This window comes from Hyperolius riggenbachi, chromosome 6 (genome assembly GCF_040937935.1).
Source record: "Hyperolius riggenbachi isolate aHypRig1 chromosome 6, aHypRig1.pri, whole genome shotgun sequence".
Classification (NCBI taxonomy): Eukaryota; Metazoa; Chordata; class Amphibia; order Anura; family Hyperoliidae; genus Hyperolius; species Hyperolius riggenbachi.
In genome coordinates, this window is record NC_090651.1 from 34,887,324 (window position 1) to 34,997,905 (window position 110,582).

A 110,582-nucleotide genomic window follows, 5' to 3' on the forward strand; every position below is an offset into this window, starting at 1 on the left:
GCATCATATGTTGGTTCATTGCCAATATATATGCATACCAGCACGTTTATTATTTTCCTTGTATTCGTGTTACGTTGATACATCAGTGTCGCTGATATATACGTACACGAACTGTTTATTTCCTGTGTTCAGTCAGCCTTCCAGCACGTTTTGGTAGTTTGCGCGTATCGTGAGCACCCGTGCTGAGCTAGTATCCTGCTCCTGGTCCTGTTCGTGGATTGCGTTCATCTCTGCGAGGAGATAACGAATCCTTCTGAATCCTGTTCTGTTACCGTTTGTGGATTGCGTTCATCTCTGCGAAGAGATAACGAATCCTTCTGAATCCTGTTCTGTTACCGTTTGTGGATTGCGTTCATCTCTGCGAAGAGATAACGAATCCTTCTGAATCCTGTTCTGTTACCGTTTGTGGATTGCGTTCATCTCTGCGAAGAGATAGCGAATCCTTCTGAGTCCTGTTCCCTGTATTACTCCAGTCCTAGTCAGCGTTCCTGCTTATGTCATATATCGGTTCATTGCCGATATATACATATGTTAGTCAGACGTTACAAATAGTTTCATTGATAGCTGTAATTGTAATACGCTAGGAAATCATACTTATTGTATATTTGTCTGTGTTACGTTCATCTATCTTGATCCTGCTATTTCCTGACTATCCTGTCCTGTCTTTGTGAGGCACCGCTGCAAACGCATTGGCTGCCTCATTCCAGTCTGTCTTGTTTTGGACGCTTGCTGTCACTAAGTAGCCGCTAGCTAGCAAGCGTTCATTCTGTCTACCTGTCCTGATCTCCTCAGTTCTGGTTTATGCGCTCAGCGCTAATTTGCGCTGAGACGTTATAGCGAAAGTATTGTTTGTGGCTGTTGGATCTGCACCGGCTCTGTGCGCCACAATCTCCTATTGGAGTCAGTCCTCCCCTCCACTATACTAGGGATAGCCTGTTTCCTTGTGCTAGTGTGTGTACCTCTGAATGTCTCTGAATGTGCCAGGTTCCTGGCCAATCCCGATCTCCAAGCGACTCCTGTTTCAACCTGGGCACTCCAACTAAGTTATATTTTATTTAAAGGGGAATTATTTCAGTGGGCATTTGATGTTCTCAATCATTCTGATTTGAAAGAGAGACCGCTGGAATTTCTAGCGTTTGTGATCCATAACTGGTTGCGCATAGATCCATTGCCTTTTCCTCTAAATTAACTCCTGGCAGCAGGCCAATCAGCTTCTCCTTCAATTGCTTGCAAAAATGATCAGCAAGCAGAAAGTGTTACTGATAATTTTCCTGCAGCCTTGAATAAATCACCAAAAACAGCAGGGTCTAAGGCAAAACGCAAACGTTCTAAGAAACGTGTCCGATCTGCAGAGTCGTTATCCTTAGCGACTGAGACCTATAATGAGATTCTGCCATTAACAGATAATGAAATGCAATTGTCTTTCAGGGGAGTTAAATGGACTTATGAAACTACTAATGAACTTTCCTCCCTGGCTAGGGAAAATAAAGATTTTTGTTTAAAAGAATTATCTGAGTATGATTATGAGGAGATATTACAGAGTATTGAACAAATCAACTTATTTGTGAAGCAAGGAAAGTTTGCATACACTACAGTTCAGCACTTGCTACAGGTATTGGAGATTCTTAGGAATAAGGAATCTGCCAATCACCTGCTAATTAACCCAATATATGTCCCTGCCACAATCATATCTGCAAACAATGATCTGCCTGTTAAGTATGCTTGGAATCCTCCATTTGAGAAAGGAGAGATGGAAGCTCTGGTCAATGAATGGAAGAATGATTCAAGTTAATTTTGTCAATTTTACAGTGCAAAAAGTGAATTAGTATTGAATGCATGCATTAAGTCTGCCTATAACCTAATAAAAACTGGTGTGTGTGGGTATGACTTTGTGGCTCCATTTATTGATGTGTGGGAACTGATTTTGGATGATTTTTATGTGACTCCGAATTCGCAAATATGGCGTTCTGACCCGCCTGCTTCAGCACCTTTCGCTGATTCAGCAGGTGATTCGGAGCTCTTTTTGTGTGAAATTGAAGTTCCTGCAATTCCACCCTGTACCATGGATAACTCAGTGTTACTTCCCAGTAAAACAGAAGCCACTGATACTTTCTTAACCTTGCCCTGCACAAATTTCTCAGCAGAGAATCCAGAGGTCCTGCTGACTTCCGAGTCCAGTCTAGCCAGTACTCATGAGTCTTTGTTCAGTGAAACAGACACCAGAAAAATCTTGCCTGCCTCTGCAAACACTTCTGCAGAAATTACCTGTGTTAATAAAGTTCAACTCCTGTCTGATCCAGCAGATGCCAATAGATGCACTATATCAGTTTCCGAGTCCCAGCAATCCTGTCTAGAAACCTCAGAACCCCAGCATCTGAATTTTCCAATTTTACAAATGAATGGTGATTCAGATGCGCAAACATTGTGTCTTGATCTTCCTGTTTCTACACCTCGCTCTAGTTTCGTGAATAGCTCAGAGCATCTGCTATGTGAACCTGAAATCGCAGAATTATTACCTTGTTCAGAAAATGTTCCAGTAAATTTGCCCTGTATCGTGAATAGCTCAGAGCATCTGCTATGTGAACCTGAAATCGCAGAATTATTACCTTGTTCAGAAAATGTTCCAGTAAATTTGCCCTGTATCGTGAATAGCTCAGAGCATCTGCTATGTGAACCTGAAATCGCAGAATTATTACCTTGTTCAGAAAATGTTCCAGTAAATTTGCCCTGTACCATGAATTGTGCAGTAGATCTCTCCTATGAAGCTCAGGTCACAGAATCCTTATGCTGTCCAGCAGGTGCTTCCATGGTTTTGCCCTGCAATATGGACTGTTCAGTGATCCTGTCCAGTGAAGCTGTGGTCGCAGAGTCTTATGCTTCACCCAGTACTTTGGATACTTCAAACCCTCTAGCAGAGGAGTCTGAGGCACTGCTTACCTCAGTTGGTGTTGCAGTAATATTCACTTGTCTAGCAGCTGTTTTGGAATTACAGTCTGCTCTAATAAAACTTGATGAATTTCTGCCCAGCGAAGCAGAAGCCATTGAAATATTGTCCTCGTCAGCAAGTGTGTTAGATACCTTGCCCTGTGCACAGTCTGATTTAACCAATGTTGTTAAGTCCCTCTCCAGTGTTGTAACAGCCGAGGAACTCCAGCCCTGTCCTCTGAATGTTTCAAAAGTTTTGCCCTGTAACATGGATAATTCTGATTCTCTGGTCAAAATAATAGAAATCTCAGAATTTCAGTCCGGTCTAATGAGTGTTCCTGAAACCCAGCCCTGTATCCTGAAAGATTCTGGTTCTCTGGCCGCTGTGGCAGAGGTTCCAGAGTCCCCTTCCTGTCCAGGGAATTCCTCAGTTTTGCCTAGTCCAGTGGGGGCTGCTGCAATACTGACTTGTTCTGCAGCGCTTCATGAGCTCCAATCCAGTGTATTAGATGAGTCTCTGTCCAGTCCAGAGGTAGTTGTGGAGTCCCTATCTGGTTCAGTGCATACATCAGAAGATTTGTCCTGTCTTGTTAGTGCCCCTGAATCTGATTTGTTACTGACTTTGCTGGAATCAGCGACATCTAAGTCTGATCCTGCATTCTCGTGTAAAAGTCCAGTAGTTGCGAAGTCTAGTCATGATGATTTTTTTTTGGCCAGTCCTGGTTTTGGTCCTGTCTTGGCTGACCCTGAGGCTCACAGTTCCTTGACATGCCCAGAGGTTTCTCTTGTGCCAGTGTGCCCAGATGTTCTTTGTGTGCCAGAATGCCCAAGTGTGTCTAAGGTGTTAGCGTGCTCTGATGCTTCCTTAGTGGGAACATGTTCTGATGTTGCCAGTCTGCCTGCATGCCCAGAGATGGTTCTGGTCCCTGAAAGCCCTGATCTTGATGTTTGTCCTTGTGGCCCTGACTCGGGAATTGCCCTAGGTTCCATAGGGGTTCTTGATAGTTCTCCATGTGAGCCTAAGGGGCGTTCTGACCTATGGGGATCTCTTTGGAGCTTCAAGGTGTTCTGGGAGGTCTCTGAGAAAACTTGTCCTGGTGCCTTGGACTGGTTCAACAGTGGGTTTTGTGTTGGTAAAGACAGTCCCGGTGGGCATTGCAAAGGCTTTGGCGTTTTTGAACGGTTCCTGGAAGGCGGTGGGTATCGCTCAGGGAGTTTCGGAGGGCTTTCTTCTGGAAATCATGGTTCTGATGGGTGTCACACTGGGGCTTGTAGTACTGCTGGGCATGGTTCTGTAGGTTCTGGTTCTGATGGGTCCAGTCTTGTGGGGACTGATTCTGGAATTTGGTCTTGCCGGGCTGTCCCGGTCATCATGAATTATCAGTCAGACTGTTTTGTTGGGAATTTCAGTTTTGAAAAGCGTCTGGAATCCGCTTTTAAGGGCGGGGGTACTGTAATGATCGCTGCTGCAGCAGGTATTGCTGGAAGTAGTAGTGCTGCAGCTCAGGCAGTTCTGATCTCTTTCCATGCAAGCTGCATAGCTTTGTCTGCCTTTCCCTGCTGTCAGCTTGTGACTGATTATCATTCACCTGTGTGGGAATCTGCATGTCTGCTCCCATTGGATGACCTCAGTATAAAGATCTGCTTCCTGCAGGACTCCTCGGGTTTTCATAGCTTCAGTTTAAGCCTGTCTTGCTGTCGCTTCAGCCCCCGATCGTGTTTCTTGTTCTAAAGATACTTTGCTGGTCTTTGCATCATATGTTGGTTCATTGCCAATATATATGCATACCAGCACGTTTATTATTTTCCTTGTATTCGTGTTACGTTGATACATCAGTGTCGCTGATATATACGTACACGAACTGTTTATTTCCTGTGTTCAGTTAGTCAGCCTTCCAGCACGTTTTGGTAGTTTGCGCGTATCGTGAGCACCCGTGCTGAGCTAGTATCCTGCTCCTGGTCCTGTTCGTGGATTGCGTTCATCTCTGCGAGGAGATAACGAATCCTTCTGAATCCTGTTCTGTTACCGTTTGTGGATTGCGTTCATCTCTGCGAAGAGATAACGAATCCTTCTGAATCCTGTTCTGTTACTGTTTGTGGATTGCGTTCATCTCTGCGAGGAGATAACGAATCCTTCTGAATCCTGTTCTGTTACCGTTTGTGGATTGCGTTCATCTCTGCGAAGAGATAACGAATCCTTCTGAATCCTGTTCTGTTACTGTTTGTGGATTGCGTTCATCTCTGCGAAGAGATAACGAATCCTTCTGAATCCTGTTCTGTTACCGTTTGTGGATTGCGTTCATCTCTGCGAAGAGATAGCGAATCCTTCTGAGTCCTGTTCCCTGTATTACTCCAGTCCTAGTCAGCGTTCCTGCTTATGTCATATATCGGTTCATTGCCGATATATACATATGTTAGTCAGACGTTACAAATAGTTTCATTGATAGCTGTAATTGTAATACGCTAGGAAATCATACTTATTGTATATTTGTCTGTGTTACGTTCATCTACCTTGATCCTGCTATTTCCTGACTATCCTGTCCTGTCTTTGTGAGGCACGCCATCGCTGCAAACGCATTGGCTGCCTCATTCCAGTCTGTCTTGTTTTGGACGCTTGCTGTCACTAAGTAGCCGCTAGCTAGCAAGCGTTCATTCTGTCTACCTGTCCTGATCTCCTCAGTTCTGGTTTATGCGCTTAGCACTAATTTGCGCTGAGACGTTATAGCGAAAGTATTGTTTGTGGCTGTCGGATCTGCACCGGCTCTGTGCGCCACAATCTCCTATTGGAGTCAGTCCTCCCCTCCACTATACTAGGGATAGCCTGTTTCCTTGTGCTAGTGTGTGTACCTCCTCCACGCCAGCTCATGCGTTGCATGCTGACTGTGGAGAATACACCACCAAGCCTTACAGGGCAGGAGGAGGAGGAGAGGGGAGTGAAGTTTTCACAGGCTGAGGGCTGGAGATGCTATCAGCTTGCTTGTGTAATGACAAACAGAACATGGCTGCTCTCATTGTATCACAGGAAGAAGTAATCATATTCTGTTGAAGCTGTTTGCAGCTAGATTTGCTGTGTAAACTATCTAAACTTTAGATAAGATATATAAGGTACTGGTAAAAGATACTGGTTATAGTTAGTTTTTCATCTTGGATCCACTTTAATGCTGAATGGGGGGAGGAGTTGTACTTTTTTGGCTAGTTGCTCAAGCAACCAGCAAGCACATGCATCTGGCATCAGGCTGCCCCCGCCATTGCCGAATACTGGGAATTTGCTGTACTTTGATGGACCTGTAAGGTTTGATGGTTGTTATTTGGAGCTTAACATGGATACTTTTCTTGTAGTTTGGTGATTGCTATTTTCCATTGCAGCCATTACTTTGTTGGTACTTTTGCTCTTTGCTTCTTTTGCTCATATGATAGAATGATTGCGAAAAAGACGCAAAAGATTGGGGAATACATTAGTCATCATGGAAATTATCATATTCAAACTTCAAAAGAGGATTTTTTTCCAGTGTTAAAACTATAATTGATTACTAGACAATTTTTAAAAGCACCACATTTCCATAGAGCTGTACTATGTCACGTCAGTCACGTCACATGTAGACATCGTCGCACGCCACACCGCAGGAAAAGGCTGCCCCAACTGACGCAAGTTGGCCCGGCTGACGGGGGGAGGAGCAGACGACGCGAGCCAGGCAGCCGCAGCCATACTCAGCCAGCCTAGGCCTAAGCAAGCCAGAGCCAGCAGTATGAGTGCTGCCGCGCCGCCCGCCCGCCCGTGGTCACCATCACACAGACACAGCCAGAGCCTCTCTGAGAGGTGAGTGAGTGCCGCCGCCCGCCATGGTCACAGACAGCCAGAGGCAGCCAGCAGTGTGTGAGTGCCGCTGGGGAAATCTTCTGCCAATGAGATTGCATTTGTGGAGAAATCTTCTGCCAATGAGATTGCATTTGTGGGGAAATCTTCTGCCAATGAGATTGCATTTTTGGGGAAATCTTCTGCTAATAACATTGCATTTGTGTGGAAATCTTCTGCTAATGAGATTGCATTTGTGGGGAAATCTTCTGCTAATGAGATTGCATTTGTGGGGAAATCTTCTGCTAATGAGATTGCATTTGTGGGGAAATCTTCTGCCAATGAGATTGCATGTGTGGGGAAATCTGCTGCCAATGAGATTGCATTTTGTGGTCGGCCGGCCCTCCACCATGTGGACTATTGTGCACCACTGTCCTCGGTAAGATGTCCTCCTTTTCAGGGTGTGATGTCCTCCTTTTTGGGGTTCTGCAAGTGGCCACCCTAGCACAGGACCAAGAGCTAACACTGCGGTTAAGGGAGGGCCCCTCTGGCCCAGGAGGCCCCGGTGCGGTTGCAACCTCTGCATCCCCTATTGCTATGCCCCTGGCCCCCAGTATAAGTTAGCCAGGTAGATGCCCCCTAGCAGGTAGCCAGCCTGTCAGCGGACTGCCCATGTCTAGAAGTTTACAAGGGGTGTGTCTAAGACCAGTCCTGAGACACTTAACTGTCCTGCGAAAAAGAGCAGTCTCCTGGCCGATAGACTTATATCTGATCATTTGTAATGTTTCCGATAATTGTTATCATGGATCCAGTCTTGACAACTCAGAATTAACATTATAAAAAATGTATTACAAACAATATCTAGCTGTCTAGTAGCATTACTAAAAATCACAACTAAATGTTTACCCTCAGTTTGGAGTTGCCAAGTTGTTGTATTTCTGTGTCTGTAAATTCCGGTCATGACTGTTTTTGTGGGGAAGATATGATTGTTTTGAGGTTTTTGAGCAATCTTGGTTGCAACACAAAGTTTATGATTCACAAATCACATGAAAAAAACAGGCCAACAACAAAGAACAGCAGCTTTTGGGGAACTGAAAAGCTTCCCTCAGCAAGTCAGCCTCATAAAAATAATAAGTACACCACAGACCATTTTGGGGGGAAAAAATCTTGGTGAATTGCTTGAAAAGAGGAATGCTCGTTATATTAGATAATATAGCTGCCACGTTACATTGTGTGACATGTGTAGGTTCTCCCTGTGTCAGTGTGGATTTCTTCCTACACCCAAAAACATACTGTAAGTTAAAAGGAACCGAGGTGGGGATTTAAACTTAAAAAACAAAACAATTCTACCTGATCCGAGGGGGCTGGGCCGATCAGGTAGCCGCAATCCCCGCCGCTGCTCCAAAGGCCTGCAGTCTTTTACTTTCAGTTTTGTGACCCCCTGGGTACTCCACGGCACAGGGAGTAGCCGTGGAGCGGCAGAGCTGCCCAGTGGCAGCTGGGAAAGGTCTCCAGGAACGCCCCCTGTGGGTGTTTAGCAGGGATTATCTCTCCTCCCTTCCCCTCCAGATTGGTGACAAGCTGCATGTTGTTGATAATGTTTGGGGGGTGATAGCGTGGCGGGGGAGGGGGCAGAGATCGGCGGGGGCACAGAGGCACGTCCTGCAGCAGGGAACATGCCTCTCTGTCCCATCTGCCTCCTCCGCACAGCCTTGGGTACTCTTTAAAAATGGCCTTTGATGAACATATACCGTATTTTTCGGACCATAAGACGCTCCTGACCATAAGACGCACCTAGGTGTAGAGAACAAAAACCAGAGGAAAAATATAGACTAAACCTGGTGCATCCATGGTGAAGGAGCATCTTGTGGATTATGCCCCCTTTGTACCTCATGCCCCCTCCTACATGTTGTGTCTCCCTGTGTCCTCCTCTGTCCCCCTTGTGTCCTCCTGTGTCCCTCTTTGTCCTCCTTCTGTCCTCCTTTATGCTCCTATTGTGTCCTCCTCTATGCCCTCCAGTGATGTCAATCCTCTCACTACTCACTTCTTGCTCTAGTGCCCAGAATCTCCACCTGCTCATGTTGCATGTAATGACGCTGCCCATGAGGATATGCTGGGCACTAGATCGAGAAGGGGGCGGCGAGAAGATGGACAGCGAAGCCGGGAGGAGGCGAGAGAACGGTTACTGCTGCTTATATATGCACAGACTGGGACGGAGCACAGCACAGATGGGTCTAGCACACAGGATGGGAGGAGCACAGGCAGGGCCAGGCCGAGGCAGAGGTGAGAGAGGCTCCAGCCTCAGGGCGCAGTTTAGGAGGGGGAACACAACTCACTAAGCTATCATTCCTCTATTGTGTTTGAAGCACAGAGAAATAAGAAAATAGGATACATGGCAGTGGGTGTTTTTGGGCGCCCTGGGGCGCCTCTTAGTCTAATAGCAATCAGTGTGTGACGGCTGGGGTGGAAGGGATGGAGGGGCGCACTTTGGTGTCTCAGCCTTGGGTGCTGGAGGACCTTGTCCCGGCTCTGAACACAGGGACAGGGGGCTTTGGTGACAGTGGGGCTTGGGCGGAAATATGTTTAAGTCTGGCCCTACTGACAGTGTAGTGTCCGCTGTGGTCCAGGTGTAGCCCAGGTCAGATGTGTTACCTCCATAGGCTATATGGTGAACGCATCCGCCTGCCCGGCATTATCGCAGATGGCACAGGAGTGCAGCCCGCTTACCGCAACTGATCTGATGGACCTATTGCTGGCTGGCAAGTGTGAACGGCTACTGTATATAAAAAATAGGAGCCCTTCACTGTCAGTTTGGTGATCAGCAGAGAGGCCTAGTGCACACCAAAACCCGCTAGCAGATCCGCAAAATGCTAGCAGATTTTGAAACGCTTTTTCTTATTTTTCTGCAGCGTTTCAGCTAGAGTTTTGCGGTTTTGTGTAGCGGTTTTGGTATAGTAGATTTCATGAATTGTTACAGTAAAGCTGTTACTGAACAGCTACTGTAACAAAAAACGCCTGGCAAACCGCTCTGAAGTGCCGTTTTTTTTCAGAGCGGTTTGCGGTTTTCCTATACTTAACATTGAGGCAGGAACGCATCCGCAATCCAAAATCTGCAGCAGCCTGGGAGTATGCGTTTCTGCAAAACGCCTCCCGCTCTGGTGTGCACCAGCCCATTGAAATACATTACCCTAGCGGATCCGCACCCGCAAGCAGATCGCAAACAGCAGCGGAAACGCTCCGGTGTGCACTAGGCCAGAATGTCCATTTTCAGCACAAGTGGGAACTCAGCCAGGCATTAGGGCTACAATTGAGGTTCTTGTTCAAATATTTACCATTAGATTATCATTGTGTTAAGTATTCTGATTGTGTGTTCACTTTTAAATAGCTATTGTTTTTATTGAAATGCTGGTTGACTAATTCAATTATTCCCCCTCTGTGCTAACTGGAACTTTGCTGTAAAATGAAACCTAATCAGAACTGATTAGTAAAGGGCCGGCAGACGGTATCCTGTATGTGCCGGCTATACAAACTAATGCTGGGAATACACCATGAGATTGTTTTGGCAGATAGATGGTTCGATAGATAATTTCCAACATGTCCGATCTAATTTTCGACCATGTTTCTGATCGATTTCTCATAGAAGTGAATAGATCAACGATCGGAAAATCGATCAGACAGTAAATCTGCTGAAAAATCTCATTGTGTATTCCCAGCATTATGCCTGCCTGCTACACACAATACAATTTCTCATCACAAATCGACAGGTCGAAACAATCATTTCTGGCATGTCCATTCTGCTCTGGCTCGAGATAGAGATGATCGATTTTATGCAGTACTGATCTGAAAATGGATCCCTTTCTCCATTGGAAGCACATTGGACAATCTGGGAATTGTTGATTCATCCCATCGATCTGACGGGAAATTGCATCATGTGTCTCAGCCTTTCGGCTAGCCATACATTTTTCGATTTAGATAAAACATTGATCATAATCTGATCAGAGAGGGATCTACCTGATTGAAGCGTATGTGGATTTGGAGCGCCATGAAAATCTGGCGCAGGAACAATGCCGATAGTAGAATACTGGTAAATTTACAGATACGCTACTAATTAAAAACAATAATTATGCCAAATACTTCTGGCCTCTGCTACAGCGGCTGCAACAAAACATTTTTTTTCAAACATGTATATGCCAGAGGCTGGAAAATCGTGATCGCGTGCACTCCTGTGAACGTGCGCACAAGCACAGCAACCACTACACAACACTACACAAAGATTGCCGCCGAAAGGGCTAACATTTACGTCCTGTAGGTGTCAGCTAGTAAAACAATTATTTGCTCACCTGGTGTTATCACTAAAGCTCTTTTGCAGTTGTTTGTGGTGCGGTAAGCTCTGCGATTTGTCTGTCAGTGTGAAGCGAGCCTAACCCACCTGATCGACGTGTACACACGCCAGATGTTTTAAAGCACTTTATTCCACAAATTTAGGAATGTAATGTGATTTCTGCCATTAAGAGATTAAAGTGGTCTGAATCATACCATTCAAAAAAAATGTGTTTTCCTACTTTTTATTACTCATACAGTTATCATATTTGCTTCTGTGCACAAGTAATATTGTCTGTCTACAAATTACAAGTTTCCAACGTGTAGTTTACCTTTCCCTGAAAGCTGCCATTGCATTTTATTCCAGCTGCTTTTTACTATATATTAAAATCGTCTAGTGAGCTGATCTGAACTGTGTGTGTGCCTGAAGCAGAGACAGCTTCTGAGAGAGTGTTTTCAGTTGTTTACACGCAAATGTAACAACATTGGAATGTAAACAAAGATACTGTCATCTCCAGTCTGGATGTGGATTTCAAGCTGAATAGCCTTTCCATGGCAGGACAAGGTGGTGTGTTTAACTGTTTCAATGATGTTCTGCTACATTTTTTTTCTGGGATAGTAGCCTTAAAGCTGTAAGGAATATTTTAGAGGAAAGTAGAAATGCTGACTTTCAGACCACTTTAAAATACGACTGCGTAAAATACATAATTTTTGGTGGGACTTTTGCCATGGATCCCACTCCAACATGTCATGGTCCAGGTGTTTTAAGGCCCTTTAAACTTTTCCATCACTTTTGTGGCCAGAAACCGTCCCTATAGGTGTTACGATTCGCCTGGCCATTGAAGTCTATGGCGATTCACCGTATTCGCCTGTTCACGAACGCTTGTGGAAAACTTGCGTTCATGTTCATGAACCGAAAATTTGATGCTTGCTACATCACTAATCAGGGGACGCTTCATGTTCACAGTAATGTTGTCGCTGGCGAAAGTATATGCTAAATCAGGGCAACTGATTCAAACTGACCTTTATCAAAGGAAACTTGCTGTTATTGGGCAGTTAATCCTATTTAGATTGCTTTCCTGCTACAGTGTGCAGTCCAGAGGGTTTAGCTGCCGCTGTGCTCAGTGTGAGGATAAAGTCCACCTTCCTGATAAACTACCCACAGAAGACTTCACAGCCTGGAGGAGACGTGCCTGTGACTGGCTGCTTCCTTAAAGAGAATCTGTATTGTTAAAATCGCACAAAAGTAAACATACCAGTACGTTAGGGGACATCTACTATTACCCTCTGTCACAATTTCGCCGCTCCTCGCCGCATTAAAAGTGGTTAAAAACAGTTTTAAAAAGTTTGTTTATAAACAAACAAAATGGCCACCAAAACAGGAAGTAGGTTGATGTACAGTATGTCCACACATAGAAAATACATTCATACACAAGCAGGCTGTATACACCCTTCCTTTTGAATCTCAAGAGATCATTTGTGTGTTTCTTTCCCCCTGCAGCTATCTTCCACTGAAGTGTCAGGCTGTTTCTTCCTGCAGAGTGCAGACAGCTCTGCCTGTATGTAATTCCTCAGTATGTGAAAGCCCAGCCAGCTCAGAGGAGGATTTATCCAGCTTGTAAAAGATAAGAGAGAAGCTGCCCTAATCTAAATAATACACAGGCAGTGTGCAGAGAGGGGCCGGGAGGGGGGAGATACATCACAGAACCACAACACTGAAGAAATTGGCAGCCTTCCAGACACAGGCTGACAAGTCTGACAAGAGAGAGATAAGTTGATTTATTACAGAGATGGTGATAGTAGAACGTGCTGCAGTAAACCAGAACACATTAGAATAGCTTTTGGAACTTGTAGGATGATAAAAAACAGGATGTAATTTTTGTTACGTAGTCTCTTTAACTTATTTAATGTCCTAACTAGATGTGATGTGCCTGGATATACAGTGGTGTGAAAAACTATTTACCCCCTTCCTGATTTCTTATTCTTTTGCATGTTTGTCACACTTAAATGTTTCTGCTCATCAAAAACCGTTAACTATTAGTCAAAGATAACCTAATTGAACACAAAATGCAGTTTTAAATGATGGTTTTTATTATTTAGTGAGAAAAAAAAACTCCAAATCTACATGGCCCTGTGTGAAAAAGTGATTCCCCCCCCCCCCCCTTGTTAAAAAATAACTTAAAGGTGGTTTATCACACCTGAGTTCAATTTCTGTAGTCACCCCCAGGTCTGATTACTGCCACACCTGTTTCAATCAAGAAATCACTTAAATAGGAGCTATCTGACACAGAGAAGTAGACCAAAAGCACCTCAAAAGCTAGACATCATGCCAAGATCCAAAGAAATTCAGGAACAAATGAGAACAAAAGTACTTTAATTGAAATCTATCAGTCTGGTAAAGGTTATAAAGCCATTTCTAAAGCTTTGGGACTCCAGCGAACCACAGTGAGAGCCATTATCCACAAATGGCAAACACATGGAACAGTGATGAACCTTCCCAGGAGTGGCCGGCCAACCAAAATTACCCCAAGAGCGCAGAGAAAACTCATCCGAGAGGCCACAAAAGACTCCAGGACAACATCTAAAGAACTGCAGGCCTCACTTGCCTCAATTAACCACTTGCCGACCAGGGGATTTTTCAATGATCGGTGCTGCGTGGGCTCTTCAGCCCGCAGCACCGATCAGGAGTGCAGCAGGGCGATCAGACTACCCCCCTTCTTTCCCCACTAGGGGGATGTCCTGCTGGGGGGGTCTGATCGACGCCGGCTGCATTTGCTTAGCGCGGGGGGGGGGCTCTTCAAAGCCCCCCTCCGCAGCGTTCTCCGCCGTCTCGCCGCTGCCTCCCTCTCCCTCCCCCTGTGAGCTGCGCAGGACGGATTTTCGTCCTGCGCGTTGAAGGATAGGCTTCAGCCTATCATATGCCGGCGATCCCCGGCCAATCAGAGGCAGGGGATCGCCGATCTGCCTTACGGCGCTGCTGCGCAGCAGCGCCGTATGATGTAAACAGCGGGGATTTCTTCCCCGCCTGTTTACATTTTGCCAGCGAGCCGCGATCGGCGGCTCTCCGGCTGTTCACGGAGACACCCTCCGTGAACTGACATGGAAAGGCCGCTCCATGGTAACCCGCAGACGACCAGTTTACGCCAATCGGCGTAAGCTGGTCGTCAAGAGGTTAAGGTCAGTGTTCACGACTCCACCATAAGAAAGAGACTGGGCAAAAACGGCCTTCATGGAAGATATCCAAGGCGCAAACCACTTTTAAGCAAAAAGAACATTAAGGCTCATCTCAATTTTGCTAAAAAAAATCTCAATGAATGCCAAGACTTTTGGGAAAATACCTTGTGGACCGACGAGACAAAAGTTGAACTTTTTGGAAGGTGCGTGTCCTGTTACATCTGGCGTAGAAGTAACACAGCATTTCAGCAAAAGAACATCATACCAACAGTAAAATATGGTGGTGGTAGTGTGATGGTCTGGGGTTGTTTTGCTGCTTCAGGACCTGGAAGGCTTGCTGTGATAGATGGAACCATGAATTTTACTGTTTACCAAAAAATCCTGAAGGAGAATGTCCGGCCATCTGTTCGTCAACTCAAGCTGAAGCGATCTTGGGTGCTGCAGCAGGACAATGACCTATAACACACCAGCAAATCCACCTCTGAATGGCTGAAGAAAAACAAAATGAAGACTTTGGAGTGGCCTAGTCAAAGTCCTGACCTGAATCCTATTGAGATGTTGTGGCATAACCTTAAAAAGGTGGTTCATGCTAGAAAACCCTCAAATAAAGCTGAATTACAACAATTCTGCAAAGATGAGTGGGCCAAAATTCCTCCAGAGCGCTGTAAAAGACTCGTTGCAAGTTATCGCAAACGCTTGATTGCAGTTATTGCTGCTAAGGGTGGCCCAACCAGTTATTAGGTTCAGGGGGCAATTTCTTTTTCACACAGGGCCATGTAGGTTTTGAGGGTTTTTTTCTCACTAAATAATAAAAAACATCATTTAAAACTGCATTTTGTGTTCAATTAGGTTATCTTTAACTAATAGTTAACGGTTTTTGATGAGCAGAAAGATTTAAGTGTGACAAACATGCAAAAGGATAAGAAATCAGGAAGGGGGCAAATACTTTTTCACACCACTGTATGTATTTTGGCTGCGTATGAAGGTCCGTACACTTGCCTGACTAAGGTGGCTGTCTGGCCGATATCGGCCGCCTAAGCCGATAGTCAGGCATGCAGGGCAGGTTCTAGACTTTTTGCTGCCTGAGGCAAACTTGTGAGACTGCACCATCCCGAATTGGAATGATCGCACAGCACCTGACAATTTACTCTGCTTCATTTAATGTTCTCACATGACATTATGCAGCTCAAAACAATAGTACATTAGCTGGCTGTGAGTCTGTGACAACCAAACTGCTCACCCACAGCAACTCCATTCCTCCTCGGTCAGGACAGCAGTGCCACCTCCTCCCTTCTGCTGCACAAGTCATTTGAAACACTGCTGCTCTCCTGCCTCCCCCCTCCTCACTCGCTGTCAGACTCCTCACACAGCACAACAAGCTGCTGTTCCACAATGATGACCTCTTCTCCTTCTTCTCCTCCTACCAGGGGCGTAACTAGAAATCAATGCCCCCCCCCCCCCGCAAAGCTTTGGATGGGGCCCCCTCTCCCCCCAGAAAAACTGGGGGTAGAGCAGCACTGTACACAAGACCCTGCTGAACACTGAATAGGGATTGTCTACAAATCTTTGTCTGCAAAACTTTGTAAGATTCCTCATCAGTGGCTTAGCAGGTGCAGTCATTAGAACAGTTGTGCAGAGAGCAGAAGGTTTTTCTCTCCGTGCCTTTCAGGACGGGGAAAAGAAAACTTCTCCCTCACGGGGCCTCCTGCAGCTTCTGGGCCCCCTGCGGCTGCATCCCTTGCAGGGTTTATTGTTACGCCCCTGCCTCCTACTCTGACTGCATGCTGTAAGTGTAAATGCAAAGTACAAACATGCTGCCCCTGTAATCTCTGCACCTCATGCAAATGTTTCACCTTGCTTCATGAGAGAACCGGCATGTACAGAGGCCTCCCAACCCGCGAGCGATCCGCCCGGTGGATCAACTCACCCCCGTGACGGCCGATCACATTGCCTGCTCCGCTGCCCTGCCATGACGTCACACACCGCTCCGTCGTCCCTCCCCTCCCCCCACACTGCAACAGAACGCATCATCCGCAGGCCGGCCAGTGATGTTGCCCTAGGGGATCGGCTCCCAATATCCCCCAGGTAAGTAAAACTTTATTTTTAGATTAACTTCAGTTCCGCTTTAAATACTCCTAGGGATGGAGATGTCCTGATTGGGTGTGGCAGGGTGTTCCAAAGTGTAGGGGCAGCATGACAGAAAGCTCTGTCTCTGTCTTCAAGTTTTTGAAGCTATTGTCTGTCAGCATGTGGTTACCATCCAAGCATCAGCGGGTGTAAGGTTGTCAGCAGCAGGCAAAGAACTCTGAGATTAGGAGCTGCCTTGGCGTGATGTGACAGTGTCGCCGTGGTGACCTTTTGGATGAGGTGTAACCGATGAGTAATGTTTAACTTTGCAGTTGGCACATTTTTTTCTCTTGTTCCAGCCTGGCTTTGCCAGCAAGCGTGCATCTCTGAGAAACTCCAGAAAGTTATTTGCGCCAGAGTAGCTGGTCAGGATTAAAGGGCACGGCCTGTACACACGGCTGCGTTTGCGCTGCTTTTTTAAATCGCAAGGTCTTTTAAAAAATCATGAAAATCGTGATGACCTGTACACACCATAGCTCCCAACTGTCCCTCTTTTGGAGGGACAGTCCCTCTTTGGGAGCCCTGTCCCTCTGTCCCTCTTTCCCCCTCATTTGTCCCTCTTTCAGGACTTTGTCCCTCTTTCTATGTAAATATATATTTCTCTACTACAAAATGTGTTTGTTTGGCTCTAAACTTTATCCCCATCCTTTAAATTGATATATTACTAATTTTAAAAATGTTAAAAGGAAGGAATATGAACCAGGATAGAAAGGACCAGTGTGGTTTGAATTATACTGTAAAACAACATATTTTTCTTATGAAATCTTTATGGTATGCGTGACTAGGGGCATGACAGGGGCGTGGCTTAAGTGTCCCTCTTTTTCATCTCAAAAAGTTGGGAGGTATGACACACTGGTGCAATGCGTTGTTAGAAAACGCAGTTGCAGTGACTGCTGCACTCTTTAAGCTCTGCGTTTGAAAAAACTGCATACATGAAACATACAATGCATGCGATTTTCATTGCGTTTTTTAGGGAAACAATTCGGAAACCAGGAAAAGATAGCCTCAGCAAAATCAGAAGTGCATCGCAAGCGCACAAACATCACAAGTAGAAATTTGAAAAAACAGAATCGCATTGTGCTGCATTTGCGATTTTCAGTGTGTAAAGGCCTTAATTCAATAGGAGCACAACATATCTCATACAAAAAACACAGTGCCAGGTGATTTCTTTACAATTTCCCTGTTTTCAATCAGAGAAACGCAAAAAAGCACGAAATTGCACAGAACAACAACAACTTGTGCTACATTTTGGAAACATAAAACTGCAGTGCATTTGTTCTTGGCAACATGGCAATTGTACTCCAAACACAGCACAAAGGGCTCTATTCATAAAACCTTACCGCAAGTTTTCCGCTCAAAACAGCGGATTTTCCCGTCCATTTAGCAAAGTGGGCAATCATAAAAGCTGTTCCCGCATGAAAATCTACAATCCCCCAGCAGAGCGAGAAATTTCCGCCTTCTCCAGTGTTTTTCTAGATTTATCTAGAAAAAAGTAACAAAATGGCCATTCATAAAGTTTAGAGGAAGCGGTATGTGGACGGGAAATACCGCTTCGGGCCCTTTTCCACCAGCGCGTTTGCGCTGGCTGAATCGCAAAGTCGCAAACCGCTAGCGATTTTACAATCGCTAGGGTTTGCTTTTTAACATAGGAATCGCGGTAGGTCATTTCCACTACCGCGATTCGTTTTTTACCCGAACGCGAACGCGCGGCGGAGCGATATTTGCCGCGATTTTGCTATGCAGTGCATAGCATAGCAAAATCGCGGCCGCAAACGTCGGGGAATCGCCGGTTTTGCGATTCAGCAATCGCTAGCGTTCAGCGTGAACGCTAGCGACTGCAGGTGGAAAAGGGCCCTTCCTCTGATTTTGCGGATTACATACAAGTGAATGGGACAGACCTCCCAGAGAGAGCAGTGCACGGAGGGACTCTGCCGGCTGAAGTGTTTCCGCATGCCTTCCGACAGCTTACCGACAGCTTTCAGCGGGAGATCCCCGCTCTTGCATCGCAGCTGGCAAGATTTTTTTGAATGACCACCCAGAAGTGTAAAATACCGCTGCGGTATTTTCCCTCCAGGAGTTTTTTCGCCACAACTTTTTTATGAATAGAGCCCAAAGTGTAACGTTGTCATGGTTGCAAAGGAGAGCAATTTGAGTTCACTGGCAGTTTTGAAATTTGAAGCTGGTTGCAGGCTGAATTAAAAAGGTAACTTTTAATGGCATTAACTTGCAAAACAAACAAACAAACAAAAAGACCTTGACCATCATCTACATCACCTATCCTTATTATTAACAATGTTGTCACATAAGTTACATTTCCCCTTAAGAGCCTGACAGGAACTTGGTGGTGTCAGAACCTCCCCCTGTGTAATTAATCCTGGGACCTCCCAGAGCCTCAGAGGATGCCTGCCTGAGAAGTTAGTTACTCCAGAGTCCTGTTGCTGAATGCGGTGGTCAGAATGGTCTCTATGCTGCTGTGAGCTGTACCCCTGTTCCTAAAGGCTGGCTGCAGCCTCCCCTCTGTACTGAGGACCTGTCTCTCCTCCCAGAGACCACATGGACATCTCAATGAAGAGATTCAGCCCTCTTCCTCCCAGGTGAGTGCACATGGATTTTATTCCTTTTACAAATACTGGCTGACCACTACTTACAAACAGGTTCCCTTACGGGTGATTGCTTGTAATTGAAGTGTGTTAAGGTGCAAACACACCTTTGATGGATGTCACCTGAGGGGTACTAAGACCTGTTCCCCTTGGGCAACATCGCTGTGCCAGGCTGCATACATGTGTCAGCTGTGTAGCTAAAGATGTGTTGTGATGCTATTGGGCGGGGGGATGCACGGAGGGACGGCAAGCGGTGCATGCGGAATGTCACGTGTTGGATGGGTCAGCGGCGGAAGCAATTGGATCGGTGGGGGGATCGGCATTGCTGGGGGTGAGTAGATCCGCTAGTGGGAGCGCACGTGTGCTGCTGTACACACACCTGATTATTGGCTGAGCTTGTCATTATAGGCCCCCTCAGCCGACTTAACCTAAACCGAACTAAATTAAAAAAAAGTTTCACTTTCCTGGGGCTTCTGCCAGCCCCCTGCAGCGGCCGTGTGCCTGCGCTGTCCTGGAACGATCCTCTGGTCCCCCATAGTGGCTCAGTGTGCACTTGTGCGGCAGTGGCTGCATGAGTCCTCGATCACAATCCCATCACCCATGCTATGCAGAGTGAACTCAACTTGCCTAATCCCATCCAGTGACTGACTAAGCATTACCTTGTACTCATACTGTGCTGCCTGATCTGGTTTTCTTGCATTCCTGTATTGTCATATTGCTGTAGGTCACCCCCTAAATATTGCCTGTAACCTAAACTAATGTCCAGCGCTGCGTAATATGTTGGTGCTTTATAAATACAATAAATAAATCACTAGAAGCATCCTGCACATGTGCAGTACAAGATTTTCTTACACTGCGCATGCACAGGACGCTCCCAGTGGTGAGAGGTTGATCAAGTACGCGCCCATGCGCAGTGGCCATCCACTTGGCTGGGTCAGCGAAAATGAAACCCAGCCGCTGTGGGTGACCGGAGGATCGTTCCAGGACAGCATGGTATCAGGGGGCTGGTAGAAGCCCCAGGTAAGTGAAACGTCCTCCCCTTTTTTTTTTTTTTTTTTTTTTTTAAGTTTGAATTAGATTCACTTTAAAGCGGAACTGTAGATAGGTTGCAAACACACTTTCACTTACGTGGGGCTTCTGCAAGTCCCGTACCGGTCCTCCACGAGGCCTCCGTTCTCCCGACGCCAGCTACTTTCGGTTTCACCGCCGGGCCACTGCACCTGTGTGGCTCTGGCCATGGGTATCCTTTCTTTGCCTTTCCCCTCTGCAATAGCGATATTGCAGATGGGAACGTGAAGAAAAGATACACGTGGCAGGGCTGCGCTGGCCTTGACTTACAAGTCGAGGATCAGAGCAGCGGCAGGAGAACGGAGGCTCGTGGAGGACCAGCGCGGGAGAGGACGGCTACTGGGGGCTTGCAGAAGCTCCAGGTAAGTGAAACAGTGTGTTTGCAACCTATCTACAGTTCCGCTTTAAGTCAGGACCATGTACAGGCCTTTAAATGTGGTGAGGTCAATGATTTACTTTCGGACAACTCTGCTTTTCGACATCTAGTATAAACGATGTTTTTTGGTTGTTTCAAATGTGCTTTTAAAGTGATAACTAATTATAAAAGTTTATAAAATACAGAGTAACCAAGAAGCTCAGGGTGACCCAAACTACTAGGAATGTATAGGGGGATAAAAGGAACCAAAAAGCCCTCCTACTAAAAAAAAGCAAAGCTTGGTGTAATTGCCTTAAAACAGAAGGAAATTTGCAATAATTCAGTTATAAATGAACATTTGTGGTTACCCACAATGCACACCTACTAAATAAAAGGGATCATTTGCATATTGAGTAGGTGTGCATTGTGGGTAACCACAAATGTTCATTTATAACTGAATTATTGCAAATTTCCTTCTGTTTCAAGAAGGCAATTACACCAAGCTTTATAAAATACGGTAACCTTTAACAAAAATATGAGATAAAAGTATGTCTTTTTGTGCATGAAGAGCACTTAGTTTGTATCTCTGAAATGTTTGTAAGTATGGGAGCGTCTGTATGCTACATTTACGTAATGATAAAGTAATTTACTCACAAAATGACTTATAGGCCTCGTTTACGTTAGCCAACAAAGATAAAGACAGAGATGGCTGTGCGTTCGGAACTCGGTCTGTGTTGCCGCGAATAATGCTTCTGATCCCATTCACCGCGGTGAGGGTCTGCACCACATTTTGCAATGAATGCGTGCAGCAATGCGATATCGCCACACAATGCATGAAGTGAGAATGTCAGACAGCTCAGTCTATGCAAATCTGAGGTTTGCACACTATATATACCAGTGGTCCTCAAACGAATGCCCGCAGGTCGAATGTGGCCCCCTGAGGCTTTTTTACTGCCCCCCCCCCCCCCCCCACACACACAAAATGTATTATAGATAAGTGACGTCACACAGGGAAGGCGTGCACACAGGAGTTGGCTGATGCTTGACCTAAGTTGATCCGGCGGGCAGATTGCTTGTGGGGCGGCTGTCAGGGCCTCTGTACACATGCCTGACTATGGGCTGAGGCGGTCATTACTGGCTGACTATAGTCATGCGTATACAAGGCTTTATACCTCTAGATATCAGTTAATTGTTATGCAGAGACCATTGAGGTGAGCGCAATCATTAAACCAGTGTAAACAGTCTAGTTTCCCAGCTCAGGGGTCAGTGATAAACAATACATCATCAAAGGCTCACATCAGTCGCTGTAAAGGTGCCTCCACACCTGGCCTGTGGGTGACCTCGATGGGCCAGGCTGCACACATGCGTGTCAGCTCCGTGGCTGATGACGCTGTGTTGCTATGCGGAGGGATGACGAGTGGCGGGCTGCACACATGCGTGTCAGCTCCGTGGCTGATGACGCTGTGTTGCTATGCGGAGGGATGACGAGTGGCGCATGCATGATGTCACCCAGCGGGTGGGGAAGTGGCACAAAGAATGAGATCAGTGTCGCTGGGGTTGAGTAGATGCTCGCGGGTTGGGGGTTACCGGTCAACTGACTAGTTTGTTGCTATGGAAAAGGGGGGGGGGGAGGGACAACGGAGCGGTGTGTGTGTGATGTCATGCAGGGGGCGGGGGATCAGCGTCTTCAAAGAAGTTGCCCGTCGCTGGTTGGGGCCTCTGTAAACACACCTCTAAAGAGAAACTGTAACCAAGAATTGAACTTCATCCCAAATTCCCAATCAGTAGCTGATACCCCCTTTCCCATGAGAAATGGTTTCCTTTTCTCAAACGGATCATTGGGGGGGGGGGGGGGGGGGGGGGGGGGGGGGTTGCTAATGTGGTTAAACTCCTCCCACAGTGTGATCACAGGACCATGACAGTTTCCTTTCTGTTAACCTCATTGCATTGTGGGAAATGGCTGTTTACAGCTGGGTCCAACTGCCAAAAAAAACAAGCAGCATGTCCTTCCACTGACATCACCTGCCAGCAGTAAAAATGTCACCATGTGGCTAATGTCAGATTGTAAATCAGGGAGGGGAAAGATTTTACAATGACTAAATCATTCATAAATAATTATTGCAAAAATGAAGCACTTTATTACTTTACACCGGAGTTCCTCTTTAAGTCAGGCATTCGTACAAGGCTTAAACCAGATAGGATATCCTGGCTGATGGCTTCCTTGCAGGGTGAATGTAGACAGGCAGATGTCAGTTAAGCCACAGGGGTTGGGGACCAGGCTGAGTGAGACAGATAAGGGGTGGGGGAGTCAGCACAAGCTGCAAAGTGCATGGAGTTCATAGCATTAGCTGGCATAGCAAATAGATGCAGGGAATACAATGCAATCTGACCAGACAAGCAGCAGTTCAATGCAGTATTGTTGTTGTGGTTAGCTCACTTGCCTTGCAGCGCTGGCTCCTCGGTTTGAATCCTAGCCAGGGCCCTATCTGCATGGCGTTCCCGTATCTGCATGGGTTTCCTCCAGGCACTCCGGTTCCCTCCCGCATCCCAAAAACATACAGATAAGTTAATGGGCTTCTCCCTAAATTGGTCCTAAACTATGATACATACATAGACCTAAAATTATGGTAGGGATTAGATTGTGAGCTCCTCTGAGGAGTCAGTGACATGACTATATACCAGGGCTGTGGAGTCGGAGTCGGAGCAATTTTGGGTGCCTGGAGTCAGGGAAAAAATGCTCCGACTCCTAATGAATTTGTAACTGTAATTAAAATAGAAAATATGATAAAATGTTCTATTTCTCAGATAATAGTCATTAAAAATAATGTGTATATATACAGTAATAGCTGTGTTCAGTCCACAAAAATGAAATAAACCAATCAAAATGAGTTACTTGTGCTGCTTCAATAAAGCAGTCCCCGTATTTTTAAAGTCAGATATACATATCTGATTGTGACTGTATATATGATGTGTACACAGGAATGTCTTATATATACTAAATAACATCTATGCTGTAAGTATAAAGCCTGATGTGTAGCCGTGTCACTAATAGAGATGGTCAATGAGATGGAAATAATTCTGCGCTGATTCTGATTTATGCAAATGTATGCACTCCCTTTGCTGATGAAATCAAATAAATTGATATGTTAAAATTTGGTTTGGTGACTATGAATTAAAGGGTACCTGAGGCGAATTAAAAGAAAAGCTTTATACATACCTTGGGCTTCCTCCTGCCCCCTTCAGGCCAATCAGTCACCCGCTGTCCTTCTCCACCACCTGGATCTTCTGCTATGAGTCCAGGTAATTCAGCCAGTCAGAGCAGTCTGGCTATGTGCCGCTTCGCTTCCACAGCCAGGAGCATTCTGCACCTGCACAATAGTGCTGCGCAGGTGTAGTACGCTCCCGGCGGCGGAGTGTGTGCATGCGCACTACACCAGACTGGCTCAAGTACCTGGACTCATAGCAGAAGATCCAGGTGGTGGACGAGGACAGCGAGGGACTGATTAGCCTGAAGGGGGCTGGAGGAAGCCCCAGGTATGTATAAAACTTTAATTTCATTTGTCTCAGGTTTACTTTGTTGCACAGTAGTACTATACTCTACATATGCACTCCCCACAGAGCTGCAGGGAATCCACTAAGAATGTTGTGCACATTGAACACAGAGGTGTTGTCTATCACCCATAAACCTGGTTCAGATTGTGCATGAAGAATGTGTAATAGAGGAAGAATCCTATCATTCCCTTGCAGAGTACATCACTCTTACATGTACCCACAGTTACAATGCCTAGGGCCTAATAGATGTTCTTTGTTCCGGTCTGTACCTTTTTACAAGTACTCTTACCAAGGACTAGTTTTAGTCCTAAAGGGAATAAATATAGTAGTCTACATATCCTTCTCACTTCAGTTGTCTTGTAAAATTCCTAAGCGTTGGCAGTTAAGAGACGAATTTCATGTTACATACCGTACTTTCAATCAACAAGATTGTAATATGCAAATTAGAGGAGTCGGAGTCGGTGGAATCCTAAACCCGAGGAGACGGAGTCGGTGGATTTTTGGACCGACTCCACAGCCCTGCTATATACTCTGTCAGCGCTATATAAATACTAAATAATAATTTAGAGAATGCTGACCTTTTTATGCAGCGCTTTACAGAGTACATAGTCATGTTACTGACTCCTCAGAGGAGCTCACAATCTAATCCATAGCATAGTCCTTTGTCCATTGCAGTCCATTAAAGCAGACCTGAACTCAGAACTTCTTCTCTGCTCTAAAAGATAAGCAACAGCATAATAACCTTTAAAGAAAAACATTTCATTGTTACAGCTGATATAAATCTGCAGTGTGCCTACTTCCTGCTTTCATGGAAGCAGACATAGGGTTAACATTATGTGTTTAAAAATTAGCTGCTCTGCCGAGGCAGCCAGCTGACACAATTGAGATCAAATTACACTTGTGATTAGTCACATATGTGGGGGGATTAGACAGGCTTAACTCTCTCTAAATACATACAGGGTGCATTTCTCCATGTTTTCCCTGTGCCCTGTGCAAGGTTACTTACCTCAGTAGAGAGAAGCTTTTGGATAGTTTAGGCTTCTCACGTGCTCCCTGACCCCACTGGTCCGTATCTTGGGACCCTCTGAACATATTACATAACAGCTTGTTGAATATATGTTCATGTGGTCATGCTCCTGTCCGAGTACGGCCTGTGCCCTCCTAGTACCACAAAGCCACTCCTACCTGGCTTTTTTCCATTCTTCACAAATGAGCATCTCCATGCTACTGCGCAAGCGCGGGCCGTACTTGCACCTGTGCAGTGCTTCCATATGGTATTATACACGGGTGGGAGCGCGGTCGCGAAGAAGTGTCCTCAGAGGCGCTCACACTCTAATCCATACCATCAGGGCTGTGGAGTCGGGCAATTTTGGGTGCCTGGAGTCGGAGTCGGGAAAAAATGCTCCGACTCCTAATGAATTTGTAACTGTAATTAGAAAATATGATAAAATGTTCTATTTCTCAGATAAGTCATTAAAAATAATGTGTATATATACAGTAATAGCTGTATATATGAAATAATCCAATCAAAATTAGTTACTTGTGCTGCTTCAATAAAGCAGTCCCCGTATTTTTAAGGTCAGATATACATATCTGATTGTGACTGCATATATGATGTGTACACAGGAATCTCTTATATATACTAAATAACATCTATGCTGTAAGGGCTGGAACCCACAGGAGCGCTTTTAGCAGCGTTTTGGCAGCACTGCGATACGCTAGCAGTTTGCCAAAACGCTGTGCTAATGTTAATGGATGGGGCAACTTCCACAGGAGCGTTTGCGTTTCTCAGAAACGCAAACGCAGGACCTGCAGCATTTTGGGAGCGCTAGCGCTTCAATGTAAAGTATTGAAACGCTAGTGGAAACGCTCAGCAAAACCTAAACTGAGCGGTTCTGCTAGCGTTTTGCGGTGCAGCGCAATGTAATAAAATGAAAAATTATTCACACGACCAATCAGGATAAAACCGCAAACCGCAAAACGCTACGCACCCGCTGGGCAAAAAAATACAATGTTGCAAAACGCGACCGCAAACGCGCATGAATCCGCTTGCAAACCGCTGTTACAAATTGCTAGCGGTTGCGTTTAGCGTTTGCGGTTTGCAGTGGGTTCCAGGCCTTAGAATAAAGCCTGATGTGTAGCTGTGTCACTAATAGAGATGGTCAACGAGATGGAAATAATTCTGCATTGCTGCTAATTTATGCAAATGTACGCACTCCCTTTGCTGATGAAATCAAATAATTTGATGTTAAAATTTGGTTTGGTGACTACAAATTAAATGGTAACTGAGACGGATGAAAAGTAAAGGTGTTTTTTTTTTTTTTTTTTATACATACCTGGGGCTTCCTCCAGCCCCCTTCAGGCTAATCAGTCCCTCGCTGTCCTCCACCACCCGGATCTTCTGCTATGAGTCCTGGTGATTCAGCCAGTCAGCGCTTTCCGGCTGCATGCCGCTCCCACAGCCAGGAACATTCTGCACCTGCGCAATAGTGCTGCACAGGTGTAGTATGCTCCTGGCGGCGGAGTGTGTGCATGCGCACTACGCCCGACTGGCTCAAGTACCTGGACTCATAGCAGAAGATCCAGGTGGTGGAGGAGGACAACGAGGGACTGATTAGCCTGAAGGCGGCTGGAGGAAGCCCCAGGTATGTATAAAACTTTAATTTCATCTGTCTCAGGTTTACTTTGTTACACAGTATTACTATACTCTACATATGCACTCCCCACAGAGCTGCAGGGAATCCACTGAGAATGCTGTGCACATTTTACACAGAGGTGTTGTCTGTTTACAATCTCCTCATTCCCTTGCAGAGTACCTGCACATCATTCTTACATGTACCCAGACTTACATTGCCTAGGGCCTGATAGATGTTCTTTGTTCCGGTTTGTACCTTTTACAAGTACTCTTACCAAGGACTAGTTTTAGTCCTAGTTTATTAGGGAATAAATATAGTAGTCTACATATCCTTCTCACTTCAGTTGTCTTGTAAAATTCCTAAGCGTTGGCAGTTAAGAGACGAATTTCATGTTACATACTTTTAATCAACAAAATTGTAATATGCAAATTAGAGGAGTCGGAGTCGGTGGAATCCTAAACTGAGGAGTCGGAGTCGGTGGATTTTTGGACCGACTCCACAGCCCTGCATACCATAGTCCTAGTTAAAGGATACCCGTGGTGACATGTGACATGAGATAGACAGTGCCTAGCACACTAATAACTGCTGTGTTCCTTTTTTTTTTTTTTTTTCTTTTTCTTTTTTCTCTGCCTGAAAGAGTTAAATATCGGGTATGTAAGTGGCTGACTCAGTTCTGACAGGAAGTGACTACAGTGTGCCCCTTACTGATAGGAAAGCAGGGAAGCTGGCCAGCATCATTGTTTAAGTACTTTTTAGGGAAAATCTTTATTTAAAAAAAAAAAAAATTACAAATAAGAAAAACAAAACATAAATAGTTACCGAAGGGTCTGAACTTTTTGAATATGCATGTCAAGAGAATATATTAATATAATTTTTAAAATTATAAGCTTGTAAATGGTGATGGACGCAGATTGAAAAAATGCACCTTTATTACCAAATAAAATATCGGCGCTAAAAATTGTGATAGGGACATAATTTAAAGGAGAACTGTAGTAAGAGGTATATGGAGGCTGCCATACTGATTTCCTTTTGAACAATACCAGTTGCCTGGCTAGCCTGCAGATCCTCTGCCTCTAATACTTTTAGCCATAGACCCTGAACAAATCAGATCAGGTGCAGCAGATCAGGTGTTTCTGACAGATCTGATAAGATTAGCTCAGCAGGGCTGCCGGGCAACTGGTATTGCTGAAAAGGAAATAAATATGGCAGCCTCCCTATACCTCACTACAGTTCTCCTCTAAACGGTGTAATAACGGGGGCAAATGGTCAAACAAAATACGTTTTAACTATGGTAGCATATATTAATTTCAAACTATAATGGCCAAAAACTGAGAAATTATGACTTTTTTTTTCCATTTCTCTTTCTTCCTGTTAAAATGGATTTAGAATAAAATAATTCTTAGCAAAATGTACCACCCAAAGAAAGCCTAATTAGTGGCAGAAAAAATTATATAGATTAATTCATTGTGAGAAGTAGTGATAAAGTTATTGGCGAATGAATGAGAGGTGAAAGTTGCTCGGATGCATTAAGGTGAACAACACTGTAGGCTGAAGTGGTTAATAAGTCATTTTTAGGAGAATGAGGATAGATACAATTGTTTTTCATTAGTTGATTTTTGCCTCGGGTGTCCTTTAAATCAGGGCTTTTCAATCTTTCCACTAATTGTACCACTTTTATCACCTGAAAATTTAGAAGTACCACCCGTGGGCCTGCGCAGTAGAGTGGACCCGATCAGGCTCGGCTGTTTCCACCAAAATCAAAGCGGAGAGCTGCGACGACGTATGCGAGTGTGCTGACAAGGAGATCTGTGGGCATCCTTTCGCTGGATCCCCTCTACTGTGGAGGAAGGTGGAAGCCTCTTTAGCCCCCGAGGTCCTCGCTGTGCTGCCCTGCAGAATAGTTCAGACCTCAGATCAGCAGTAACCCGACTGTCACTATGCACCGATTGCCTGGCTGTCTCTTCACCACTGATCTGAGGCCTGAAGTATGCCACAGGGCAACACAGCGAGGAGCAAACAAGGGGAGCTGAACTTTGTGGAGGCAAGGTGGGATGATAAGTGGCAGACAAACCTGGTGTGTACCACCTGGCCAACAGCAAAGTACCACTGGTGGTACGCGTACCACAGGTTGAAAAGCCCTGCTTTAAATGTCCTACCATATAATTACTACTACTAAGACTAGTATCTTTTTGTGGGGGGGGGGGGGGGCAGTAAGTTTGCCTGGTACGGGGCCTACAAATTTCTGAAGGCAGCCCTGACCCTCCCTCTACTGATGACTTACCACTCCACTGCCGAAAATCCCCCCCCCCCCCCCCCCCGCTGATGCCTAACCCTAACCTCCCCCCTGCCGATGCCTTTCCTTTATCACACCCCCAACAACACCTAGCGCTACCCCCGCTGCAAACCTGGCAAAAAAGGAAAAATACGCATGTGTAGTATGTAGCAGCGTGCATGCGCTGAACATCAAGTGCAAAATATTTCTGTACGCTGGCATGCCGCACCCCCTCTTACCAATGCTTGTAATGTTACTCAGCTGCCGGGGTTCTGAAATTGGAGGTGAGCAGACAGCTGGAGGTTGCAGAGGAGGGTATGAAAAACAGTGTTTCCCTAATGAAAACACACACCACACCTCTGACTTAGTGACGGTTTAGGCCTTGTGGAATTGTCTTATTGCGACATGTCAGATTCCGGAGGATCGGCTGTTAAACTTTAACCCTTGGTGTGCTGACAGTCATGTAATCAGTAAAGGGGATATCCTGTGTCACATGGTTGTGGTAAGGGGGGAGGCAGTTTCAGTAAGAGAGCCCCTTGTTTGTGGAGTGCGGTACAGCAGGAGGACGGCCGGAGGTTCCCAGAACTCACCTTTTACAGGTTGGGAAGTTTTTTGTTTAAAGGTAAACTGTTGCCACGTGTTCATGTCGTTCTCTATCTCCTACACCAGCCACGTGCTGGGGGAGGGGCAGAGGAAGCTAATCTATATGGCAAGACGTTCAGCCTACAGCGCTGTGTATGGCTGGAAGATGAGCTGTTTTTAGGAAAATCTATTCTTACTTTTACTAATAGGTAACCCGAGGTGAGAGGGATATGGAGGCTGCCATATTTATTACCTTGTAAACAATACCAGTTGCCTGGCAGCCCTGCTGATCTTCTGGCATAAGTAATGGCGGAGTCAAAACCCTGGAACAAGCATGTGGCTAATGCAGTAACACCTGAGTCAGAATACCTGATCTGCGGCATTCTTGTTCAGGGTCTATGGCTAAGGTATTAAGGTGGCCATACATGTAGTGTACATCCAAAGTTTTGCGGGGTGGCCCAGTGATTTTTAGCTGCGCCCCTGCGTCTGTGTGATGTCACATGCCAGCGTGCTATGCGCTGGCAGTGTGTATGCAGCAAATGGAAGAGAGGCAGAAGACGGACAGTCACCACGACACAGGACAGGTAATGTAGGCATGCACATTACAGCACGTATACATTACATGCATAAATACATACACATTACGGGAACAGTGCCGGGGGGTTCGCTGCTCATCCCGATAATGCTCGCTGTTACCACTGTGCGCCCAATCGAGCAGGTCGCCCGACATCTTGGAGCTTGTCCGACCAATGTATGCCCAAAATTGGTTGTATCATGGATTGGGCATGCACTTGGTGGCACCGATTTTTCATCCGATTCGATTGTAATACTTGAATCGGATGGTCGATCGGCCGCCAAGTCGCCTGATGCATGGAAACCTTTAGAGACACAGGATCAGGAGGACTTCCAGCCAACTGGTATTGTTAAAAATACAGCTGATAACCCCACCCCCTACCAAAAATGGTGTAATGAAAAATCGAATATAACAAAAGTACAAATGATGAGGTGCTAAAAAAAATTAAAAATGTATATCTAACACAGTAGTAATGGTGTAAGGACTTGTTAACACTCAGAACACAAATCGCGAATGCTGACGATTGGCAACACGCTGCAAAAGCGCCCTTAGCTCAGCCTATAGGTGACAATCGTTCAGTCGATCTGAATATCAGAACAATTCTTTGTCTGATCAGATTGCTTTTTCTTTTACGCTCTGCTGTTGGGCCAAACGATCAGTTCCAATCGATTGGTTGTTGGATTGCTCTGGAAATTGGATGGTTAAGGGGGGCCTTAAATCCTTTGGGAAGACTGGCAAATCTTGATTGCTTGAGATAGCATTTAACCTCCTGGGCGATACAATATCGCCAGGGGGCCGCGAATCGGCGCGGAGCGTCGGTGATCGGCGTTTACACGCAGCTAGCAAAGTGCTAGCTGCGTGTAACAAAAAAAAAATGTAAATCGGCCCACTAGGGCCTGAGAAATCCTCGGGATTATCTCCCAGGAGGTTAAGGTTAGCCAATTTGTTTCCTGTTATTTTTCTGGATTATGTTTTTAGTTCATTCCCTTTTTTTTATAACTGTCCCTGAACTGGCTGGGAAAATCCTCTGAAGGAGATTTTTTTTTTGTTTTGTTTTGTTTTGTTTTGTTGACAAAAGCTTGTTGTTAGGCTTAGATGTTAACCTTGTGACGACTGTGAGATTGTGAGAATGGGCTCTTGGGTGGGAAGAGGAGTTTAGGAACAGAAACCTGTTGGTGGTGGTGGTGTGTTTGTTTCTGTTTTTTATTTATGTTCCCTAACTGAAAAGTGAGTTTTTAGATTGCGCCTAAAAGAGTTAAGGTGGCCATACATCTGTAGATTTGGTGGCCAATCGACCCTCCAATTTGATAATTATCAAACCGGATGAAAATCGTTGCCGACCAAAGCATGCCCGATCGCCGATACCCATGTATCGCTCGGACATACTGGAAAATCTCGGGCTGATATGCTAGATCGATGCGCGGCATGCAATAATTGCGAATGAAAAACGCAACGGAAACCCCAGCCGCTTTTGATGGGTGGCTCTATTTTTTTTACAAATTTCTATTTGTGACTGGTTCTCTTTATTTTATACTCTACTACCTTAAAGATGCGTACACACGCACTACAGAAGCAAACGACGGGTCTGTCAGACCCACCCGCAGGGCGGACTTTCAGCAGACAGTGCGTGTGTGTGTGTGTACGCACTGTCGGTGGACTGAGCGGATCGTTCAGGAACAGCCTTATCAGTTTGCCAACTGTGCATACACACACACTACTGTCTGCTGAAAGTCCGCCCAGCGGGAGGGTCTGACGGACCCGTCGTTGGCTTCCATAGTGTGTGTGTGTGTGTGTGTGTGTGTGTGTGTGTGTGTGTGTACACACCTTTTTAAGTGTACCTGAGATGAAAGCCATCTCAGGTTCTATACTTACCTGGGGCTTCTTTAAGCCCCCTTGAGGCCGCTCAGTCCCTCGCCGTCTCCCCGGGTGGCTTCCACCCCCCCCCCCCCCCCCCACGCAATATGGCCCGAAAGCCTGGCAGAGTTGGACTTCATCGCTCATGTGCGGCCCAGCCACGCATGCTCCGGCGGCTGGGAGCGCTCTGCGCTTGCACAGTATTACGGTGCAGAACGCTTTCATCGTGGGGAACGTGTGCGGCCGGGCTGCGTGTGAGCGACAAAGCGCGTCTCTGCCAGGCTTTTGGGCAATATTGCGGAGACGGGAGCCACCCGGGGAGACGGCGAGGGATTGAGCGGCCTCAAGGGGGCTTAAAGAGGCCCCAGGTAAGTATGGTAACTGAAATGGCTTTCATCTCAGGTTCACTTTAAAGGGAGCTTAAACTGAGGCTATGGATTTTTCCTTTTTAAAATACTAGTTGCCTGACTCTCCTGTTGATCCTGTGTATTTCTAATGCTTTCAGCCACAGCCCTTGAACAAGCATGCAGATCAGGTGCTCTGACTGAGGTCAGACTGGATTAGCTGCATGCTTGTTTCAAGTGTGTGATTCAGCCACTACTGCAGCCAAAGAGATCAGGACTGCCAGGCAACTGGTATTGTTTAAAAGGCAGCAGCCATATCTCTCTGTTAAAGAGAAACTCCGACCAAGAATTGAACTTTATCCCAATCAGTAGCTGATACCCCCTTTTACATGAGAAATCTATTCCTTTTCACAAACAGACCATCAAGGGGCTCTGTATGGCTGATATTGTGGTGAAACCCCTCCCACAAGAAACAAGAAAAGTATGTACTCTTGGCAGTTTCCTGTCTGTGAACCTTGCTGCGTTGTGGGAGATAGCTGTTTCCAACTGCCAAAACATCATCATGCAGCAGCTACATCACCTGCCAACAGTAAAAATGTCAGAATGTAAATCAGGGATTTAAAAGATTTTACAATGGGCAAACACTGACTAAATAATTTATACATAATTATTGTAAAAATGAATCACTTTTCTTATTACATTTTCACTGGAGTTCCTCTTTAAGGTTCCCTTCAACCAGTGAGGAATCAGGCATTACAAATCTATATTTCTATAACGTACACAATCTGTCTTCTTCACCACTGGGGCGGCGGTGGTCTTAGAGGGTGGCTCTGTGTTTGCGGTGGTCTTAGAGGGCAGTGCTGTGTTTGCGGTGGTCTTAGAGGGTGGCGGCTGGAGCGGAGCCATGACAGGACACGGAGGGCACACTGCTGCCTTTCAGCTCCTCTTCCTGGACTATTTATAAAGCTCAGCCACACACACACCTATTCATTCAGCAATCTCTGCAGCACCAGAGCAAGGCTTGTATCAAAGCCCACAAATGCCGGACTGGATTTACACCATTATGACTTGCTTTCTTAAAGGGGACTAGTCCCAACTGTAGGCACAGATATCAATATACCAAGGTTTTTTTTTCCTTGTCAAATGAAGCTTTTGCTACAAAAAATGAGATCATCCTAGCCAAAGAGCTTAAGGAGACCTGAAGTGAGAGGGATATGGAGGCTGCCATATTTATTTCCCTTTAAACAATACCAGTTGCCTGGCAGCCCTGCTGATCCTCTGCCGGTACGTACACAACTGCCCCACTGATTGTGGGCATTATTTTTAAGTGTATTTCCACCCATTTTGTGGTTATTATTAGTATTTTTTTCTATTACACATATGTGATGTGTCAGGGAGATCTGAGCATTTGGCGTGATGTCACTACTTCAAAAAGGTTGGGAGTCACTGGTGTACAAGACATCTATTTCTGTCATAAGCACGGGTTATTGGGCTACCATGTGTGCTGCCACATGTCTTATCCAGAGCCTAGTTTCTCAACGTGTGGTACGTGTACCACAGGGGGTACTTCGGATGGTTCAGGGGGGTACTCGGGCTTGATATACTTAACCAAGAATAACAAATTTTATGTTTTAGAAAATGATACATCTTATTTAAACAACACCAAATTAGTATATTAGCTATTTCAAAGTAATAGTAAAAGCTTGGAAAAATGTTTAGAACCAATTATCATGTACTACGATAAAATATAAATTTGTCAAGGAGTACTTGTGATAATGTTTACTATGCTAGGGGGTACTTTGTGAGTATAGGGTTTTAAAAGGGGTACATACCAATAACATGTTGAGAAACCCTGATCTAGAGCCAGCAGGCAATCTCTCCTGTTGAAAGAGCCTGTTGTACATGGGAGGGGGCTGCTGCAGGTGGAATGGGGGTACTGTTGCAAATGGAATGGGGGAGGGGTGCAGTGCTGTAGTAGATGGGAGAAGGGGCTGCACATGGAATGGAAGGGGGGCTGCTGCTGTTGGGAGAGGGTGCAGCACATGGAATGGGAGGGGGCTGCTGCTCATGGGAGAGGGGGCAGCACATGGAATGGGAGGGGCACTGCTGTAGATGGGAGAAGGGACTGTACATGGAATTGGAGGGGGACTGCTGCTCATGGGAGAGGGGGCAGCACATTTAGTAGGAGGGGGGCTGCTGCTCATAGGAGAGGGGAGCTGCTATATACAGAAGGGCGGTTGCACTTAGAAAGGGGGCCAACCAAAACTTTAGCCTGGTGGAAAAACAAAAACAAGACTAGCTTGTAACAGAGAATCTGAGTCAGAGGTACAGGAAGCGTTACTCTGGTGGTATAAAAACATCGCTTTCGGTTTATTAATTTTGGAGGGACAGGCGGCTGGCATTTCTTTCAGCGCAAGCCTCGTATATCATTAACAGCCGCACACAGCAAAGCTTCACTGCCCGGAAGGCAAACATCCAGAATGTGCCGTTTCCGTGTTTGTTGAGAAACGGGCTCGGCGTATTTATCTAGACTTCAGGTGATCTCTGCACTGGATGTGTAAACTTGCTGTGCCAGCCCTTTGCTCCTCGGGGCTGTCAGTCCTCCTCCTTCCTGGTAGTGGCTGTCTTAGGTCTGGGCACGGCGGAGGGCATCTGCCAGCACCTGACCTCTCCATGACTTCTGTGTGCGGCTTCTGCCAGTTCTGTGACATAAGCAGCATTCCCGTCTTCTGCTCCTCCTGATGATCCTCTACGCACATTCCCATGGATGAACTGATTACGGTGTAAGTGCAGCAGCCAGTGGCTCTTATTTTTATTTTTTTCCTCCACTTTTTTATTTATGATGTTTTGTTGGTGCATTTTAAAGAACACATGAAGTGAGAGGGCTATGGAGGCTGCCTCGCATTCTCCTGGGATAGGGAGTATCCGCTAAGATTGGGATGAAGTTCAGTCCTTGGTTAAAGTTCCTCTTCAAACATTTCTACTCCAAGAACAGGATTATTATGCTAATCACGGTGCTCTTGCAATTGGCAAAAACGCATGCGCCTCGAAAATCGCATCAAACCACATGCAAGAAAGGCCCGAAAAGGACAACTGAATTGAGAAGAATATGGAGGCTGCCATATTTTATTTCTTTTTAAAGGAAACCAGAGACGGCGTATTAAAAAGATTAGTTACTCACTCCAGCCCCATGAGCCCGGATGCGTCCCACCAAAAGTAGCCCTATTAGCATGGGCATCCGCACATATGGCAAAATGGGGCAGACGCCACCCCCTGGCCAGCTGCTGCCCCCCCCCTAGCCACCCGAACCCAGAAGTATCAAGCTGCCAGTCAGAGACAGCTCTCAGGGGTACAGTCACTCTCCCTGGGTGGCTGGATGATCAGCGATAGTAGGCAGGGACGGGCGGGCGGCTGTGTTGCCATTTGCCAGCAGTAAATTTCTGTCACTGCCAGATCCGTAAATCATTGGACGGGCCGGCAGCTGTGGGCTGGGCATGTTTTCCTGCTCTGATTCTGAGCTAAGGGCCAATCAGAAGCTGCTGTTTCTGTGCTGGGCTACAACAATATGGCGCCGCACAGTTTCAGGGACAGAAGCAGCTCTCTCGGGGGTGACAGTTGAGGCAGCACACTGTACAGGACGGGAAAGCTGCCTACAGCAGCCAGTTGTCCAGGGAGGCTGAGTGATTGACAGGGCTTCCAGGGCTATTCAGCATCCCTGGCTCACCTTGCTGACACAGCTGAGGAGGTGAGAGGAGACTGCACAGCAGGGGGATCTTGATGTTAGCACAGCATGCTGGCTTTCCTGTACACGCCCCCCTCCTCTACTATCCTGCAATCTCAGAATCCCAGGGCTGAATGTAACACACTGGAGCCACACCACAGTCACACTCTCCTGCACTGGATGAGGCTACAAAACAGTCTTCAGGTACAACAGTGTGCTGCTGGACAAAAGGCCTTTTAAAAAAACTGGTGTGTGTTTGTATATATATATGTATGTGTTTTTGTGAATGCACATTGATATGGAGCTGTGTGTGCAGTATGTGTGGTGTGGGTGGTTTGTGAGGTGTGTGTCTGTGTGGTGTATGTGATGTGTGTGGTATTTGCGGTGTGCGGTATTTGCAGTGTGTATGGTGTAAGCAGTGTGTGTGTGTGTTTGCCTGAGTGAATGCACATTGATATGGAGCTATGTGTGCATTATTTGCAGTGTGTGGTGTGAGCAGTTTGTGCAGTGTGATGTGTGTTCTTTGTGTGGTATTTGCGGTGTAAGCGGTTTGTGGTATGTGGTGTGTTCAGTATGTTTGTGAGGTGTGTGGTGTATGTGATGTGTGTGGTATTTGCAGTGTGTATGGTGTAAGCAGTTTGTGCGCTGTGGTGTACAGTATGTGTTTGTGCAGTGTGTGTGGTGTATGTGATGTGTGTGGTATTTGCAGTGTGTATGGTGTAAGCAGTTTGTGCGCTGTGGTGTGCGGTATGTTTGGTTTGTGCAGTGCGTGTGGTGTATGTGATGTGTGTGGTATTTGCAGTGTATATGGTGTAAGCAGTTTGTGCGCTGTGGTGTGCGGTATGTTTGGTTTGTGCAGTGCGTGTGGTGTATGTGATGTGTGTGGTATTTGCAGTGTGTATGGTGTAAGCAGTTTGTGTGCTGTGGTGTGCGGTATGTGTTTGGTTTGTGCAGTGTGTGTGTGTGTGTGTGTGCTGCATTGCTGCCTGTGTAAAACATGTTTTTGGAATCCTCTGACTAGCACTGATCTGCTCTTCAGCCGTAGCTCGTCCTCAGCATATTTGGTTTTTGTTATATTTTTGGCCTTGCTACAGCGCTTGTGTAGCAGATTTGACATTTGCTCTTTTAGCCGCTGATGTAATGTAACTGATCATACTTTAATATTTACTGCAGAAAGGCATTATTGAGATCTAGTCAGTGTGGGAGGGAATGCTCCTGCTACTGCTCAGAATGCTCCTGCCAAATATTTATTGTGGGCATTATTTTTTTGTAGAAAAGGGGGCTTTATCTAACATTTTGCTGGGTGGGCCCACCTCCACCACTTCTAAGTTCCTGTATATTTGGCTCCACCCATGACCACGCCCATGTTCTGTTGCATGGCCACGCCCATTTTTTGGCTGTCCCCCCCACTTTTGCCTCCCCCTGGAAAAATTTCTGCGGACGCCCATGCCTATTAGTGGGAAGAAAAGGGGATAAAATTAATTTGGGTGGTAAGTTGTATGGGCGAGCAATAAAATGTTAAATCTGTGAAGTGCTGAATTGTAAAAAATGGCCTGGTCACTAGGGGGGTATAAACCTCTTGTCCTCAAGCGGTTAATGTTAGCTGCCATGGGCAGTAGTGCTGCCCAGAGTAAATTTTTTTTTTTTTTTTTTTTTTTTTTTTTTTTTGCACTTAACATTTTTTTATATTTGATCCAATACAGATGTATGCTTTGCACCTGATACAAAAAATATTAATTTGCCGCCTGATGTGATGACGCTGCATGCACCCGACACCAGGGGGCACACAATCTGCTGCAATCTTAATTTTAAAAAAATAAGATTCTATTTTTGTTAAAAAAAAAAAAAAATTCCCTATTTCTATCATTTCTCCCCCCTCCCCCCTTAAATTAGCCCTAGACAGCGATTCATACACTACACCACCCATACATAGGCATCAGCCTATGTATGGTATAAGGTTGTGAGCCGTTGGGAGAGACAGGTAAGAGACAGGGCTGTCCCCTGTACAGCGTTGCACTAGATCGCATCACTATACAAATGTTTATTGGCTTTTTCTATCTTTAATTCAGCCTGCCAGCTCTGATCGCGGCTGGCAGGCTGATTGCTTTGTTTAAAGCAGGGAACGCGAGCTTGACTGAGCGCTTGTTCCTTGCTAATCTCCCGAGGAGTGAGATGACGGCATTAGGCAGTCCCCAGAGAGCCACGCTCCCACTGCTGATCGTCGTAAGCAGGTTAAAGTTTTTTTTTTTTTTTTTATACAACAAAAAAAAAAATGTGAAAAAAAAAAATGTAGTCTCTAGTGTTACAGGCCGGCGCCCCAGTGCCCTCCACCACCATAGTGACTCATCTGCTATATTTATCCCTACCTCGCAATCTGCGCACCATTGCTTATTGTTACATCACTATTCTGTGTATCATTGCTTAATGCTGCAATGTCCCAGTGTAACAGTGTTTAAAGAGTAACTGTCTGGCATAAAATCAAAAATCAATTCTTTATTTTTATCTGGTAAACAAGTAATAAGGATGCTAATCAGGCAATCCAAAAGTTAAAATCACTATTACTTTTCTTGTTGATAAATTATCATTCCCCAGTTTACATGACTCTTAAGGTGGCCATACACTGGTCGATTTGCCATCAGATTCGACCAACAGATAGATCCCTCTCTGATCAGATTCGATCAGAGAGGGATCGTATGGCTACCTTTACTGCAAACAGATTGTGAACCGATTTCAGCCTGAAACCGATCACAATCTGTTGCGGTGGTACTGCTGCTGCTGCCCCCGCCCGCATACATTACCTGCTCCGCCAGCGCGACTGCAGTCTCCCGGTCACCGCTGCTCTGTCTGCGCTCTGGTCTCCAGGTCCGGCATGCCTCACTTCTTCTAGCCCGGCAGGAAGTTTAAACAGTAGAGGGCGCTCTACTGTTTAAACTTCCTGCCGGGCTAGAAGAAGTGAGGCATGCCGGACCTGGAGACCAGAGCGCAGACAGAGCAGCGGTGACCGGGAGACTGCAGTCGCGCCGGCGGAGCAGGTAATGTATGCGGGCTCTATTGCGTCGGTCGTCGGGCACTCGAACGCCGCTAGCGATGCGCTCTTTACCCGCGAGCGATCGGCGGTTATTTTCCGCACGGCACGATCGACGGGATCGGACGAAATAGATCGAAATTCGGCGTGTAGCGTGAACGATTGGCAGCAGATTCGATCCCAGTGATCGAATCTGCTGTCGAAACGGGCGCAAATCGGGCCAGTGTATGGCCAGCTTTATTTGGTATACAGAAAATTTGGTACACAAAAGAGAAGTTGCAGGGCATGCTGGGTTGTCTTTTTTTGCTTCCCTGCTTCCCCTCAGACTTAACTAATGCAGCCTGATTGGCTGAAGCCTCTTTCCCTCCTGGTTTCCCCTCCCACACCTGTTCCTCTGATTGGCCAAAATTTCTCAGGCTGAAACAATGCACTTTCTATAATGAAGGGCAGGCAAATTAGACAGAGGAGACTGGTGGATATTACATCAGGTCTGGCTTCAAAATGGCCACAGTAAATATGGAAACTGTCTAGAATAGGATTCTCTACTTTTCCTTTATAAAATTCACAGGAATCATAACATGGACAGTATAATACATATGTTATGTAAGTAGAGCAAGTATTTATCTACTTATACATTTGGTTTTTTTCCCCCTAAGATAGTATGGCTGACAGCTCCTCTTTAATGTGTTATGTCTCTCCTATCGTATTGTGTTGTGTAATACAGGTGCGGTTTAGTTGAAGGTCCTTTTGTTTTCTGTAACGGCAGTACCTGTTAGGTTCTTCTACTTGTCATTTTGCTGCTGTTTTGTCTGGGTAATGTACTGGTTAAAGAGGAACTCCAGTGAAAATAATGTAATAAAAAAAAAATGCAATAAAGATCTAACGAGCTTATAAATACAACCTTTTTGTGTGGTGCCGATCCTTCCAGGAATTGTTAAATGATTCAGTCAGTGTTTGCCCATTGTAAAATCTTTCCTCTCCCTGATTTTACATTCTGACATTTATCACATGGTGAAATTTTTACTGCTGGCAGGTTGAGTCAGTGGAAGGAGATGCTGCTTGTATTTTTTTAACAGTTGGAAACAGCATTTCCCACAATGCAACAAGGCTCCCACAGTGTGATGTCAGCACACTGTGGGAGGGGATTCACTACAAAATCAGCCATACAGAGCCCCCTGATGATCCATTTGAGAAAAGGAATAGAATTCTCCGGATCAGTGAATAATGGCGCACAGCGCCTATGCATAAAAATGGCCCCACATTAAAAGGATACACTTATCGCTATTTATCGTTAGTACTGCATAATAATGGCGAGCAGGGAAAAAAGAAGGCACACACGAACGTTATTTATCAATAGCCCCCTACATAAGCCAAACTGCAGACGTTATTTCACTGCAAAACGGTGAATGTATTTAACGTAACACTGTCAAGGTTAGAGTTAAGCACCACCGGGGGGGAGGGGGTTGGTTAGGGTTAGGCACCACCAGGGGGTTGGTTAGGGTTAGGCACCACCAGGGGGTTGGTTAGGGTTAGGCACCACCAGGGGGGTCTTAGGGTTAGGCACCACCAAAGGGGTCTTAGGGTTAGGGATAGGTAAAGGGAGGGTTCTGTGTGAGAGTAGGGTTAGGTAAAGTTACAGTACAATAGGCACCACCAGGGGGGTGGTTAGGGTTAGGCACCACCAAGATGGGTGGTTAGGCACCACCAAGGGGGGTGGTTAGGGTTAGGCACCACCAAGGGGGGTGGTTAGGGTTAGGCACCACCAAGGGGGGTGGTTAGGGTTAGGCACCACCAAGGGGGGTGGTTAGGGTTAGGCACCACCAAGGGGGGTGGTTAGGGTTAGGCACCACCAAGGGGGGTGGTTAGGGTTAGGCACCACCAAGGGGGGTGGTTAGGGTTAGGCACCACCAAGGGGGGTGGTTAGGGTTAGGCACCACCAAGGGGGGTGGTTAGGGTTAGGCACCACCAAGGGGGGTGGTTAGGGTTAGGCACCACCAAGGGGGGTGGTTAGGGTTAGGCACCACCAAGGGGGGTGGTTAGGGTTAGGCACCACCAAGGGGGGTGGTTAGGGTTGGGCACCACCAAGGGGGGTGGTTAGGGTTGGGCACCACCAAGGGGGGTGGTTAGGGTTGGGCACCACCAAGGGGGGTGGTTAGGGTTGGGCACCACCAAGGGGGTTGGTTAGGGTTGGGCACCACCAAGGGGGTTGGTTAGGGTTGGGCACCACCAAGGGGGGTTGGTTAGGGTTGGGCACCACCAAGGGGGGTTGGTTAGGGTTGGGCACCACCAAGGGGGGTTGGTTAGGGTAGGGCACCACCAAGGGGGGTTGGTTAGGGTTGGGCACCACCAAGGGGGGTTGGTTAGGGTTGGGCACCACCAAAGGGGGTGTTTAGGGTTAGGCACCACCAAGGGGGGTGGTTAGGGTTAGGCACCACCAAGGGGGGGTTTATGGGTTAGGGGTAGGTACAGAGAGGGTTCTGTGTGTTAACGCTAAATAACGATAAGGCTTTAACACTAAATAGCGATAAGCGGCAAACGGATTAGCGGCAACACCATTATTCTCAGGCGCCATTTTCAGATGTAAGCTATTTTTTGCTCATAACATAATAACATAGGTGAAAAAGCTTTGAATCCATGCCCTATGTGTCCATCCTCTGGCTCCCAATCAGGTGACTTGTATCTGTCATGTGATTGGAAGCTGGCGACTGGCAGCACACTTTGAAGCATGGAGGAGACCTGCAGCGCTGGAGCAGGTATGTAAGGTATGTATTACCCCCACACCCCCAGACGGCGGTTTCGCTGTATACCTCCGAATAGCGGGGATGTAAATATTTACCTCCCTGGCTCCAGCTCAGGCAGTATCGGCTCTCCGCTCTGAGATAGGCGAGAATAGCAGATCGCTGTCGGATCGCTCTACTGCGCAGGCGCAAGTCTCCTGCACCTGCATAGTAGAGCAGACCCAACAGAGATCAGCTATTTCCATCTAGTTCTGTACTGAGAGCCGCAACAGCGCTCCCGCTGGAGCCAGGGAAGGTAAATCTAACTTGTCGAGCCAGGATTACCGGAGACTTCGGGGGAGCCAGCGCTAGATTGGCTGCAGCTACAGGGGAGGGGGAAGCCTCATTGGGACCCCGAGGCTTCCCCCTACCGAGGTGAGTACCCCCCAGGGGAACTTTTTGTTGTTGTTGTTACAGGTTCTCTTTAACCAAGGATTGATCTTCATCCCAATCAGTAGCTGATACTCCCTTTCCCATTGGAAATCTTTACCTTTCTCTCCAATAGATCATCAGGGGGCTCTGTATGGCTGATACTGTGGTTAAACCCCTCCCACAGTGTGATATCATGACCATGGTCCTGACAGTTTGCGGTCTGTGAATGTCATTGCATTGTGGGAAAGAACGGCTTAGTCCCACTGCCAAGCAAGCTGTATCTCCCTCTGTGCATAGAACTCTCAGTACAGATCACCTGGCAGGACTAAAGATGTCACCACCCAGGAAAAAATTCAGAATGTAAATCGGGAAGAGGAAAGATTTTACAATGGGCAAACACTTACTAAATAATATGTAAATTAATATTGTAAAAAATAAGCAATATTATTAATTGTTTTCACTACAGTTCCTCTTTAACTGGTTAAGGTTCCAGGACGAAGATTCTACGTCCTTTCTAGTCCCCCTGTGTGTTCTAGGATGTAGAATCTACGTCCTGCATTAAATCCCGCTGTCTGCCGCACGTGCACATGCGTGCTCCCGCGCATGTACATGACCGTGCACGCTCATGCACAGTCACGTGAATGATTGTTGCTTTTAGCTAGCAACAATCATTCAATAATGTTAGAGGAAAAAAAAAAAGCCGTGAAAGTAATAAAAAAAAAAAAAGTGGCCCAATTTAAAGTGTTTTTTTTTGTTTTTGTTTTTTTTTTATGTTTAAATTCCCCATTAATATTTAACCCAAACGTAGCCTATTAACCCCTGCAGTACCTATGCCTGTTTATAAACGTTTAATGACTGCCGCCATTAGCGATCCGGTGCAATTGCTATGGTGAAAGTTTCAGGCCCCAATGCTCTACAGATGTAACGCTCTGCCGTTGCCTAGTGATGCATCTGTACAGCTCTATGCCCCCCGAACTGTCGCCCTAGCGAAAGCATTCGATCGCCACAGACGCGCAGACCGGGGATAACAGTCCGCCACATGCTCAGCTAGAAGTAAAATGTGGCATGTGGGGTATCATTTTAATCGGGACGGGCCAAATTATTTGTTTGTAAATGTTTTATAACTGTGGAACGTGTGATGTGGAAAAAAAAAAATGTCTGCATTTACGCCTCATTTTTCCCCATAAATGAACTATAAAACAAAATAGTTTTGGGAGAAAATATTACCCAAAGAAAGCCTAGATTGTACTGAAAAGAACAATATGTGTATAACTAAGATGGCATAGATTAGTGGTCCTCAAACTAAGGCCCGCGGGCCGAATGTGGCCCCCGGAGGCTTTTTTTTAGCGCCACCACGCCCCCCCCACAAACACACACGCACAAAATGTATTATAGATGCAGTCAGCTACAGATTGAAATATTGGTGGTCTGCATTTAGAATGAAGCCAGAAAGCAGTAATTCGCTGGTTTCTAATCAAATTCCACATCAGGTGTAATTCGCTGGTTTTCAATTAAATTCCACATCAGGTGACACTGCTGTCCAATTGGACTGCACGTTGTCACCTGGGTATGCTTCACTGTCTGGCCTGCAAAGACTTCTTACATCATTTTATGTATACTCCGGCCCCCCCAGCAGTCAGAAGTATGTTGACCCGGCTCCCGACCCAAAACGTTTGGGGACCCCTGGCATAGATAATTAAAAAGTTACTGCTGTATCAAAACGACACAGCTAAAGGGTTAAAGTTAAATTGTTAAACTAATATGGCTGTGTGTGTTTTCTCTGCAGGGTGTCCTCCATGGACCAGGCGGATATGGAGAGGGAGGGCCTGAAGCTAAAGGAAGATCTGAAGTTTTATTTTATGAGCCCGTGTGCCAAGTACCGAGCCCGGCGCCAAATACCCTGGAAACTTGCCCTGCAGGTTCTGAAGATTGTCATGGTGACCACACAGGTAAATGTTTTATACGGTGCGCAGGAATGTCAGCTGGTTCTGCAGACCTGGTTTTGCAGGAGAAACAGTAAGGCCTGGAACCCACTACAAAGCGCTAATCGCGATCGCTAATATTTTAATGAGCTTTTGTAAGCGATTTCAGGAGCGTTTTCTAGTGGTTTTTTTATTTTTTAAGTAAGCTTTTTGCCAGCGATTGTGTAGCGATTTTAATTCTGATTGGTCCTTTCAATTTTAATTTCTTTTACAGTGTTCAGTAATTTAAAAATGCTAGTAAATCGCTCTGTATAGCGATTCATGAGCGGTTACGCCAGCGTTTATATACAATACATTGCAGAAATGGTAACACCACCAAAATGCTGCATGTCCTGCGACAGCGATTTTGCTAATCGCAATCGCTCCAGTGGAATTTGGCCCATCCATTAACATTAGCTGAGCGTTTAGGAAAATGGCTAGCGTATTGAATCGCTCCCTAAACTCTCAAAAAAATCGCTGTAGTGGGTTCCAGTCTTCAAGCTGCATTATCCTGAATTATAAACTAGAAAACTATAGAATAATTAGGTTTTTCCTGAATGCTTGAAGCAGAGCACAAATGGAGATACCACAAAGACTAGAACATTCTAGTTAAAAAGTGCTAAGTTTGCATTCGAATGGGAAACCGCATACACATATATGCACATTTTTAATGCAAATTCACGTGCGCATTCACAAACAAAGTTTTCTTGCACATTTTTTTTTTATTTATTTTTTGATACAGAAGGAATTCCTATTGCTATTATTGATCATATGTGAAAACACAAAAATTGCATTGTGTGCATGCCACAATCCTGTCAGTAGTTTTTTTTTTTTTTGTTTGTTTTTTTTTTTTTTCCCCTGGATGCAAATTTTGCATTTAGGGTCCGTTTCCACTATCGCGAATCTGCATGCGTTTCCTGCATGCAGATTCACACAGCCAATACAAGTGGATGGGACTGTTTCCACTTGTCCAATTGCAAATTGTTAGTGAAACTAACATCCTCCAAGTGGTAGACAGGTCATGTGTATGCTCATTGTGTATTTGAATCCCATGAGTGGGGTGTGCACTTTTTTGCAGGTAAGCACTCATCTGTTTTTAAGTAGCGCTGTTCATTTCTTTGCTATGTTTGATTGATTTATTTCTGGTCAGCTGCTCCCACTTAATAGTTTTCCTTTGGTGTATATGTTACGGCCAGAACCCGAAGTTTGGCCACTTCTAGTTCTGGCCGGCCACTTCGGGTTCTGGCCGGCCAATTCGCGAAGTGCCCGCTGCGCTGCGGCCAATGTTAGAAACGGATCGTTTACTCTGATATGAATGTATCTTCTGGCCGCAGCGCAGCGGCCAAACGTATTAATTTGTTGCAATTTTAAGCCGGCGGCAATGTAACGATTCAAGCCGCCGGCTTTTTCATCTGCCTCATCTCTCTCCCTCTCTTTCTTATGGCCAGCCGGCGGGGGGGGGGGGGGGGGGACACGTGAGTCCCCCCGGGAGTCGTTCGTCGCAGCAGGGGCAGCAGAGCGGGGAGGCTGCAGACATTGCTTCTGCCAGCACCCGCTCTGCAAGAACGGCAGGCTTCCCTGCCGCGACGAACGACTCCGGAGGGACACGCGTGTCCCCGCCCGGCTGCCCATAAGAAAGAGAGGGAGAGAGATGAGGCAGATGAAAAAGCCGGCGGCTTGAATCGTTACATTGCCGCCGGCTTAAAATTGCAACAAATTAATACGTTTGGCCGCTGCGCTGCGGCCAGAAGATACATTCATATCAGAGTAAACGATCCGTTTCTAACATTGGCCGCAGCGCAGCGGGCACTTCGCGAATTGGCCGGCCAGAACTAGAAGTGGCCAAACTTCGGGTTCTGGCCGTAACATATATGCAGAGCCTCTGTTTGGGTTCAAGGTGCGTTTGCAGTTTCTGGGGGGGCTCAGCGCATCTCTGAGCAGAGGCCATTCAGAGGCGGCCTGGTGATGCGCTGATCCCACTTTTTTTGCGCAATTCTCAATTTTACTGGTAGCGCGCCCAGGCTATGCATATGCATAGGTAGAATTTAGTTAGTGTTAGGTCCCCTCCCATGGAGGAAAGACTTCTTCGACAGTGGGAGGGACAAGTACCTAACAAATTGCAAATTGTTAGTGAAACTAACATCCTCCAAGTGGTAGACAGGTCATGTGTATGCTCATTGTGTATTTGAATCCCATGAGTGGGGTGTGCACTTTTTTGCAGGTAAGCACTCATCTGTTTTTAAGTAGCGCTGTTCATTTCTTTGCTATGTTTGATTGATTTATTTCTGGTCAGCTGCTCCCACTTAATAGTTTTCCTTTGGTGTATATGCAGAGCCTCTGTTTGGGTTCAAGGTGCGTTTGCAGTTTCTGGGGGGGCTCAGCGCATCTCTGAGCAGAGGCCATTCAGAGGCGGCCTGGTGATGCGCTGATCCCACTTTTTTTGCGCAGATTACACATATTGTTACAGTAAAAGCTGTTACTGAACAGCTACTGTAACAAAAATGCCTGGCAAACCGCTCTGAACTAGCTTTTTTCAGAGCGGTTTGCGTTTTTCCTATACTTTACATTGAGGACGAAACGCTTCCGAAAACCGCAAACGCGCAGCAGGAGGCGCGTTTGCGGCTTGGCAAAAACCGCAAACCGCCGGTGTGCACCATCCCATTGCAATACATTAGACAAGCGTTTTTAGAGGTGTATGCGGCCGGCGGATCGCTCCAAAAACCGCTCGGTGTGCACTGGGCCTAACTGAGAGAAATACACCGTCTGTTTTTAGAGAGAAGAGCCTGTCTAATTCCCCTCGGCTTCAAGTAGTCACAAGTGTAATTTGATTTCTCAGCTGTGTCAGCGCTGAAATTCGGCAGTCCTTGGCATACACAGCTAATATTTAAAGAGAATCTGTATTGTTAAAATCGCACAAAAGTAAACATACCAGTGCGTTAGGGGACATCTCCTATTACCCTCTGTCACAATTTCGCCGCTCCTCGCCGCATTAAAAGTGGTTAAAAACAGTTTTTAAAAGTTTGTTTATAAACAAACAAAATGGCCACCAAAACAGGAAGAAGGTTGATGTACAGTATGTCCACACATAGAAAATACATTCATACACAAGCAGGCTGTATACATCCTTCCTTTTGTATCTCAAGAGATCATTATACACAGGCAGTGTGCAGAGAGGGGCCTGGAGGGGGGAAGATACATCACAGAACCACAACACTGAAGAACTTGGCAGCCTTCCAGACACAGGCTGACAAGTCTGACAAGAGAGAGATAAGTTGATTTATTACAGAGACTGTGATAGTACAAAGTGCTGCAGTAAGCCAGAACACATTAGAATAGCTTTTGGAACTTGTAGGATGATAAAAAACAGGATGTAATTTTTGTTACGGAGTCTCTTTAAACACAGGATGTTAAACCTTTCTGTAAGCTGTAATAAAGAAAATTCAGTTCCGTCAGTTCTCAGCAGCAGCGCCGTATATGTACTGCGCTCTGTAATCGGAGCCCCCCCAATGCTCAGTGTGCCCTATACATTAACCTGTCCGCTTGCTCCGGGATTCACCCTTTGTCCATACATGCGGCCCACATGGGTTACCGGAGTAACGTGGGCGTGCGTGTAATGTCACATGCGTGCCCACATACATGCCAGCAACCACGTGGGGCATGTGTATGAGTGAAGGATGACTGCGCAGGCGCTGCCTGGTGACGTGCGTCCTTGGCCACGCGTTCGTGGCTGGAAGCACTTTGTGCATGCGCATTACGTAGTTGTGACAGAACGCACATGCGCAGAGTGTTCCCGGCCGAGGGATTAAAGACTAGCAGCGCCAGGCAGCGAATGAATCGTGTACCTATGGGCCACCAAGGAAGTATACTGACGGGCGTCCTTATCATTCTGTACACATGCTTAACAACCTGCCTTTATTTTAGCTGATAAACTGCATTCAAAGCTCCAGTGAATTTACCATCTTCCGTTTGTTTGTTTTTAATGAATAGCTGGTGATGTTTGGCCTGAGCAACCAGCTTGTGGTTTCCTTCAAGGAAGAGAACACTATGGCCTTCAAACACTTATTTATTAAGGGCTTTACCGGCGTTGACGAGGATGACTACAGCCGCACTGTCTACACTCAGGAGGCTTTCTATGACAGCATATTCCACGTGATCGATCAGGTAAACTATCTGCACCAAGCTTATGCCTGTAACGTCACTGAATATAACTTAAAGGAGTACTGTAGGGAAAGGGGGGAAAAAAAGTTGAATTTACCCGGGGCTTCTAATGGTCCCCCGCAGATGTCCTGTGCCCGCGCAGCCAATCACCGATGCTCCAGTCCCCACCTCTGGTTCACTTCCAGAATTTTCAACTTTAAGGTCGGAAAACCACTGCGCATGCGCAGCTGCGTCCTTCCTCCTACTGACGTCACCAGGAGTGTATTGAGCAGGCCCAGTACGGTCTGCGCCTGCGCAGTATGCTCCTGGGGATGTCAGTGGGAGCAAGGACACAGCCGCGCAGTGGTTTTCTGACTTTAAAGTCGTAAATTCCAGAAGTAAACCGGAGGCGGGGACCCAGTGCATTAGAGAGTGGCTGCGCGGGCACAGGACGTCTGCGGGAGACCACTAGAAGCTCCGTGTAAGTTCAAGAATGCTTGTTCAGGGTCTATGGCTAAAATTGGCAGAGGATCAGCAGGACAGCCAGGCAATTTGCATTGGTTAACCACCTGAGGACCGTGGTGTTAACCGTCCCCAGACCCCCCCCCCCCCCCCCCCCCCAAAGACCAGGCCATTTTTCAATAATTGGGCCACTACAGCTTTGAGGGCTCGCTGCAGGGCCGCAACTCAGCACACAAGTGATTGGTCTGATTGCTCCTCCAATATTGTTTGTTCTTTTTTTTGTTTTGTTTTTTACAAATATTATTTTTCTTATAAAATGCCTTTTTTTTTTTTTTTTTTTTTTTTAAATTTCCTTTCCCTCCCACAATCAGCTTATCACTGCAATCGGCTGTGATAGACCGCCAATCGCTTCTGTGTCACACGGGTGTCCCTAGTACAGCGCTGCCTTGGATCGCAGCGCTGTACAGGTATATTAGACAGCGGTTTCGCCGTCTAACAGTCTCCAAGCTATGATCGCCGCTGGGAGATGCGCGATTTCCTGCTAGCCCCATAGAAGGCCGTTCACACCAATTGGTGTGGAGCGGTTGGCAAGAAGTTAAAATTATAAAATGTCAGCCTCCATATAACTCTCACGCCAGGCTCCCTTTAACCACTTGCCGACCGCCTACTTCATATTGGCGGCGGCAAAGTGGCAGCCCCAGGACCACGTAACGCAGAATGGCGTCAGGTCCTGGGGCACTCTTTGGCCGGGGATCGCGCGCTGGGATGCGCGCGCATCCGCCGGCAATAGGCTCCGCCCACCCGCGACGTCAACCCGCCGGCCAATCGGAAGCGCCGGCGGGTTGTTAACCCGACGATCGCCGGATAGGAAGCGTATAATACGCTTTGTAATGTTTCCAAAGTGTATTATACAGGCTGCCTCCTGCCCTGGTGGTCCCAGTGTCCGAGGGACCACCGGGCAGGCTGCAGCCACCCTAGTCTGCACCCAAACACACTGATCTGCCCCCTGATCGCCCACAGTACCCCTCAGACCCCCCCCCCCTGCCCACCCCCCAGACCACCGTTTGCACACAATCACCCCCCTAATCACCCATCAATCATTCCCTGTCACTATCTGTCAACGCTATTTTTTTTTTTTTTAGTCCCTAAACTGCCCCCTGCTCCCTCCTAATCACCCCCCCACCACTCAGATTCTCCCCAGACCCCCCCCCCCCCCCCTGTGTACTGGATGCATCTATCCCCCCTGATCACCTGTCAATCACCCGTCAATCACCCCCTGTCACTGCCACCCATCAATCAGCCCCTAACCTGCCCCTTGCGGGCAATCTGATCACCCACCCACACCAATAGATCGCCCGCAGATCCGACATCAGATCACCTCCCAAATCCATTGTTTACATCTATTCTCTCCTCTAAACACCCACTAATTACCCATCAATCGCCCATCAATCACCCCCTATCACCACCTGTCACTGTTACCCATCAGATTAGACCCTTGCGGGCACCCAATCACCCGCCCACACGCTCAGATTGCCCTCCCACGTGGTCTGCAGAAGGGAGGGAGCGCCGACATCACCACTAGAGCCGCCCGAGTCCCGCTCTGTCACACTCCCCGGCCAAACTCTGGAGACCGGCACTGGATAAGGAGCCGCGAACACCTGAGGGGACATCCTGCCTCTGCAGCTAGGCTCCACTGCACAACATCAGCCGGCTGGCTCCCCGCCCACACACACAGCAGCAGCAAAAGCACCTGGAGATGCCCCCATCGCTGCCGGTCCTCTGCGGATAGTCCACTGCCAGCACTGCCTGCCCCCACCCCATCGTCACTGTGCGGAGGTCACATTCACCGGAGCAAGTTGCAGAAAATCCCACAGGAGCCTGCCACACGGAAGGGGTAAGGGCCTCACAGCTCCCTTTTTTGCCTGCTATCTCACCCCTTGTGCGCAACCCCCCCTTGTGCTGACCCCCCTGGGCCCAACCTGCTGCTACTCGTGCCTTATGCCGAACTTTTGGCTGCTGACTCCGCTGCACCTACTGCTGCCTGCTCCTAGCCTCGCCATCCTGTGGGCACACTGAATCAAATAGACGCTGGCTACACCTGGCCCCTGATGGTCAGCTTGCCCCCCATGCTGAACTCTGCTGCACCTACTGCTGCTTGCTCCTAGCTGCCTGCTCCTAGCCTCATCGTACAGGGGTTAGCTTGCCCCCCATGCTGAACTCGGCTGCACCTACTGAGGCTTGCTCCCAGCTGCTTGCTCCTAGCCTCATCGTCCTGGAGGCACCCTGAGTCCACTAGACACTGGCCCCTGATGGCCCCATGCTGAGCTCTGCTCCATGCCCCGAGTGCTGATCCCCTTGGGCCAAATCCTGCTTGCTACTTGTGTGCATCACTGAGACCGCCAGCTGCCGGCGACATAGGGCCCCACTGACGTCCTGGGCTGCGTCTGGCCAGCTTGCCCCCTGCTGATATCTGCTGATCTCTGCATTGTTCAGGCAATGCCATGCCTCACTACCGCTGGCGCCCCACCTCCTGCCCTCTTACCAGCGACCGGGGTCCACCCACACAAATCCATGCCACACGCACAACTTACACCAGGGAGCAGCTCCTACAGTGGGAAACATGTGGCCCCTCACCCCCTGAAACCAGGCTTCTGGCCAAGCTGGTCTGGAACCACATCCGACTGGTACTGGATCCGGCCCTTGGCCCTCGTGCAGGCCAGAGGTGGAGAGGCTGTCGGGCGGGCGCCCGCGTGAGACTTAAGAGAAAAGGCCTACGATCAGCCATCCCCTCAGTCCTCCTGGCGAATGTGCGCTCCCTCCCCAACAAGATGGACGAACTGAGCCTCTTCTGCGACAGAAGAGACCTCAGCAAGACGACGCCAGTCCTCTGCTTCACGGAAACCTGGTTACACGAGGACATCCCTGAGACCTCTCTAAATCTCCCAGGGTACAGCCTCACCCGTGCAGACCGAGATCCTGTCCTCTCCGGGAAGAGAAGAGGCGGTGGTATCTGCTTCTACACCAGCATCTCATGGTGCACCAACACGTCAGTACTCATCAGGAAGTGCTCCCCTGACCTCGAACTCATACTCATCAACTGCAGGCCGCCATACTCGCCACGTGAGTTTACCTCCTATGTTCTTGTCGGTGTGTACATTCCTCCTGACGCTGACGTCAAGGGTGCCTTAGTGGACCTCAGTGAGACCATCTCACAATGGGAGACATCCCTCCCGGACTCATTATTCATTGTGATGGGCGATTTCAACAAGGCGAATCTTCGCCAGGAGATGCCACGTTACCACCAGCACGTGAAGTGCCCCACCAGGGGCAGGAACACGCTCGACCATTGTTACACAGCACTGAAGGATGCGTACAAGGCAGTCTCAGAGGCAGCTCTTGGCTCCTCAGACCACTGCGTCATCCACCTGATCCCCACCTACAAGAGACGCCTAGAATCTGCTAAACCGACTCTTAAATCTACTAAAGTATGGTCGGACGAGGCCAAGCTCCAACTCCAAGCCTGTTTTGACTGCACCGACTGGGAGTCCCTGGACGCACCAAGCATAGACGAGTGGGCAGACAATATTACGTCGTACATCAGCTTCTGTGAAGACTCCTGTGTACCAACCAAATTTGTCAAGGTCTACCCGAACAACAAGCCGTGGTTCACTAACAAGCTACGGCAGCTGCGAAGGCGAAAGGAAATTGCACACAAGACCGGCAACCAGGAGGACTACAGGAAGGCGAGGAACGACCTTAATCGAGAACTGAGGGCGGCCAAAAGGGTCTATGCGGAGAGGATGGAACAAAACCTGCGCTCAACCGACACTCGAGCTGTGTGGAAGGGGCTTAGGGCTGCCACCAACTACAAGCCCCCCCCCAACATACTCCTCCCAGTCCGGAGCTGGCCGAAGAACTCAGCGGGTTCTACTGCAGGTTTGAGAGGCAGGAAGTACCAGGGGCACTTTTGGAACTGCCAAATCCACCACCTCCCCTCGAGGTGAACATCATGAGCCAGGCCCCTTCTCTAGAGGTGAGCGAAGCTGATGTACTGGACCGGACGGCGTGTCTCCAGCCTGCCTAAAAACCTGCTCCAGGCAACTCGCTCCCATCCTCTCCGCCATCTTCGTCAAATCACTAAGCGAAGGAATAGTCCCCAGTTGCTTCAAGAGGTCGACCATCATACCTGTCCCTAAGAAACAGGGAGTCTCTGACCTGAACAACTACAGGCCGGTAGCCCTTACGTCCATCATAATGAAAACTCTAGAGCGAGTGGTCCTAGCCAACCTCAAGATCTCCACCTTGCCCCTTCTAGACCCCTACCAGTTCGCGTATAGGGCAAACAGGTCCACTGATGACGCTATAAACATCTGCCTGGAGTCCATCTATGACCACCTGGACAGACCGGACACGTATGCCAGAATACTACTCCTAGACTTTAGCTCGGCATTTAACACTATCTGTCCACGCATCCTACAAGAAGGACTAGCCACACTTGGTGTCCACCCAAGCCTACGCATCTGGATCACAGACTTTCTCACCAACAGGACCCAAACCGTCAGGCTGGGTGATATCTACTCACAAACCATGACCACGAACACAGGTGCCCCTCAAGGCTGCGTCTTGTCTCCTCTGCTGTTCTCCCTCTACACAAACAGTTGCAGATCCAAGGCAGACTCAGTCAAGGTCATCAAGTTCGCCGACGACACAACCATCGTCGGTCTCGTCACCAAGGACAACATCCAGGAGTACTGTCAACAGGTGGAAAGAATCTCCCAATGGTGCAAGGAGAACAAGCTAGTGCTGAATACCACAAAAACTGTCGAGCTAATCATTGACTTCAGAAAATCCGCTCCCACCCCACCACCAATTCACATTGATGGTACGGAGGTGGCTAGAGTGCCTTGTGCCCGTCTCCTGGGCACTACCATCTCCAGTGACCTTAGCTGGAGACCTAACATCACTGCCATCGAAAGGAAAGCCCAGCAAAGAGTCTACTTCCTTCGCCAGCTAAGGAAGTTCGGCATGGCCCCAGAGATTCTGATCAGCTTCTACTCCGCCACCATTGAATCGATCGTGTGCTCGTCCATCCTGGTCTGGTACACCGGCGCCACCGCCAGCGACAGGCTCACACTTCAGAGGGTCATCAGGGCAGCGGAGAGGGTTATCGGAAGACCTCTCCCCTCTCTCGACCTCCTACACAGGAGAAGGCTGAAATCGAGGGCGTTGAGGATCGCTAACGATCCTGCTCAACCGGGCCATCGCTACTTCTGCCAGCTCCCACTAGGACGGAGACTTCGGGCCATCTCCACAAGGACTGCCAGACACAGCAACTCTTTCTTTCCCTCGGCCATCAGCCTCCTAAACTCTCTCCACATACTCCCATCAGCACACAAATCAAATTGACACAAAAACTAATTGATGAAAGGCCATTCTAGAACTTTTTCAGAAATGTTACGGGTGATGCCAAACTGCTGCTAATATAATGCAACGAAAATGTTAAGTGCAATATAATGTAAATGTAACTGCTTGTCCTCTGTGTAAAGTGTAAGTGTTAACTCTGTTCTGCTGCTCTATGCTACCTATTGATGCCTCTTCCTGAGCTAATGTACTGTGCCAAAACCAATTCCGGGCATGACCCAGTTATGCTTGGCGAATAAAAGAATTCCTGATTCCTCAAACCCCCCCTTATCGATTCGCCAGTGTATTATTTACATCCGTTCTTCCCTGTAATAACCCACTGATCACCCATCAATCACCCCCTGTCACTGCCACCCATCAATCAGCCCCTAACCTGCCCCTTGCGGGCAATCTGATCACCCACCCACACCAATAGATCGCCCGCAGATCCGACATCAGATCACCTCCCAAGCGCAGTGTTTACATCTATTCTCTCCTCTAAACACCCACTAATTACCCATCAATCACCCCCTATCACCACCTGTCACTGTTACCCATCAGATTAGACCCTAATCTGCCCCTTGCGGGCACCTAATCACCCGCCCACACGCTCAGATTGCCCTCAGACCCCCCCTTATCAATTCGCCAGTGCAATATTTACATCTGTTATTCCCTGTAATAACCCACTGATCACCTGTCAATCACCCATCAATCACCCCCTGTCACTGCCACCCATCAATCACCCCCTGTCACTGCTACCCATCAATCAGCCCCTAACCTGCCCCTTGCGGGCAATCTGATCACCCACCCACACCAATAGATCGCCCGCAGATCCGACATCAGATCACCTCCCAAGTGCAGTGTTTACATCTCTTCTCTCCTCTAAACACCCACTAATTACCCATCAATCACCCCCTATCACCACCTGTCACTGTTACCCATCAGATTAGACCCTAATCTGCCCCTTGCGGGCACCCAATCACCCGCCCACACCTCAGAACGCCCTCAGACCCCAGCCCTGATCACCTCGCTAGTGCATTGCTTGCATCTATTTCCCCCCTCTAATCACACCTTGAGACACCCATAAATCACCTCCTGTCACCCCCTAGCACACCTACCCATCAGATCAGGCCCCAATTTGCCCCGTGTGGGCTCCTGATCACTCGGCCAAACCCTCAGATCCCCCTCAGACCCCCTTCCGATCATCTCCCCAGTGCATTGATTGCATCTATTTTCCCCTCTAACCGCCCCCTGAGACACCCATCAATCACCTCCTGTCACCCCCCTAGCACTCCTATCCATCAGATCAGGCCCAATACATCCTGTCATCTAAGAGGCCACCCTGCTTATGACCGTTTCCACAAAATTTGCCCCCTCATAGACCACCTGTCATCAAAATTTGCAGATGCTTATACCCCTGAACAGTCATTTTGAGAAATTTGGTTTCCAGACTACTCAGTTTTGGGCCCGTAAAATGCCAGGGCAGTATAGGAACCCCACAAGTGACCCCATTTTAGAAAGAAGACACCCCAAGGTATTCTGTTAGGTGTATGATGAGTTCATAGAAGATTTTATTTTTTGTCAAAAGTTAGCGGAAATTGGATTTTTATTGTTTTTTTCACAAAGTGTCATTTTTCACTAACTTGTGACAAAAAATAAAATCTTCTATGAACTCACCATACCCCTAACGGAATACCTTGGGGTGTCTTCTTTCTAAAATGGGGTCACTTGTGGGGTTCCTATACTGTCCTGGCATTTTAGGGTCCCTAAACCGTGGGGAGTAGTCTAGAAAACAAATGCCTCAAAATGACCTGTGAATAGGACGTTAGGCCCCTTAGCGCACCTAGTTGCAAAAAAGTGTCACACATGTGGTATCGCCGTACTCAGAAGAAGTAGTATAATGTGTTTTGGGGTGTATTTTTATACATACCCATGCTGGGTGGGAGAAATCTCTCTGTAAATGGACAATTGTGTGTAAAACAAATCAAATAATTGTCATTTACAGAGATATTTCTCCCACCTAGCATCTGTATGTGTAAAAATACACCCCAAAACACATTATACTACTTCTCCTGAGTACGGCGGTACCACATGTGTGGCACTTTTTTGCACCCTAAGTGCGCTAAGGGGCCCAAAGTCCAATGAGTACCTTCAGGATTTCACAGGTCATTTTGCGACATTTGGTTTCAAGACTACTCCTCACGGTTTAGGGCCCCTAAAATGCCAGGGCAGTATAGGAACCCCACAAATGACCCCATTTTAGAAAGAAGACACCCCAAGGTATTCCGTTAGGAGTATGGTGAGTTCATAGATTTTATTTTTGTCACAAGTTAGCGGAAAATGACACTTTGTGAAAAAAAACAATTAAAATCAATTTCCGCTAACTTGTGACAAAAAAAAAAAATCTTCTATGAACTCACCATACTCCTAATGGAATACCTTGGGGTGTCTTCTTTCTAAAATGGGGTAATTTGTGGGATTCCTATACTGTCCTGGCATTTTAGGGGCCCTAAACTGTAAGGAGCAGTCTTGAAACGAAATTTCTCAAAATGACCTGTGAAATCCTAAAGGTACTCATTGGACTTTGGGCCCCTTACCGCAGTTAGGGTGCAAAAAAGTGCCACACATGTGGTATCGCCGTACTCAGGAGAAGTAGTATAATGTGTTTTGGGGTGTATTATTCCACATACCCATGCTGAGTGGGAGAAATATCTCTATAAATTGACAATTGTGTGTAAAAAAAAAAATAAAAAAAAAAAAATTAAAAATTTGTCATTTACGGAGATATTTCTCCCACCCAGCATGGGTATGTGTAAAAATACACCCCAAAACACATTATACTACTTCTCCTGAGTACGGCAATACCACATGTGTGGCACTTTTTTGCAGCCTAACTGCGCTAAGGGGCCCAAAGTCCAATGAGCATCTTTAGGCTTTACAGGGGTGCTTACAATTAGGCACCCCCCAAAATGCCAGGACAGTGAACACACCCCACAAATGACCCCATTTTGGAAAGTAGACACTTCAAGGTATTCAGAGAGGAGCATAGTGAGTCCGTGGCAGATTTCATTTTTTTTTTTGTCGCAAGTTAGAAGAAATGGAAACTTTTTGTAACAAAAAAAAAAAAAAAAAAAGTGTCATTTTCCGCTAACTTGTGACAAAAAATAAAATCTTCTATGAACTCGCCATGCCTCTCACTGAATACTTTGGGATGTCTTCTTTCCAAAATGGGGTCATTTGGGGGGTATTTGTACTATCCTGGAATTTTAGCCCCTCATGAAACCTGACAGGTGCGCAGAAAAGTCAGAGATGCTTGAAAATGGGAAAATTCACTTTTGGCACCATAGTTTTTAAACGCTATAACTGTTACCCAATCCAATAAATATACACTTAATGGTTTTTTTTTTATCAAAGACATGTAGCAGAATAACTTTCACGCTCAAATGTATAGGAAATTTTACTTTATTTGAAAAATGTCAGCACAGAAAGTTAAAGTCATTTTTTTGACAAAATTCATGTCTTTTTTGATGAATATAATAAAAAGTAAAACTCGCAGTGGCAATCAAATAGCACCAAAAGAAAGCTGTATTAGTGACAAGAAAAGGAGGTAAAATTCATTTAGGTGGTAGGTTGTATGACTGAGCAATAAACCGTGAAAGCTGCAGTGGTCCGAATGGAAAAAAAGGCTCTGGTCCTTAAAGGGAATGTCCAAGCAAAATAAAAAAATGAGTTTCACTTACCTGGTGCTTCTACCAGCCCCATGCAGCCATCCTGTGCCCTCATAGTCACTCACTGCTGCTCCAGTCCCCCACTGGCAGCTTGCCGACCTCGGAGGTCGGCGGGCCGCATTGCGTACATTTTTACGCATTCCCGCTAGTGCAGGAACATTAACAAATACATTTTACGCATTACTGGTTCAATGCGTAAAAATGTACGCATTGAACCAGTAATGCGTAAAATGTATGTGTTAATGTTCCTGCACTAGCGGGAATGCGTAAAAATGTACGCAATGCGTCCTGCCGACCTCCGAGGTCGGCAAGCTGCCAGTGGGGGACTGGAGCAGCAGTGAGTGACTACGAGGGCACAGGATGGCTGCATGGGGCTGGTAGAAGCCCCAGGTAAGTGAAACTCATTTTTTTATTTTGCTTGAACCTTCCCTTTTAAGGGGTTTTATGACTGCAGTCCTTAAGTGGTTAATAAATACAATCGTACAGTTTTTTTTTGTTTTTTTTTTTAATGTTTTGTTTCTTCTTCAAAATAAATTTATAAAATATGTAATCAATGTTTGCCTATAAATCCTATCTCCACTCTGGTTTACAGTCTTAAAGTAGCCATGCACCTGACTATTATAGGCAGAATCGACAGACAAATTAATCTCTTATCGAATCTGATTAGAGATAAACTTGTCTCTTGTCGATTTCTGCCCATATACTACAGGCCGATTCCCGTCCAATTTCAGCATATCTCAGATTTCAGGAAATCGGCTGAGCCCACTGTGTCCGCACCGCCGCTACTGTCAAATGTATAAATGTGCCCTCCTCCATGTGCATTTATACATTACCTGTCCTGTTGCAGCCTCAGCGCAGTGTCGCGTAACCTCCGGGCGGCTGTCCATACACGCTACTGGCGCATAGCGTCTGATGTCAGATGCTATGCGCCAGTAGCATGTACGGATAGCCACTTGGAGGTTACGGGACACCGCATTGATGCTGCAACAGGACAGGTAACGTATAAATGCACATGGAGGGCACATTTATACATTGCGGCGGGGGTTTCGTCTCGTCGCTTGTTCCGGAAATCACCGCACACACGACCAAGCAACTTGGGCCTGACATCTTGCAGCATGCGCGATAGACAAAGCGACCACTTTCTGTCTGTCGTTCCATAACGGCCGCAAACTGTGTTCAAACTATCACAGCACTTTAAAATAAGTCATCGAGGGGGGGGAGGCGGGGGGCCTCCTTAGCAGTAGCCCTGAGTCAGGCTCGGGCTGGAAATCCACAGCTCAGAGAGGTAACCCTCAAACTGGATCCATGAGAGGTGAGTAATGTGCAGGGCTGATGCAGATCTATCTAGCAGTATGATTTTTAGGGACTAAAAGCTTGTGAAAAAATTGCCTAATATCCGGGAATAATCATAAAAAACGCCAGGGAGGTTAAAGATCCGATCCGCTGTAACTGTCATTATCGCCATGCGTCACAAAGCGTAGTTCACCTAATCGCGAACACATACCCACATTGCGAGATTGTGACAAAGATCGCTCGTCGTGCAAAAAGTTATGGGGAAAAAAATCAATTTTTCTACATTGGACCACAGAGGCTCAGTAGTGGGGGGCGGGGAGCCTGCCCTATTTATGTTTGTACCTTTTGAGGCCAGGTCTCCGTCGTCTATTGCTCCCTGGTCTAGTTCTGGTGCCCATATGCCCATTGTTGGACACTAAAGTAGGTAGAGCTACTCATTTCAGAGATTTCTCAGCTGGAATTGCATCAAATGTAAGCCACATGATTCACCCAACTAGCTTTGGTTGGGAAAAAATGTATGGGCCCCTATTTTATTTATGCTTTTTTTTTTTTTTTTTTTATCATTGTACTATGCAGAGAGGCTGATCTCTAAGGTTGGTTGTCTGTTTATATCCTCTCTGTTACGGCAGTACTATCGCATTGGCAATCTCTCACTTGGTACCATCAGCTATGACTTTGATGAGAAGAGGAAAGGACTGAAAATCTGTAAACAGCATTACCGCAGAGGATCTGTCCATCCGGCAAACGACACGTTCTTCATAGACCCCACCGTGGAAACGGGTAACTGTTGCCCCATAGTCATTTAATTTACCCATTGTTAAATATTTCCTCTTCCTGATTTATATTCTTTAAAATTTTAACTGCTGGCATGGTGAAACAATGGTTCCCCTCTCTCCCCCCCCCCCCCCCCCCATATCTATTTAGTGAGCAATGACATAGGTGATCTCCCAGAATGCTCTGGGGCAGACTGTTGCGTGACGTCATATGCTAGACTCAACATCACTGGGAGGGCAGTTACATATCAATATGGCAAGGGTGCTATCCACTGCAGCATTTTGTCAGGGAATTCCTATCAATTTAGTCACTGTTAAAGGGTACCAAGATTAACCAGCTGAAATTTCCAGAGGTACTGCCTCTGCATGTGAAGCATGAGGTCATGAGTCATTATTTCAGTAATTCAACTTAAAAATATGAAACTAATCTATGAAATAGACTCATTACATGCAAAGCCAGATATTTCAAGCCTTTGTTTATGTTGAGGATGATGGCTTACAGCTTATGAAAACCCCAAAATCAAAATCTCAGCCCATTACAATATTGTGAAAAAATTCAATATTCTAGGCTCAAAGTGGCAGGCTCTAATCGGCTTATTAATCCAAAACACCTGCAAAGGGTTCCTATTACATATATTAATTTCACCTTTTAAGCTGAATTATTGAAAGAAATGAACTTTTGCACTAATTTTTCAAGTTTCACCCGTACATTACACTCCAATTGCTTTGAATATCGTGGAAAGCAGTTCCAAACTTTTTTTCTTTCTTTTTTTTTTAATAATATCTGATGCTCTATTTCACTGACTTCCTGTCTTTTAGACCTCATTAGCCCCGGTGCGCTGAGCCTGTTTAGACTAGGACAATGCTTTTGGGCATTGGTGCTTGGTTATTGGCCAATCCTGGTGTTCAGGGAGTTGAGGTTTTTGGCCAGGATGGGCAGTTTGGGTGCCAGTGTTTGGCTATTATATAACCATTTTGGCCCCCTGGTACTTAGATTCTGTGCCAGGAATGAGAACAAAATGAGAGTATTAGTTAGGACTATTGGTTTGGGTTGACGGGCTTCTTTTGTGGTTAGGCCTCCTTCACTCCGCTGTTGATAGAGATGGATCTGTCAGCAGCTCCTGTGAATCTGCCAGGGACTTGGAGGCAGCTGCAAGCACTCAGCACGGGCAGCAGAGCTGTGCCTGGCCGCCAGCATGTATGTCTAAGCAGGCGGCAGTTGTCCTCGAGACGTGTCATGCAGAGCTTACCTTCTGGGCCACACCTGCACCATGTCACACTGACGTGGGCTTAACTCATAAATGGTGCTGTCTGGCGTATTGACGACTGAGCCACTTCACATGGATATATGAAGGAGAAGGTACCAGTAGTTGTATTGCTGCCAGTGTAGTGCATACAAATTTCAGCATGAAATCTTGAAGCAGGTGTTTTTGCCGTACAGCGCCCGTGGGGCATATAACGGTAATTCAGGGGTTCTGGCTATCTAATCACTTCTACCTCTCAGAGGGGGACTAGTATTTATCGCTGCTGGGCATTCGGCTCCCCGCGGCATACTAATGTACGCTGAAATCTGTGCAGCAGCCTCGGCCTGCCAGGATCCCCCCCAGGTCTCCCCCATGTATGGTGTATCCTCTGGGCTCACCTGTCAGTGGCGGGCCGACACGTCCTGCATCTTTTCCCCTGGCCGCTGGGGGTGCCTACTCCCTGCAGTCCTGCCACATATACATGGCTATCCCATGGTACAAACTCCCTTGGAGACCTTGAAGAAAGACCTGACACACAAGAGGAGGTGCATCAGTGGACAGTGAGCCTGCAACTCATCACAGGTCTGGGGGTTACATATTTTACATGGGAGGGGGGGGGCAGCTGGGATCTATCTGGATCATCAGGAAATTGAACACCACTACCCCAATGTCCCTGACCAAGCCCTTTCGATCATGATCTTTCAAGCATCCTGTAGGTAAAGAGGAACCGTGACCAAGAATTGAACCCCATCCCAATCAGTAGCTGATACCCCCTTTCCCATGAGAAATCTATTCCTTTTCTCATATAGATCACCAGGGGGCTCTGTATGGCTGATATTGTGGTGAAACCCCTCCCACAGCATGTCAGGACCGTGGTCCTGGCAGTTTCCTGTCTGTGAACATCATTGCATTGTGGGAAATAACAGCTGTTTACAACTGGGTCCAAATGCCAAAAAAAAGCAGCAGCATCTCCTTCCACTGACATCACCTGCCAGCACTAAAAATTTTACAATGGGAAAACACTGACTAAATCATTTATACATAAGTATTGTAAAAATGAAGCATTTTTTTTTTTTTATTACATGATTTTCTCTGGAGTTCGTCTTTAAGTGGATGGATATCAATGTCGCAAATCAAGTAATGAATGGGGACCATTATGTGGGGACATTATAATAATTCCACCAAAAATTGTGACATCTACCTTTTCCATTTTCTAAAATGTTATTTCCCCTGGAGTTTGTCTTTGTAGAGTGTGTCCCCTCCCCTGAGGATCCTGACCTCCTTTTCCTGTTTCAGAGTGTATGCACATAGGACAGGAACTGCTGCCCAATGGCCCTTCCAGGGACTCTCTACTGGCAAACTCCTCCTTCTTCCACATGGAATTCTACAGGTAAGCCACCCATGCCTCTTCCACCTGAGTGGGTGATCTGGGATTTGGGCTAGGTATACATAGATTAGATGTGGTAAATGACTAATATCTAGTTACTGCCTTGCCACAGTACCCCACTGGATACTAGATGTGATCTCGGCAGAGATCCGATGTTTAGCTTTAAATGCCAGTCCTTATTATAATATTTATTGTATTTATAAGATGTCAACATATTATGTAGCGCTGTACAATAGATACATGGGGGTAACCTACAAAGAACATACAAGGAGCACACAACCGGAAACTAGGAGCAGGATTCTGCAGGGTTGAAAGTAACAATAGTTCGATGTCTTTGGTAAAATAGATCAAGTCCATTGTAATCCGTGAGAGGGGTGCATGGTCAAGCAGTAAACACTGGCTCCAAAGTTTTTGAGTTGGGACTGTTGTGTTATTAAATCCTGTTGATCTAAGGCTGTCAGAGGTGTGACCCGGTTTCAACAAATCCTTCAGGTATCCGGGACCTGTACAGATTTGAATTTTAGCCGTATGATCTTTTAATTGTTAAGCAGTTTCTGAGTACAGGCCATCTAGGCAAAGGACTTGGGCGCTCTCTGTTGCACAGGGCACCATTATGCATCCTGTTTTAACGAATTTCTCTTTCAGGCAGTGTGTCTTTTGTGGTTTTCTATTGTCCCTGTTATGATCTTGCTTTGAGCACCAGCTTAAAGGGAACCTAAACTGAGAAGGATGTGGATTTTTCCTTTTAAAATAATACCAGTTGCCTGACTCTCTTGCTGATTCCATGTCTCTAATACGTTTAGCCACAGCCCCTCAACAAGCATGAAGATCAGGTGCTCTGACTAGAGTCAGACCGGATTAGCTGCACGCTTGTTTCAGGTGTGTGATTCAGCCACTACTGCAACCGCAGAGATCAGCAGAGTAGTCGGGCAACTGGTATTGCTATCCCGCTCAGTTAAGGTTTGCTTTAATTAGAAATGGGCCCCATAAAGTCTGTTATCTTTTTATTGCAGGCTTATTCGAGTGGAGATCTCATTTCGACTGAAGGGCATCGACCTGCAGACCATCCGGGTCCGCGAGCTGCCAGACTGCTACATGTTTCACAACAAAGCAAGTACTGATCCGACATGTTGTTTTCAATATTGTACTAACATGCTTCAGCTATGCATGCAGCTGCCAATCAGTATCTTCAATCAAAAAGCAAACCTCAATCAATGCCATAGCTGTATTAACAGGTGGTTGTAATAATTTGTTGCGTCAGGAAGAAGCAAACCTGTGTTTTTATGAGGCTGGAAAATTCAACAGGACAGAGGAAATCAATAAACCTGGACTATCGCCTGTTAAAGGTCACTGAAGTTCAAGTGAGAGATCTATGGAGGCTGCCATATTTTTCGTTTTAAACAATACCTGTTGCCTGGCTGTCCTGCTGATCTTTCATGCATCAGTAGTGTCTGAATCACACACCTGAAACCAGCATGCAGCTCATTTTGTCAGACTTCAGAGCACCTGATCTGCATGCTTGTTCAGGGTCATTAGGTAGATCCAATATTGTAACAGGACGTTGAATGCTGTTATCTGCACTTTTAAAGCAGCGCAACTTAATTTTCCCGCATGCGCGCTAGTGGCAGCGTAGCGCACATACCTAAGCAATGACCGATTCTTTCATTAGCCGCGCGGTAGTGATGTATCTCTACTGCGATACTTCACTAGAGCGGCCGTTACTACAGTAATATTGTAGCGGCCGCTCTAGTGAACTACCATTGCTTAGGCACGCTATGCTGCCACTAGCCCGCATGAAGGATAATGAAGTCACTGCTGCAACAGTGTGCGTAACAGCATTTAACGCGCACTGTTACAGCATGGTAACAATAATTCATCTAACCCATGGCTTAATGTATTAGAGGCAGAGGATCAGGACAATCACGCAATTGCATTGTTTAAAAGAAAATAAATGTCATCTTCCATATACCTCTGACTTCAGGTGTCCTTTTAAAGGATACCCGAGGTGACGTGACATGATTAGAAATGCGTATGTACAGTGCCAAGGACACAAATAACTACTTTTTTTTTTCTTTCTCTGCCTGAAAGAGTTAAACATCAGGTATGTAAGTGGCAGTTCCTGTCTGAGTCAGGACTGGGTCAGACTACAGTGTGACCCTCACTGATAAGAAATTACAACTATAAAACACTTTTCGAGCAGAAAATGGCTTCTGAGAGTAGGGAAGAGATAAAAAGGGTTGATAGTTCATAGATTTTAGCTCTGGCATACTTCAATGAATGTGTCATTGAGCAACAACAATAAAACAGTGAAAACTGAAAAAGTAGATTTAAATATAAAATAAAACTGTGGAATATCTTAAGTCATTTTGAGGAGGAGGAGGAGGAGGATAGATACAATTATTTATTTCATTAGTTTATCTTCACCTCGGGCGTCCTTTAAGTGACTAAGGTTACCAACTGGGTTATATCAGAGCACAGCAGAAGTGTACCAATTGGCTTGGTCCTAAATGCTAGGCACACAGTGCCACTTCCCAACAGCTTGACGCGTCGCACCGATTATTCCCAACTTGTCCGATCGGCTCCCAGATGATATCGGGATTTTTGTGAAATACTGATTGTGAATTCTTGATTAGAGATGTAGGCGAACAGCTTGCCTGCAAACAGCAATTGGCCTGTACTACTTCCGGGTTACGCTCTGAGTAGTATGCATGCCCTGGCCCGGCACTGTGCTTCCTAGATTGCACGCCTGTGGCCGGGCACGCTTCGGACATGCACCGCTGGGCATGCGTACTACTCAGAGAGCATGACCTGGAAGTAGTACAGGCCAATAGCTGTTCGCCTAGGTCTTATTGATCAGGACTCAGGAGCAGTTTGGACTTGTACACAGGATGCAACCCACCATCACATTACCTTTCGATCAAGTGGGAAATTGCATCTTGTGTACCTAGCATGAAGGTTCAGCTATTGCAGAGAAATTTAACCACTAAGGACTGCAGTCATAAAACCCCTTAAAGACCAGGCACTTTTTCTCCATTCAGACCACTGCAGCTTTAACGGTTTATTGCTCGCTCATACAACCTACCACCTAAATGCATTTTACCTCCTTTTCTTGTCACTAATACAGCTTTCTTTTGGTGCTATTTGATTGCTGCTGTGATTTTTAGTTTTTATTATATTCATCAAAAAAGACATGAATTTTGTCAAAAAATGTTTTAACTTTGTGCGGACATTTTTCAAATAAAGTAACATTTCTATATACATTTTTGACCAAATGTATTATGCTACATGTCTTGATAAAAAAAATCCAATAAGTGTATATTGGTTTGGATTTAAGTTATAGCGTTTACAAACTATGGTGCAAAAAGTGAATTTTCCCATTTTGAAGCATCTCTGACTTTTCTGAGCACCTGTCATGTTTCATGAGGTGCTAGAATTCCAGGATAGTATAAATACCCCCAAATGACCCCATTTTGAAAAGAAGACATCCCAAAGTATTCACTAAGAGTTCATAGAAGATTTTATTTTTTGTCACAAGTTAGCGGAAAACGACACTTTGTGACAAAAAAAATAAAATTAAAAAAGTTTCCATTTCTGCTAACTTGTGACAAAAAAAAAAAGATGAAATCTGCCACAGACTCACCATGCTCCTCTCTGAATACTTTGGGGTGTCTACTTTCCAAAATGGGGTCATTTGTGGGGTGTGTTTACTGTCCTGGCTTTTTGGGGGTTGCTAAATTGTAATCACCCCTGTAAAGCCTAAAGGTGCTCATATGACTTTGGGCCCCTTAGCGCACCTAGGCTGCAAAAAAGTGTCACACGTGGTATCGCCGTACTCAGGAGAAGTAGTATAATGTGTTTTGGGGTGTATTTTTACACATACCCATGCTGGGTGGGAGAAATATCTCTGTAAATGAGATTTATTTATTTAATTATTTTAACACACAATTGTCCATTTACAGAGATTTTTCCCACCCAGCATGGGTATGTGTAAAAATACACCCCAAAACACATTATACTACTTCTCCTGAGTACGGCGATACCACATGTGTGACACTTTTTTTTTTGCAGCCTAGGTGTGCTAAGGGGCCCAGTCATATGAGTACCTTTAGGATTTCACAGGTCATTTTGAGGCATTTGGTTTCCAGACTACGCCTCACGGTTTAGGGCCCCTATAATGCCAGGGCAGTTTAGGAACCCCATAAGTGACCCCATTTTAAAAAGACACTCCAAGGTATTCCGTTAGGAGTATGGTGAGTTCTTAGAAGATTTTATTTTTTGTCACAAGTTAGCGGAAATTGATTTTTTTTTTTCACAAAGTGTCATTTTCCACTAACTTGTGATAAAAAATTAAATCTTCTATGAACTCATCATACACCTAACGGAATACCTTGGGGTGTCTTCTTTCTAAAATGGAGTCACTTGTGGGGTTCCTATACTGCCCTAACATTTTAGGGGCCCAAAACCATGAGTAGTAGTCTGGAAACCAAATGCCTCAAAATGACTGTTCAGAGGTATAAGTATCTGCACATTTTGATGACAAGTGGTCTATGAGGGGCCAAATTTTGTGGAACCGGTCATAAGCAGGGTGGCCTCTTGGGTGACAGGTTGTATTGGCACTGAAGTTCAGGAAGCGCAGTTTGTTCTCAAATCGTGACCTGGACATGGCAGCAGAGAACATGGGCATGTGATGTATTGGGTGCGTAGACCAATAAGACTGCAATACATTCTTTTTGACTAGACCCATGTTAAGGAGAAGGCCCCCAAAATGTTACGTTCGGAAACTTGGAGTGGTTTCCAACAAAAAGGCTTGGCATGGTAGCTTCTTGGATTGGCGGTTGCGTATTGTGTGGCATAACTGTTGGTCTCAGCCACAATTAAGTGGTAGAGACCAGTAGTGATTAGGGGGAAAAAAAATTCTGTCACTGCGGTGAGGTGGGTAAGGGTTTGGTCCAGTGATCAAAAGCCCGCAGGGAGCAGATTAGGGCCTGATCTGAGGGATAGGAGTGCTAGGGGGTGACAGGAGGTGATTGATGGGTGTCTCAGGGGGTGATTAGAGCGAGGAATAGATGCACGCAATGCACTGGGGAGGTGATCGGGGGGTCTGAGGGCGATCTGAGGGTGTGGGCGGGTAATTGGGTACCCGCAAGGGGCAGATTGGGGTCTGATCTGATGGGTAGCAGTGACAGGGGGTGACGGTGTGATTGATAGGTGATCAGGGTGTGATTAGAGGGGAGAATAGTTGCAAGCAATGCACTGGGGGGGGGGGGGGGGGTCATCTGAGGGTGATTGGGCAGATGAGGGTCTGATGGGTATGATGGGTAGCAGTGACAGGGGGTGATTGATGGGTAATTGATGGGTGATCAGTGGGTGATTAGAGGGGAGAACAGATGTAAATAATGCAGGGGAGGTGATCAGGGGGGGGTTTGAGGGCAATCTGAGGGTGTGGGCGGGTGTTTGGGTGCCTGCAAGGGGCAGATTAGGGCCTGATCTGATGGGTAGCAGTGACAGGGGGTGATTGATGGATGATTGACAGGTGACCAGTGGGTGATTATAGGGGAGAATAGATGTATACAGTACCACGGGGGGGGGGGGGGGTCTGGGGAGGATCTGAGGGTGTGTGTGTGTGTGGGGGGGGGGGTGATCAGGACCCCCCAGGGGGCAATTTAGGACCTGATCTGAAATGTAGTGTTGACAGATAGTGACAGGGAGTGATTGATTGGTGATTAGGGGGGTGATTGGGTGCAAACAGAGGTCTGGGAAGGTGATCTGAGGGGTGGTCTGAGGGGTGCTGTGGGCGGTCAGGGGGCAGGGGGGGCAGGATCAGTTTGTTTGCTTACTAGGGGGGCTGCAACCTGCCCTGGTGGTCCCTCGATCACTGGGACCACCAGGGCAGGAGGCAGCCTGTATAATACACTTTGCATGCGGCGATCAAGGGGTTAACCTTCCGGCGCTTCTAAACAGCCGGCGGGTTGATGTTGCGAGGGGGGGGGGGGGGGGCGGAGCCTAATGCCGGCGGATGCATGCGATCCCTGGCTAATTAGTCCCAATTGGCGTTACGCGGTCCTGGCCGCCGCCAATTGGCTGTGGGCGGTCGGCAAGTGATTGAAAAAAGTACATTTTATATGTATGCATTTTAGAGTAAATTTTTTTATTTTTATTACTTATACTGCTTATAATAAAGCATATAATAAAATTAATGTGATTCTAAATACCAAACCGGGTGCATTGCCACTGGTCCCTTGGAGTTTACTATAAAGAGAATCTACTGTACTATGCAATTACAAAGAACCAGACATCCATGGCTAATAAATACAAAGAAGCACTCTGTCTAATGTGAACCATGTATCACAATTACATTATTTTATTAAGGACTTGTCCCTTTTTAAAGGACAACTGTAGTGAGAGGTATCTGGAGGTTGCCATATGTATTTCCTTTTAAACAATACATGTTCATAAACTTAAAGGGGCACTATGGCGAAAAATTTTAAAATATGTGCAAACATAAATCAATAAGAAGTACGTTTTTCCAGAGTAAAATGAGCCATAAATGACTTTTCTCCTATGTTGCTGTTACTTACAGTAAGTAGTAGAAATCTGACAGAAGCGACAGGTTTTGGACTAGTCCATCTCCTCATGGGGGAATTCTATTGGATTCATTTATTTTCAAAAGCACTTAGTCAATGGCAGTTGCTCTGTCCAACTGCCCAAAAAACTGTGTAGTGAGCAGGGAGGCTGGCCAGCATCATTGTTTATATTCTTTTTTTTTTTTTTTTTTTTTTTTTTTAGGAAATATCTTTATAAAGAATAAAAGCCTTGCTGTTATTTGTCTGTTTGCACATATTTTAAATATTAAACTTTTTTTTGCCATAGTGCCCCTTTTAATTGATGTTCACTTATAAAAACTAAGTTCCTTATTACAGCACTGTGTGTATAGCACTAGCACCTCTTTGTATGTCTCCTGTATGTTATGTGAAAACAGTTTGGGATACAAACCTTAATAGACACCTGTGCATTATCTTACACCTGCTGCAGGTGCTTCTAGCTCCCATCTGATCCTTCGATTTGAGCGGTGTCTCGATTGCACCCTGCTGTGGGATACAGTACCTACAGCACACTCCACTAAGCACCCTCAGGAGTGTTGGGGGATAAGCAAGGACCCCCACTGCTATTAAGTGCCCATTTTGCATGGTCAGGATCCCACTGAGGGTATTTGCAACTGTGCAAACACTTTTTCTTGTTTTTATACGTGAACATAGTTTATAAACTTTTCTATCAGTACCCATAGGGTTTGTCTGTATAGACTTTGGTGTATGCTATTGTATTTCCCTGTTTTGGTGTATGCTATTGTATTTCCCTGGTACATATCTTACTCGGTTAGTGCATAAACCATACATGTTGCCTAGCAGCTCTGATGCAGCAAATCTCGTCAGATCTGACAAGAATGTCAGAAACACCTGATCTGCTGCATGCTTGTTCGGGGGCTATGGCTAAAAGTATTAGAGGCAGAGGATCAGCAGGACAGCCAGGCAACTGGTATTGCTTAAATGGAAATAAATATGGCAGCCTCCATATACCTCTCACTACAGTTGTCCTTTTAAATAAAAACAAATAAAACTGGGGGAGGGGGGGGGGGGGGGGGCAAGAGGACACAGAGTATGATGGGTATGGTCACAAGATATATTCTGTATACGAGCAGTGTAATATCAAACCAAGTAACACCTGATAAATATATAGCATACACTATCTGGCCCTCTAAGTGCTACAGAATCCGCCTGCAGGGCCGGATATATCATAAGGCACTGTAGGCGCGTGCCTACGGGCGCCTGGTGAAGGGAAGGCGGCTCATTCCCCTCCACTAGTGCCTCCCTATCTCTTTCCCTATGCAGAGTTCCGAGCAGAGTATAAATGAGGTTACATTCCACTGACGAGAGCTCCCTTCAGCACCACTAGATACTGAGTGTACCTCTGGCTACCTAATGCTAAGGGGCACCTGTAACTACCTATGACAGGCAAGGGAAGTAAGGGAGAAGTGCCAGCTGGGATAGCCAGCACACTTGCTGTGTGATTTGGTCGGGGTTTGTAGATTCATAGAGGGCAAAGTCTAGGGTGCCAGGACATCTGTGCCTATAGGCTCCTCTGGTGTAAATCTGGGCCTGGCCACCTGGACAAATACATACGAGTCCACTGATCATTGCTAATACAGCAAATAAATGGCAAATCACTTACCCAGGGATCAACCCCCTCACTCTAGTCCCACTTGCCACGCCACTCACGCGTTTCGCAGCCTGCTGCTTCCTCAGAGATGTCAGTTTCGATCAGAGATCTATTTTATGGTTGATCTGTAGAGAGAACATCAGGTGTATGGCCACCTTAATGGCCCACACCCACGATGCGATTTATTTATTACAAAAATGTTTTCCATGATATTGACCAATATTGTTTGATGCACGCCACTCACGGCGATTTTGTTTTTGAGTGCCCGCCATGTTGGATTAAATTGTGGAGCATTGTTCGATCCTCATTGTCTTTCGTGGAGTTTGCCACAGTCGTTTACACAATCATTAATTTATGACGGCCCAAAGACGCTTGCAGATTCAGCCAGATGGATCTGGGAACGATGGTTCATTGGCAGAGATCCCCAATCCATCTGGCCGTGCTCTGCCTGCGAGTACCTAGCTAAGTCACTATCTGGCAGTGCTGGGTCCTTGCAATGAGGGGCACCCAAGGCATCCCCTGGTTTTGTACGACTATAGTTATGTCTTTGTACGTTATTATGCTTTCCATAATTGGTTGTATTGACTTTCTTTTCTCCCAATATCTGTCTGCTTGCAGATGATATTTGATAATCAGGCTCATAGCGGAAAGGTGAAGATCTTCTTCGATAACGACGCCACAATTCGGGACTGCAAAGACTGGCATATCTCAGGCACTAGTAAGTCCTCTGAGGATATGGAAGGGGCAAGTGGTATTGCTTTTACAGGATACCCGAGGTGACATGTGACATGATGAAATAGATATGGGTATGTACAGTGCCTGGCACACAAAAAACTATGCTTTTTTTTTTTTTTTTTTTTTTTTTTTCCTTTCACTGCCTGAAAGAGTTAAATATCAGGTATGTAAGTGGCTGACTCAGACAGGAAGTGACTACAGTGTGACCCTCACTGATAAGAAATTCCCCTTTTTTACCTCTTTCTTGCTCTCAGAAGCCATTTTCTGCTAGGAAAGTGTTTCATAGTTGGAATTTCTTATCAGTGAGGGTCACACTGTAGTCACTTCCTGTCTGCGTCAGGACTGAGTCAGCCACTTACATACCTGATATTTAACTCTTTCAGACAAAGAAAGAAATAAAGGAACACAACATAGTTATTTGTGTGCTAGGCACTGTAACTACACTTATCTATCTGAACATGTCACATGTCACTTCGGGTATCCTTTTATAAGGAAATAAATATGGCAGCCTCCATATTTTTCTCGCTTCATTTGTCCTTTAAAGCAAATCTGAAGCAAAAATAAACTTCCAAGATAATGAATTGTATGTGTAGTACGGATAATAAATAGAACATTAGTAGCAAAGAAAAGTCCATTTTTATTTTCAGTTATACAGCTTAATTTATAACATTCCATCATAATGTTACCTAATAACCCTTCGAACTTGTCTGCAGTAAAGCCTTCTCAGGCTGTCTCGCAAGGTTTCTTGGCTGCTCTTCAGAAAACAGGACTGAGTTCAACTAAGTTGGTTGAATAGCTCAGATAAGCTCCTGTACTGGAAAACTACATGAGACTTTTTTTCAATATGCACTTACATTAGCAGACACAGGAATAGCTCCTTCCTCAGCACCAGCAGCTCCTCCCATCTCATAACAGCTCTCTGTGATGCTCCAAGTATACAGAACAGGAAAGCAGAGCCAGAAGGGGGCAGGCTTGGGCTTGAAAAGACATCAGAGAAGACTCTCAGCTATAATGATTCCTGAGCAAAGCCAGACTGAATGCTCAGTCGGGGATTTTATCAGGGCTGGTAACGGGCAGGCTGAGCAGTGAAGGATGAAACTGAGAGCAGGGTAGGTGTTTTCTTGAATGTTCCTACTGATATACAGTATATGGTAAAATAAATGAGGGTGCTTCGTCTCTGATTCACTTTAAGTGTAGACTGTTCATTGTAAAAAGCTCACAAGCCACTAAAAGTGAAGCATAAACAAACTAAACACAAATAAGTGGTCCTGTATCACAGGGTATCACACTCCAGAGAATGAACTCCTAAAGATCTGTTAAGTGCCATTGGTCTCCTACCCGACTGGTTTCGCTTACTAATGTCTTTAGGGGTAACGCAAGATTGAAATTGGGTCATTCGAAATCGGCAGGAACTCTATTTGACTGACTTTATTCATAGCTGCATACAGGGTGCATTACACTTGATTGCAAGCTGTAGTTATTAGCATATCAGTAACCATCTTGAGTTAGGACTACAGCTAAAGGTTATCAGGACTGACCTTTTAGTCCTGTGTTTTTGGTCATTGATCCACCACCCATTGTCTCTCTGTAGTGCTGTGTTTAGATACTGCCTTTCCCTCTATGGTGCTGAACTTCATGGTGGTCTGTATTGCTTCCCCTGCAGTTCAGAAGAACACTCACTACACTCTGGTGTTCGATGGCTTTGTCATCCTGACGTGTCTCATGTCTGTGATCTTGTGCTCGCGCTCCATTGTCCTGGCTATCAGGCTGCAGAGGGTGAGTATCCACGGATATGGAGTCCTGCATAGTATGCTTAAAAATAATATATATTGTGGACTGTATGAAACCAGTATCAGAATGTGACGCATTCATTGTGCATAGCTAATGATTTGCAGGATTTTGTAATGGAACTGTTGCCAGACTAAGGTTGATTTCTGCGGCAATATGATAGCAATAATAATATACACATGACTGTGCCCTGCCATTTTTAAGCTGCGTACATTTGCGTAATCCTGCATAAACTAGCTACTTAATACTGAGGGTACCTCTGGTTACCTAATGCTAAGGAGCACCTGTAGCTACTTATGGCGGCAAGGGAAGTAAGGGAGAAGGGCAGTGGTTTTACATGGGGCCCCCCAAGCACTCTATACATAACAATTGATACGGCATGCCAAAACCTGCCAATGGCAACTACAGTGTCAGAGGTGCAAGAAGAGGCTGGGAAACAGTTTGTTAGTGATTACTACTATTCACAGCATCTATAGAAATGATTATTATGAGCACAGGACCAATAGAGAGGTAATAATGTAGATGAGGGAGAGCCCTTCGGGGCCCCTCTGGCCCAAGGGCCCCGATGCGGTCGCTACCTCTGCACCCCCTATTGCTACGCCCCTGGAGAAGGGACAGCCAGCACACTTGCCGTTCGACGAGTGTTTGTAGGTTAATGGAAGGTGAAGTCTAGGGTGTGTCTATAGGCTCCTGTGATGTAAATCCTGGCCTGGTTATAGGCAAAATTTGTTGGACTATGAAAGGATATAGCCTAGGAAAGCGTTATTGCCGAGAAAAGGGATTACTATGACCTAACTACTTCTCCCTACTCACACAGAACCTTCTCCTGGTGGTGCCTAACCCTAACTCCCCCCCCCCCCCCCTTTCCGATGGTGCTTAACCACCCTGGCGTTCTGATTAAATCGCCAGGGTGGCTGCGGGAGGGTTTTTTTTAAATAAAAAAAAAACTATTTCATGCAGCCAACTGAAAGTTGGCTGCATGAAAGCCCACTAGAGGGCGCTCCGGAGGCGATCTTCCGATCGCCTCCGGCGCCCAGAATAAACAAGGAAGGCCGCAATGAGCGGCCTTCCTTGTTTTGCTTATATCGTCGCCATAGCGACGAGCGGAGTGACGTCATCGACGTCAGCCGACGTCCTGACGTCAGCCGCCTCCGATCCAGCCCTTAGCGCTGGCCGGAACTTTTTGTTCCGGCTGCGCAGGGCTCAGGCGGCTAGGGGGGCCCTCTTTCGCCGCTGCTCGCGGCGAATCGCCGCAGAGCGGCGGCGATCAGGCAGCACACGCGGCTGGCAAAGTGCCGGCTGCGTGTGCTGCACTTTGTTTGATAAAAATCGGCCCAGCAGGGCCTGAGCGGCAGCCTCCGGCGGTGATGGACGAGCTGAGCTCGTCCAGACCGCTCAGGAGGTTAACCCTAACAACCCCCCTGGTGGCGCCTGATCCTAAGAACTCCCCTGGTGGTGCCTGACCCTGAGAACTCCCCTGGCGGTGCCTAACCCTAAGATCCCCCCCCCCCCCTTGCTTGTGATGCCTAATCCTAACCCCCCACTGCACCCCCTGAATCAAAAATCTTGTCTGTAAAAGGGCACCCTTTTTGTAGCAGAATCAAAAACCTTGTAGCTGAACCAAAAATATGGGCTACAAAGGAGCGCCCTTTTGTTGAAGAATTGAAAATCTTGTAGATGAAATGAAAACCCCTTTTCACCACCTTGTAGCCGAGATTTGCAGAAATAACATTGACGTCTATGGAGGTGCCCTTTTTTAATACAGATGGCTCAGGCGCACTTTTCAACTGATTCCCTTTATAGTTGCTGGTAGAAATTTTCACAGTGTGCTCAGTAAAACAAAGTAAAGAGAATTGTCAGCAGATATTACATAAAATAATTACCTCTTGCTTCATGGTCAGAACTGCATATCCTCAAATCTAGCACTAGAGGGAGACAAAGCTCACATGTTTAACAGCTTTCATTTTATACCTTGAACAGAGATTTGTGAACTTCTTTCTGGATAAATACAATCGCCGCGTGTGTTCGGCCGACAGACTGGAATTTATTAATGGCTGGTACATCATGGTCATTATCAGCGATCTGATGACCATCATTGGATCAGTCATGAAAATGGAGATCAAAGCCAAGGTAAGCATGAAAAACGGTTAAACTCTCTCTAAAAAAAAAAAGAAAAAAGCCCCATTTCAAAAATATTCAACCACTCTAAACATTGCTTTTAATGTTACATAGTTATCTGTGTTGAATTCATATAAATGTGCCTTCATACTCCTCTTGTATTGGGCAATCAATGTTGAATATGGCAGACTGAGAACCGCTCACAGCTATATTATAAGACAAAGGTGGCAGATGCAAATCATGCCTCTAACCACTTTATCCACAAGTCAGTAGATATACGTCCTCTGTGACTTCATCTGAGCCACAAGTCAGTAGATATACGTCTTGTAGCAGAAGCAGTGCTGTGCAGGATTAGGCTTGCACCTGTGCACATTTCTGGCACTATCTGATGCAGCACTAATTGGTGAACGGGAACCTATGTTTCCTGAGCTAATGAGAATGATTTTTACCATCAAAAATACTTTTATTTTCTCAGTTCATAGTGAAAAATACGCTCTGTTTCAGAATCAAATATCTTCACCATAAATTGTGACAGGAACATAATCTAAGTTTTGTGATGAGCAGTAAGAATAGCCAAACAAAATGTGTGTTTTTTATCTACAGTAGCACTTTTTATTATTAAACTGGAATTGGTAAAACTGAGAAAAGATTTTTGTTTTCCCATTAAAATTCATAGAAAACAAAATTGTTCGAGGGGAAAAAAATGGCATACAATGAAATCTTAGTTTGTCTTGAAAAAAACAATATCTATTTCATTTCTGTGTCCTAAGTAGGGATAAAGTTATTTCTGATTAAATAAGGACATAGCTAAACTGTCAAAATTGCTCTGGCCAATACGTGGGGAAAAAAGGTCTGGATGCGAAGTGGTTAAAGTGATCCTGAGCCAAAGCTCAGGATCCCAATGCCTTGTCGCTAATCTTCTAGGGGCTGTGCTCAGTAATGGGGGACATCAGAGGAGGGAAGGAAGCCTCAATAGGATCCTGAGGCTTCCCTCTCTTTAGGCAAGTATCTAATTTTGTACCTGAACTTTAGCTCAGGTACTTTTTTTTTTTTTTTTTTTTTTTTTTTTTTTTTTATATATATATCTCAGCTTTAGTTTGATCTTCCACAGTTGTGCTCTCTAACCGACCTGTTAGAAATCCTATAGTCTCATCAATTGTTTTGGAATTTTATATATTTCCAAAACTTTTTGACTAGTAAAAGATTCACAATGCTGATGGGGGTCATTGAAAATGGACACCACAATGATGAGGTTGTGCGTTCGTTCGACTGTGAAGTTAGTGTGGCATAAATCTGGCATCTGTTTTGTCTTGGAATCGATATTACCATAGAATGCCCCAAAACGCGTACATCAAACAAGGGTGCCCAGAAAAGCCATTAGTAGAATATCGGTAAATTTTACTGATTTTTTTTTTTTTTATACTTGTAGTGCGAATGATGAAATATTGGTAAGAAATTCCGAAATTTTACTAAAGCAAAGCATAGCCCTGTTCTCACTCTGAACCCCTTACTCCAAAGCCTAACCTTAACTCCCCCCGGTTAACCTTAACCACCCCTTCCCACTGCTAACCTTAACCACCCCTCCCCACTGCTAACCTTAACCCTCCCCCGGTGCCAATCCATCAGAGAAAACCCCCCCAAATTTTAGGGTGCTGCCATGGGCGTCCATTCAAATATGGTCTCTCAAGGGAGATTTGGGTGCCCTATAAAATATTGAGCATTAAGAATACCTGCAATGTAAATTATGGCCACAAAAAGCGAGTGCCAAAACCTCCCCTGAATGCATATATTTGAATGGGCGCCTGTGGCTGCATTTAAACTTGGGCTGCTAGCAGGCGCACACATTTCCTGTTTCCCATTAAAACAGCCAAAGACTCTGCAAGCGGCACCCACAGGATGTGATGCTGACCCCTGAGGATAACAGGAAGTCGAAATTCCCTGATGGGGTCACAAATGGCAAGAAAACATTACAGAAGATTTGCTTGTTGAATTCTGTATACTGGTAGTTTACACAATCCTGATCTTTTCTTACCTATGTTTGTCCCTCTCTAGAACCTGTCCTCCTATGACGTGTGCAGCCTCCTCCTTGGATCCTCCACCCTGCTGGTTTGGGTTGGTGTTATCCGATATCTGGGATATTTCCAGACCTATAATGTGAGTTGCCTATATTGTCCTCTTTCTGACTGTTGTATAAATCCTTATTCAACCCTCACCAACTGTGATTCTTGTACATCATCTTCTCAGGTTCTTATCCTGACCATGCAAGCCTCATTACCCAAGGTTCTGCGGTTTTGCTGCTGTGCGGGAATGATCTACCTGGGATACACCTTCTGTGGATGGATTGTGCTTGGACCATACCATGAAAAGGTAAAGGGGGGGGGGATGCATTTTCAGTCTCTGAAACACCTTTTGTATTGAAGGATTTCCATTTTTGAAACTTTTTTTTTTTTGTATGAGCACTGACGGCCAATGAGATGCTGGATTGTGTAAATTCTCTATGCCAACGTATGCAGCTTTGAACATGGACCGTTCCAATCCTGCCAAGGCAGAATCTGACTGTTCGACTTTCAAACTGCATACATTTGCATATAATTTACGTAATTCTGCATCCACTTGGAATTATTTGCATCTCATTGACCATCCCTAGTATTGAGTAAGTGTGCTTGGATCATACCATAAGAAAGTAGGGACACTGTACATTTTCAATCTTATCTTTTTCCATATTGAGACATTGGGCTTGATTCACTAATACAAATAGCATGCCTTAAACAAGTTAACACGCCTTATCATAGATAAAACAGAGATAACACGCCTTATCAGAGATGTCACGCCTTATCAGAGTAGCATAGCGAGCGCTACGAACCCGCAGGCTTGTTTTCCCTCCCTCCCTTCCCCGGGCAGCCAATCACTGCGATCGGCTGTTATAGGCTTCAGTCTATCATTGCCGATCGCTTCTGTGTCCCCTAGGGGGACAGCCGTGGCACACGGCTGTCCCCAATACAGTGCTGCCTTAGATCGCGGCGCTGTACAGGTATACTAGACTGCGGTTTCGCATGCGCACTCTCCAGCTAGCCCCATAGACCATCCATGCCTATCGGCGTGGAGTAGTCCTGGGGCTACCGCCGCGTTCACGCCAATTGGCGAGGAGCGGTCGGCAAGAAGCCAAGTCGAGTGCAACTGCGCTTGCATGGTCCATCCGCACTCCCAGCACAATCATGCGCCTGGCACCAGAAGCATCCTGCATATGCACGGTTCAGTCTTAAACCGCGGCAACAGCTAGGGCGTCGAGGGACCTTGTGGGCTACTGGGGGGCTGGAGGAATCCCCAGGTAAGTTCAGATCTCCATTTTATTCCCCTGCTCCGGGTCCCGCAGAAAGCTCATTATTTCTCTAGTAAACAGGCTGTGCGCTTAAAAATGCTCCCTGTGGAGTCACAGCTGAGGGCGTGGCTGCTGCCCTTCTTTGTGCTTCTGGTAGAAGATGCGGCTGTAGTGTTGCTCTCGATGTGCCCCAGTAGGCGAGGGCAGTGCAGGGGTTAACTGGTCTCTAGTAAACGGGAAGTGATGTTGTTGCGTGCATCGCTGGCACCTAAATCCTCGCCTCGTATTCCCCACACGGCAGTAAATGGTGCTTCATCACGTATCTTTTCCATTAGAGCGCTAATGAGCGGTTTCTCTGCACTCCGAGTGTCTAAACTCCCCTAATCCAATCTCCTGACATGTAATGCTCCATACATTTCCTCTACCCCTCTAATATGGAGATTATTTACCACTTCTAGTCCTCTCCTGGGGTCCCTCCTGGGTCAGAGATGCAGCCGTGCTGAAATCCTAATGCAGTGTTCTGGGAAGCGATTGTGGGGGGACCGGGAGAGGAGACGCACAGGAAGTATGCAGGATAGGTTGCAGGAAACTCCTCATGGTATATCTTGGTGGCTTAACAGTTAGGGTGGAAGCAGGAAATTTGGGCGCATGAGGCAGGTGGACAAAAAGGGCGCCGCCATTCACTCCCATAATAAATATCGTTTAATCGGCGCCCAACAGGAAAAAGGGCGCCGGAGAAAAATGTTTTAAAAGCGGCGCCCGGAGACTTTTAATGTTTTATAACTGCTTCTCATGATTACACATTATTTAATGTTTTCTAATTTTTTACACATTATTTTTAAACGAAAAACCGCACAATATTTTTTAAAACATTATTAATGCTTATCACAGGGGGTCTCATGGCCCATACTCACGAGGGACTTTTGTCGCCTCAACACGCGGCGCGCGCGTGTTGCGGCGACAGGTCGCCCGTGAGTATGGGCCGTCGCACACGCGCGCACCCCGAACTGTCGCCCGCAGCTCATGTCGCCATGCGATTGAAACTTTCAATCGCATGGCGACAGTCGCCGCTGCCCCCCCGCCGCAACTGTCGCTAGTCCGCGTGAGTACGCGGACTAGCGACAGCAACCTCCATGTAGGTACATGGAGCTTCCGGCGGGGGGAGGAGGAACATCAGCGACAGCTTCCGCCTTGCCGCTGGTCCCTCTTCCGCGTGTGTACGCGGAGGGACCTGGCGAGAAGTTGTCGCCGGCCTGTCGCCCACACGCTCACGTGTGCTGGCGACAGGCCACATTTCTCGCCCGTGAGTATGGGCCATTAGGTTTAGGCACCACCAGGGGGGTCTTAGGTTTAGGCACCATCAGGGGAGTCTTAGGTTTAGGCACCACCAGGGGGGGGTCTTAGGTTTAGGCACCACCAGGGGGGTCTTAGGTTTAGGCACCACCAGGGGGGGGTCTTAGGTTTAGGCACCACCAGGGGGGGGTCTTAGGTTTAGGCACCACCAGGGGGGGGTCTTAGGTTTAGGCACCACCAGGGGGGTCTTAGGTTTAGGCACCACCAGGGGGGTCTTAGGTTTAGGCACCACCAGGGGAATCTAGGGGTTAGGGGTAGGTACAGGGAGGGTTCTGTGTGAAAGTAGGGTTAGGTATAGCTTTAGTAACATTCTTATTAATGTTTTATAAAACGCTATTATAAATTTCACTTTTTAAACAGGGAAGATTAACGTTTATACAATTGCCGATTTCATACACATTATTTAATGATTTATAACTTTATAAAACATTATTTTTAAACAAAATATAGTGCCATTTTTTTTTTTACGTTATTCATGCTTATCGCTTAAACCCGTGCGCCCTTTTTTCCCGGCGCCCTTTTTTAACGTACACGTTAGGGTTCAGCCACACTGTGGGCTTGATTCACTAAACCGTGATAACTGTTATCATGGTCACGCTAGCGTTTTGCGTGCATTACAACGTGCATAACTGTTTTCGCGTGCAAATTGGGAATTTTTGGCTGCAATTGCAAATTGTCTTGCAAAAATTTACACTCGTTCTAACGCTTGCAAAATGCTAGTGCGACGTGATATCCGTTATCATGGTTTAGTGAATCAAGCCCTATAAGCGCTTTTCTGAGCTTGTAATTGATTAGCGAGTAGATTTCTGAGCGCTTTTTAGTCACTCCCATTCAATTTCATTAAAATGGAGGAATTTAATGAATGTGAATGAGAGCGATTTTATTTATTTTTAAAAGCTAATCCATTACAAGAGCTCAGAAAAGCGCTTATAGTGTGGCTGAGCCCTCAGGGCCTGTTTCCACCACACGTGGATTCTGGATGCAGAAAAACTGACTCCAATGAATGCCTATGGGCCTGTTTCCACTAACTTATTCATTTGTATGGGAAATGATGCATAATGCAGAAATCTACTACGGGTGTAGTGGAAACAGGCCCTTAGCACACCTGTCTTGTGGTTGGGAGGGGGGGAGGGGGGACAAGGGAAGGGATAGGAAGGGGCCAGGGGCGTAGCAATAGGGGGTGCAGCGGTAGCGACCGCATCGGGGCCCTTGGGCCAGAGGGGCCCCGAAGAGTCCTCCCTCAACTACAGTATTAGCTCTCTATTGGTCCTGTGCTCATAATAATCACTTCTATAGATACTTTGAATAGTGGTAATCATTAACAAACTGTTTCCCATCCCTTCCTTGCACCTCTGACTCTGTAGTTGCCATTGGCAGGTTTTGGTACACCGTATCAATTGCTATGTATAGAGTGCTTGGGGGGCCCCATTGTAAAACTTGCATCGGGGCCCACAGCTCCTTAGCTACGCCACTGGAAGGGGCCCTTTCAAAATTTTGTTTGTGGGCCCCATGAATTGTAGTAAGTAGTAACGCCACTGTATGCCGCCAAAATTTGGGCTAGTCCAAAGCAATTCCTTTCAGTTTTGGCTATTCTAGTTTCAAACTGGGCGCAATTTGCAATAAAGCAAACCTGTGACGTAAAAAATAAAGGTCCACTATCGTGAAAAAATGTAAAATACTTGTAAAGACATACAAATAAAAGTGTTTTCTTTCAGAGTGAAATGAGCTATAATTTACTTTTCTCTGATGCTGCTGTCACTTACAGTGGTTGAAATGTGACTGAACTGACAGGTTTTTGGCTTGTCCATCTCTTCATGGGGGATTCCCAGTATTTCATTTATTCATTTATTCTTCACAAAAGCATTCCCTGGAAAGGAGCTATGCAAAGATTTTTACAGTGGGCAAACACTGCCTAAATAATTTATAAATGAATATTGTAAACAATAAGCAATTTTATTCATTTATTTTTTTCACTACAGTTCCTTTTTAAATTTGCTTGCAAGCAAGGTTTATTTGCATCTCCTAGATCATTTCTACTGCTATTATTATTATTATTATTGATTTTTAAAGCGCCTACATATTCTGTGGCGCTGTACAAAGTATGAACCAAACATGGGATACAAAATGACAAACAATTGTATACACCAATATACAAAATACAGAATTCGTACAAAATAAAGAATTGGTAAATACAGTGACAAAAGGGTGAGCGAGCCTTGCCCTTGCAAGCTTGGCATTGTCAAGTATTTGTGGTGAGGCGGCTGCTCAGACAACAAACTTGTACTAAACACAGCAAAAACGGTGGAACTGATAGTGGACTTCAGAAGGAACGCCCCACCACCTAGCCCGGTTATCATTGACGGTACCGAAGTCACCAGGGTACATAGCGCACGGTTCCTAGGCACCACCATCACGGAAACCTTGAGATGGGACGATAATACCTCTACAACTCAAAAGAAGGCCCAGCAGAGACTTCTTCCTGAGGCAACTGAGGAAGTTTGGAATGCCCAGGGAGCTACTGACCAGTTTTTATACGGCGACCATTGAATCTGTCCTTTGCTCCTCCATCATTGTCTGGTACTTGGGGGGGGGGGGTCATCAATGTGGCTGAGAAGGTCATTGGGTCGCCCCTGCCACCCTTGGACCTTCTCCACACATCCAGAATGAGGTCCAGGGCAAATAGAATCACCCTCGACCCCTCCCACCCTGGCAATCACTTCTTCAGTCCCCTCCGTTCGGGACGCCGCTATAGGTCCATCTACACCAAAACCACCAGGCGTAGGAACACATTCTTCCCGCAAGCGATCACTTTCCTTAACCCAGACCCTCTCCCCAATGTCTTCTCCTAAGCCCCTTCAGCACCTCGGGGCACTAGAGTACGTACGCGCGCCCATAGGCTGACATGTTCATCTTTGCATAATATGGTGACAACCGCTCTACAGTATGTGTCATTTGCTCTGTTGCAATGTTTCTTTATAAATTGTACTATGTGTAGTGTTACTTGCTGTGTTTGTCACTTGCCAACATGCCTTGTGTCCACAAATAATTCCGGGTGCGGCGCCTGTCGCACTTGGTGAATAAAGTCATTCTAAGTTCTGAGTAATAACCTCCAGGCCCCTCTTTGCTGTTTTCCATTGCTGGATTTCCAAACTTGTGACCATTGTCTTTTGTCTTCCCCCTCCTCCTCAGTTTGAAGATTTGAACACGGTGGCCGAGTGCCTCTTCTCACTGCTGAATGGTGATGATATGTTTGCCACGTTTGCCCAGATTCAGCAGAAGAGCACCCTCGTGTGGCTGTTCAGCAGACTGTACCTCTATTCCTTCATCAGTCTCTTCATCTACATGATTCTCAGCCTGTTCATCGCACTCATAACCGACTCCTATGAAACCATAAAGGTGAGCTTGTGGATTAGCCAAGTTATATCCGTGTCTAAAGTTACTATTTTATTACAGCTTTTCTTTTTTTTCTTGGCAGATAATATACTTTTGAAGCAGATACATAGCTAAGGAGCTTTGGGCCCCCCAAGCACAATATACATAACAATCGGGGCCGGATTTATAACTCGGAGGCCTGTAAGCACAGGCGTTCTAGCACCCTAAGCTCCGCCCCTGAACACAGGCCACACCCAGAAGTAAAAATATTCATAACTTTAATCCCTACCTACTGTCCTTAGAATCTTAAACTCTAATCACTGTCTCATGTCATCCTTAGTGACATGAGATAAGAATTAAAGTATAAGTGCCTGAGGTCAGTGATATGAGGCAGAGGTTAGACTGTAAGCTCCTGAGGTCAGTGATCTGAGGAGTGGGGCTGCCCCTCCCACATAAGGCACCTGTAGGCACGTGCCTATAGTGCCTTATAGTAATTACAGCCCTGATAACATTTGATACGGCGCACCAAAACCTGCCAAGGACATCCGCAGTGTCAGAGGTGCCAGAAGGGGGCGGGGAACAGTTTAATGATTGCTAGTATTCGAAGCATTTATTACCAGCACAGGAGCATTAAAGAATGAATACTGTGGTTGAGGGAGGGACCCTTGGGGCCCCTTTGACCTAAGGGCCCTGGTACGGTTGCAACCTCTGCACCCACTATTGCTACGCCACTGTTTCGAAGTATTAAAAACTGTATTGCTGCTATTTAAAACACTGTGTCATGGACTGCCTTTAAAGTAAGGCTAGGGTAAATTAAAAATATAGCCACTTACCGTCCTCCTTGAGACCACCGCCCCTGCCCGGGTCCCCCTGAAAGATCGCAACCTCGCCCCTTTTTCGTGGATGATCAGGTGTGAATAACTTACCTGACAAGCTCTTGTCGGGTAGGTTCTGGTCAACTGTGGTCTCCAGGAAGATTTAGGAAGCTCAATAAGCAAGAATGAGGCACTCCAATGGCTTTTAAACTTGAGTTTATCAAATCTTAGCAATACACTACATGTTTCAGGGTGACCCCCTCATCAGGTGTACATGCATTAAATGCCACACAGTGAATACAATTGTATGGGTACCACACCCAAACATGTACAGCCTCCCTCTGGTCAGCTGACCACTGACCTCATCTAAACAGTCCAAAGTGCATTTATCCCTATCAGGGTGTTCTTCAAAGGCACTGCACACAATGTCTACCTCATAGATAACACTGTGCGCTGGCTACTTAGGCCTGATCAGGCTCAAAGTTACAGGAGCTCAGAGGCACTTCTTTGTTTGTTTGAAGATTTAGGAAGCCTCTGGAGGATCCTGAGACTTCCCTCTTAGGAAAGTTTTTTTATTTTTACCACTTCCTGGTTTGAGTACAGTATATCTACGCCCCTTGAGACTTCATCTTGGCATCTGGCAGGGCCGGATTTACCATAAGGCACTGTAGGCATGTGCCTACAGGCGCCCGGTGATGGAAAGGCGCCTGACTCCCTTCCCTGAGTGCCTCCCTCCCTCCTTCCCTATGCCAGGTCCAGAGCAGAGTGTAAATATGGTTACTCACCCTGCTCTCTGCATTCCACTGACCAGATCTCCCTTCAGCCAGGGGTACCTCGAACTACCTTATACTTGGGGCACCTTTAAATAATTAGTATTAAGTAGCCAGAAGTACCCTCAATAATAAGGGGCACCTGGGATGGGTTAGGGAGAAGTGACAGCTGGTGTCATGGAACAGCCATGAGAAACGCAGGCGAATCGGGAAGATTCGTGCAGTAGATTTTCTGATTGCTTCCTGATTAGACTGCACAGTCACTACAGCTGTCTTTTAAAAGAAGGAATGTCATTCTGACTGCTGGTTTTCCTAACACCAAATGGCAGGGCCATTCAGGCACTTTCTCAGAGGAAGTGCCCAGGCACCCAGCTGTGTTCAGGGCCCTGCTAAATCAACTTTTCGCACCTCAGGTGTGACAGAAACTCATCAAGTGGATCCTACTGTAGCCAAGCTGGCACCATTCTCAGCATGAATTGTAATGTGAGCCCTGAGCTTAGGAGTTCAAAGGACCAACTTGAAACTCCTGCTGAACTGTTAGTTATAAGATAAATCATAAACTGCTATATTTGTCATATTTCCTGTTTTGCAAGGCTGCCAGGCCATCCAAACTCGGACCTTGCCTTGCGCTGATATTGAGGTTTCAGAACATTCTGAGTTATGGGTTGTCAGGCAGTTCGAAAGTGACCCGGTGATACCACCGGGGTCCTACCCGTCTTGTTTGGTATCATTGTGCTGGATAAATGCAGACTGACCTGAAAATGCTATTAAATCTGCCCTGACCTGTACGGTTCTGTGAGATAGTCTATATACAGTTAGATATGATTTTTGGTTCCCAGTAAAGGGGGAGGGCTCATCTCATGTTCTAGGGGGGTGTATGGTTCCCGCCCTCACTCCCTCCTACTTTGTCAGGGGTATAAAAATGGCAGAGGACCCAAAATTAATGTCCTCAACTTTGAAACATCATCCTGATTATATCCTTGCCAGCTTGAGGACATGCTGGCATCTGGCTTGTTTGGACTTGACACTGAGTCCTCCACTCTGAAACCAAGGACTTAGCATTTCTTTTCCCAGAAAGGATATATTTCACCTGACCTTAAGAATACGCATTTTCTTCCATTTTTACTTTCATACTGGCTACTAATGTCTCTATAATTGTTGATTTCAAAGATTTTCTGTATATATTATTTATATTGCATTTATAATAAAGACTTTATAAAAAGTCATTTTATTTGTTCAGCTACACCTGCTATTCAGCCGCACAAACTGAACTCTAGCTTCTGAAGAGTCACAACTATTGTTGATAGCTAGATAAAATAGTGTGTTTAACCATTTTATTTGCAGGTATTAGTCAATATAGTTAGGACTCCTACCCTTCTGTAGGAGTGGTGGCAGTTATACCCTGAAATAGTGTGTCATTTGTATTACCGTAACTCACAAGCTCCCTTCTAGTCGGTCTGCTGCCAAATTCCCAGCGGTTTCTGAGCACAGATTGCGACCACAGATTGCATGGTCTATGTGCGGAAACCGATTGGAAGGCATTGTGCGGTCCGGCCACTAGGGGGCTTGTGACAGCTGGGACAGGCAGCACACTTGCAGTGCAGTTCGGTGGGGGTTTGTAGGTTCATGGAGGGTGATATCTAAAATGCCAGGACATCTGTGCCTATAGCCTCCTGTGATGTAAATCCAGGCCTGGCCTAGGCCGTGATCAGCGCCGCGGGCGCACCCTCCCATGTGCGTTCTCATCACATGCCATTGGTACACTGATCAGTGAATGGGAACTTGCGTTCCCAAAGTCTATCAAAGTGCCTTAATGGCAACAGCGAGATGCCAGCGGTCATTTCTGCAAATTAAAGTAAAAAACACATACTTTTACAGTACACCGGAAATCTGCCGACAATCTGGTTGCATTTTGTGGGGAAATCTGCTGACAATCTAGTTGCTTATTGTGGTAGTGAAAAAGTTAAATTACACTTGCACACATTTAAATAAAGAAAATCCCACTTTAGCCCTTTAACCCCTCCCCCATAGTTACCAAAATAAAACACAAAAAATGACAGCATTTGAAAAAAAAAATAAAATACATAAATAGTTCTCTTAGCATACATTAAAAAAGTGCCTATGTGGGTATATTTCTGTTATTTTTGCAAATAAAGGCTTGTAATTAGTGATATAGTATAAAGAAACATGAAATAGAAAAACACACCTTTATTTCCAAATAAAATAGTCACCATAATAATAATAATAAGAATAATAATAATTGCAGTATTTGTATAGCGCCTTTCTCCTGTCGGACTCAAAGCGCTTGCGAGGCAGCCACTAGAGCGCACTCAGTAGGCAGTAGCAGTGTTAGGGAGACTTGCCCAAGAAACTCCTTACTGAACAGGCAGAGCCGAGATTTGAACCTAGGCCTCCTGTGTCAGAGGCAGAGCCCTTAACCATTACACTATCCAGCCACTGCCATACATTGTACTAGGGACATATTTTAAACAGGACAAGTGGGCAAATAAAATGTGTGGGTTTTATCTACAGTCGCATGTTTATATTGAACTATTATTGCTGAGAACTGAGAAGAAATGTGTTTTTTTTTTTTTGTTTTTTTTTTCTTTATTATTCCCGTTAAAACGCAAATTATTCTTAGCAAAAAGTTTCACCCATAGAAAGCCCATTTTGTGGCAAAAACACAATGTATCATTTAGGTGTGATAAGTAGTGCTGACAATCTGGTTGCATTTTGTGGGGAAATCTGCCGACAATCTGGTTGCATATTGTGGGGAAATCTGCCGACAATCTAGTTGCATTTTGTGGGGAAATCTGCCGACAATCTGTCGGCAGATTTCCCCACAAAATGTTTGGGTGGGAGGTCCGTGGGGTTGGAAGGTCGTGGGGGGGCATACTTTTTTTTTTTTTTTTTTTGCTATGGGGCCCAGTAATTTCTAGCTATGCCCCTGCAGAGGAGGGGACAGCAGCCGTGGCAGATAGGTGTAAGCAGGCGAAGGGACTGCTGCAGTGCCAGAGAGGTGTAAGCAGGGAGGGGACAGCCACCGTGTCAGATAGGTGTAAGCAGGGAGGGGACAGCCGCAGTGTCAGAGAGGTGTAAGCAGGGGAGGGGACAGCTGCAGTGTCAGAGAGGTGTAAGCAGGGGAGGGGAAAGCTGCAGTGTCAGAAAGGTGTAAGCAGGGAGGGGACAGCCGCAGTGTCAGAGAGGTGTAAGCAGGTGAGGGGACAGCTGCAGTGTCAGAGAGGTATAAGCAGGGGAGGGGACTGCTGCAGTGTCAGAGAGGTATACACAGGGAGGGGACAGCTGCAGTATTAGAGAGGTGTAAGCAGGGGAGGGGACAGCTGCAGTGTCAGAGGTATAAGCAGGGAGGGAACAGATGCAGTGCCAGAGAGGTGTAAACAGGTGAGGGGACTGCTGCAGTGTCAGAGAGGTTTAAGCAGGGGAGGGGACAGCCGCAGTGTCAGAGAGGTATAAGCAGGGAGAGGACAGCTGCAGTGCCAGAGAGGTATAAGCAGGTGAGGGGACAGATGCAGTGTCAGAGAGGTGTAAGCAGGGAGGGGACAGCCGCAGTGTCAGAGAGGTGTAAGCAGGGGAGGGGACTGCTGCAGTGTCAGAGAGGTGTAAGCAGGGAGGGGACAGCTGCAGTGCCAGAGAGGTATTAGCAGGGAGGGGACAGCTGCAGTGTCAGAGAGGTATAAGCAGGTGAGGGGACAGATGCAGTGTCAGAGAGGTATAAGCAGGGGAGGGGACTGCTGCAGTGTCAGAGAGGTATAAGCAGGTGAGGGGACAGCCGCAGTGTCAGAGAGGTGTAAGCAGGGGAGGGGACAGCTGCAGTGCCAGAGAGGTATTAGCAGGGAGGGGACAGCTGCAGTGTCAGAGAGGTGTAAGTTGGACATGTAAAGTGGATCATTACCTGCACAGCATCAATAAAGAGCTAAAACAGTGATTGCAGGAGGACCCCTAGTGGGCTTCTCCAGTCGATGGGCCCCTGTGCAGTGGCACTATTTGAAAGTGCTGAGTTAGTTTGAACAGGGCAAAGCTCATCTATCACATCCAATTCAAAAGGAGAGAAAAAAAGAGGGGGGGGGGGGGGATTCTGCTAAGCTGACTAAACATTCTTGTAATAGATGTAGAAACACCTGCTGCCCATTTAAGTGTGACAGTCTAGATTGAAGCGATGAAATGAATCCTAAACCTGACATGTAACAATAAAAATGAAAGCTGATCTGGGACATTGAGCAGGACTGAAGGGCGATAATACTCTAGGCTGGGAATTCAGGTATTACAGGGAGCTGGTGTTAGAGTGACTGGAGCTTGTGATTTATACCGGGCCACCATTACAGACAGCGACCCGTGTTATTGCCGGTGACAGTTTCTGTAGAAATAACAGCACTTTCCATATCAATAAGTTATTAAAGGGCAACGGTTGCAAAAGAAAAAGAATAAAATATATGCTTAACCCCTTGAGCCCAGAGGTCTATACCTCCTCTATGGACCAGGCCATTTTTTACAATTCAGCACTCTTCAACTTTTATTGCTCGGTCAACTTACAACTTGCCACCCAAATTAATTTTACCTCCTTTTCTTCTCACAAATAGAGCTTTCATTTGGTCCTACTTGATTGCTGCTGCTATTTTTCATTTAAAAAGAAAAAAAACAAAAAAACAACCTAACTTTAATAAAAAAAAAAATACAGGTAAGTTAATTGACTTCCCCCTTAAAGAGAACCCGAGGTGGGTTTGAAGAATATTATCTGCATACAGAGGCTGGATCTGCCTATACAGCCCAGCCTCTGTTGCTATCCCAAACCCCCCTAAGGTCCCCCTGCACTCTGCAATCCTTCAAAAATCACAGCCACGCTGCTGACAAACAGCTTGTCAGAGCTGGCTGTGTTTATCTCTATAGTGTCAGTCTGCTGCTCTCCCCGCCTCCTGCAGAACTCCGGTCCCCGCCTGCATCCCTTCCCTCCCTGCTGATTGGAGGGAAGGGACGGGGGCAGGGACCGGAGCTATGCAGGAGGCGGGGGATCAGCTGAGACTGACACTACAGATGTAAACACAGCCTCACAGCACGGCTGTGATTTATGAGGGATTGCAGAGTGCAGGGGGACCTTAGTGGGGTTTGGGATAGCAACAGAGGCTGGGCTGTATAGGCAGATCCAGCCTCTGTATGCAGATAACATTCTTTAAACACACCTCGGGTTCTCTTTAATTGTCCCTAGATTACCATACATACACTACATGATATAGACATATGGCTATGGCAGGGATTAGATTGTGAGCCCCACTGAGGGACAGTTAGTGATAACAAGACAATATACTCTGTACAGCGCTGCATAATATGTCAGCGCTATATAAATACTGAATGCTCATTTAAAAAACAAAACAAAAACAGCCTGCCAGCTCTGATCGCGGGCTGACAGGCTGATGGCTGGGGCCCGCTGTGTTTACTGACGGGAGCTCATGCGAGCTCTCATCAAATCTCGTTCCTTGCAAGATGACGCACATATGTGTCATGGGGGAACGAGAGACCCGCTGTCTCGCCGCAATCCTGCGTTTGATGGTCGAGAAGTGATAAAATATGTACATTTCTCCCATAGTAAAATACACTACAAATTTGTTCCAGTCTTGCTGCTGTTTACAGTAGATAGTGAAAATCTGTCAGAACTCACAGGTTTTGGACTAGTCCATTTCCTCATAGGGAATTCTCAGTGAGTTCTCTATTTCCAAAAGCACTTATGGATCTGCAGTTGCTCATTCTTATCTGGCAGAATATTGTGTAAACAAGTAGGGAAGCTTGCTGTCATCTTTCTATAGATCTTTTCCAGGAACTACTTTTTAATACTGAGAATTCCCCCATGAGGAGATGCACTGGTCCAAAATCGGTCACATCAGTCAATTATTTACTACTTAGTGTGATTGACAGGAACATAGGAAAAAAGTAATTTAAGCGCATTTCACTCTGGGAGAAGGGTACGATAGTGTGTGTTTTTAAATTTGACTCCATAGTGGTCCTTTAACCACTTTGCATCCAGACCTTGTTTCGCCCTTATGGACTAGAGCAGTTTTGACATTTTAGCTATGTCCCGATTTAATCAGCAATAACTTTATCCCTACTTATGACACCTAAATGAAATCTATATATCGTTTTTTTTCAGGACTAACGAGGCTTTCATCCTATCGCATTTTTTTTCTCTTGAACACTTTTGTCTTCTATGTATTTACCGTAAATGGGAAACAGAGGAGATTGAAAACACATTAGCTTTACCAATTTCGGTTTAAAAATAAAAAGCACTACCGTAAATAAAAAAAAACCCACAAATTTTGTTTTGCTATTTCTACCGTTTACCATAAAACTTAAATTATGTTCCTGTCGCAATTTATGGTGAGGAAATTTTGATTCTGAAATAATGCTGCAGAGTGTATTTTTCACTATGAACTGAGAAAATAAAAGTAATTTTTAATGTTAATAGTCAATCTTATTGGTTCAGGGAACATATATTCCCTTTCACCAATTAGTGCTGCAGCTGATAGTGCCCGAGGTTTTGCACAGGAGCAAGCCCAATCCTGCACAGCACTGCTTCTGCTACACAACATATATCTACATCCTTGTGGCTTAGATGAAGTCACAGAGGAAGTAGATATATTGTAGTGGTGGAAAAGTGGTTAAATTAGTTTAGTGACAATTCACTATATTTATGAAGAGGCGATTACTTTGATCACCAGTTCATAGATTGCCTAGTAGTCACTTTGATAGCAGAGTGCAACATAAGCTACGATAGAGAAACTTCTAGGTTCATACACCCTGCTTACCAGCTTGCCTCAGATCACCACTTTGAGGGTAGGCACACACTAGGCAGAATCGCATATGCGTTTTCCATAGCACATAGTGGAAAATACATGCGATTCTACCCTAAAGCAAACCTGAAGTGAAAAAAAAACTTGATATAATGAATTGTATGTGTAGTACTGAAGAAGAGTCTCATATTACACACACCTACACCTACACCTACCTATACCTACACACACCTACACCTACACACACCTACACCTACACACACCTACACCTACACACACCTACACCTACACACACCTACACCTACACACACCTACACCTACACACACCTACACCTACACACACCTACACCTACACACACCTACACCTACACACACCTACACCTACACACACCTACACCTACACACACCTACACCTACACACACCTACACCTACACACACCTACACCTACACACACCTACACCTACACCTACACGATCACACCTACACGATCACACCTACACGATCACACCTACACGATCACACCTACACGATCACACCTACACCTACACACACCTACACCTACACACACCTACACCTACACACACCTACACCTACACACACCTACACCTACACACACCTACACCTACACACACCTACACCTACACACACCTACACCTACACACACCTACACCTACACACACCTACACCTACACACACTCACACACACCTACACCTACACACACTCACACACACCTACACCTACACACACTCACACACACCTACACCTACACACACTCACACACACCTACACCTACACACACTCACACACACCTACACACACTCACACACACCTACACACACTCACACACACCTACACACACTCACACACACCTACACCTACACACACTCACACACACCTACACCTACACACACTCACACACACCTACACACACTCACACCTACACCTACACCTACACTCACACCTACACCTACACCTACACACACTCACACCTACACCTACACCTACACACACTCACACCTACACCTACACCTACACACACTCACACCTACACCTACACTCACACCTACACCTACACACACTCACACCTACACCTACACCTACACTTACACCTACACACACTCACACCTACACCTACACTTACACCTACACCTACACACACTCACACCTACACCTACACCTACACACACACCTACACCTACACCTACACTCACACCTACACCTACACCTACACACACACCTACACCTACACACACACCTACACCTACACACCTACACACACACCTACACACACACCTACACACACTCACACACCTACACACACTCACACACCTACACACACTCACACACCTACACACACTCACACACCTACACACACACACACACCTACACACACACCTACACACACACTTACACACACACACACACTTACACACCTACACACACACCTACACACACACTTACACACACACACACACTTACACACACACACACACACACACACACACACACACACACACACTTACACACACACACACACACACACCTACACACACTCACACACTTACACACACACACACATTACTGAGGTAAGTTTGCTTTAAAGATGCCCACTAATCATACAATCTTGATTGCACAATCTTACCACTTCTATGAAATATGAGGGCTACTTAAAGTGAATGTTTACCTATTTAAAAATAAAAAACTCAGATACTCACCTAAGGAGAGGGAAGGCTCGGTCCTAATGAGCCTTCCCTCTCCTCTCCCGGTGCCCGGTCCCGCGCAGGATCCCCCGTGACAGTATTCGACCAGTTTGGTCAAATACTGCCACTTCCGCAGCCAAAGGGAGCTTTCGGAAGCCTTCGGGAGCACTCGGGCTCCCGAAGACGGGCCGCTCCATACTACGCATGCGCCCTCTATGACGCACTCGCGCGTGCGTAGTATGGAGCGCCCGTCTTCGGAAGCCCGAGTGCTCCCGAAGACCTCCGAAATCCCTGCGGCGGCGGACGCGAACGGGGGAGCCAGCGCAGCACCGAGGGCACCGGGAGAGGAGAGGGAAGGCTCATTAGGACCGAGCCTTCCCTCTCATTAGGTGAGTATCTGACTTTTTGGTTTTTAAATAGGTAACCACTGGCTTTAAAGTATTCATCCAAAGTATATTCACTCAGCTTAGCCTTTTACTACATTGATTTAGTAAGAGTGTACAATCAAGATTGTGTCATTGATGGACACCTGAAGATGAAGTGGTGTGTGGCTGCACTGTGGGGCTATTGACCGCATGCCGCTACGGTTTCTAACAGTGAATGCAGCTGTGGATTACCAAGGGTTAACTACAAACCAAATATGATAGCCCTCTTATAAATTTTTTTAAAAAAAGGAGGCAATCAAATTTTAAATAGTGGATAATAAAGAAAAAGTGTATTTGCTTTTTTCGTCTCTAAATGGGCCTATACTGGGCTTGCTCTTTCTCCCAGCAGTGCTTCACTTTGGCCAGCAGGGGCAGCAGACACGTTCCTAGGTCTGCAGCTGTGTTTTTGTTGGACAGCCTTGAGACTCAGAAATGCTTTTTACAAGATTTCATAAACTATCTTGAACAAGTCTTATTGTTTGCTGATTGTTTGCCTGGTCTTGTGTTTTCTCAGAACTACCAGCAGAAGGGATTCCCGGCTACAGATCTGCATGAGTTTCTGCACAGCGGGGACATGTTGTTTGAATCCCAGAATCCTGAGAAACAGCGACAGCGCACTTTACCTCTAATCTGCTGCTGCCAAAGGTGAGTTCTCTCCATCCAATCGCTGCTACATGATCCAAGCCCAGCTAAACCAGAGACGAACCAAGGGCAACTTGCATTGATCAGTGTAAACCAGCTTTTCGCAACTTTTATTGGAGTTGAAGTACCCCTAAAAGTCAGGTCTTGGAACTGAAATCTACTGCATAAAATAGTGCCATTTTTATGAGTGTTGCCTTCTCCCTACTGTTGTACACCTTTTGGCTAACAATAGTACCATAGTCCTATTACATATGCAGCAATCACTACCCAAATATGAAATGCAGCAATCGCCTCCACGTATGAAATGCTGCAATCACCTCCATATATAAAAAAATGCAACAATTTCTCCATGTATGAAGTGCAATAATCATCCCACATAAGTCCTGCAACAATTACACCACAGTAGAGCAATCTCCTCACATAACACAGAACATTTATATTGCGCTTTTCTCCTGGGGGACTCAAAGCACCAGAGCTGCAGCCACTAGGACGCGCTCTATAGGCAGTAGCAGTGTTAGGGAGAATTGCCCAAGGTCTCCTACTGAATAGGTGCTGGCTTACTGAACAGGCAGAGCCAAGATTCGAACCTAGGTCTCATGTGTCAGAGGCAGAGCCCTTAACCTATCCAGCCACTAGATAAGAACGCCATGTACGAACGGCAACAATTACCTCACATTGCAGCAAGAGCCCCTCGCTGATTTGGATTGGCCCATTCCCCAGCTGCATACATTTTAATGCAAGCCGGAAAAACAGGCAACTCATCGACCATCTATAATTAACTTTTCCACATGATATATTCCTTTTTACACAGCACAGAATGCAGCAGTATCTTGTAATTAGACTGTGAATTTATTTATTTTTATATAATTCAAAAAATGTCATTGACTTTTTTTCTTTTTCAGAACACAAGATGAAAATGAGTTCATCCTTATAAACTGACACAAGTTTTGTAGCGTGTTTTACCCTGTTGGAACTATTTATTATGGCACAGAGGGAACACTACAAAGGACCAGCTGAGAACGGTCCAGGGTGCTTTATTATATTTTGTGGATAATCAAGCGCAATCTATTTCCAGAGAAGACCAGCTGAGTCATTCAGTATTTGGACACCCTGCTTAAACTTGATCAAGGGCTGTAGCATGAAGACCAAAGTGCTGTACTCATCTGTCCAATCAAAATCCATCTTACACTGTCCGAACTTCAGTAAGGTGATTTCTGATTGGTGGCATTGCTCCAGTTCCCTCCAAGGACTTGCACTACATAATTATTAAGCCGGTTTGGTGGGTTACATTTTAGGAACTGCTGAGGACCTTCTCAAAATGTCACAATTGGTGATGATCAATAAGATGCAAATAATTTTGAGATGATGCAAATTTTGTATGCAAGTTTATGTAGCCTGAAATTGAACCAATCGAGTTTTACCTCAGCAGGATTTGATTGTTTTTTTTTTTTTTTTTATCTGCATAAATTTGAATACAAAATTTGCAAAATTCTGCATCATCTCAAAATTATTTGCATCACATTGACCATACCTAGTCACAATGTTAAGAAACAAAGTATTTATCTTCACAAATTCAACTTTTGTTTTTTCTTATTTATCATAGCACCTTATTTAAAATCATCAGCCACATGGGAGACAAGAGGTAGCAATTACTAACCACCTGCCGGGCAAACTAGATTCCTGGTTTTGTTTCTTTGGCTCGAGTACTATGGCCCTTATTCAGTCAACTTTTCCATTGTGTTTTTCTCAAGAGATGTTTTCACATTTTGTCAGTCAAATATCTCATCTCCACAGGAAGCAAAAGAAAATTCTCAAAAGAAGTTGTGTAGAATGTTTGATATTTGGCTTGCATTTTTTCGTACTTTGTACATTTTGTTTGCTGCTTTAACTTGGGAGAAAACCGTAATGAATTGGGGCTGTTTGGTCTCTGAGTTGATGCGCATACTGGCACAGGGAGAGATTAAAGGGACTCAGAGCACCTCTCATGGGTATGCCTTTAAAGAGACTCAGGCGAGTACCGCAAAGTACTTAAAGATGCATACCTTTCTGTAGCTTGTGCTCCCCTCTTTCATTTGATGCCTGAATCGCCGTTCTACACAAAATAGTTTTAGTTCGGATTCAATTTAAAAATCGCGGCTGCCATCTTGGCTATGTTATAACTTCCGGTTCACCCCTGTCTTCTCTGTTAGAGAAGTGCATCACTGAATGAAGCAGGAAGAGGAAGTGACACGCATGGCCATTGGCTCCTCCAGAGGGGTCATAGCACGACTTTGTTGGAAGTCATCAGGCTTAAAGGCATACCCATGAGAGGTGCTCTGAGTCCGTTTTTTATAAAGCCAGAGGAACAGTCTAGCAGTCTATGATGGCATCCTCTGTGGTTTCTCTCATGACAGGTGGGCTTTACAGGGGTTGGTGCACTGAAACTGGGGATGGTGGGTCCAGCAGGATGAACTACCACTAGCTTCTTAGCTCTAGTCCTTAGCTCCACCTACAATTATTCTACCATGCTCCGCCCACCACCCAGGTACTTTTACTGGACGGTTTTGCATCCAGAAACCTTTCTTGGTTTACTGCTGTGTAGTAAAGATGGATCTATTGTGAATAATTGTATACATTGTTTCCCTGGAACAATTTCCAGACAAAAAAGTGAGACAGGCGGACCTCCAAAACAACGAGATTGTTTTTTTTTTTTTTTTTTGTGATATTTTATGTTGGCTTAAAGCCCCAGCTTGGACACAGTAGTTTGTGCATTTGATCAGAACCCCCCAAAAAACATTAAAAAATTATATTCTCCTCAGCGACTGATTACTACTACTACTACTACTGCCTGCTCACAACCAAACAGCCTAAAACATGCCTTCTGTAGTCACATGGGCTCAGTTTCAGCTGAGGCCACGCCTCTTCACATTCCCTCCTGGTTTTAGACTGCCTAGGAGAGGAGGGAGTGACCCAGGCAGCTGGAGAATGGTGTGGAGCAAAGGAGCAGTTTTCTGTTGGTACAGCAGGTTTCTTTCATTCATTTGCAAAACTGCAAGTCGTATTTGCAAAACTTATACGCATACAAAGCAATGTTCTAATAAATGCACATAAAAAATGGCCAAACTTCGCTTTAAAAATAAACAAAAAATGCGCACAAACAAAACCTGTAAAAATATATCATGGTAAATAAGGCAAATAAAACAAATGCTTAAAGGGATACTGTAGGGGGGTCGGGGGAAAATGAGTTGAACTTACCCGGGGCTTCTAATGGTCCCCCGCAGACATCCTGTGCCCGCGCAGCCGCTCACCGATGCTCCGGACCCGCCTCCGGTTCACTTCTGGAATTTCAGACTTTAAAGTCTGAAAACCACTGCGCCTGCGTTGCAGTGTCCTCGCTCCAGCTGATGTCACCAGGAGCGTACTGCGCAGACTCAGTATGGTCTGTGCCTGCGCAGTGCGCTCCTGGTGACATCAGGGAAAGCGAGGACACGGCAACGCAGGCGCAGTGGTTTTCAGACTTTAGAATCAGGAAATTCCAGAAGTGAACCGGAGGCGGGGCCGGAGCATCGGTGAGTGGCTCTGTGGGCACAGGATGTCTGCGGGGGACCATTAGAAGCCCCGGGTAAGTTCAACTCATTTTCCCCCGACCCCCCTACAGTATCCCTTTAAAGCCAGTTCACATTACTTGGCATCTTCCTCTAAACCTGCTCTAAACATGCTTCCTCTAAACCATTTACTTGCGGTGCAGAGAAAATTTGTGTGCTCAAATGAAGGTCTAAAAGTGAGTACACACATCCAATCATTAACCATTTTTACCCCCTCTGTAGTATGACAGCCTACAGAACTTGAATAATTATATAGATTGTGTAGATAAGCTTACATCATGAAAGTGGTGAAATTGGCCAATGAAAAATGAAGGTGTATACCGTGCATTACGTGCCGACATTCTACTACATCACTGATCTGTATGATCTCTCAGGTCTTTCTCTTGCACTGTATTCAGTCAGGGCTCTTTCCTCCGGTGTCTGGTGCACTGTGTTAATATGCTGTAGAGATTCGATGCTCAGATCATGGTCTTGCTTTCCTGTGGGCTCTCTCACACATGTGCGCTGTGCTACAACACACGTGTACAGTGCATACAACGGAAGTCGCACAATTGGATGTCGTGGTGCAGCGCTGAAACAAAAATGACCCAATCCACTCAGCATCTCTCCATTTTAAAAACCTATTGCAAACTTAAAGAGAGTTTGAAGCCTTAAAAATTACTTATTTTTATTATTTCTGAATGCTCTTTAGCCTTAAGAGAAAAGATAATTCGCCACATCGCTGCTACCATTAGAGGTCTTTATCCTCCCCGAAATCTCTGTGGCAAAATCATCCGGTACTTCCTGGAGGAGGCAGAGCTTTGGGCTGTAGCTCTGCCTCTAGTCCATTCAATCACTGCTGATCGCTGCCTCTCCCTGCCCCTCTCAGTCTTCTTTCACTGAGAGGGGCAGGGAAAGGGCAGAGATCGGCGGTGATTGAGTGGACTAGAGGCGGAGCTACAGCGCAAATCTCTGCCTCCCCCGGGCAGCAAAATCTGCGACTTTTGGAAGTCATCGAATTTTGCCCCAGGATTTGGGGGGGAATAATGACCTCGTACGGCCGCGGGGGTGCAGCGAAACATGTTTGCTCTTAAGGCTGAAGAGCGTTCTGAAATAAAAAATGTAAGGCTTCAGACTCTCTTTAAAGGACCCCAGAAGTGAGAGAGATATAGAGGCCAAGTTTTATGTCCGTTTTAAACAATGCAGATTGCCTGGCTGTCCCACTGATCCTCCTACTCTAATACTTTAAGCCATAGACCAAGAACAAGCGTGCAGATCAGGTGATTCTGACTGGATTAGCTGCATGCTTGTTTCAGGTGTGCGATTCAGACACTCCTGTAGCCAAATAGACCAGCAGAGCTGTCAGGCAACTGGTATTGTTTTAAAGGATATAAATATGGCGGCCTCCATCTTCCTCTGGCTTCAGTTGTCCATTGATAAAGAGGCACAGCAATGTAAAACGTACTACAATGTGTAGTTCACTGTACACTTTAAAAATCCTAAATGAATGCATTGCATCCATGTGTAGGGGCTCTAATGGTGATAACGTTCACATTTATGTTCAGGTGGATTCGGGCCCGAATGGTGGCGTTTCTTGTACAGATGTCCTGAAATGCCAAATGTATTTTTTTTTTTATTGCGTCTGGCTAAATATTTGCATAATAATTGCAGAAATACTTGGAGCTGAACTCAGAACTTCCTCTGAGCTCTAAAAGATAAGCAACAGCATAATAACCTTTACAGAAAAACCTTTCCTTATCTCAGCCTGTAGAACTCCTACTGAGATTCTGCAGTGTGTTTACTTCCTGGTATCCTGGGAGCACAGAAAGGGTTAAACCCCTGTAGTTACATATTGGCTTAAAGAGACACTGAAGCGAAAACAATTATATGATGAATTGGTTGTATAGTATGGATAATTACTAGATTAGTAGAAAAAATATTATTTTTTTTTGTTTGTTTTGTTATATAGTATTTTTTTTTTTTTTATAACATTGCATCATTCTCTAAAATTTGCTGTTTACACGCTACTCAGCATTCTAAATGATTTCACAGAGCAGGCCAGTGAACTATTTATACTTATTGACCTGTCCTCTGGAGCGAAAAAGAAAATAAATTTACAGACACTTGAGATAACCAGCTTCTGAAGACAGAGCTCTCTGAGACTTTGAATGTCTTGGAGCTCAATGGCTCTTTTGCATAGATTACAACTGGAGTTTAACTCTTCCTGTACTGGAAACAATATTAGACTTATGTCTCTGCTACTCATGTTTTATTTCTTAGTTGTACAAATCATTATATCCTATATTTTTTTTTTTTGCTTCAGTGTCTCTTTAAAATTAAGCAGACAGCTGACAGCTCAAATTGCACTAGCGCATTACTTGCTGAGAAGGGAAAATTAGACAGGCTTTTCTCTATAAATACACACAGTGTGGATTTCTATGTGTTCTCCTAGTCTCCAGTGCAAGAGTTCAGGTCCGCTTTAATATGTGCATAGTCAATAGTCACGTAATTAGTTTGCACATAACTAGTGGGCAGTGAGACAAAATTACATAAATAGCTTTTCAGAACGTCTATACAGGAAACTGCCTGCTTTGGGTGTGAATCTACCCAAAGATTAATTTAAAAATTAACACTATTCAGTAAAGGTTAGAAAACTGGGACTGGATGGAGAAGCAATGAAGGTTATCCGTTGCAACCAATCAAATGTCAGCCTCTATCCTGACCGGGCAATAGAAGCATGGACTCTGGTTGCTATAGGCAACTCCATCCCCCCATCCCTCAAGTTCACCTCTGCACTATCGCCTCTCACCACAGGGGGCATAAATACCTCAGTGTATAACTCCTCACCGTTCAGAGAAAAATCTTTTTTTATTTTTTATGAAAAGCTGAATAATTTATAAAAAGTGCTTTATTTTCATAAAATGTTAAATGTACTTACCTGGAAAAAGTCATTAAATAAAATGAAGGTTTTTCATGATCAATCTGGTCCGTGTTTCATTCCTAAAATGATGGTGTGAGGTGTGAGACCTACGGAAGCTGCCATATTTATTACCTTTTAAACGATACCAGTTGCCTGGCAGGCTTGCTGATATATTTGCCTGCAGTAGGGTCTGAATCACACACCTGAAACAAGCATACAGCTAATGTTGTCAGATTTGTCATAGACATCTGATCTGCTGCATGCTTGTTCAGGGTTTATGGCTTAAAGTATTAGAGGCAGAGGATCAGCAGGACAGCCAGGCAATGTGCATTATTTCAAAAGGAAATAAACATGTCAGCCTCTCTATCCCTCTCACCTCGGATTCCCTTTAATGCTTGTTGGATTGATGTGGGTCTGTAAAATGTATAAGCTAAAGGCTCATGATACACCAGCAGTTCTGGCGTACGAGAGATATCGGCGCGGGAGACTTGGGCGCAGGATACAGCCGGTATATGGCTGATCCTGCTGCTGCACAAGTCCCGGCCGTGTTAAATACTATTCCCCCTCCAGGTCCACGTGGATAGTGGGGGAAATTATTTAATTCCCCGGGGGAATTAAATAATTATTGTGTTATAAAAGTAACTTCAGCTCCGTCTTCTGACGGCGCCGAAGTTACGTCCTCTGCGCTGCTATAGCTGTAATTCCTATTATGGCCTATGGTGGCGCCGGCTGCACCCAAGTCTCCAGCACTGGATTCACCATGTTCGTGGTTCTGGATGTGCGGCCTGGCCTAATTGGTCATAAAGAGCTATAATTGCCTCCATAAGCGAATTGGAGGAAGCTTACGGAGGCAGGGAGGGAAAGGACACAGGTGGAGAGCCGCGCCATACAGGAGGTGGGGGATCAGTGGGTGAATGACAGGCAGGGGTGAGTAACAGGCTAGTGACAACCTGCGTGACGCTAGCCTGGCGCTTATTTTTTATTTTTTTTATAGGGGACAGCAGAGCTGGGGGGGGGGGGGTGGAGGTGGGAGGAAACAGAGACAGGCCATTGTATACAGAATGTGCCTCTGTGTCCGGGTTCTCTTTAACCACTTGATGACCCACCCTTTACCCCCCCTTAAGGACCAGCGTGGTTATTAGTGATCTGTGCTGGGTGGGCTCTACAGCCCCCAGCACCGATCAGGGTGCAGGCAGAGAGATCAGATTGCCCCCCTTTTTTCCCCCCATGGGGATGATGTGCAGGGGGGGTCTGATCTCTGCTGCCTGCGTGTGGCTGGCGGGGGGGGGGGGCACCTCAAAGCCCCCCTCCGCGGCGAAATTCCCCCCTCCCTCTCCTACCTGTCCCCTACCCGGTGATCCGGGCTGCACAGGACGCTATCCGTCCTGTGCAGCCAGTGACAGGACGTCCCCTGTCACATGGCGGCGATCCCCGGCCGCTGATTGGCCGGGGATCGCCGATCTGTACAAATGTAAACAAAGCGGATTATTTCCGCTTGTGTTTACATTTAGCCTGCGAGCCGCCATCGGCGGCCCGCAGGCTATTCACGGAGCCCCCCGCCGTGATTTGACAGGAAGCAGCCGCTCGCGCGAGCGGCTGCTTCCTGATTAATCAGCCTGCAGCTGGCGACGCAGTACTGCGTCGCTGGTCCTGCAGCTGCCACTTTGCCGACGCACGGTATAAGCGTGCGGTCGGCAAGTGGTTAAAGGGGCACTTAAGCCACAAAAAAAAAAGTTTTACTCACCTGGGGCTTCTACCCGCCCCCTGCAGCAGTCCTGTGCCCTCGCAGCCACTCACTAATCCTCAGACTGCAATTTAGCGCATAGATATGCGGCAACGCATATTTTTGTACGCGTTGCGGCCCGAAATAGTGTTAATTGCAGTCGGGAATGCGGAAGAAGCTACTCGTGGCCAGTCCTGACGGGCCTGTTGGCAAAAACGAAACTAGCTGTCAGCGGGGGACCAGAGGCATAGTGAGTGGCTGCGAGGGCTCAGGACTGCTGCAGGGGGTAGAAGGTGAGTAAAACTTTTTTTTTTTTTTTTTTTCCTGGCTTAAGGGTCCCTTTAACACTTGGTACCTTGCTGCAAATGGGAATGTCACTATTAGTACACACATTACTCAGTGTGCTCAGTGTTGCCCATGACTATTGAATAAGTCGACCCCTATACTTTTATGAAGTGAATAAGACCTAAATTTTTAGACTTGTACTCGAGTATGTACACTATATCTCGATTTAGGGACGATTTAATAAAATTTTCAGATGCTGACCCTGCCAGGTCGGCATCTACTGCGCCTGTGCAGAACACTCCAGACAACGTGAGAGTGATTGACAGCGGCGCTCGCGCAGGCGTAGTAGATGCCGACCTGGCGGGGTCAGCATCTGAAACAGACGGGATCCTGGGACACTGGAGCTGCAGTGAGTGACACAGCGGCTGTCAGGCGCTGGAGGGATCCCCAGGTAAGTTGCTTTCATTTTTTTTTCTACCTCGTATGCTTCCTTTAATTCATTTAGAATGGCTAGAAAATGGTGTCTTCCCAGCTAGTGAATATTTAATGATCCTCCTTGTTAGGCTCACATCTATAACCACTTTTCCCTGGGGAGGGAGGACTGTGGCAATATAGAGGCCTCCAGTGCTGCTGGCTAAGGCTCTGTTCTAGCTAGAGGGGAGAACGGACATTTTTTTTGTCCATTCTCCTCTCATTGCTATGTGTGCGGCACCTATGTTATATCTGCGGGATCCGTTGCCATAAGTGGGCCGCACTTCTGTTCAGTCCGCGATAATCCCGGGCCAGGCTGATGCATTCCCCATATAGCCTATGGGGGGAGCTCATCTGCCCCCGGGATACAGCCAGATCACTGCGGACCCTCGGAGGGGACATTATACTGTCTGATCCCGCTGGCCTCATGATCTGGAAGCAAGTGGGAATGGAGCCTCATTCTCTCACTCCTGAAAGCAGTATTATAATATCTCACTCTGATTAACCTCGTTAGCGGTAATCCCGCGTCGGGCTCGGGACGGAAATTTGCAGCTCTGAGCGGTAATCTCGAGCCTGGGTGAGTTATATGCAGGAGCTGCTGCAAATCGCTCTGTAGTACTTTTTTTTTTCCCCCTTGTTTTTAGGGTCTAAAAGCTTGTGAAAAAATTGCACGGCTTTTAGACCCGAAATCTGGAAATAACCGTAACGCACCTGCAGGGTCGTAACTAGAAGTCCCCGGGCCCATCCTGCAAGAATTTGGGTGCCCCACCCCCCCACTCAGGGCTGTTTTTTTTTGGGGGGGGGGGGGCGGAGGGGTCACAGCATGAGGGGAAAGCTTTGCACATTGGCGTGGAGGGGTGACAGCATGAGGAGAGGGCTTTGCACATTGGCGCAGTGCTGGGCCGAAATTACGCATGAGCGTAATTACGCATCGTAATTCAATGTAAATTTACACGTAAGCGCTACGCGTAAATTACGGTCTTACGCGTAATTATTTACGCGTAAGCAGTAGAGTGGTATCGTAATTACACTGTCTACCGTAATTGCTAGGTATGCGTAATTTTACGAACACTTACGCGTAATTTTACGCGTAATTACTAACGTAAAAACTCCCCTTTTCTAAGAATAGCCAATCAGTCAACATCCTAAGCAACCAATAGTATCTTCTCCCGCCCTTCAGTATAAGCGTACGTTTTGACGCATACGAATGATATGTACGCAATAACTGTCACATTGATGGCTATTGCGTACATATTGTCCGTATGCGTAAAAAAAATACGCATTAATGGGTATTACAGCACTACGCGTAACATCGTAGTGTAAGCGCCTACATTATGGTATCCTTACGCGTAACTGCGTAAGTTTACGTGTAATTACAGTGATGTACCGTAGATAATTTCCTACGCCGTAACCGTAATTGCGTAATAGCGTAAAATTACGCGTAATGATCCGTAAGCGTAGATTTTTCCATTACGACCAGCACTGCATTGGCGGCAAGGGGGGGCAGTCCCCCCCCCCCCCCCACCTCTGGCTCTCCCCTCTGCGCGCTCCCCTCCTGCAGCAATCATCAGTGGCAGCAGCGGCGGCGGCGGCGGCAGACACATACCTCCATTCACCACCGGAGGTTCCGATCTGTGAAGGGCTTCACAATACTTCCTGTTTAAACAGGAAGTAATGTGAAGCCCTTACAGATTGGAACCTCCGGTGGTGAATGGAGGTATGTATAGCTGCTGCCACTGCTGATAGATGCAGGAGAGGAGCATGCAGAGGGGAGAGCCCGAGGTGAGTGGGGAGGACTGTCCCCCCTTGCCACCAATGTGCAAAGCCCTCTCCTCATGCTGCGACCCCTCCTGCCCCCCCCCCCCAAAACGACCCTGAACGCGCTCCAGGGAAGACCTGCCCCCTCCTGCGGGTGCAGGGGCTGCATCCCCTATTGTTACGCTGATGCGCACATGGGTGTTATACTTTGGAAGAGGAAGACGCACATAGATAGAATGGGACGGGGACTGCTGTGCATGGATGTTACACATGGAAGAATGGGCTGCTGCACATGGATGTTACACATCGAAGAGCGGGCTGCACGTGGAATGGGGGGCTGCTGTACATGGGTGTTGCACATGGAAGAGAGGGCTGCACGTGGAAGGGGAGGGGAGCTGTTGCACTTTGAATCGGAGCAACAAGAAAGTTGGCCTAGAGGCATACGGTACGTATAAATCCAGCCTTGTTTGCCTAAAGTTGAGGCTGTTACGGGAATCTCCGGTTGTGGAATTCTAGATGGCTCTTGTGTTTTGGCTAAAACGATTAGTAAATGTCTGAACACTATTCCACCAAGTAGGAGACAATAAGAAACTGGATCTGAGCCTTTTATATAATGCACTTCTCATCTCCCCAGTAATTGGGGGGTTATTATTCTGTGCATTGATGTTCACCAGCTCATAAGAGCTCCCATCGGATACAATTTCACAGCTCATTTTTTGTGATCCATTAAACTCGACAAAATTGAGAAGACAAAAAGTGCACATGAATATTTATATTCCATAATATCGTCTTTAGTTTAATTCCAAATTGTGCTTTGTGTAATTATGTATAAGCCTTGCTTGTATTCCACTCTCAGGATTTCTCTCTAAATGGCCTGTGCTGGCTGATGCTACAGGAGGGATGACTGACAAAGTCCTGCGGGCCTCTCTCCCATACCTTCCAACTTTTTAAGAAAGCGGTAACCCTGAGCCTGATCTGGGTAGCCGCAGGGAGGTATGTAGTGCACAGTGCAGCATGGCAGTGTATCTAACTCACCGCCGCCGGGATCCAGACGCTGGCAGCCATTCTTCTTCCAGTCCTCGGAGGCTCTTGTTCCCTCTGGTGAGGTCGCTGTCTGCCATCATGACGACAGATGATGTCACTAGGGGATAAAGCGTCACCTGGTGGATGGAGAGAGTATTGCAGCGCTGGATCCAGGGCAGGGCTGCCACAAATCTATATAGTGGTATGATTTTTTTTTTTGATTTTTTTTTTACCTGCTTTTAGGGTCTAAAAGCATATGAATTTTTTTAAATTTTTTTTAGACCTTTTTTTATTACTTTTAGACCCTAAAATCGGGACGTAATCATACCACTAGGGAGGTTGACACACCCCTAATCACATCCTCGCCACACCCCTAGCCACTTATACCAAAAGAATTCAGATGTAAAAGACAAAGCTTTAAAATCCAAACCACACTACTCTTCTCTATCATCATTCGTTCTAATCTCAGCTCTTCCTATTCAGTAATCCAGCACCTATTCGGTAAGGAGTTCTTGGGCAAGACTCCCTAACATTGCTACTTCCTACTGAGTGTGCTCTAGTGGCCTGCGCCCCAAGCGATTTGAGTCCGACAGGAGAAAAGTGCTATGAAAATTGTATTATTATTAATAGTTCTCCTTCATTTTAACATTCAAAAGCATAAATATATCAAATTAATTGATAGAAATACAATTAGAGTATATTAAACACATTTTTCAGTAGAAAAATTAATACATTTACATTGATCTGTACATAATTCCATTGATCTGTCTGTGAAACCTATTTTTTTATATTTATTCACCTCCCACATAGACAAATCTTAAACTTTCCATCTGTCCCCTGCGGTCACATGTTGTTTTCTCAACTATTGTTTAAAGCCATTGATGCTTAGTCCTCACAGTGAGGAAAAAAAGAAAAAAGATAACACAGCCTAGTTGTAAGTAGTATTGGGAGTGTACAGTCACAGATTTATCTCATTATGTCACTACAGGTACTCTGATTAGAGATCTGCAGCTGATATCCTGTCACTTTGGGTACTCTGATTAAAGATCTGCAGCTGATATCCTGTCACTTCAGGTACTCTGATTAGAGATCTGCAGCTGATATCCTTGTCACTTCAGGTACTCTGATTAGAGATCTGCATCTGATATCCTGTCACTTCAGGTACTCTGGTTAGAGATCTGCAGCTGATATCCTGTCACTTCAGGTAATCTGATTAGAGATCTGCAGCTGATATCCTGTCACTTCAGGTATTTTGATTAGAGATCTGCAGCTGATATCCTGTCACTTCAGGTACTCTGATTAGAGACCTGCAGCTGATATCCTGTCACTTCGGGTACTCTGATTAGAGACCTGCAGCTGATATCCTGTCACTTCAGGTAATCTGATTAGAGATCTGCAGCTGATATCCTGTCACTTCAGGTAATCTGATTAGAGATCTGCAGCTGATATCCTGTCACTTCAGGTATTTTGATTAGAGATCTGCAGCTGATATCCTGTCACTTCAGGTACTCTGGTTAGAGATCTGCAGCTGGTATCATGTCACTTCAGGTAATCTGATTAGAGATCTGCAGCTGATATCCTGTCACTTCAGGTATTTTGATTAGAGATCTGCAGCTGATATCCTGTCACTTCGGGTACTCTGATTAGAGATCTGCAGCTGATATCCTGTCACTTCAGGTACTCTGATTAGAGATCTGCAGCTGATATCCTGTCACTTCAGGTACTCTGCAGTGGCGTAGCTAAGGAGCTGTGGGCCCCGATGCAAGTTTTACAATGGGGCCCCCCCAAGCACACTATACATAGCAATTGATACGGTGCACCAAAACCTGCCAATGGCAACTACAGTGTCAGAGGTGCAAGAAGGGGATGGGAAACAGTTTGTTAATGATTACCACTATTCAAAGTATCTATAGAAGTGATTATTATGAGCACAGGACCAATAGAGAGCTAATACTGTAGTTGAGGGAGGGCCCTTCGGGGCCCCTCTGGCCCAAGGGCCCCGATGCGGTCGCTACCGCTGCACCCCCTATTGCTACGCCCCTGGTACTCTGATTAGAGATCTGCAGCTGATATCCTGTCACTTCAGGTACTCTGATTAGAGATCTGCAGCTGATATCTTGGCACCAGAACATCTCAAGAGCTGTTGTGGAATTAATGCACAGATGAGTCACAGCCACTCTGGTGACACAATGGAGACCTACATAATATTAGGGAGGTGGTTTTAATGTTTTGGCTGAGTATGTATGTATGTATGTATACTGTATGTACACAGAGGGGGACAGGGAAGGGAATGAGGCATCTGGGAATAGCAGGAGGCACAGACAGGCAAAGGGGGGCAGAATGAGGCAGGAGGAAGCACAGAGGGGCAAAGGGGATGGAAGAACACAGCGTTGGCAGGAGGAGGCACTGAGGGGCACAGGAGGCATACAGGTGGCGCAGAGGGGGCACAGGGGTGGCATGAAGGGGAAAATTGCAGGCACAGGGGACAAATTCAGGTTAAGAACGGTCCCTATCGCATTCATTTGGGACTCTCTGTATACCACAGTTTCTTACAGTCTGGTGCAAACACCAACTCCATAGGCAAGTTTAGGGGGATTACTGGTGCCCAGAATCCCCCCTCAGACTCTGGGGACAGGCACAAGATGAGACACTAGAATGTCTGCAGGCATCCTGCAGCTCACAGCACCGTGCTGCTGTCTGCAATATGTGTTGCCTCGCCCCACTTCTTTCCTGGCTAAAGTTGACTTTGGATGGAGCAGCAGCGTGTGTACAGAGCATGGAGCAGCTCTGGGGAACTTGACAGAGCACAGAGCCAAGTATGAGTACAGCCCTATGCCCCTGCTGTGTGCTGGTAAAGAAGCAAGTTGGGACCTTGCAGAAGGCTTCACTTACCCTTCATTACAGATCTATAGGGCCCATTCACACCTGAGCGGGAATCGCACGATTCCCGCTCGCGGCAAACCGCTAGCGGTTCTGCAAGAACCGCTACACATTGTAGCCAGTGGCCGTGTTCTCACTGCCGCGGTTGCGGTTAGCGATAACCGCAACCGCGTTGCATGCAGCGGTTTGCCGGCGACGAGCGTTCCGCGATTTGCGATCGTGATTAGCGTGCATAGCACGCTAATCGCGATCGCTCCAAAACCGCCGCAGTGTCCAGTGATTTTTCCGCGCTAATCGCGGGAAAATCACTCCCGCAGAACGCCGGCGGTAATCGCCGGCGTTCTGCGATTGTAAGTGTGAATGGGCCCTTACTGTCCTCATTATTATCTGTATTCACTGGCTCCTGTAACACCAAGCTGAACATGCTCTTCTTCCACACTGATACTCACTCATGTTTTTCCCCTTTATTGTCTTTCACATTCTTCTCTCTACCTTTCCCCCCACTTTCCTGACTCTGTCCCACCATCTCTCTCCCGCGTATCAAAAAAGAGCGCCTGGAAAAAAGGGCGCGGGATATAGTCGAAATTATCGTTTATAGCTTGTAAACGAAAAATGTGGTGCTAAATCGGTTAACTAAACAGAAATTAAATGCAAAATACCATCTATAACAACAAACAAATTCTGTAATGAAACGTCAAATAGTTACAATGATTTGTATAAAACGCAAAAGAAAAAGCATGAAAAACGCATACAAAAATGCGTACTGCAAACGCACGCAAAATGCTTGAAAAAAACGACTGCGGTAAAAAATGCTAATGCAAATACACCAAAAACGCGCAAAACCGCACACAACATTAACAAAAAACATGACATAAAACGCAGCTTTTCCTGTTCTGTCATGTGTGCGCCTAGCCTCAGTAGTGACAACGAGAGACAACCAATGAGACTAATTCATACTTGTATGTAAATTTAATGCTAATTGGATGCAGCTTGGAAATTGACCAATCACATCACATGCATTTTCTGCCAAGTTTGTTTGAGAGTTGGAAATTAGCCAAATTATTTGAAGCTCAAATCAAATAAGCTTCCTGACCATTTTGATTGGCAAATGACAATGCTTCGTGATCCTGTGGTTTGGCTTTCTGCTATGGAGACCCTATTATTACTTTTATAGTCACACAGAATGATTTGGATGGAGTTGGGCAAAGTTTCAGTCTCTCGCAGAGATCAGCTCTGAACTTTATCAGAACTTTACGATATAACAAGAGAGTCGTCTACTTGCTGAGAACTGGCAGATCTTGTTCCACAGGCCAGTGACATGTACAGACAGAGCCGTGTGACATGCACAGGCCCGCGCCGCATGTCATCTGAATCACTTCACTAGCAGGTTTCCCTGTCTTCCTGTTAGCAGTCAGGCGTGAGCAGGTAGGCCCCTGTGCAGCTGCTGAAGAGC

At 46.0% G+C, this 110,582-nt stretch overlaps 1 protein-coding gene across 5 annotated transcripts; it reads left to right on the forward strand.

Moving 5' to 3' along the window:
- Positions 1-18,891: 18,891 nt before the first annotated feature.
- On the forward strand, positions 18,892-95,869 carry MCOLN2 (mucolipin TRP cation channel 2). Of its 5 annotated transcripts, none has more exons than XM_068242446.1 (14): positions 18,892-18,933; positions 43,858-44,020; positions 48,020-48,193; positions 59,682-59,832; positions 62,366-62,459; positions 63,470-63,566; positions 71,289-71,388; positions 73,069-73,181; positions 75,174-75,323; positions 77,364-77,465; positions 77,556-77,678; positions 83,173-83,379; positions 94,379-94,509; positions 95,409-95,869. In XM_068242446.1, exons 1-14 carry the CDS (start codon positions 18,893-18,895, stop codon positions 95,443-95,445), a joined length of 1,683 nt encoding a protein of 560 aa, XP_068098547.1. In that variant the 5' UTR covers position 18,892; the 3' UTR covers positions 95,446-95,869. The 5 variants fall into 5 exon arrangements, with proteins under 5 accessions (XP_068098547.1, XP_068098551.1, XP_068098548.1 ...); XM_068242450.1 differs by lacking the exon at positions 18,892-18,933 and adding an exon at positions 29,384-29,421; XM_068242447.1 differs by lacking the exon at positions 18,892-18,933 and adding an exon at positions 34,526-34,959.
- Positions 95,870-110,582: the final 14,713 nt, after the last annotated feature.

What these genes read in the sequence shown, in the direction of transcription:
- MCOLN2 (XM_068242446.1), top strand. Translation starts at nt 18,893, where the DNA reads ATGGACATCTCAATGAAGAGATTCAGCCCTCTTCCTCCCAG. An exon ending in TTCAGCCCTCTTCCTCCCAG is followed by an intron (nt 18,934 to 43,857) that starts GTGAGTGCACAT and finishes TTTTCTCTGCAG; the next exon opens with GGTGTCCTCCATGGACCAGG. An exon ending in CTGGCATATCTCAGGCACTA is followed by an intron (nt 71,389 to 73,068) that starts GTAAGTCCTCTG and finishes CTTCCCCTGCAG; the next exon opens with TTCAGAAGAACACTCACTAC.